A 130,387-nucleotide genomic window follows, 5' to 3' on the forward strand; every position below is an offset into this window, starting at 1 on the left:
GGCAGCAGCAGCAGCAGCAGCAGCTGGAGCTGTCTGCATGTTCCCCGGGTGGGAGCAGCGGCGTGAGCGAGGCTGGGGTGGAGCCAATGGCCCTACATGCAAATGACTCTGGCTGCTGCTGGGCATCTTGGACGGCTTGGGACTCAGTCGAGCTCGGCCTGCCCCGTGGGGGTTGGACCGGGCGCCAGCCAGCGCCTCCCACTCAACGAGCCTCCGGGCGGCCTGCGCCCTACGCCAAGACACCCCCTCCCCTTCGGGCACGAGACTCCGCGATGTTGGAGAGCTGCGTCGGAGGGCCGCTCGTCGGACCGGCGGGCCCCAACTCATACTTACCTGGCAGGGGAGATACCATGATCACTAAGGTGGTTCTCCCAGGGTGAGGCTCATCCATTGCACTCCGGGTGTGCTGACCCCTGCGATTTCCCCAAATGCGGGAAACTCGACTGCATAATTTGTGGTAGTGGGGGACTGCGTTCGCGCTTTCCCCTGATTTCCTCTGGTCAAAGACAGAAGCCGACCCACCGAAAGAAACGTGCTCTGGCAGAGCCGCACGTCACGTCACACCTGTTGCCAGAGCTAGAATACTTTGGAGCAGCTCAAAGCGGCGTCAGTTGTGGCCTTTGGCTCCCCCTTGTGGGGGAGGCCTGCCACAACTTCCGTGCATCGCTGTGTGTCTTTTTGCTTGGCTTGTCTGTTCCTTGCTGCCTTTGGCCCTTTTGGGGCTCCCTGGGCTGGTGGGGATTGATCAGCTCGCCTGCGTCTTATTCACTTGGCCACTGGGCCGGGAGGAGGAGGGGGGCAGCAGCAGCAGCAGCAGCAGCAGCTGGAGCTGTCTGCATGTTCCCCGGGTGGGAGCAGCGGCGTGAGCGAGGCTGGGGTGGAGCCAATGGCCCTACATGCAAATGACTCTGGCTGCTGCTGGGCATCTTGGACGGCTTGGGACTCAGTCGAGCTCGGCCTGCCCCGTGGGGGTTGGACCGGGCGCCAGCCAGCGCCTCCCACTCAACGAGCCTCCGGGCGGCCTGCGCCCTACGCCAAGACACCCCCTCCCCTTCGGGCACGAGACTCCGCGATGTTGGAGAGCTGCGTCGGAGGGCCGCTCGTCGGACCGGCGGGCCCCAACTCATACTTACCTGGCAGGGGAGATACCATGATCACTAAGGTGGTTCTCCCAGGGTGAGGCTCATCCATTGCACTCCGGGTGTGCTGACCCCTGCGATTTCCCCAAATGCGGGAAACTCGACTGCATAATTTGTGGTAGTGGGGGACTGCGTTCGCGCTTTCCCCTGATTTCCTCTGGTCAAAGACAGAAGCCGACCCACCGAAAGAAACGTGCTCTGGCAGAGCCGCACGTCACGTCACACCTGTTGCCAGAGCTAGAATACTTTGGAGCAGCTCAAAGCGGCGTCAGTTGTGGCCTTTGGCTCCCCCTTGTGGGGGAGGCCTGCCACAACTTCCGTGCATCGCTGTGTGTCTTTTTGCTTGGCTTGTCTGTTCCTTGCTGCCTTTGGCCCTTTTGGGGCTCCCTGGGCTGGTGGGGATTGATCAGCTCGCCTGCGTCTTATTCACTTGGCCACTGGGCCGGGAGGAGGAGGGGGGCAGCAGGCAGCAGCAGCAGCAGCTGGAGCTGTCTGCATGTTCCCCGGGTGGGAGCAGCGGCGTGAGCGAGGCTGGGGTGGAGCCAATGGCCCTACATGCAAATGACTCTGGCTGCTGCTGGGCATCTTGGACGGCTTGGGACTCAGTCGAGCTCGGCCTGCCCCGTGGGGGTTGGACCGGGCGCCAGCCAGCGCCTCCCACTCAACGAGCCTCCGGGCGGCCTGCGCCCTACGCCAAGACACCCCCTCCCCTTCGGGCACGAGACTCCGCGATGTTGGAGAGCTGCGTCGGAGGGCCGCTCGTCGGACCGGCGGGCCCCAACTCATACTTACCTGGCAGGGGAGATACCATGATCACTAAGGTGGTTCTCCCAGGGTGAGGCTCATCCATTGCACTCCGGGTGTGCTGACCCCTGCGATTTCCCCAAATGCGGGAAACTCGACTGCATAATTTGTGGTAGTGGGGGACTGCGTTCGCGCTTTCCCCTGATTTCCTCTGGTCAAAGACAGAAGCCGACCCACCGAAAGAAACGTGCTCTGGCAGAGCCGCACGTCACGTCACACCTGTTGCCAGAGCTAGAATACTTTGGAGCAGCTCAAAGCGGCGTCAGTTGTGGCCTTTGGCTCCCCCTTGTGGGGGAGGCCTGCCACAACTTCCGTGCATCGCTGTGTGTCTTTTTGCTTGGCTTGTCTGTTCCTTGCTGCCTTTGGCCCTTTTGGGGCTCCCTGGGCTGGTGGGGATTGATCAGCTCGCCTGCGTCTTATTCACTTGGCCACTGGGCCGGGAGGAGGAGGGGGGCAGCAGCAGCAGCAGCAGCAGCAGCTGGAGCTGTCTGCATGTTCCCCGGGTGGGAGCAGCGGCGTGAGCGAGGCTGGGGTGGAGCCAATGGCCCTACATGCAAATGACTCTGGCTGCTGCTGGGCATCTTGGACGGCTTGGGACTCAGTCGAGCTCGGCCTGCCCCGTGGGGGTTGGACCGGGCGCCAGCCAGCGCCTCCCACTCAACGAGCCTCCGGGCGGCCTGCGCCCTACGCCAAGACACCCCCTCCCCTTCGGGCACGAGACTCCGCGATGTTGGAGAGCTGCGTCGGAGGGCCGCTCGTCGGACCGGCGGGCCCCAACTCATACTTACCTGGCAGGGGAGATACCATGATCACTAAGGTGGTTCTCCCAGGGTGAGGCTCATCCATTGCACTCCGGGTGTGCTGACCCCTGCGATTTCCCCAAATGCGGGAAACTCGACTGCATAATTTGTGGTAGTGGGGGACTGCGTTCGCGCTTTCCCCTGATTTCCTCTGGTCAAAGACAGAAGCCGACCCACCGAAAGAAACGTGCTCTGGCAGAGCCGCACGTCACGTCACACCTGTTGCCAGAGCTAGAATACTTTGGAGCAGCTCAAAGCGGCGTCAGTTGTGGCCTTTGGCTCCCCCTTGTGGGGGAGGCCTGCCACAACTTCCGTGCATCGCTGTGTGTCTTTTTGCTTGGCTTGTCTGTTCCTTGCTGCCTTTGGCCCTTTTGGGGCTCCCTGGGCTGGTGGGGATTGATCAGCTCGCCTGCGTCTTATTCACTTGGCCACTGGGCCGGGAGGAGGAGGGGGGCGCAGCAGCAGCAGCAGCAGCAGCTGGAGCTGTCTGCATGTTCCCCGGGTGGGAGCAGCGGCGTGAGCGAGGCTGGGGTGGAGCCAATGGCCCTACATGCAAATGACTCTGGCTGCTGCTGGGCATCTTGGACGGCTTGGGACTCAGTCGAGCTCGGCCTGCCCCGTGGGGGTTGGACCGGGCGCCAGCCAGCGCCTCCCACTCAACGAGCCTCCGGGCGGCCTGCGCCCTACGCCAAGACACCCCCTCCCCTTCGGGCACGAGACTCCGCGATGTTGGAGAGCTGCGTCGGAGGGCCGCTCGTCGGACCGGCGGGCCCCAACTCATACTTACCTGGCAGGGGAGATACCATGATCACTAAGGTGGTTCTCCCAGGGTGAGGCTCATCCATTGCACTCCGGGTGTGCTGACCCCTGCGATTTCCCCAAATGCGGGAAACTCGACTGCATAATTTGTGGTAGTGGGGGACTGCGTTCGCGCTTTCCCCTGATTTCCTCTGGTCAAAGACAGAAGCCGACCCACCGAAAGAAACGTGCTCTGGCAGAGCCGCACGTCACGTCACACCTGTTGCCAGAGCTAGAATACTTTGGAGCAGCTCAAAGCGGCGTCAGTTGTGGCCTTTGGCTCCCCCTTGTGGGGGAGGCCTGCCACAACTTCCGTGCATCGCTGTGTGTCTTTTTGCTTGGCTTGTCTGTTCCTTGCTGCCTTTGGCCCTTTTGGGGCTCCCTGGGCTGGTGGGGATTGATCAGCTCGCCTGCGTCTTATTCACTTGGCCACTGGGCCGGGAGGAGGAGGGGGGCGGCAGCAGCAGCAGCAGCAGCAGCAGCTGGAGCTGTCTGCATGTTCCCCGGGTGGGAGCAGCGGCGTGAGCGAGGCTGGGGTGGAGCCAATGGCCCTACATGCAAATGACTCTGGCTGCTGCTGGGCATCTTGGACGGCTTGGGACTCAGTCGAGCTCGGCCTGCCCCGTGGGGGTTGGACCGGGCGCCAGCCAGCGCCTCCCACTCAACGAGCCTCCGGGCGGCCTGCGCCCTACGCCAAGACACCCCCTCCCCTTCGGGCACGAGACTCCGCGATGTTGGAGAGCTGCGTCGGAGGGCCGCTCGTCGGACCGGCGGGCCCCAACTCATACTTACCTGGCAGGGGAGATACCATGATCACTAAGGTGGTTCTCCCAGGGTGAGGCTCATCCATTGCACTCCGGGTGTGCTGACCCCTGCGATTTCCCCAAATGCGGGAAACTCGACTGCATAATTTGTGGTAGTGGGGGACTGCGTTCGCGCTTTCCCCTGATTTCCTCTGGTCAAAGACAGAAGCCGACCCACCGAAAGAAACGTGCTCTGGCAGAGCCGCACGTCACGTCACACCTGTTGCCAGAGCTAGAATACTTTGGAGCAGCTCAAAGCGGCGTCAGTTGTGGCCTTTGGCTCCCCCTTGTGGGGGAGGCCTGCCACAACTTCCGTGCATCGCTGTGTGTCTTTTTGCTTGGCTTGTCTGTTCCTTGCTGCCTTTGGCCCTTTTGGGGCTCCCTGGGCTGGTGGGGATTGATCAGCTCGCCTGCGTCTTATTCACTTGGCCACTGGGCCGGGAGGAGGAGGGGGGCAGCAGCAGCAGCAGCAGCAGCAGCGTGGAGCTGTCTGCATGTTCCCCGGGTGGGAGCAGCGGCGTGAGCGAGGCTGGGGTGGAGCCAATGGCCCTACATGCAAATGACTCTGGCTGCTGCTGGGCATCTTGGACGGCTTGGGACTCAGTCGAGCTCGGCCTGCCCCGTGGGGGTTGGACCGGGCGCCAGCCAGCGCCTCCCACTCAACGAGCCTCCGGGCGGCCTGCGCCCTACGCCAAGACACCCCCTCCCCTTCGGGCACGAGACTCCGCGATGTTGGAGAGCTGCGTCGGAGGGCCGCTCGTCGGACCGGCGGGCCCCAACTCATACTTACCTGGCAGGGGAGATACCATGATCACTAAGGTGGTTCTCCCAGGGTGAGGCTCATCCATTGCACTCCGGGTGTGCTGACCCCTGCGATTTCCCCAAATGCGGGAAACTCGACTGCATAATTTGTGGTAGTGGGGGACTGCGTTCGCGCTTTCCCCTGATTTCCTCTGGTCAAAGACAGAAGCCGACCCACCGAAAGAAACGTGCTCTGGCAGAGCCGCACGTCACGTCACACCTGTTGCCAGAGCTAGAATACTTTGGAGCAGCTCAAAGCGGCGTCAGTTGTGGCCTTTGGCTCCCCCTTGTGGGGGAGGCCTGCCACAACTTCCGTGCATCGCTGTGTGTCTTTTTGCTTGGCTTGTCTGTTCCTTGCTGCCTTTGGCCCTTTTGGGGCTCCCTGGGCTGGTGGGGATTGATCAGCTCGCCTGCGTCTTATTCACTTGGCCACTGGGCCGGGAGGAGGAGGGGGGCAGCAGCAGCAGCAGCAGCAGCTGGAGCTGTCTGCATGTTCCCCGGGTGGGAGCAGCGGCGTGAGCGAGGCTGGGGTGGAGCCAATGGCCCTACATGCAAATGACTCTGGCTGCTGCTGGGCATCTTGGACGGCTTGGGACTCAGTCGAGCTCGGCCTGCCCCGTGGGGGTTGGACCGGGCGCCAGCCAGCGCCTCCCACTCAACGAGCCTCCGGGCGGCCTGCGCCCTACGCCAAGACACCCCCTCCCCTTCGGGCACGAGACTCCGCGATGTTGGAGAGCTGCGTCGGAGGGCCGCTCGTCGGACCGGCGGGCCCCAACTCATACTTACCTGGCAGGGGAGATACCATGATCACTAAGGTGGTTCTCCCAGGGTGAGGCTCATCCATTGCACTCCGGGTGTGCTGACCCCTGCGATTTCCCCAAATGCGGGAAACTCGACTGCATAATTTGTGGTAGTGGGGGACTGCGTTCGCGCTTTCCCCTGATTTCCTCTGGTCAAAGACAGAAGCCGACCCACCGAAAGAAACGTGCTCTGGCAGAGCCGCACGTCACGTCACACCTGTTGCCAGAGCTAGAATACTTTGGAGCAGCTCAAAGCGGCGTCAGTTGTGGCCTTTGGCTCCCCCTTGTGGGGGAGGCCTGCCACAACTTCCGTGCATCGCTGTGTGTCTTTTTGCTTGGCTTGTCTGTTCCTTGCTGCCTTTGGCCCTTTTGGGGCTCCCTGGGCTGGTGGGGATTGATCAGCTCGCCTGCGTCTTATTCACTTGGCCACTGGGCCGGGAGGAGGAGGGGGGCAGCAGCAGCAGCAGCAGCAGCTGGAGCTGTCTGCATGTTCCCCGGGTGGGAGCAGCGGCGTGAGCGAGGCTGGGGTGGAGCCAATGGCCCTACATGCAAATGACTCTGGCTGCTGCTGGGCATCTTGGACGGCTTGGGACTCAGTCGAGCTCGGCCTGCCCCGTGGGGGTTGGACCGGGCGCCAGCCAGCGCCTCCCACTCAACGAGCCTCCGGGCGGCCTGCGCCCTACGCCAAGACACCCCCTCCCCTTCGGGCACGAGACTCCGCGATGTTGGAGAGCTGCGTCGGAGGGCCGCTCGTCGGACCGGCGGGCCCCAACTCATACTTACCTGGCAGGGGAGATACCATGATCACTAAGGTGGTTCTCCCAGGGTGAGGCTCATCCATTGCACTCCGGGTGTGCTGACCCCTGCGATTTCCCCAAATGCGGGAAACTCGACTGCATAATTTGTGGTAGTGGGGGACTGCGTTCGCGCTTTCCCCTGATTTCCTCTGGTCAAAGACAGAAGCCGACCCACCGAAAGAAACGTGCTCTGGCAGAGCCGCACGTCACGTCACACCTGTTGCCAGAGCTAGAATACTTTGGAGCAGCTCAAAGCGGCGTCAGTTGTGGCCTTTGGCTCCCCCTTGTGGGGGAGGCCTGCCACAACTTCCGTGCATCGCTGTGTGTCTTTTTGCTTGGCTTGTCTGTTCCTTGCTGCCTTTGGCCCTTTTGGGGCTCCCTGGGCTGGTGGGGATTGATCAGCTCGCCTGCGTCTTATTCACTTGGCCACTGGGCCGGGAGGAGGAGGGGGGCGGCAGCAGCAGCAGCAGCAGCAGCAGCTGGAGCTGTCTGCATGTTCCCCGGGTGGGAGCAGCGGCGTGAGCGAGGCTGGGGTGGAGCCAATGGCCCTACATGCAAATGACTCTGGCTGCTGCTGGGCATCTTGGACGGCTTGGGACTCAGTCGAGCTCGGCCTGCCCCGTGGGGGTTGGACCGGGCGCCAGCCAGCGCCTCCCACTCAACGAGCCTCCGGGCGGCCTGCGCCCTACGCCAAGACACCCCCTCCCCTTCGGGCACGAGACTCCGCGATGTTGGAGAGCTGCGTCGGAGGGCCGCTCGTCGGACCGGCGGGCCCCAACTCATACTTACCTGGCAGGGGAGATACCATGATCACTAAGGTGGTTCTCCCAGGGTGAGGCTCATCCATTGCACTCCGGGTGTGCTGACCCCTGCGATTTCCCCAAATGCGGGAAACTCGACTGCATAATTTGTGGTAGTGGGGGACTGCGTTCGCGCTTTCCCCTGATTTCCTCTGGTCAAAGACAGAAGCCGACCCACCGAAAGAAACGTGCTCTGGCAGAGCCGCACGTCACGTCACACCTGTTGCCAGAGCTAGAATACTTTGGAGCAGCTCAAAGCGGCGTCAGTTGTGGCCTTTGGCTCCCCCTTGTGGGGGAGGCCTGCCACAACTTCCGTGCATCGCTGTGTGTCTTTTTGCTTGGCTTGTCTGTTCCTTGCTGCCTTTGGCCCTTTTGGGGCTCCCTGGGCTGGTGGGGATTGATCAGCTCGCCTGCGTCTTATTCACTTGGCCACTGGGCCGGGAGGAGGAGGGGGGCAGCAGCAGCAGCAGCAGCAGCAGCAGCTGGAGCTGTCTGCATGTTCCCCGGGTGGGAGCAGCGGCGTGAGCGAGGCTGGGGTGGAGCCAATGGCCCTACATGCAAATGACTCTGGCTGCTGCTGGGCATCTTGGACGGCTTGGGACTCAGTCGAGCTCGGCCTGCCCCGTGGGGGTTGGACCGGGCGCCAGCCAGCGCCTCCCACTCAACGAGCCTCCGGGCGGCCTGCGCCCTACGCCAAGACACCCCCTCCCCTTCGGGCACGAGACTCCGCGATGTTGGAGAGCTGCGTCGGAGGGCCGCTCGTCGGACCGGCGGGCCCCAACTCATACTTACCTGGCAGGGGAGATACCATGATCACTAAGGTGGTTCTCCCAGGGTGAGGCTCATCCATTGCACTCCGGGTGTGCTGACCCCTGCGATTTCCCCAAATGCGGGAAACTCGACTGCATAATTTGTGGTAGTGGGGGACTGCGTTCGCGCTTTCCCCTGATTTCCTCTGGTCAAAGACAGAAGCCGACCCACCGAAAGAAACGTGCTCTGGCAGAGCCGCACGTCACGTCACACCTGTTGCCAGAGCTAGAATACTTTGGAGCAGCTCAAAGCGGCGTCAGTTGTGGCCTTTGGCTCCCCCTTGTGGGGGAGGCCTGCCACAACTTCCGTGCATCGCTGTGTGTCTTTTTGCTTGGCTTGTCTGTTCCTTGCTGCCTTTGGCCCTTTTGGGGCTCCCTGGGCTGGTGGGGATTGATCAGCTCGCCTGCGTCTTATTCACTTGGCCACTGGGCCGGGAGGAGGAGGGGGGCAGCAGCAGCAGCAGCAGCAGCAGCTGGAGCTGTCTGCATGTTCCCCGGGTGGGAGCAGCGGCGTGAGCGAGGCTGGGGTGGAGCCAATGGCCCTACATGCAAATGACTCTGGCTGCTGCTGGGCATCTTGGACGGCTTGGGACTCAGTCGAGCTCGGCCTGCCCCGTGGGGGTTGGACCGGGCGCCAGCCAGCGCCTCCCACTCAACGAGCCTCCGGGCGGCCTGCGCCCTACGCCAAGACACCCCCTCCCCTTCGGGCACGAGACTCCGCGATGTTGGAGAGCTGCGTCGGAGGGCCGCTCGTCGGACCGGCGGGCCCCAACTCATACTTACCTGGCAGGGGAGATACCATGATCACTAAGGTGGTTCTCCCAGGGTGAGGCTCATCCATTGCACTCCGGGTGTGCTGACCCCTGCGATTTCCCCAAATGCGGGAAACTCGACTGCATAATTTGTGGTAGTGGGGGACTGCGTTCGCGCTTTCCCCTGATTTCCTCTGGTCAAAGACAGAAGCCGACCCACCGAAAGAAACGTGCTCTGGCAGAGCCGCACGTCACGTCACACCTGTTGCCAGAGCTAGAATACTTTGGAGCAGCTCAAAGCGGCGTCAGTTGTGGCCTTTGGCTCCCCCTTGTGGGGGAGGCCTGCCACAACTTCCGTGCATCGCTGTGTGTCTTTTTGCTTGGCTTGTCTGTTCCTTGCTGCCTTTGGCCCTTTTGGGGCTCCCTGGGCTGGTGGGGATTGATCAGCTCGCCTGCGTCTTATTCACTTGGCCACTGGGCCGGGAGGAGGAGGGGGGCAGCAGCAGCAGCAGCAGCAGCTGGAGCTGTCTGCATGTTCCCCGGGTGGGAGCAGCGGCGTGAGCGAGGCTGGGGTGGAGCCAATGGCCCTACATGCAAATGACTCTGGCTGCTGCTGGGCATCTTGGACGGCTTGGGACTCAGTCGAGCTCGGCCTGCCCCGTGGGGGTTGGACCGGGCGCCAGCCAGCGCCTCCCACTCAACGAGCCTCCGGGCGGCCTGCGCCCTACGCCAAGACACCCCCTCCCCTTCGGGCACGAGACTCCGCGATGTTGGAGAGCTGCGTCGGAGGGCCGCTCGTCGGACCGGCGGGCCCCAACTCATACTTACCTGGCAGGGGAGATACCATGATCACTAAGGTGGTTCTCCCAGGGTGAGGCTCATCCATTGCACTCCGGGTGTGCTGACCCCTGCGATTTCCCCAAATGCGGGAAACTCGACTGCATAATTTGTGGTAGTGGGGGACTGCGTTCGCGCTTTCCCCTGATTTCCTCTGGTCAAAGACAGAAGCCGACCCACCGAAAGAAACGTGCTCTGGCAGAGCCGCACGTCACGTCACACCTGTTGCCAGAGCTAGAATACTTTGGAGCAGCTCAAAGCGGCGTCAGTTGTGGCCTTTGGCTCCCCCTTGTGGGGGAGGCCTGCCACAACTTCCGTGCATCGCTGTGTGTCTTTTTGCTTGGCTTGTCTGTTCCTTGCTGCCTTTGGCCCTTTTGGGGCTCCCTGGGCTGGTGGGGATTGATCAGCTCGCCTGCGTCTTATTCACTTGGCCACTGGGCCGGGAGGAGGAGGGGGGCAGCAGCAGCAGCAGCAGCAGCTGGAGCTGTCTGCATGTTCCCCGGGTGGGAGCAGCGGCGTGAGCGAGGCTGGGGTGGAGCCAATGGCCCTACATGCAAATGACTCTGGCTGCTGCTGGGCATCTTGGACGGCTTGGGACTCAGTCGAGCTCGGCCTGCCCCGTGGGGGTTGGACCGGGCGCCAGCCAGCGCCTCCCACTCAACGAGCCTCCGGGCGGCCTGCGCCCTACGCCAAGACACCCCCTCCCCTTCGGGCACGAGACTCCGCGATGTTGGAGAGCTGCGTCGGAGGGCCGCTCGTCGGACCGGCGGGCCCCAACTCATACTTACCTGGCAGGGGAGATACCATGATCACTAAGGTGGTTCTCCCAGGGTGAGGCTCATCCATTGCACTCCGGGTGTGCTGACCCCTGCGATTTCCCCAAATGCGGGAAACTCGACTGCATAATTTGTGGTAGTGGGGGACTGCGTTCGCGCTTTCCCCTGATTTCCTCTGGTCAAAGACAGAAGCCGACCCACCGAAAGAAACGTGCTCTGGCAGAGCCGCACGTCACGTCACACCTGTTGCCAGAGCTAGAATACTTTGGAGCAGCTCAAAGCGGCGTCAGTTGTGGCCTTTGGCTCCCCCTTGTGGGGGAGGCCTGCCACAACTTCCGTGCATCGCTGTGTGTCTTTTTGCTTGGCTTGTCTGTTCCTTGCTGCCTTTGGCCCTTTTGGGGCTCCCTGGGCTGGTGGGGATTGATCAGCTCGCCTGCGTCTTATTCACTTGGCCACTGGGCCGGGAGGAGGAGGGGGGCAGCAGCAGCAGCAGCAGCAGCTGGAGCTGTCTGCATGTTCCCCGGGTGGGAGCAGCGGCGTGAGCGAGGCTGGGGTGGAGCCAATGGCCCTACATGCAAATGACTCTGGCTGCTGCTGGGCATCTTGGACGGCTTGGGACTCAGTCGAGCTCGGCCTGCCCCGTGGGGGTTGGACCGGGCGCCAGCCAGCGCCTCCCACTCAACGAGCCTCCGGGCGGCCTGCGCCCTACGCCAAGACACCCCCTCCCCTTCGGGCACGAGACTCCGCGATGTTGGAGAGCTGCGTCGGAGGGCCGCTCGTCGGACCGGCGGGCCCCAACTCATACTTACCTGGCAGGGGAGATACCATGATCACTAAGGTGGTTCTCCCAGGGTGAGGCTCATCCATTGCACTCCGGGTGTGCTGACCCCTGCGATTTCCCCAAATGCGGGAAACTCGACTGCATAATTTGTGGTAGTGGGGGACTGCGTTCGCGCTTTCCCCTGATTTCCTCTGGTCAAAGACAGAAGCCGACCCACCGAAAGAAACGTGCTCTGGCAGAGCCGCACGTCACGTCACACCTGTTGCCAGAGCTAGAATACTTTGGAGCAGCTCAAAGCGGCGTCAGTTGTGGCCTTTGGCTCCCCCTTGTGGGGGAGGCCTGCCACAACTTCCGTGCATCGCTGTGTGTCTTTTTGCTTGGCTTGTCTGTTCCTTGCTGCCTTTGGCCCTTTTGGGGCTCCCTGGGCTGGTGGGGATTGATCAGCTCGCCTGCGTCTTATTCACTTGGCCACTGGGCCGGGAGGAGGAGGGGGGCAGCAGCAGCAGCAGCAGCAGCAGCTGGAGCTGTCTGCATGTTCCCCGGGTGGGAGCAGCGGCGTGAGCGAGGCTGGGGTGGAGCCAATGGCCCTACATGCAAATGACTCTGGCTGCTGCTGGGCATCTTGGACGGCTTGGGACTCAGTCGAGCTCGGCCTGCCCCGTGGGGGTTGGACCGGGCGCCAGCCAGCGCCTCCCACTCAACGAGCCTCCGGGCGGCCTGCGCCCTACGCCAAGACACCCCCTCCCCTTCGGGCACGAGACTCCGCGATGTTGGAGAGCTGCGTCGGAGGGCCGCTCGTCGGACCGGCGGGCCCCAACTCATACTTACCTGGCAGGGGAGATACCATGATCACTAAGGTGGTTCTCCCAGGGTGAGGCTCATCCATTGCACTCCGGGTGTGCTGACCCCTGCGATTTCCCCAAATGCGGGAAACTCGACTGCATAATTTGTGGTAGTGGGGGACTGCGTTCGCGCTTTCCCCTGATTTCCTCTGGTCAAAGACAGAAGCCGACCCACCGAAAGAAACGTGCTCTGGCAGAGCCGCACGTCACGTCACACCTGTTGCCAGAGCTAGAATACTTTGGAGCAGCTCAAAGCGGCGTCAGTTGTGGCCTTTGGCTCCCCCTTGTGGGGGAGGCCTGCCACAACTTCCGTGCATCGCTGTGTGTCTTTTTGCTTGGCTTGTCTGTTCCTTGCTGCCTTTGGCCCTTTTGGGGCTCCCTGGGCTGGTGGGGATTGATCAGCTCGCCTGCGTCTTATTCACTTGGCCACTGGGCCGGGAGGAGGAGGGGGGCAGCAGCAGCAGCAGCAGCAGCAGCAGCTGGAGCTGTCTGCATGTTCCCCGGGTGGGAGCAGCGGCGTGAGCGAGGCTGGGGTGGAGCCAATGGCCCTACATGCAAATGACTCTGGCTGCTGCTGGGCATCTTGGACGGCTTGGGACTCAGTCGAGCTCGGCCTGCCCCGTGGGGGTTGGACCGGGCGCCAGCCAGCGCCTCCCACTCAACGAGCCTCCGGGCGGCCTGCGCCCTACGCCAAGACACCCCCTCCCCTTCGGGCACGAGACTCCGCGATGTTGGAGAGCTGCGTCGGAGGGCCGCTCGTCGGACCGGCGGGCCCCAACTCATACTTACCTGGCAGGGGAGATACCATGATCACTAAGGTGGTTCTCCCAGGGTGAGGCTCATCCATTGCACTCCGGGTGTGCTGACCCCTGCGATTTCCCCAAATGCGGGAAACTCGACTGCATAATTTGTGGTAGTGGGGGACTGCGTTCGCGCTTTCCCCTGATTTCCTCTGGTCAAAGACAGAAGCCGACCCACCGAAAGAAACGTGCTCTGGCAGAGCCGCACGTCACGTCACACCTGTTGCCAGAGCTAGAATACTTTGGAGCAGCTCAAAGCGGCGTCAGTTGTGGCCTTTGGCTCCCCCTTGTGGGGGAGGCCTGCCACAACTTCCGTGCATCGCTGTGTGTCTTTTTGCTTGGCTTGTCTGTTCCTTGCTGCCTTTGGCCCTTTTGGGGCTCCCTGGGCTGGTGGGGATTGATCAGCTCGCCTGCGTCTTATTCACTTGGCCACTGGGCCGGGAGGAGGAGGGGGGCAGCAGCAGCAGCAGCAGCAGCAGCAGCTGGAGCTGTCTGCATGTTCCCCGGGTGGGAGCAGCGGCGTGAGCGAGGCTGGGGTGGAGCCAATGGCCCTACATGCAAATGACTCTGGCTGCTGCTGGGCATCTTGGACGGCTTGGGACTCAGTCGAGCTCGGCCTGCCCCGTGGGGGTTGGACCGGGCGCCAGCCAGCGCCTCCCACTCAACGAGCCTCCGGGCGGCCTGCGCCCTACGCCAAGACACCCCCTCCCCTTCGGGCACGAGACTCCGCGATGTTGGAGAGCTGCGTCGGAGGGCCGCTCGTCGGACCGGCGGGCCCCAACTCATACTTACCTGGCAGGGGAGATACCATGATCACTAAGGTGGTTCTCCCAGGGTGAGGCTCATCCATTGCACTCCGGGTGTGCTGACCCCTGCGATTTCCCCAAATGCGGGAAACTCGACTGCATAATTTGTGGTAGTGGGGGACTGCGTTCGCGCTTTCCCCTGATTTCCTCTGGTCAAAGACAGAAGCCGACCCACCGAAAGAAACGTGCTCTGGCAGAGCCGCACGTCACGTCACACCTGTTGCCAGAGCTAGAATACTTTGGAGCAGCTCAAAGCGGCGTCAGTTGTGGCCTTTGGCTCCCCCTTGTGGGGGAGGCCTGCCACAACTTCCGTGCATCGCTGTGTGTCTTTTTGCTTGGCTTGTCTGTTCCTTGCTGCCTTTGGCCCTTTTGGGGCTCCCTGGGCTGGTGGGGATTGATCAGCTCGCCTGCGTCTTATTCACTTGGCCACTGGGCCGGGAGGAGGAGGGAGAGCAGCAGCAGCAGCAGCAGCAGCAGCTGGAGCTGTCTGCATGTTCCCCGGGTGGGAGCAGCGGCGTGAGCGAGGCTGGGGTGGAGCCAATGGCCCTACATGCAAATGACTCTGGCTGCTGCTGGGCATCTTGGACGGCTTGGGACTCAGTCGAGCTCGGCCTGCCCCGTGGGGGTTGGACCGGGCGCCAGCCAGCGCCTCCCACTCAACGAGCCTCCGGGCGGCCTGCGCCCTACGCCAAGACACCCCCTCCCCTTCGGGCACGAGACTCCGCGATGTTGGAGAGCTGCGTCGGAGGGCCGCTCGTCGGACCGGCGGGCCCCAACTCATACTTACCTGGCAGGGGAGATACCATGATCACTAAGGTGGTTCTCCCAGGGTGAGGCTCATCCATTGCACTCCGGGTGTGCTGACCCCTGCGATTTCCCCAAATGCGGGAAACTCGACTGCATAATTTGTGGTAGTGGGGGACTGCGTTCGCGCTTTCCCCTGATTTCCTCTGGTCAAAGACAGAAGCCGACCCACCGAAAGAAACGTGCTCTGGCAGAGCCGCACGTCACGTCACACCTGTTGCCAGAGCTAGAATACTTTGGAGCAGCTCAAAGCGGCGTCAGTTGTGGCCTTTGGCTCCCCCTTGTGGGGGAGGCCTGCCACAACTTCCGTGCATCGCTGTGTGTCTTTTTGCTTGGCTTGTCTGTTCCTTGCTGCCTTTGGCCCTTTTGGGGCTCCCTGGGCTGGTGGGGATTGATCAGCTCGCCTGCGTCTTATTCACTTGGCCACTGGGCCGGGAGGAGGAGGGGGGCAGCAGCAGCAGCAGCAGCAGCAGCAGCTGGAGCTGTCTGCATGTTCCCCGGGTGGGAGCAGCGGCGTGAGCGAGGCTGGGGTGGAGCCAATGGCCCTACATGCAAATGACTCTGGCTGCTGCTGGGCATCTTGGACGGCTTGGGACTCAGTCGAGCTCGGCCTGCCCCGTGGGGGTTGGACCGGGCGCCAGCCAGCGCCTCCCACTCAACGAGCCTCCGGGCGGCCTGCGCCCTACGCCAAGACACCCCCTCCCCTTCGGGCACGAGACTCCGCGATGTTGGAGAGCTGCGTCGGAGGGCCGCTCGTCGGACCGGCGGGCCCCAACTCATACTTACCTGGCAGGGGAGATACCATGATCACTAAGGTGGTTCTCCCAGGGTGAGGCTCATCCATTGCACTCCGGGTGTGCTGACCCCTGCGATTTCCCCAAATGCGGGAAACTCGACTGCATAATTTGTAGTAGTGGGGGACTGCGTTCGCGCTTTCCCCTGATTTCCTCTGGTCAAAGACAGAAGCCGACCCACCGAAAGAAACGTGCTCTGGCAGAGCCGCACGTCACGTCACACCTGTTGCCAGAGCTAGAATACTTTGGAGCAGCTCAAAGCGGCGTCAGTTGTGGCCTTTGGCTCCCCCTTGTGGGGGAGGCCTGCCACAACTTCCGTGCATCGCTGTGTGTCTTTTTGCTTGGCTTGTCTGTTCCTTGCTGCCTTTGGCCCTTTTGGGGCTCCCTGGGCTGGTGGGGATTGATCAGCTCGCCTGCGTCTTATTCACTTGGCCACTGGGCCGGGAGGAGGAGGGGGGCAGCAGCAGCAGCAGCAGCAGCTGGAGCTGTCTGCATGTTCCCCGGGTGGGAGCAGCGGCGTGAGCGAGGCTGGGGTGGAGCCAATGGCCCTACATGCAAATGACTCTGGCTGCTGCTGGGCATCTTGGACGGCTTGGGACTCAGTCGAGCTCGGCCTGCCCCGTGGGGGTTGGACCGGGCGCCAGCCAGCGCCTCCCACTCAACGAGCCTCCGGGCGGCCTGCGCCCTACGCCAAGACACCCCCTCCCCTTCGGGCACGAGACTCCGCGATGTTGGAGAGCTGCGTCGGAGGGCCGCTCGTCGGACCGGCGGGCCCCAACTCATACTTACCTGGCAGGGGAGATACCATGATCACTAAGGTGGTTCTCCCAGGGTGAGGCTCATCCATTGCACTCCGGGTGTGCTGACCCCTGCGATTTCCCCAAATGCGGGAAACTCGACTGCATAATTTGTGGTAGTGGGGGACTGCGTTCGCGCTTTCCCCTGATTTCCTCTGGTCAAAGACAGAAGCCGACCCACCGAAAGAAACGTGCTCTGGCAGAGCCGCACGTCACGTCACACCTGTTGCCAGAGCTAGAATACTTTGGAGCAGCTCAAAGCGGCGTCAGTTGTGGCCTTTGGCTCCCCCTTGTGGGGGAGGCCTGCCACAACTTCCGTGCATCGCTGTGTGTCTTTTTGCTTGGCTTGTCTGTTCCTTGCTGCCTTTGGCCCTTTTGGGGCTCCCTGGGCTGGTGGGGATTGATCAGCTCGCCTGCGTCTTATTCACTTGGCCACTGGGCCGGGAGGAGGAGGGGGGCAGCAGCAGCAGCAGCAGCAGCTGGAGCTGTCTGCATGTTCCCCGGGTGGGAGCAGCGGCGTGAGCGAGGCTGGGGTGGAGCCAATGGCCCTACATGCAAATGACTCTGGCTGCTGCTGGGCATCTTGGACGGCTTGGGACTCAGTCGAGCTCGGCCTGCCCCGTGGGGGTTGGACCGGGCGCCAGCCAGCGCCTCCCACTCAACGAGCCTCCGGGCGGCCTGCGCCCTACGCCAAGACACCCCCTCCCCTTCGGGCACGAGACTCCGCGATGTTGGAGAGCTGCGTCGGAGGGCCGCTCGTCGGACCGGCGGGCCCCAACTCATACTTACCTGGCAGGGGAGATACCATGATCACTAAGGTGGTTCTCCCAGGGTGAGGCTCATCCATTGCACTCCGGGTGTGCTGACCCCTGCGATTTCCCCAAATGCGGGAAACTCGACTGCATAATTTGTGGTAGTGGGGGACTGCGTTCGCGCTTTCCCCTGATTTCCTCTGGTCAAAGACAGAAGCCGACCCACCGAAAGAAACGTGCTCTGGCAGAGCCGCACGTCACGTCACACCTGTTGCCAGAGCTAGAATACTTTGGAGCAGCTCAAAGCGGCGTCAGTTGTGGCCTTTGGCTCCCCCTTGTGGGGGAGGCCTGCCACAACTTCCGTGCATCGCTGTGTGTCTTTTTGCTTGGCTTGTCTGTTCCTTGCTGCCTTTGGCCCTTTTGGGGCTCCCTGGGCTGGTGGGGATTGATCAGCTCGCCTGCGTCTTATTCACTTGGCCACTGGGCCGGGAGGAGGAGGGGGGCAGCAGCAGCAGCAGCAGCAGCTGGAGCTGTCTGCATGTTCCCCGGGTGGGAGCAGCGGCGTGAGCGAGGCTGGGGTGGAGCCAATGGCCCTACATGCAAATGACTCTGGCTGCTGCTGGGCATCTTGGACGGCTTGGGACTCAGTCGAGCTCGGCCTGCCCCGTGGGGGTTGGACCGGGCGCCAGCCAGCGCCTCCCACTCAACGAGCCTCCGGGCGGCCTGCGCCCTACGCCAAGACACCCCCTCCCCTTCGGGCACGAGACTCCGCGATGTTGGAGAGCTGCGTCGGAGGGCCGCTCGTCGGACCGGCGGGCCCCAACTCATACTTACCTGGCAGGGGAGATACCATGATCACTAAGGTGGTTCTCCCAGGGTGAGGCTCATCCATTGCACTCCGGGTGTGCTGACCCCTGCGATTTCCCCAAATGCGGGAAACTCGACTGCATAATTTGTGGTAGTGGGGGACTGCGTTCGCGCTTTCCCCTGATTTCCTCTGGTCAAAGACAGAAGCCGACCCACCGAAAGAAACGTGCTCTGGCAGAGCCGCACGTCACGTCACACCTGTTGCCAGAGCTAGAATACTTTGGAGCAGCTCAAAGCGGCGTCAGTTGTGGCCTTTGGCTCCCCCTTGTGGGGGAGGCCTGCCACAACTTCCGTGCATCGCTGTGTGTCTTTTTGCTTGGCTTGTCTGTTCCTTGCTGCCTTTGGCCCTTTTGGGGCTCCCTGGGCTGGTGGGGATTGATCAGCTCGCCTGCGTCTTATTCACTTGGCCACTGGGCCGGGAGGAGGAGGGGGGCAGCAGCAGCAGCAGCAGCAGCTGGAGCTGTCTGCATGTTCCCCGGGTGGGAGCAGCGGCGTGAGCGAGGCTGGGGTGGAGCCAATGGCCCTACATGCAAATGACTCTGGCTGCTGCTGGGCATCTTGGACGGCTTGGGACTCAGTCGAGCTCGGCCTGCCCCGTGGGGGTTGGACCGGGCGCCAGCCAGCGCCTCCCACTCAACGAGCCTCCGGGCGGCCTGCGCCCTACGCCAAGACACCCCCTCCCCTTCGGGCACGAGACTCCGCGATGTTGGAGAGCTGCGTCGGAGGGCCGCTCGTCGGACCGGCGGGCCCCAACTCATACTTACCTGGCAGGGGAGATACCATGATCACTAAGGTGGTTCTCCCAGGGTGAGGCTCATCCATTGCACTCCGGGTGTGCTGACCCCTGCGATTTCCCCCAAATGCGGGAAACTCGACTGCATAATTTGTGGTAGTGGGGGACTGCGTTCGCGCTTTCCCCTGATTTCCTCTGGTCAAAGACAGAAGCCGACCCACCGAAAGAAACGTGCTCTGGCAGAGCCGCACGTCACACCTGTTGCCAGAGCTAGAATACTTTGGAGCAGCTCAAAGCGGCGTCAGTTGTGGCCTTTGGCTCCCCCTTGTGGGGGAGGCCTGCCACAACTTCCGTGCATCGCTGTGTGTCTTTTTGCTTGGCTTGTCTGTTCCTTGCTGCCTTTGGCCCTTTTGGGGCTCCCTGGGCTGGTGGGGATTGATCAGCTCGCCTGCGTCTTATTCACTTGGCCACTGGGCCGGGAGGAGGAGGGGGGCGGCAGCAGCAGCAGCAGCAGCTGGAGCTGGAGCTGTCTGCATGTTCCCCGGGTGGGAGCAGCGGCGTGAGCGAGGCTGGGGTGGAGCCAATGGCCCTACATGCAAATGACTCTGGCTGCTGCTGGGCATCTTGGACGGCTTGGGACTCAGTCGAGCTCGGCCTGCCCCGTGGGGGTTGGACCGGGCGCCAGCCAGCGCCTCCCACTCAACGAGCCTCCGGGCGGCCTGCGCCCTACGCCAAGACACCCCCTCCCCTTCGGGCACGAGACTCCGCGATGTTGGAGAGCTGCGTCGGAGGGCCGCTCGTCGGACCGGCGGGCCCCAACTCATACTTACCTGGCAGGGGAGATACCATGATCACTAAGGTGGTTCTCCCAGGGTGAGGCTCATCCATTGCACTCCGGGTGTGCTGACCCCTGCGATTTCCCCAAATGCGGGAAACTCGACTGCATAATTTGTGGTAGTGGGGGACTGCGTTCGCGCTTTCCCCTGATTTCCTCTGGTCAAAGACAGAAGCCGACCCACCGAAAGAAACGTGCTCTGGCAGAGCCGCACGTCACACCTGTTGCCAGAGCTAGAATACTTTGGAGCAGCTCAAAGCGGCGTCAGTTGTGGCCTTTGGCTCCCCCTTGTGGGGGAGGCCTGCCACAACTTCCGTGCATCGCTGTGTGTCTTTTTGCTTGGCTTGTCTGTTCCTTGCTGCCTTTGGCCCTTTTGGGGCTCCCTGGGCTGGTGGGGATTGATCAGCTCGCCTGCGTCTTATTCACTTGGCCACTGGGCCGGGAGGAGGAGGGGGGCGGCAGCAGCAGCAGCAGCAGCTGGAGCTGGAGCTGTCTGCATGTTCCCCGGGTGGGAGCAGCGGCGTGAGCGAGGCTGGGGTGGAGCCAATGGCCCTACATGCAAATGACTCTGGCTGCTGCTGGGCATCTTGGACGGCTTGGGACTCAGTCGAGCTCGGCCTGCCCCGTGGGGGTTGGACCGGGCGCCAGCCAGCGCCTCCCACTCAACGAGCCTCCGGGCGGCCTGCGCCCTACGCCAAGACACCCCCTCCCCTTCGGGCACGAGACTCCGCGATGTTGGAGAGCTGCGTCGGAGGGCCGCTCGTCGGACCGGCGGGCCCCAACTCATACTTACCTGGCAGGGGAGATACCATGATCACTAAGGTGGTTCTCCCAGGGTGAGGCTCATCCATTGCACTCCGGGTGTGCTGACCCCTGCGATTTCCCCAAATGCGGGAAACTCGACTGCATAATTTGTGGTAGTGGGGGACTGCGTTCGCGCTTTCCCCTGATTTCCTCTGGTCAAAGACAGAAGCCGACCCACCGAAAGAAACGTGCTCTGGCAGAGCCGCACGTCACACCTGTTGCCAGAGCTAGAATACTTTGGAGCAGCTCAAAGCGGCGTCAGTTGTGGCCTTTGGCTCCCCCTTGTGGGGGAGGCCTGCCACAACTTCCGTGCATCGCTGTGTGTCTTTTTGCTTGGCTTGTCTGTTCCTTGCTGCCTTTGGCCCTTTTGGGGCTCCCTGGGCTGGTGGGGATTGATCAGCTCGCCTGCGTCTTATTCACTTGGCCACTGGGCCGGGAGGAGGAGGGGGGCGGCAGCAGCAGCAGCAGCAGCTGGAGCTGGAGCTGTCTGCATGTTCCCCGGGTGGGAGCAGCGGCGTGAGCGAGGCTGGGGTGGAGCCAATGGCCCTACATGCAAATGACTCTGGCTGCTGCTGGGCATCTTGGACGGCTTGGGACTCAGTCGAGCTCGGCCTGCCCCGTGGGGGTTGGACCGGGCGCCAGCCAGCGCCTCCCACTCAACGAGCCTCCGGGCGGCCTGCGCCCTACGCCAAGACACCCCCTCCCCTTCGGGCACGAGACTCCGCGATGTTGGAGAGCTGCGTCGGAGGGCCGCTCGTCGGACCGGCGGGCCCCAACTCATACTTACCTGGCAGGGGAGATACCATGATCACTAAGGTGGTTCTCCCAGGGTGAGGCTCATCCATTGCACTCCGGGTGTGCTGACCCCTGCGATTTCCCCAAATGCGGGAAACTCGACTGCATAATTTGTGGTAGTGGGGGACTGCGTTCGCGCTTTCCCCTGATTTCCTCTGGTCAAAGACAGAAGCCGACCCACCGAAAGAAACGTGCTCTGGCAGAGCCGCACGTCACACCTGTTGCCAGAGCTAGAATACTTTGGAGCAGCTCAAAGCGGCGTCAGTTGTGGCCTTTGGCTCCCCCTTGTGGGGGAGGCCTGCCACAACTTCCGTGCATCGCTGTGTGTCTTTTTGCTTGGCTTGTCTGTTCCTTGCTGCCTTTGGCCCTTTTGGGGCTCCCTGGGCTGGTGGGGATTGATCAGCTCGCCTGCGTCTTATTCACTTGGCCACTGGGCCGGGAGGAGGAGGGGGGCGGCAGCAGCAGCAGCAGCAGCTGGAGCTGGAGCTGTCTGCATGTTCCCCGGGTGGGAGCAGCGGCGTGAGCGAGGCTGGGGTGGAGCCAATGGCCCTACATGCAAATGACTCTGGCTGCTGCTGGGCATCTTGGACGGCTTGGGACTCAGTCGAGCTCGGCCTGCCCCGTGGGGGTTGGACCGGGCGCCAGCCAGCGCCTCCCACTCAACGAGCCTCCGGGCGGCCTGCGCCCTACGCCAAGACACCCCCTCCCCTTCGGGCACGAGACTCCGCGATGTTGGAGAGCTGCGTCGGAGGGCCGCTCGTCGGACCGGCGGGCCCCAACTCATACTTACCTGGCAGGGGAGATACCATGATCACTAAGGTGGTTCTCCCAGGGTGAGGCTCATCCATTGCACTCCGGGTGTGCTGACCCCTGCGATTTCCCCAAATGCGGGAAACTCGACTGCATAATTTGTGGTAGTGGGGGACTGCGTTCGCGCTTTCCCCTGATTTCCTCTGGTCAAAGACAGAAGCCGACCCACCGAAAGAAACGTGCTCTGGCAGAGCCGCACGTCACACCTGTTGCCAGAGCTAGAATACTTTGGAGCAGCTCAAAGCGGCGTCAGTTGTGGCCTTTGGCTCCCCCTTGTGGGGGAGGCCTGCCACAACTTCCGTGCATCGCTGTGTGTCTTTTTGCTTGGCTTGTCTGTTCCTTGCTGCCTTTGGCCCTTTTGGGGCTCCCTGGGCTGGTGGGGATTGATCAGCTCGCCTGCGTCTTATTCACTTGGCCACTGGGCCGGGAGGAGGAGGGGGGCGGCAGCAGCAGCAGCAGCAGCTGGAGCTGGAGCTGTCTGCATGTTCCCCGGGTGGGAGCAGCGGCGTGAGCGAGGCTGGGGTGGAGCCAATGGCCCTACATGCAAATGACTCTGGCTGCTGCTGGGCATCTTGGACGGCTTGGGACTCAGTCGAGCTCGGCCTGCCCCGTGGGGGTTGGACCGGGCGCCAGCCAGCGCCTCCCACTCAACGAGCCTCCGGGCGGCCTGCGCCCTACGCCAAGACACCCCCTCCCCTTCGGGCACGAGACTCCGCGATGTTGGAGAGCTGCGTCGGAGGGCCGCTCGTCGGACCGGCGGGCCCCAACTCATACTTACCTGGCAGGGGAGATACCATGATCACTAAGGTGGTTCTCCCAGGGTGAGGCTCATCCATTGCACTCCGGGTGTGCTGACCCCTGCGATTTCCCCAAATGCGGGAAACTCGACTGCATAATTTGTGGTAGTGGGGGACTGCGTTCGCGCTTTCCCCTGATTTCCTCTGGTCAAAGACAGAAGCCGACCCACCGAAAGAAACGTGCTCTGGCAGAGCCGCACGTCACACCTGTTGCCAGAGCTAGAATACTTTGGAGCAGCTCAAAGCGGCGTCAGTTGTGGCCTTTGGCTCCCCCTTGTGGGGGAGGCCTGCCACAACTTCCGTGCATCGCTGTGTGTCTTTTTGCTTGGCTTGTCTGTTCCTTGCTGCCTTTGGCCCTTTTGGGGCTCCCTGGGCTGGTGGGGATTGATCAGCTCGCCTGCGTCTTATTCACTTGGCCACTGGGCCGGGAGGAGGAGGGGGGCGGCAGCAGCAGCAGCAGCAGCTGGAGCTGGAGCTGTCTGCATGTTCCCCGGGTGGGAGCAGCGGCGTGAGCGAGGCTGGGGTGGAGCCAATGGCCCTACATGCAAATGACTCTGGCTGCTGCTGGGCATCTTGGACGGCTTGGGACTCAGTCGAGCTCGGCCTGCCCCGTGGGGGTTGGACCGGGCGCCAGCCAGCGCCTCCCACTCAACGAGCCTCCGGGCGGCCTGCGCCCTACGCCAAGACACCCCCTCCCCTTCGGGCACGAGACTCCGCGATGTTGGAGAGCTGCGTCGGAGGGCCGCTCGTCGGACCGGCGGGCCCCAACTCATACTTACCTGGCAGGGGAGATACCATGATCACTAAGGTGGTTCTCCCAGGGTGAGGCTCATCCATTGCACTCCGGGTGTGCTGACCCCTGCGATTTCCCCAAATGCGGGAAACTCGACTGCATAATTTGTGGTAGTGGGGGACTGCGTTCGCGCTTTCCCCTGATTTCCTCTGGTCAAAGACAGAAGCCGACCCACCGAAAGAAACGTGCTCTGGCAGAGCCGCACGTCACACCTGTTGCCAGAGCTAGAATACTTTGGAGCAGCTCAAAGCGGCGTCAGTTGTGGCCTTTGGCTCCCCCTTGTGGGGGAGGCCTGCCACAACTTCCGTGCATCGCTGTGTGTCTTTTTGCTTGGCTTGTCTGTTCCTTGCTGCCTTTGGCCCTTTTGGGGCTCCCTGGGCTGGTGGGGATTGATCAGCTCGCCTGCGTCTTATTCACTTGGCCACTGGGCCGGGAGGAGGAGGGGGGCAGCAGCAGCAGCAGCAGCAGCTGGAGCTGGAGCTGTCTGCATGTTCCCCGGGTGGGAGCAGCGGCGTGAGCGAGGCTGGGGTGGAGCCAATGGCCCTACATGCAAATGACTCTGGCTGCTGCTGGGCATCTTGGACGGCTTGGGACTCAGTCGAGCTCGGCCTGCCCCGTGGGGGTTGGACCGGGCGCCAGCCAGCGCCTCCCACTCAACGAGCCTCCGGGCGGCCTGCGCCCTACGCCAAGACACCCCCTCCCCTTCGGGCACGAGACTCCGCGATGTTGGAGAGCTGCGTCGGAGGGCCGCTCGTCGGACCGGCGGGCCCCAACTCATACTTACCTGGCAGGGGAGATACCATGATCACTAAGGTGGTTCTCCCAGGGTGAGGCTCATCCATTGCACTCCGGGTGTGCTGACCCCTGCGATTTCCCCAAATGCGGGAAACTCGACTGCATAATTTGTGGTAGTGGGGGACTGCGTTCGCGCTTTCCCCTGATTTCCTCTGGTCAAAGACAGAAGCCGACCCACCGAAAGAAACGTGCTCTGGCAGAGCCGCACGTCACACCTGTTGCCAGAGCTAGAATACTTTGGAGCAGCTCAAAGCGGCGTCAGTTGTGGCCTTTGGCTCCCCCTTGTGGGGGAGGCCTGCCACAACTTCCGTGCATCGCTCTGTGTCTTTTTGCTTGGCTTGTCTGTTCCTTGCTGCCTTTGGCCCTTTTGGGGCTCCCTGGGCTGGTGGGGATTGATCAGCTCGCCTGCGTCTTATTCACTTGGCCACTGGGCCGGGAGGAGGAGGGGGGCGGCAGCAGCAGCAGCAGCAGCTGGAGCTGGAGCTGTCTGCATGTTCCCCGGGTGGGAGCAGCGGCGTGAGCGAGGCTGGGGTGGAGCCAATGGCCCTACATGCAAATGACTCTGGCTGCTGCTGGGCATCTTGGACGGCTTGGGACTCAGTCGAGCTCGGCCTGCCCCGTGGGGGTTGGACCGGGCGCCAGCCAGCGCCTCCCACTCAACGAGCCTCCGGGCGGCCTGCGCCCTACGCCAAGACACCCCCTCCCCTTCGGGCACGAGACTCCGCGATGTTGGAGAGCTGCGTCGGAGGGCCGCTCGTCGGACCGGCGGGCCCCAACTCATACTTACCTGGCAGGGGAGATACCATGATCACTAAGGTGGTTCTCCCAGGGTGAGGCTCATCCATTGCACTCCGGGTGTGCTGACCCCTGCGATTTCCCCAAATGCGGGAAACTCGACTGCATAATTTGTGGTAGTGGGGGACTGCGTTCGCGCTTTCCCCTGATTTCCTCTGGTCAAAGACAGAAGCCGACCCACCGAAAGAAACGTGCTCTGGCAGAGCCGCACGTCACACCTGTTGCCAGAGCTAGAATACTTTGGAGCAGCTCAAAGCGGCGTCAGTTGTGGCCTTTGGCTCCCCCTTGTGGGGGAGGCCTGCCACAACTTCCGTGCATCGCTGTGTGTCTTTTTGCTTGGCTTCTCTGTTCCTTGCTGCCTTTGGCCCTTTTGGGGCTCCCTGGGCTGGTGGGGATTGATCAGCTCGCCTGCGTCTTATTCACTTGGCCACTGGGCCGGGAGGAGGAGGGGGGCGGCAGCAGCAGCAGCAGCAGCTGGAGCTGGAGCTGTCTGCATGTTCCCCGGGTGGGAGCAGCGGCGTGAGCGAGGCTGGGGTGGAGCCAATGGCCCTACATGCAAATGACTCTGGCTGCTGCTGGGCATCTTGGACGGCTTGGGACTCAGTCGAGCTCGGCCTGCCCCGTGGGGGTTGGACCGGGCGCCAGCCAGCGCCTCCCACTCAACGAGCCTCCGGGCGGCCTGCGCCCTACGCCAAGACACCCCCTCCCCTTCGGGCACGAGACTCCGCGATGTTGGAGAGCTGCGTCGGAGGGCCGCTCGTCGGACCGGCGGGCCCCAACTCATACTTACCTGGCAGGGGAGATACCATGATCACTAAGGTGGTTCTCCCAGGGTGAGGCTCATCCATTGCACTCCGGGTGTGCTGACCCCTGCGATTTCCCCAAATGCGGGAAACTCGACTGCATAATTTGTGGTAGTGGGGGACTGCGTTCGCGCTTTCCCCTGATTTCCTCTGGTCAAAGACAGAAGCCGACCCACCGAAAGAAACGTGCTCTGGCAGAGCCGCACGTCACACCTGTTGCCAGAGCTAGAATACTTTGGAGCAGCTCAAAGCGGCGTCAGTTGTGGCCTTTGGCTCCCCCTTGTGGGGGAGGCCTGCCACAACTTCCGTGCATCGCTGTGTGTCTTTTTGCTTGGCTTGTCTGTTCCTTGCTGCCTTTGGCCCTTTTGGGGCTCCCTGGGCTGGTGGGGATTGATCAGCTCGCCTGCGTCTTATTCACTTGGCCACTGGGCCGGGAGGAGGAGGGGGGCGGCAGCAGCAGCAGCAGCAGCTGGAGCTGGAGCTGTCTGCATGTTCCCCGGGTGGGAGCAGCGGCGTGAGCGAGGCTGGGGTGGAGCCAATGGCCCTACATGCAAATGACTCTGGCTGCTGCTGGGCATCTTGGACGGCTTGGGACTCAGTCGAGCTCGGCCTGCCCCGTGGGGGTTGGACCGGGCGCCAGCCAGCGCCTCCCACTCAACGAGCCTCCGGGCGGCCTGCGCCCTACGCCAAGACACCCCCTCCCCTTCGGGCACGAGACTCCGCGATGTTGGAGAGCTGCGTCGGAGGGCCGCTCGTCGGACCGGCGGGCCCCAACTCATACTTACCTGGCAGGGGAGATACCATGATCACTAAGGTGGTTCTCCCAGGGTGAGGCTCATCCATTGCACTCCGGGTGTGCTGACCCCTGCGATTTCCCCAAATGCGGGAAACTCGACTGCATAATTTGTGGTAGTGGGGGACTGCGTTCGCGCTTTCCCCTGATTTCCTCTGGTCAAAGACAGAAGCCGACCCACCGAAAGAAACGTGCTCTGGCAGAGCCGCACGTCACACCTGTTGCCAGAGCTAGAATACTTTGGAGCAGCTCAAAGCGGCGTCAGTTGTGGCCTTTGGCTCCCCCTTGTGGGGGAGGCCTGCCACAACTTCCGTGCATCGCTGTGTGTCTTTTTGCTTGGCTTGTCTGTTCCTTGCTGCCTTTGGCCCTTTTGGGGCTCCCTGGGCTGGTGGGGATTGATCAGCTCGCCTGCGTCTTATTCACTTGGCCACTGGGCCGGGAGGAGGAGGGGGGCAGCAGCAGCAGCAGCAGCAGCAGCAGCAGCTGGAGCTGGAGCTGTCTGCATGTTCCCCGGGTGGGAGCAGCGGCGTGAGCGAGGCTGGGGTGGAGCCAATGGCCCTACATGCAAATGACTCTGGCTGCTGCTGGGCATCTTGGACGGCTTGGGACTCAGTCGAGCTCGGCCTGCCCCGTGGGGGTTGGACCGGGCGCCAGCCAGCGCCTCCCACTCAACGAGCCTCCGGGCGGCCTGCGCCCTACGCCAAGACACCCCCTCCCCTTCGGGCACGAGACTCCGCGATGTTGGAGAGCTGCGTCGGAGGGCCGCTCGTCGGACCGGCGGGCCCCAACTCATACTTACCTGGCAGGGGAGATACCATGATCACTAAGGTGGTTCTCCCAGGGTGAGGCTCATCCATTGCACTCCGGGTGTGCTGACCCCTGCGATTTCCCCAAATGCGGGAAACTCGACTGCATAATTTGTGGTAGTGGGGGACTGCGTTCGCGCTTTCCCCTGATTTCCTCTGGTCAAAGACAGAAGCCGACCCACCGAAAGAAACGTGCTCTGGCAGAGCCGCACGTCACACCTGTTGCCAGAGCTAGAATACTTTGGAGCAGCTCAAAGCGGCGTCAGTTGTGGCCTTTGGCTCCCCCTTGTGGGGGAGGCCTGCCACAACTTCCGTGCATCGCTGTGTGTCTTTTTGCTTGGCTTGTCTGTTCCTTGCTGCCTTTGGCCCTTTTGGGGCTCCCTGGGCTGGTGGGGATTGATCAGCTCGCCTGCGTCTTATTCACTTGGCCACTGGGCCGGGAGGAGGAGGGGGGCGGCAGCAGCAGCAGCAGCTGGAGCTGGAGCTGTCTGCATGTTCCCCGGGTGGGAGCAGCGGCGTGAGCGAGGCTGGGGTGGAGCCAATGGCCCTACATGCAAATGACTCTGGCTGCTGCTGGGCATCTTGGACGGCTTGGGACTCAGTCGAGCTCGGCCTGCCCCGTGGGGGTTGGACCGGGCGCCAGCCAGCGCCTCCCACTCAACGAGCCTCCGGGCGGCCTGCGCCCTACGCCAAGACACCCCCTCCCCTTCGGGCACGAGACTCCGCGATGTTGGAGAGCTGCGTCGGAGGGCCGCTCGTCGGACCGGCGGGCCCCAACTCATACTTACCTGGCAGGGGAGATACCATGATCACTAAGGTGGTTCTCCCAGGGTGAGGCTCATCCATTGCACTCCGGGTGTGCTGACCCCTGCGATTTCCCCAAATGCGGGAAACTCGACTGCATAATTTGTGGTAGTGGGGGACTGCGTTCGCGCTTTCCCCTGATTTCCTCTGGTCAAAGACAGAAGCCGACCCACCGAAAGAAACGTGCTCTGGCAGAGCCGCACGTCACACCTGTTGCCAGAGCTAGAATACTTTGGAGCAGCTCAAAGCGGCGTCAGTTGTGGCCTTTGGCTCCCCCTTGTGGGGGAGGCCTGCCACAACTTCCGTGCATCGCTGTGTGTCTTTTTGCTTGGCTTGTCTGTTCCTTGCTGCCTTTGGCCCTTTTGGGGCTCCCTGGGCTGGTGGGGATTGATCAGCTCGCCTGCGTCTTATTCACTTGGCCACTGGGCCGGGAGGAGGAGGGGGGCGGCAGCAGCAGCAGCAGCAGCTGGAGCTGGAGCTGTCTGCATGTTCCCCGGGTGGGAGCAGCGGCGTGAGCGAGGCTGGGGTGGAGCCAATGGCCCTACATGCAAATGACTCTGGCTGCTGCTGGGCATCTTGGACGGCTTGGGACTCAGTCGAGCTCGGCCTGCCCCGTGGGGGTTGGACCGGGCGCCAGCCAGCGCCTCCCACTCAACGAGCCTCCGGGCGGCCTGCGCCCTACGCCAAGACACCCCCTCCCCTTCGGGCACGAGACTCCGCGATGTTGGAGAGCTGCGTCGGAGGGCCGCTCGTCGGACCGGCGGGCCCCAACTCATACTTACCTGGCAGGGGAGATACCATGATCACTAAGGTGGTTCTCCCAGGGTGAGGCTCATCCATTGCACTCCGGGTGTGCTGACCCCTGCGATTTCCCCAAATGCGGGAAACTCGACTGCATAATTTGTGGTAGTGGGGGACTGCGTTCGCGCTTTCCCCTGATTTCCTCTGGTCAAAGACAGAAGCCGACCCACCGAAAGAAACGTGCTCTGGCAGAGCCGCACGTCACACCTGTTGCCAGAGCTAGAATACTTTGGAGCAGCTCAAAGCGGCGTCAGTTGTGGCCTTTGGCTCCCCCTTGTGGGGGAGGCCTGCCACAACTTCCGTGCATCGCTGTGTGTCTTTTTGCTTGGCTTGTCTGTTCCTTGCTGCCTTTGGCCCTTTTGGGGCTCCCTGGGCTGGTGGGGATTGATCAGCTCGCCTGCGTCTTATTCACTTGGCCACTGGGCCGGGAGGAGGAGGGGGGCGGCAGCAGCAGCAGCAGCAGCTGGAGCTGGAGCTGTCTGCATGTTCCCCGGGTGGGAGCAGCGGCGTGAGCGAGGCTGGGGTGGAGCCAATGGCCCTACATGCAAATGACTCTGGCTGCTGCTGGGCATCTTGGACGGCTTGGGACTCAGTCGAGCTCGGCCTGCCCCGTGGGGGTTGGACCGGGCGCCAGCCAGCGCCTCCCACTCAACGAGCCTCCGGGCGGCCTGCGCCCTACGCCAAGACACCCCCTCCCCTTCGGGCACGAGACTCCGCGATGTTGGAGAGCTGCGTCGGAGGGCCGCTCGTCGGACCGGCGGGCCCCAACTCATACTTACCTGGCAGGGGAGATACCATGATCACTAAGGTGGTTCTCCCAGGGTGAGGCTCATCCATTGCACTCCGGGTGTGCTGACCCCTGCGATTTCCCCAAATGCGGGAAACTCGACTGCATAATTTGTGGTAGTGGGGGACTGCGTTCGCGCTTTCCCCTGATTTCCTCTGGTCAAAGACAGAAGCCGACCCACCGAAAGAAACGTGCTCTGGCAGAGCCGCACGTCACACCTGTTGCCAGAGCTAGAATACTTTGGAGCAGCTCAAAGCGGCGTCAGTTGTGGCCTTTGGCTCCCCCTTGTGGGGGAGGCCTGCCACAACTTCCGTGCATCGCTGTGTGTCTTTTTGCTTGGCTTGTCTGTTCCTTGCTGCCTTTGGCCCTTTTGGGGCTCCCTGGGCTGGTGGGGATTGATCAGCTCGCCTGCGTCTTATTCACTTGGCCACTGGGCCGGGAGGAGGAGGGGGGCAGCAGCAGCAGCAGCAGCAGCTGGAGCTGGAGCTGTCTGCATGTTCCCCGGGTGGGAGCAGCGGCGTGAGCGAGGCTGGGGTGGAGCCAATGGCCCTACATGCAAATGACTCTGGCTGCTGCTGGGCATCTTGGACGGCTTGGGACTCAGTCGAGCTCGGCCTGCCCCGTGGGGGTTGGACCGGGCGCCAGCCAGCGCCTCCCACTCAACGAGCCTCCGGGCGGCCTGCGCCCTACGCCAAGACACCCCCTCCCCTTCGGGCACGAGACTCCGCGATGTTGGAGAGCTGCGTCGGAGGGCCGCTCGTCGGACCGGCGGGCCCCAACTCATACTTACCTGGCAGGGGAGATACCATGATCACTAAGGTGGTTCTCCCAGGGTGAGGCTCATCCATTGCACTCCGGGTGTGCTGACCCCTGCGATTTCCCCAAATGCGGGAAACTCGACTGCATAATTTGTGGTAGTGGGGGACTGCGTTCGCGCTTTCCCCTGATTTCCTCTGGTCAAAGACAGAAGCCGACCCACCGAAAGAAACGTGCTCTGGCAGAGCCGCACGTCACACCTGTTGCCAGAGCTAGAATACTTTGGAGCAGCTCAAAGCGGCGTCAGTTGTGGCCTTTGGCTCCCCCTTGTGGGGGAGGCCTGCCACAACTTCCGTGCATCGCTGTGTGTCTTTTTGCTTGGCTTGTCTGTTCCTTGCTGCCTTTGGCCCTTTTGGGGCTCCCTGGGCTGGTGGGGATTGATCAGCTCGCCTGCGTCTTATTCACTTGGCCACTGGGCCGGGAGGAGGAGGGGGGCGGCAGCAGCAGCAGCAGCAGCTGGAGCTGGAGCTGTCTGCATGTTCCCCGGGTGGGAGCAGCGGCGTGAGCGAGGCTGGGGTGGAGCCAATGGCCCTACATGCAAATGACTCTGGCTGCTGCTGGGCATCTTGGACGGCTTGGGACTCAGTCGAGCTCGGCCTGCCCCGTGGGGGTTGGACCGGGCGCCAGCCAGCGCCTCCCACTCAACGAGCCTCCGGGCGGCCTGCGCCCTACGCCAAGACACCCCCTCCCCTTCGGGCACGAGACTCCGCGATGTTGGAGAGCTGCGTCGGAGGGCCGCTCGTCGGACCGGCGGGCCCCAACTCATACTTACCTGGCAGGGGAGATACCATGATCACTAAGGTGGTTCTCCCAGGGTGAGGCTCATCCATTGCACTCCGGGTGTGCTGACCCCTGCGATTTCCCCAAATGCGGGAAACTCGACTGCATAATTTGTGGTAGTGGGGGACTGCGTTCGCGCTTTCCCCTGATTTCCTCTGGTCAAAGACAGAAGCCGACCCACCGAAAGAAACGTGCTCTGGCAGAGCCGCACGTCACACCTGTTGCCAGAGCTAGAATACTTTGGAGCAGCTCAAAGCGGCGTCAGTTGTGGCCTTTGGCTCCCCCTTGTGGGGGAGGCCTGCCACAACTTCCGTGCATCGCTGTGTGTCTTTTTGCTTGGCTTGTCTGTTCCTTGCTGCCTTTGGCCCTTTTGGGGCTCCCTGGGCTGGTGGGGATTGATCAGCTCGCCTGCGTCTTATTCACTTGGCCACTGGGCCGGGAGGAGGAGGGGGGCGGCAGCAGCAGCAGCAGCAGCTGGAGCTGGAGCTGTCTGCATGTTCCCCGGGTGGGAGCAGCGGCGTGAGGCTAGTTTCACACTTGCTTTTTTTTGCAGCGCGTTTTTCCCGCAAAAAAACGCATTGAAAAAACGCATACATAAGCATACAACTGCTGCGTTTTTTTCAAGCATTTTTATGAGCATGCATGAAAAAAACGCAGCGTTTTTATGCGTTTGTATGCGTTTTTAGTGCGTTTTTACCGCGTTTGCGTTTTTTTCCAACATTTTTAGGTGGCCCCTCACACTACCCAAACCATGACTTTACTAACCCTAACCCTGACCCTAACCCTAACCCTAACCCTGACCCTAACCCTAACCCTAACCCTGACCCTAACCCTTAACCAAATCATACTTAACCCTAACCCAAACCCTAAACCCTAACTAACCCTAACCCTAACCCTAACCCTGACCCTAACCCTAACCCTAACCCTGACCCTAACCCTAACCCTAACCCTAACCCTGACCCTAACCCTAACCCTAACCCTGACCCTAACCCTTAACAAAACCATACTTAACCCTAACCCTGACCCTAACCCTAACCCTAACCCTAACCCTGACCCTAACCCTAACCCTGACCCTAACCCTAACCCTAACCCTAACCCTGACCCTAACCCTAACCCTAACCCTTAACAAAACCATACTTAACCCTAACCCTGACCCTAACCCTAACCCTAACCCTGACCCTAACCCTTAACAAAACCATACTTAACCCTAATCCTGACCCTAACCCTGACCCTAATCCTTAACAAAACCATACTTAACCCTAATCCTGACCCTAACCCTGACCCTAACCCTAACCCTGACCCTAACCCTTAACAAAACCATACTTAACCCTAACCCTGACCCTAACCCTAACCCTGACCCCAACCCTAACCCTAACCCTGACCCTAACCCTAACCCTAACCCTGACCCTAACCCTTAACAAAACCATACTTAACCCTAATCCTGACCCTAACCCTGACCCTAATCCTTAACAAAACCATACTTAACCCTAATCCTGACCCTAACCCTGACCCTAACCCTTAACCAAACCATACTTAACCCTAACCCTGACACAAACCCCAACCCTAACCCTGACCCTGACCATAACCCTAACCCTAAACCCTCTTAACTAACCCTAACTCTAACCCAAACCCCTAAATTCCATGGTTAAAAAAAAAAAACGCATATGCAAAAAAACGCATACATGAGCATGCCAGTGCGCACATATGCGCATCCATAGGCTATAATGGCCATTTTTAGCGCAAAACGTGCGCATATGTGCGCATGCGCTTTTTTGCAGGGCCAAAAATGCAACATGCTGCGTCTGGAAAATACCAACGCACACCCCAAAAAAACGCAGCGCATGAAAATCGCATACATGCGCTTACCAGCGCGCAGGTATGCGCACCCATGTTAAATATAGGGGAAAAAACGCATGCGCAGGTATGCGTTTTTTTCCAGCGCTAAAAAACGCAAATGTGAAACCAGCCTGAGCGAGGCTGGGGTGGAGCCAATGGCCCTACATGCAAATGACTCTGGCTGCTGCTGGGCATCTTGGACGGCTTGGGACTCAGTCGAGCTCGGCCTGCCCCGTGGGGGTTGGACCGGGCGCCAGCCAGCGCCTCCCACTCAACGAGCCTCCGGGCGGCCTGCGCCCTACGCCAAGACACCCCCTCCCCTTCGGGCACGAGACTCCGCGATGTTGGAGAGCTGCGTCGGAGGGCCGCTCGTCGGACCGGCGGGCCCCAACTCATACTTACCTGGCAGGGGAGATACCATGATCACTAAGGTGGTTCTCCCAGGGTGAGGCTCATCCATTGCACTCCGGGTGTGCTGACCCCTGCGATTTCCCCAAATGCGGGAAACTCGACTGCATAATTTGTGGTAGTGGGGGACTGCGTTCGCGCTTTCCCCTGATTTCCTCTGGTCAAAGACAGAAGCCGACCCACCGAAAGAAACGTGCTCTGGCAGAGCCGCACGTCACACCTGTTGCCAGAGCTAGAATACTTTGGAGCAGCTCAAAGCGGCGTCAGTTGTGGCCTTTGGCTCCCCCTTGTGGGGGAGGCCTGCCACAACTTCCGTGCATCGCTGTGTGTCTTTTTGCTTGGCTTGTCTGTTCCTTGCTGCCTTTGGCCCTTTTGGGGCTCCCTGGGCTGGTGGGGATTGATCAGCTCGCCTGCGTCTTATTCACTTGGCCACTGGGCCGGGAGGAGGAGGGGGGCGGCAGCAGCAGCAGCAGCAGCTGGAGCTGGAGCTGTCTGCATGTTCCCCGGGTGGGAGCAGCGGCGTGAGCGAGGCTGGGGTGGAGCCAATGGCCCTACATGCAAATGACTCTGGCTGCTGCTGGGCATCTTGGATGGCTTGGGACTCAGTCGAGCTCGGCCTGCCCCGTGGGGGTTGGACCGGGCGCCAGCCAGCGCCTCCCACTCAACGAGCCTCCGGGCGGCCTGCGCCCTACGCCAAGACACCCCCTCCCCTTCGGGCACGAGACTCCGCGATGTTGGAGAGCTGCGTCGGAGGGCCGCTCGTCGGACCGGCGGGCCCCAACTCATACTTACCTGGCAGGGGAGATACCATGATCACTAAGGTGGTTCTCCCAGGGTGAGGCTCATCCATTGCACTCCGGGTGTGCTGACCCCTGCGATTTCCCCAAATGCGGGAAACTCGACTGCATAATTTGTGGTAGTGGGGGACTGCGTTCGCGCTTTCCCCTGATTTCCTCTGGTCAAAGACAGAAGCCGACCCACCGAAAGAAACGTGCTCTGGCAGAGCCGCACGTCACACCTGTTGCCAGAGCTAGAATACTTTGGAGCAGCTCAAAGCGGCGTCAGTTGTGGCCTTTGGCTCCCCCTTGTGGGGGAGGCCTGCCACAACTTCCGTGCATCGCTGTGTGTCTTTTTGCTTGGCTTGTCTGTTCCTTGCTGCCTTTGGCCCTTTTGGGGCTCCCTGGGCTGGTGGGGATTGATCAGCTCGCCTGCGTCTTATTCACTTGGCCACTGGGCCGGGAGGAGGAGGGGGGCGGCAGCAGCAGCAGCAGCAGCTGGAGCTGGAGCTGTCTGCATGTTCCCCGGGTGGGAGCAGCGGCGTGAGGCTAGTTTCACACTTGCTTTTTTTTGCAGCGCGTTTTTCCCGCAAAAAAACGCATTGAAAAAACGCATACATAAGCATACAACTGCTGCGTTTTTTTCAAGCATTTTTATGAGCATGCATGAAAAAAACGCAGCGTTTTTATGCGTTTGTATGCGTTTTTAGTGCGTTTTTACCGCGTTTGCGTTTTTTTCCAACATTTTTAGGTGGCCCCTCACACTACCCAAACCATGACTTTACTAACCCTAACCCTGACCCTAACCCTAACCCTAACCCTGACCCTAACCCTAACCCTAACCCTGACCCTAACCCTTAACCAAATCATACTTAACCCTAACCCAAACCCTAAACCCTAACTAACCCTAACCCTAACCCTAACCCTGACCCTAACCCTAACCCTAACCCTAACCCTAACCCTGACCCTAACCCTAACCCTAACCCTGACCCTAACCCTTAACAAAACCATACTTAACCCTAACCCTGACCCTAACCCTAACCCTAACCCTAACCCTGACCCTAACCCTAACCCTGACCCTAACCCTAACCCTAACCCTAACCCTGACCCTAACCCTAACCCTAACCCTTAACAAAACCATACTTAACCCTAACCCTGACCCTAACCCTAACCCTAACCCTGACCCTAACCCTTAACAAAACCATACTTAACCCTAATCCTGACCCTAACCCTGACCCTAATCCTTAACAAAACCATACTTAACCCTAATCCTGACCCTAACCCTGACCCTAACCCTAACCCTGACCCTAACCCTTAACAAAACCATACTTAACCCTAACCCTGACCCTAACCCTAACCCTGACCCCAACCCTAACCCTAACCCTGACCCTAACCCTAACCCTAACCCTGACCCTAACCCTTAACAAAACCATACTTAACCCTAATCCTGACCCTAACCCTGACCCTAATCCTTAACAAAACCATACTTAACCCTAATCCTGACCCTAACCCTGACCCTAACCCTTAACCAAACCATACTTAACCCTAACCCTGACACAAACCCCAACCCTAACCCTGACCCTGACCATAACCCTAACCCTAAACCCTCTTAACTAACCCTAACTCTAACCCAAACCCCTAAATTCCATGGTTAAAAAAAAAAAACGCATATGCAAAAAAACGCATACATGAGCATGCCAGTGCGCACATATGCGCATCCATAGGCTATAATGGCCATTTTTAGCGCAAAACGTGCGCATATGTGCGCATGCGCTTTTTTGCAGGGCCAAAAATGCAACATGCTGCGTCTGGAAAATACCAACGCACACCCCAAAAAAACGCAGCGCATGAAAATCGCATACATGCGCTTACCAGCGCGCAGGTATGCGCACCCATGTTAAATATAGGGGAAAAAACGCATGCGCAGGTATGCGTTTTTTTCCAGCGCTAAAAAACGCAAATGTGAAACCAGCCTGAGCGAGGCTGGGGTGGAGCCAATGGCCCTACATGCAAATGACTCTGGCTGCTGCTGGGCATCTTGGACGGCTTGGGACTCAGTCGAGCTCGGCCTGCCCCGTGGGGGTTGGACCGGGCGCCAGCCAGCGCCTCCCACTCAACGAGCCTCCGGGCGGCCTGCGCCCTACGCCAAGACACCCCCTCCCCTTCGGGCACGAGACTCCGCGATGTTGGAGAGCTGCGTCGGAGGGCCGCTCGTCGGACCGGCGGGCCCCAACTCATACTTACCTGGCAGGGGAGATACCATGATCACTAAGGTGGTTCTCCCAGGGTGAGGCTCATCCATTGCACTCCGGGTGTGCTGACCCCTGCGATTTCCCCAAATGCGGGAAACTCGACTGCATAATTTGTGGTAGTGGGGGACTGCGTTCGCGCTTTCCCCTGATTTCCTCTGGTCAAAGACAGAAGCCGACCCACCGAAAGAAACGTGCTCTGGCAGAGCCGCACGTCACACCTGTTGCCAGAGCTAGAATACTTTGGAGCAGCTCAAAGCGGCGTCAGTTGTGGCCTTTGGCTCCCCCTTGTGGGGGAGGCCTGCCACAACTTCCGTGCATCGCTGTGTGTCTTTTTGCTTGGCTTGTCTGTTCCTTGCTGCCTTTGGCCCTTTTGGGGCTCCCTGGGCTGGTGGGGATTGATCAGCTCGCCTGCGTCTTATTCACTTGGCCACTGGGCCGGGAGGAGGAGGGGGGCGGCAGCAGCAGCAGCAGCAGCTGGAGCTGGAGCTGTCTGCATGTTCCCCGGGTGGGAGCAGCGGCGTGAGCGAGGCTGGGGTGGAGCCAATGGCCCTACATGCAAATGACTCTGGCTGCTGCTGGGCATCTTGGACGGCTTGGGACTCAGTCGAGCTCGGCCTGCCCCGTGGGGGTTGGACCGGGCGCCAGCCAGCGCCTCCCACTCAACGAGCCTCCGGGCGGCCTGCGCCCTACGCCAAGACACCCCCTCCCCTTCGGGCACGAGACTCCGCGATGTTGGAGAGCTGCGTCGGAGGGCCGCTCGTCGGACCGGCGGGCCCCAACTCATACTTACCTGGCAGGGGAGATACCATGATCACTAAGGTGGTTCTCCCAGGGTGAGGCTCATCCATTGCACTCCGGGTGTGCTGACCCCTGCGATTTCCCCAAATGCGGGAAACTCGACTGCATAATTTGTGGTAGTGGGGGACTGCGTTCGCGCTTTCCCCTGATTTCCTCTGGTCAAAGACAGAAGCCGACCCACCGAAAGAAACGTGCTCTGGCAGAGCCGCACGTCACACCTGTTGCCAGAGCTAGAATACTTTGGAGCAGCTCAAAGCGGCGTCAGTTGTGGCCTTTGGCTCCCCCTTGTGGGGGAGGCCTGCCACAACTTCCGTGCATCGCTGTGTGTCTTTTTGCTTGGCTTCTCTGTTCCTTGCTGCCTTTGGCCCTTTTGGGGCTCCCTGGGCTGGTGGGGATTGATCAGCTCGCCTGCGTCTTATTCACTTGGCCACTGGGCCGGGAGGAGGAGGGGGGCGGCAGCAGCAGCAGCAGCAGCTGGAGCTGGAGCTGTCTGCATGTTCCCCGGGTGGGAGCAGCGGCGTGAGCGAGGCTGGGGTGGAGCCAATGGCCCTACATGCAAATGACTCTGGCTGCTGCTGGGCATCTTGGACGGCTTGGGACTCAGTCGAGCTCGGCCTGCCCCGTGGGGGTTGGACCGGGCGCCAGCCAGCGCCTCCCACTCAACGAGCCTCCGGGCGGCCTGCGCCCTACGCCAAGACACCCCCTCCCCTTCGGGCACGAGACTCCGCGATGTTGGAGAGCTGCGTCGGAGGGCCGCTCGTCGGACCGGCGGGCCCCAACTCATACTTACCTGGCAGGGGAGATACCATGATCACTAAGGTGGTTCTCCCAGGGTGAGGCTCATCCATTGCACTCCGGGTGTGCTGACCCCTGCGATTTCCCCAAATGCGGGAAACTCGACTGCATAATTTGTGGTAGTGGGGGACTGCGTTCGCGCTTTCCCCTGATTTCCTCTGGTCAAAGACAGAAGCCGACCCACCGAAAGAAACGTGCTCTGGCAGAGCCGCACGTCACACCTGTTGCCAGAGCTAGAATACTTTGGAGCAGCTCAAAGCGGCGTCAGTTGTGGCCTTTGGCTCCCCCTTGTGGGGGAGGCCTGCCACAACTTCCGTGCATCGCTGTGTGTCTTTTTGCTTGGCTTGTCTGTTCCTTGCTGCCTTTGGCCCTTTTGGGGCTCCCTGGGCTGGTGGGGATTGATCAGCTCGCCTGCGTCTTATTCACTTGGCCACTGGGCCGGGAGGAGGAGGGGGGCAGCAGCAGCAGCTGGAGCTGGAGCTGTCTGCATGTTCCCCGGGTGGGAGCAGCGGCGTGAGCGAGGCTGGGGTGGAGCCAATGGCCCTACATGCAAATGACTCTGGCTGCTGCTGGGCATCTTGGACGGCTTGGGACTCAGTCGAGCTCGGCCTGCCCCGTGGGGGTTGGACCGGGCGCCAGCCAGCGCCTCCCACTCAACGAGCCTCCGGGCGGCCTGCGCCCTACGCCAAGACACCCCCTCCCCTTCGGGCACGAGACTCCGCGATGTTGGAGAGCTGCGTCGGAGGGCCGCTCGTCGGACCGGCGGGCCCCAACTCATACTTACCTGGCAGGGGAGATACCATGATCACTAAGGTGGTTCTCCCAGGGTGAGGCTCATCCATTGCACTCCGGGTGTGCTGACCCCTGCGATTTCCCCAAATGCGGGAAACTCGACTGCATAATTTGTGGTAGTGGGGGACTGCGTTCGCGCTTTCCCCTGATTTCCTCTGGTCAAAGACAGAAGCCGACCCACCGAAAGAAACGTGCTCTGGCAGAGCCGCACGTCACACCTGTTGCCAGAGCTAGAATACTTTGGAGCAGCTCAAAGCGGCGTCAGTTGTGGCCTTTGGCTCCCCCTTGTGGGGGAGGCCTGCCACAACTTCCGTGCATCGCTGTGTGTCTTTTTGCTTGGCTTGTCTGTTCCTTGCTGCCTTTGGCCCTTTTGGGGCTCCCTGGGCTGGTGGGGATTGATCAGCTCGCCTGCGTCTTATTCACTTGGCCACTGGGCCGGGAGGAGGAGGGGGGCGGCAGCAGCAGCAGCAGCAGCTGGAGCTGGAGCTGTCTGCATGTTCCCCGGGTGGGAGCAGCGGCGTGAGCGAGGCTGGGGTGGAGCCAATGGCCCTACATGCAAATGACTCTGGCTGCTGCTGGGCATCTTGGACGGCTTGGGACTCAGTCGAGCTCGGCCTGCCCCGTGGGGGTTGGACCGGGCGCCAGCCAGCGCCTCCCACTCAACGAGCCTCCGGGCGGCCTGCGCCCTACGCCAAGACACCCCCTCCCCTTCGGGCACGAGACTCCGCGATGTTGGAGAGCTGCGTCGGAGGGCCGCTCGTCGGACCGGCGGGCCCCAACTCATACTTACCTGGCAGGGGAGATACCATGATCACTAAGGTGGTTCTCCCAGGGTGAGGCTCATCCATTGCACTCCGGGTGTGCTGACCCCTGCGATTTCCCCAAATGCGGGAAACTCGACTGCATAATTTGTGGTAGTGGGGGACTGCGTTCGCGCTTTCCCCTGATTTCCTCTGGTCAAAGACAGAAGCCGACCCACCGAAAGAAACGTGCTCTGGCAGAGCCGCACGTCACACCTGTTGCCAGAGCTAGAATACTTTGGAGCAGCTCAAAGCGGCGTCAGTTGTGGCCTTTGGCTCCCCCTTGTGGGGGAGGCCTGCCACAACTTCCGTGCATCGCTGTGTGTCTTTTTGCTTGGCTTGTCTGTTCCTTGCTGCCTTTGGCCCTTTTGGGGCTCCCTGGGCTGGTGGGGATTGATCAGCTCGCCTGCGTCTTATTCACTTGGCCACTGGGCCGGGAGGAGGAGGGGGGCAGCAGCAGCAGCAGCAGCAGCAGCAGCAGCTGGAGCTGGAGCTGTCTGCATGTTCCCCGGGTGGGAGCAGCGGCGTGAGCGAGGCTGGGGTGGAGCCAATGGCCCTACATGCAAATGACTCTGGCTGCTGCTGGGCATCTTGGACGGCTTGGGACTCAGTCGAGCTCGGCCTGCCCCGTGGGGGTTGGACCGGGCGCCAGCCAGCGCCTCCCACTCAACGAGCCTCCGGGCGGCCTGCGCCCTACGCCAAGACACCCCCTCCCCTTCGGGCACGAGACTCCGCGATGTTGGAGAGCTGCGTCGGAGGGCCGCTCGTCGGACCGGCGGGCCCCAACTCATACTTACCTGGCAGGGGAGATACCATGATCACTAAGGTGGTTCTCCCAGGGTGAGGCTTCATCCATTGCACTCCGGGTGTGCTGACCCCTGCGATTTCCCCAAATGCGGGAAACTCGACTGCATAATTTGTGGTAGTGGGGGACTGCGTTCGCGCTTTCCCCTGATTTCCTCTGGTCAAAGACAGAAGCCGACCCACCGAAAGAAACGTGCTCTGGCAGAGCCGCACGTCACACCTGTTGCCAGAGCTAGAATACTTTGGAGCAGCTCAAAGCGGCGTCAGTTGTGGCCTTTGGCTCCCCCTTGTGGGGGAGGCCTGCCACAACTTCCGTGCATCGCTGTGTGTCTTTTTGCTTGGCTTGTCTGTTCCTTGCTGCCTTTGGCCCTTTTGGGGCTCCCTGGGCTGGTGGGGATTGATCAGCTCGCCTGCGTCTTATTCACTTGGCCACTGGGCCGGGAGGAGGAGGGGGGCAGCAGCAGCAGCAGCAGCAGCAGCAGCAGCTGGAGCTGGAGCTGTCTGCATGTTCCCCGGGTGGGAGCAGCGGCGTGAGCGAGGCTGGGGTGGAGCCAATGGCCCTACATGCAAATGACTCTGGCTGCTGCTGGGCATCTTGGACGGCTTGGGACTCAGTCGAGCTCGGCCTGCCTCGTGGGGGTTGGACCGGGCGCCAGCCAGCGCCTCCCACTCAACGAGCCTCCGGGCGGCCTGCGCCCTACGCCAAGACACCCCCTCCCCTTCGGGCACGAGACTCCGCGATGTTGGAGAGCTGCGTCGGAGGGCCGCTCGTCGGACCGGCGGGCCCCAACTCATACTTACCTGGCAGGGGAGATACCATGATCACTAAGGTGGTTCTCCCAGGGTGAGGCTCATCCATTGCACTCCGGGTGTGCTGACCCCTGCGATTTCCCCAAATGCGGGAAACTCGACTGCATAATTTGTGGTAGTGGGGGACTGCGTTCGCGCTTTCCCCTGATTTCCTCTGGTCAAAGACAGAAGCCGACCCACCGAAAGAAACGTGCTCTGGCAGAGCCGCACGTCACACCTGTTGCCAGAGCTAGAATACTTTGGAGCAGCTCAAAGCGGCGTCAGTTGTGGCCTTTGGCTCCCCCTTGTGGGGGAGGCCTGCCACAACTTCCGTGCATCGCTGTGTGTCTTTTTGCTTGGCTTCTCTGTTCCTTGCTGCCTTTGGCCCTTTTGGGGCTCCCTGGGCTGGTGGGGATTGATCAGCTCGCCTGCGTCTTATTCACTTGGCCACTGGGCCGGGAGGAGGAGGGGGGCGGCAGCAGCAGCAGCAGCAGCTGGAGCTGGAGCTGTCTGCATGTTCCCCGGGTGGGAGCAGCGGCGTGAGCGAGGCTGGGGTGGAGCCAATGGCCCTACATGCAAATGACTCTGGCTGCTGCTGGGCATCTTGGACGGCTTGGGACTCAGTCGAGCTCGGCCTGCCCCGTGGGGGTTGGACCGGGCGCCAGCCAGCGCCTCCCACTCAACGAGCCTCCGGGCGGCCTGCGCCCTACGCCAAGACACCCCCTCCCCTTCGGGCACGAGACTCCGCGATGTTGGAGAGCTGCGTCGGAGGGCCGCTCGTCGGACCGGCGGGCCCCAACTCATACTTACCTGGCAGGGGAGATACCATGATCACTAAGGTGGTTCTCCCAGGGTGAGGCTCATCCATTGCACTCCGGGTGTGCTGACCCCTGCGATTTCCCCAAATGCGGGAAACTCGACTGCATAATTTGTGGTAGTGGGGGACTGCGTTCGCGCTTTCCCCTGATTTCCTCTGGTCAAAGACAGAAGCCGACCCACCGAAAGAAACGTGCTCTGGCAGAGCCGCACGTCACACCTGTTGCCAGAGCTAGAATACTTTGGAGCAGCTCAAAGCGGCGTCAGTTGTGGCCTTTGGCTCCCCCTTGTGGGGGAGGCCTGCCACAACTTCCGTGCATCGCTGTGTGTCTTTTTGCTTGGCTTGTCTGTTCCTTGCTGCCTTTGGCCCTTTTGGGGCTCCCTGGGCTGGTGGGGATTGATCAGCTCGCCTGCGTCTTATTCACTTGGCCACTGGGCCGGGAGGAGGAGGGGGGCGGCAGCAGCAGCAGCAGCAGCTGGAGCTGGAGCTGTCTGCATGTTCCCCGGGTGGGAGCAGCGGCGTGAGCGAGGCTGGGGTGGAGCCAATGGCCCTACATGCAAATGACTCTGGCTGCTGCTGGGCATCTTGGACGGCTTGGGACTCAGTCGAGCTCGGCCTGCCCCGTGGGGGTTGGACCGGGCGCCAGCCAGCGCCTCCCACTCAACGAGCCTCCGGGCGGCCTGCGCCCTACGCCAAGACACCCCCTCCCCTTCGGGCACGAGACTCCGCGATGTTGGAGAGCTGCGTCGGAGGGCCGCTCGTCGGACCGGCGGGCCCCAACTCATACTTACCTGGCAGGGGAGATACCATGATCACTAAGGTGGTTCTCCCAGGGTGAGGCTCATCCATTGCACTCCGGGTGTGCTGACCCCTGCGATTTCCCCAAATGCGGGAAACTCGACTGCATAATTTGTGGTAGTGGGGGACTGCGTTCGCGCTTTCCCCTGATTTCCTCTGGTCAAAGACAGAAGCCGACCCACCGAAAGAAACGTGCTCTGGCAGAGCCGCACGTCACACCTGTTGCCAGAGCTAGAATACTTTGGAGCAGCTCAAAGCGGCGTCAGTTGTGGCCTTTGGCTCCCCCTTGTGGGGGAGGCCTGCCACAACTTCCGTGCATCGCTGTGTGTCTTTTTGCTTGGCTTGTCTGTTCCTTGCTGCCTTTGGCCCTTTTGGGGCTCCCTGGGCTGGTGGGGATTGATCAGCTCGCCTGCGTCTTATTCACTTGGCCACTGGGCCGGGAGGAGGAGGGGGGCGGCAGCAGCAGCAGCAGCAGCTGGAGCTGGAGCTGTCTGCATGTTCCCCGGGTGGGAGCAGCGGCGTGAGCGAGGCTGGGGTGGAGCCAATGGCCCTACATGCAAATGACTCTGGCTGCTGCTGGGCATCTTGGACGGCTTGGGACTCAGTCGAGCTCGGCCTGCCCCGTGGGGGTTGGACCGGGCGCCAGCCAGCGCCTCCCACTCAACGAGCCTCCGGGCGGCCTGCGCCCTACGCCAAGACACCCCCTCCCCTTCGGGCACGAGACTCCGCGATGTTGGAGAGCTGCGTCGGAGGGCCGCTCGTCGGACCGGCGGGCCCCAACTCATACTTACCTGGCAGGGGAGATACCATGATCACTAAGGTGGTTCTCCCAGGGTGAGGCTCATCCATTGCACTCCGGGTGTGCTGACCCCTGCGATTTCCCCAAATGCGGGAAACTCGACTGCATAATTTGTGGTAGTGGGGGACTGCGTTCGCGCTTTCCCCTGATTTCCTCTGGTCAAAGACAGAAGCCGACCCACCGAAAGAAACGTGCTCTGGCAGAGCCGCACGTCACACCTGTTGCCAGAGCTAGAATACTTTGGAGCAGCTCAAAGCGGCGTCAGTTGTGGCCTTTGGCTCCCCCTTGTGGGGGAGGCCTGCCACAACTTCCGTGCATCGCTGTGTGTCTTTTTGCTTGGCTTGTCTGTTCCTTGCTGCCTTTGGCCCTTTTGGGGCTCCCTGGGCTGGTGGGGATTGATCAGCTCGCCTGCGTCTTATTCACTTGGCCACTGGGCCGGGAGGAGGAGGGGGGCGGCAGCAGCAGCAGCAGCAGCTGGAGCTGGAGCTGTCTGCATGTTCCCCGGGTGGGAGCAGCGGCGTGAGCGAGGCTGGGGTGGAGCCAATGGCCCTACATGCAAATGACTCTGGCTGCTGCTGGGCATCTTGGACGGCTTGGGACTCAGTCGAGCTCGGCCTGCCCCGTGGGGGTTGGACCGGGCGCCAGCCAGCGCCTCCCACTCAACGAGCCTCCGGGCGGCCTGCGCCCTACGCCAAGACACCCCCTCCCCTTCGGGCACGAGACTCCGCGATGTTGGAGAGCTGCGTCGGAGGGCCGCTCGTCGGACCGGCGGGCCCCAACTCATACTTACCTGGCAGGGGAGATACCATGATCACTAAGGTGGTTCTCCCAGGGTGAGGCTCATCCATTGCACTCCGGGTGTGCTGACCCCTGCGATTTCCCCAAATGCGGGAAACTCGACTGCATAATTTGTGGTAGTGGGGGACTGCGTTCGCGCTTTCCCCTGATTTCCTCTGGTCAAAGACAGAAGCCGACCCACCGAAAGAAACGTGCTCTGGCAGAGCCGCACGTCACACCTGTTGCCAGAGCTAGAATACTTTGGAGCAGCTCAAAGCGGCGTCAGTTGTGGCCTTTGGCTCCCCCTTGTGGGGGAGGCCTGCCACAACTTCCGTGCATCGCTGTGTGTCTTTTTGCTTGGCTTGTCTGTTCCTTGCTGCCTTTGGCCCTTTTGGGGCTCCCTGGGCTGGTGGGGATTGATCAGCTCGCCTGCGTCTTATTCACTTGGCCACTGGGCCGGGAGGAGGAGGGGGGCGGCAGCAGCAGCAGCAGCAGCTGGAGCTGGAGCTGTCTGCATGTTCCCCGGGTGGGAGCAGCGGCGTGAGCGAGGCTGGGGTGGAGCCAATGGCCCTACATGCAAATGACTCTGGCTGCTGCTGGGCATCTTGGACGGCTTGGGACTCAGTCGAGCTCGGCCTGCCCCGTGGGGGTTGGACCGGGCGCCAGCCAGCGCCTCCCACTCAACGAGCCTCCGGGCGGCCTGCGCCCTACGCCAAGACACCCCCTCCCCTTCGGGCACGAGACTCCGCGATGTTGGAGAGCTGCGTCGGAGGGCCGCTCGTCGGACCGGCGGGCCCCAACTCATACTTACCTGGCAGGGGAGATACCATGATCACTAAGGTGGTTCTCCCAGGGTGAGGCTCATCCATTGCACTCCGGGTGTGCTGACCCCTGCGATTTCCCCAAATGCGGGAAACTCGACTGCATAATTTGTGGTAGTGGGGGACTGCGTTCGCGCTTTCCCCTGATTTCCTCTGGTCAAAGACAGAAGCCGACCCACCGAAAGAAACGTGCTCTGGCAGAGCCGCACGTCACACCTGTTGCCAGAGCTAGAATACTTTGGAGCAGCTCAAAGCGGCGTCAGTTGTGGCCTTTGGCTCCCCCTTGTGGGGGAGGCCTGCCACAACTTCCGTGCATCGCTGTGTGTCTTTTTGCTTGGCTTGTCTGTTCCTTGCTGCCTTTGGCCCTTTTGGGGCTCCCTGGGCTGGTGGGGATTGATCAGCTCGCCTGCGTCTTATTCACTTGGCCACTGGGCCGGGAGGAGGAGGGGGGCGGCAGCAGCAGCAGCAGCAGCTGGAGCTGGAGCTGTCTGCATGTTCCCCGGGTGGGAGCAGCGGCGTGAGCGAGGCTGGGGTGGAGCCAATGGCCCTACATGCAAATGACTCTGGCTGCTGCTGGGCATCTTGGACGGCTTGGGACTCAGTCGAGCTCGGCCTGCCCCGTGGGGGTTGGACCGGGCGCCAGCCAGCGCCTCCCACTCAACGAGCCTCCGGGCGGCCTGCGCCCTACGCCAAGACACCCCCTCCCCTTCGGGCACGAGACTCCGCGATGTTGGAGAGCTGCGTCGGAGGGCCGCTCGTCGGACCGGCGGGCCCCAACTCATACTTACCTGGCAGGGGAGATACCATGATCACTAAGGTGGTTCTCCCAGGGTGAGGCTCATCCATTGCACTCTGGGTGTGCTGACCCCTGCGATTTCCCCAAATGCGGGAAACTCGACTGCATAATTTGTGGTAGTGGGGGACTGCGTTCGCGCTTTCCCCTGATTTCCTCTGGTCAAAGACAGAAGCCGACCCACCGAAAGAAACGTGCTCTGGCAGAGCCGCACGTCACACCTGTTGCCAGAGCTAGAATACTTTGGAGCAGCTCAAAGCGGCGTCAGTTGTGGCCTTTGGCTCCCCCTTGTGGGGGAGGCCTGCCACAACTTCCGTGCATCGCTGTGTGTCTTTTTGCTTGGCTTGTCTGTTCCTTGCTGCCTTTGGCCCTTTTGGGGCTCCCTGGGCTGGTGGGGATTGATCAGCTCGCCTGCGTCTTATTCACTTGGCCACTGGGCCGGGAGGAGGAGGGGGGCGGCAGCAGCAGCAGCAGCAGCTGGAGCTGGAGCTGTCTGCATGTTCCCCGGGTGGGAGCAGCGGCGTGAGCGAGGCTGGGGTGGAGCCAATGGCCCTACATGCAAATGACTCTGGCTGCTGCTGGGCATCTTGGACGGCTTGGGACTCAGTCGAGCTCGGCCTGCCCCGTGGGGGTTGGACCGGGCGCCAGCCAGCGCCTCCCACTCAACGAGCCTCCGGGCGGCCTGCGCCCTACGCCAAGACACCCCCTCCCCTTCGGGCACGAGACTCCGCGATGTTGGAGAGCTGCGTCGGAGGGCCGCTCGTCGGACCGGCGGGCCCCAACTCATACTTACCTGGCAGGGGAGATACCATGATCACTAAGGTGGTTCTCCCAGGGTGAGGCTCATCCATTGCACTCCGGGTGTGCTGACCCCTGCGATTTCCCCAAATGCGGGAAACTCGACTGCATAATTTGTGGTAGTGGGGGACTGCGTTCGCGCTTTCCCCTGATTTCCTCTGGTCAAAGACAGAAGCCGACCCACCGAAAGAAACGTGCTCTGGCAGAGCCGCACGTCACACCTGTTGCCAGAGCTAGAATACTTTGGAGCAGCTCAAAGCGGCGTCAGTTGTGGCCTTTGGCTCCCCCTTGTGGGGGAGGCCTGCCACAACTTCCGTGCATCGCTGTGTGTCTTTTTGCTTGGCTTGTCTGTTCCTTGCTGCCTTTGGCCCTTTTGGGGCTCCCTGGGCTGGTGGGGATTGATCAGCTCGCCTGCGTCTTATTCACTTGGCCACTGGGCCGGGAGGAGGAGGGGGGCGGCAGCAGCAGCAGCTGGAGCTGGAGCTGTCTGCATGTTCCCCGGGTGGGAGCAGCGGCGTGAGCGAGGCTGGGGTGGAGCCAATGGCCCTACATGCAAATGACTCTGGCTGCTGCTGGGCATCTTGGACGGCTTGGGACTCAGTCGAGCTCGGCCTGCCCCGTGGGGGTTGGACCGGGCGCCAGCCAGCGCCTCCCACTCAACGAGCCTCCGGGCGGCCTGCGCCCTACGCCAAGACACCCCCTCCCCTTCGGGCACGAGACTCCGCGATGTTGGAGAGCTGCGTCGGAGGGCCGCTCGTCGGACCGGCGGGCCCCAACTCATACTTACCTGGCAGGGGAGATACCATGATCACTAAGGTGGTTCTCCCAGGGTGAGGCTCATCCATTGCACTCCGGGTGTGCTGACCCCTGCGATTTCCCCAAATGCGGGAAACTCGACTGCATAATTTGTGGTAGTGGGGGACTGCGTTCGCGCTTTCCCCTGATTTCCTCTGGTCAAAGACAGAAGCCGACCCACCGAAAGAAACGTGCTCTGGCAGAGCCGCACGTCACACCTGTTGCCAGAGCTAGAATACTTTGGAGCAGCTCAAAGCGGCGTCAGTTGTGGCCTTTGGCTCCCCCTTGTGGGGGAGGCCTGCCACAACTTCCGTGCATCGCTGTGTGTCTTTTTGCTTGGCTTGTCTGTTCCTTGCTGCCTTTGGCCCTTTTGGGGCTCCCTGGGCTGGTGGGGATTGATCAGCTCGCCTGCGTCTTATTCACTTGGCCACTGGGCCGGGAGGAGGAGGGGGGCGGCAGCAGCAGCAGCAGCAGCTGGAGCTGGAGCTGTCTGCATGTTCCCCGGGTGGGAGCAGCGGCGTGAGCGAGGCTGGGGTGGAGCCAATGGCCCTACATGCAAATGACTCTGGCTGCTGCTGGGCATCTTGGACGGCTTGGGACTCAGTCGAGCTCGGCCTGCCCCGTGGGGGTTGGACCGGGCGCCAGCCAGCGCCTCCCACTCAACGAGCCTCCGGGCGGCCTGCGCCCTACGCCAAGACACCCCCTCCCCTTCGGGCACGAGACTCCGCGATGTTGGAGAGCTGCGTCGGAGGGCCGCTCGTCGGACCGGCGGGCCCCAACTCATACTTACCTGGCAGGGGAGATACCATGATCACTAAGGTGGTTCTCCCAGGGTGAGGCTCATCCATTGCACTCCGGGTGTGCTGACCCCTGCGATTTCCCCAAATGCGGGAAACTCGACTGCATAATTTGTGGTAGTGGGGGACTGCGTTCGCGCTTTCCCCTGATTTCCTCTGGTCAAAGACAGAAGCCGACCCACCGAAAGAAACGTGCTCTGGCAGAGCCGCACGTCACACCTGTTGCCAGAGCTAGAATACTTTGGAGCAGCTCAAAGCGGCGTCAGTTGTGGCCTTTGGCTCCCCCTTGTGGGGGAGGCCTGCCACAACTTCCGTGCATCGCTGTGTGTCTTTTTGCTTGGCTTGTCTGTTCCTTGCTGCCTTTGGCCCTTTTGGGGCTCCCTGGGCTGGTGGGGATTGATCAGCTCGCCTGCGTCTTATTCACTTGGCCACTGGGCCGGGAGGAGGAGGGGGGCGGCAGCAGCAGCAGCAGCAGCTGGAGCTGGAGCTGTCTGCATGTTCCCCGGGTGGGAGCAGCGGCGTGAGCGAGGCTGGGGTGGAGCCAATGGCCCTACATGCAAATGACTCTGGCTGCTGCTGGGCATCTTGGACGGCTTGGGACTCAGTCGAGCTCGGCCTGCCCCGTGGGGGTTGGACCGGGCGCCAGCCAGCGCCTCCCACTCAACGAGCCTCCGGGCGGCCTGCGCCCTACGCCAAGACACCCCCTCCCCTTCGGGCACGAGACTCCGCGATGTTGGAGAGCTGCGTCGGAGGGCCGCTCGTCGGACCGGCGGGCCCCAACTCATACTTACCTGGCAGGGGAGATACCATGATCACTAAGGTGGTTCTCCCAGGGTGAGGCTCATCCATTGCACTCCGGGTGTGCTGACCCCTGCGATTTCCCCAAATGCGGGAAACTCGACTGCATAATTTGTGGTAGTGGGGGACTGCGTTCGCGCTTTCCCCTGATTTCCTCTGGTCAAAGACAGAAGCCGACCCACCGAAAGAAACGTGCTCTGGCAGAGCCGCACGTCACACCTGTTGCCAGAGCTAGAATACTTTGGAGCAGCTCAAAGCGGCGTCAGTTGTGGCCTTTGGCTCCCCCTTGTGGGGGAGGCCTGCCACAACTTCCGTGCATCGCTGTGTGTCTTTTTGCTTGGCTTGTCTGTTCCTTGCTGCCTTTGGCCCTTTTGGGGCTCCCTGGGCTGGTGGGGATTGATCAGCTCGCCTGCGTCTTATTCACTTGGCCACTGGGCCGGGAGGAGGAGGGGGGCGGCAGCAGCAGCAGCAGCAGCTGGAGCTGGAGCTGTCTGCATGTTCCCCGGGTGGGAGCAGCGGCGTGAGCGAGGCTGGGGTGGAGCCAATGGCCCTACATGCAAATGACTCTGGCTGCTGCTGGGCATCTTGGACGGCTTGGGACTCAGTCGAGCTCGGCCTGCCCCGTGGGGGTTGGACCGGGCGCCAGCCAGCGCCTCCCACTCAACGAGCCTCCGGGCGGCCTGCGCCCTACGCCAAGACACCCCCTCCCCTTCGGGCACGAGACTCCGCGATGTTGGAGAGCTGCGTCGGAGGGCCGCTCGTCGGACCGGCGGGCCCCAACTCATACTTACCTGGCAGGGGAGATACCATGATCACTAAGGTGGTTCTCCCAGGGTGAGGCTCATCCATTGCACTCCGGGTGTGCTGACCCCTGCGATTTCCCCAAATGCGGGAAACTCGACTGCATAATTTGTGGTAGTGGGGGACTGCGTTCGCGCTTTCCCCTGATTTCCTCTGGTCAAAGACAGAAGCCGACCCACCGAAAGAAACGTGCTCTGGCAGAGCCGCACGTCACACCTGTTGCCAGAGCTAGAATACTTTGGAGCAGCTCAAAGCGGCGTCAGTTGTGGCCTTTGGCTCCCCCTTGTGGGGGAGGCCTGCCACAACTTCCGTGCATCGCTGTGTGTCTTTTTGCTTGGCTTGTCTGTTCCTTGCTGCCTTTGGCCCTTTTGGGGCTCCCTGGGCTGGTGGGGATTGATCAGCTCGCCTGCGTCTTATTCACTTGGCCACTGGGCCGGGAGGAGGAGGGGGGCGGCAGCAGCAGCAGCAGCAGCTGGAGCTGGAGCTGTCTGCATGTTCCCCGGGTGGGAGCAGCGGCGTGAGCGAGGCTGGGGTGGAGCCAATGGCCCTACATGCAAATGACTCTGGCTGCTGCTGGGCATCTTGGACGGCTTGGGACTCAGTCGAGCTCGGCCTGCCCCGTGGGGGTTGGACCGGGCGCCAGCCAGCGCCTCCCACTCAACGAGCCTCCGGGCGGCCTGCGCCCTACGCCAAGACACCCCCTCCCCTTCGGGCACGAGACTCCGCGATGTTGGAGAGCTGCGTCGGAGGGCCGCTCGTCGGACCGGCGGGCCCCAACTCATACTTACCTGGCAGGGGAGATACCATGATCACTAAGGTGGTTCTCCCAGGGTGAGGCTCATCCATTGCACTCCGGGTGTGCTGACCCCTGCGATTTCCCCAAATGCGGGAAACTCGACTGCATAATTTGTGGTAGTGGGGGACTGCGTTCGCGCTTTCCCCTGATTTCCTCTGGTCAAAGACAGAAGCCGACCCACCGAAAGAAACGTGCTCTGGCAGAGCCGCACGTCACACCTGTTGCCAGAGCTAGAATACTTTGGAGCAGCTCAAAGCGGCGTCAGTTGTGGCCTTTGGCTCCCCCTTGTGGGGGAGGCCTGCCACAACTTCCGTGCATCGCTGTGTGTCTTTTTGCTTGGCTTGTCTGTTCCTTGCTGCCTTTGGCCCTTTTGGGGCTCCCTGGGCTGGTGGGGATTGATCAGCTCGCCTGCGTCTTATTCACTTGGCCACTGGGCCGGGAGGAGGAGGGGGGCGGCAGCAGCAGCAGCAGCAGCTGGAGCTGGAGCTGTCTGCATGTTCCCCGGGTGGGAGCAGCGGCGTGAGCGAGGCTGGGGTGGAGCCAATGGCCCTACATGCAAATGACTCTGGCTGCTGCTGGGCATCTTGGACGGCTTGGGACTCAGTCGAGCTCGGCCTGCCCCGTGGGGGTTGGACCGGGCGCCAGCCAGCGCCTCCCACTCAACGAGCCTCCGGGCGGCCTGCGCCCTACGCCAAGACACCCCCTCCCCTTCGGGCACGAGACTCCGCGATGTTGGAGAGCTGCGTCGGAGGGCCGCTCGTCGGACCGGCGGGCCCCAACTCATACTTACCTGGCAGGGGAGATACCATGATCACTAAGGTGGTTCTCCCAGGGTGAGGCTCATCCATTGCACTCCGGGTGTGCTGACCCCTGCGATTTCCCCAAATGCGGGAAACTCGACTGCATAATTTGTGGTAGTGGGGGACTGCGTTCGCGCTTTCCCCTGATTTCCTCTGGTCAAAGACAGAAGCCGACCCACCGAAAGAAACGTGCTCTGGCAGAGCCGCACGTCACACCTGTTGCCAGAGCTAGAATACTTTGGAGCAGCTCAAAGCGGCGTCAGTTGTGGCCTTTGGCTCCCCCTTGTGGGGGAGGCCTGCCACAACTTCCGTGCATCGCTGTGTGTCTTTTTGCTTGGCTTGTCTGTTCCTTGCTGCCTTTGGCCCTTTTGGGGCTCCCTGGGCTGGTGGGGATTGATCAGCTCGCCTGCGTCTTATTCACTTGGCCACTGGGCCGGGAGGAGGAGGGGGGCAGCAGCAGCAGCAGCAGCAGCTGGAGCTGGAGCTGTCTGCATGTTCCCCGGGTGGGAGCAGCGGCGTGAGCGAGGCTGGGGTGGAGCCAATGGCCCTACATGCAAATGACTCTGGCTGCTGCTGGGCATCTTGGACGGCTTGGGACTCAGTCGAGCTCGGCCTGCCCCGTGGGGGTTGGACCGGGCGCCAGCCAGCGCCTCCCACTCAACGAGCCTCCGGGCGGCCTGCGCCCTACGCCAAGACACCCCCTCCCCTTCGGGCACGAGACTCCGCGATGTTGGAGAGCTGCGTCGGAGGGCCGCTCGTCGGACCGGCGGGCCCCAACTCATACTTACCTGGCAGGGGAGATACCATGATCACTAAGGTGGTTCTCCCAGGGTGAGGCTCATCCATTGCACTCCGGGTGTGCTGACCCCTGCGATTTCCCCAAATGCGGGAAACTCGACTGCATAATTTGTGGTAGTGGGGGACTGCGTTCGCGCTTTCCCCTGATTTCCTCTGGTCAAAGACAGAAGCCGACCCACCGAAAGAAACGTGCTCTGGCAGAGCCGCACGTCACACCTGTTGCCAGAGCTAGAATACTTTGGAGCAGCTCAAAGCGGCGTCAGTTGTGGCCTTTGGCTCCCCCTTGTGGGGGAGGCCTGCCACAACTTCCGTGCATCGCTCTGTGTCTTTTTGCTTGGCTTGTCTGTTCCTTGCTGCCTTTGGCCCTTTTGGGGCTCCCTGGGCTGGTGGGGATTGATCAGCTCGCCTGCGTCTTATTCACTTGGCCACTGGGCCGGGAGGAGGAGGGGGGCGGCAGCAGCAGCAGCAGCAGCTGGAGCTGGAGCTGTCTGCATGTTCCCCGGGTGGGAGCAGCGGCGTGAGCGAGGCTGGGGTGGAGCCAATGGCCCTACATGCAAATGACTCTGGCTGCTGCTGGGCATCTTGGACGGCTTGGGACTCAGTCGAGCTCGGCCTGCCCCGTGGGGGTTGGACCGGGCGCCAGCCAGCGCCTCCCACTCAACGAGCCTCCGGGCGGCCTGCGCCCTACGCCAAGACACCCCCTCCCCTTCGGGCACGAGACTCCGCGATGTTGGAGAGCTGCGTCGGAGGGCCGCTCGTCGGACCGGCGGGCCCCAACTCATACTTACCTGGCAGGGGAGATACCATGATCACTAAGGTGGTTCTCCCAGGGTGAGGCTCATCCATTGCACTCCGGGTGTGCTGACCCCTGCGATTTCCCCAAATGCGGGAAACTCGACTGCATAATTTGTGGTAGTGGGGGACTGCGTTCGCGCTTTCCCCTGATTTCCTCTGGTCAAAGACAGAAGCCGACCCACCGAAAGAAACGTGCTCTGGCAGAGCCGCACGTCACACCTGTTGCCAGAGCTAGAATACTTTGGAGCAGCTCAAAGCGGCGTCAGTTGTGGCCTTTGGCTCCCCCTTGTGGGGGAGGCCTGCCACAACTTCCGTGCATCGCTGTGTGTCTTTTTGCTTGGCTTGTCTGTTCCTTGCTGCCTTTGGCCCTTTTGGGGCTCCCTGGGCTGGTGGGGATTGATCAGCTCGCCTGCGTCTTATTCACTTGGCCACTGGGCCGGGAGGAGGAGGGGGGCGGCAGCAGCAGCAGCAGCAGCAGCTGGAGCTGGAGCTGTCTGCATGTTCCCCGGGTGGGAGCAGCGGCGTGAGCGAGGCTGGGGTGGAGCCAATGGCCCTACATGCAAATGACTCTGGCTGCTGCTGGGCATCTTGGACGGCTTGGGACTCAGTCGAGCTCGGCCTGCCCCGTGGGGGTTGGACCGGGCGCCAGCCAGCGCCTCCCACTCAACGAGCCTCCGGGCGGCCTGCGCCCTACGCCAAGACACCCCCTCCCCTTCGGGCACGAGACTCCGCGATGTTGGAGAGCTGCGTCGGAGGGCCGCTCGTCGGACCGGCGGGCCCCAACTCATACTTACCTGGCAGGGGAGATACCATGATCACTAAGGTGGTTCTCCCAGGGTGAGGCTCATCCATTGCACTCCGGGTGTGCTGACCCCTGCGATTTCCCCAAATGCGGGAAACTCGACTGCATAATTTGTGGTAGTGGGGGACTGCGTTCGCGCTTTCCCCTGATTTCCTCTGGTCAAAGACAGAAGCCGACCCACCGAAAGAAACGTGCTCTGGCAGAGCCGCACGTCACACCTGTTGCCAGAGCTAGAATACTTTGGAGCAGCTCAAAGCGGCGTCAGTTGTGGCCTTTGGCTCCCCCTTGTGGGGGAGGCCTGCCACAACTTCCGTGCATCGCTGTGTGTCTTTTTGCTTGGCTTGTCTGTTCCTTGCTGCCTTTGGCCCTTTTGGGGCTCCCTGGGCTGGTGGGGATTGATCAGCTCGCCTGCGTCTTATTCACTTGGCCACTGGGCCGGGAGGAGGAGGGGGGCAGCAGCAGCAGCAGCAGCAGCTGGAGCTGGAGCTGTCTGCATGTTCCCCGGGTGGGAGCAGCGGCGTGAGCGAGGCTGGGGTGGAGCCAATGGCCCTACATGCAAATGACTCTGGCTGCTGCTGGGCATCTTGGACGGCTTGGGACTCAGTCGAGCTCGGCCTGCCCCGTGGGGGTTGGACCGGGCGCCAGCCAGCGCCTCCCACTCAACGAGCCTCCGGGCGGCCTGCGCCCTACGCCAAGACACCCCCTCCCCTTCGGGCACGAGACTCCGCGATGTTGGAGAGCTGCGTCGGAGGGCCGCTCGTCGGACCGGCGGGCCCCAACTCATACTTACCTGGCAGGGGAGATACCATGATCACTAAGGTGGTTCTCCCAGGGTGAGGCTCATCCATTGCACTCTGGGTGTGCTGACCCCTGCGATTTCCCCAAATGCGGGAAACTCGACTGCATAATTTGTGGTAGTGGGGGACTGCGTTCGCGCTTTCCCCTGATTTCCTCTGGTCAAAGACAGAAGCCGACCCACCGAAAGAAACGTGCTCTGGCAGAGCCGCACGTCACACCTGTTGCCAGAGCTAGAATACTTTGGAGCAGCTCAAAGCGGCGTCAGTTGTGGCCTTTGGCTCCCCCTTGTGGGGGAGGCCTGCCACAACTTCCGTGCATCGCTCTGTGTCTTTTTGCTTGGCTTGTCTGTTCCTTGCTGCCTTTGGCCCTTTTGGGGCTCCCTGGGCTGGTGGGGATTGATCAGCTCGCCTGCGTCTTATTCACTTGGCCACTGGGCCGGGAGGAGGAGGGGGGCGGCAGCAGCAGCAGCAGCAGCTGGAGCTGGAGCTGTCTGCATGTTCCCCGGGTGGGAGCAGCGGCGTGAGCGAGGCTGGGGTGGAGCCAATGGCCCTACATGCAAATGACTCTGGCTGCTGCTGGGCATCTTGGACGGCTTGGGACTCAGTCGAGCTCGGCCTGCCCCGTGGGGGTTGGACCGGGCGCCAGCCAGCGCCTCCCACTCAACGAGCCTCCGGGCGGCCTGCGCCCTACGCCAAGACACCCCCTCCCCTTCGGGCACGAGACTCCGCGATGTTGGAGAGCTGCGTCGGAGGGCCGCTCGTCGGACCGGCGGGCCCCAACTCATACTTACCTGGCAGGGGAGATACCATGATCACTAAGGTGGTTCTCCCAGGGTGAGGCTCATCCATTGCACTCCGGGTGTGCTGACCCCTGCGATTTCCCCAAATGCGGGAAACTCGACTGCATAATTTGTGGTAGTGGGGGACTGCGTTCGCGCTTTCCCCTGATTTCCTCTGGTCAAAGACAGAAGCCGACCCACCGAAAGAAACGTGCTCTGGCAGAGCCGCACGTCACACCTGTTGCCAGAGCTAGAATACTTTGGAGCAGCTCAAAGCGGCGTCAGTTGTGGCCTTTGGCTCCCCCTTGTGGGGGAGGCCTGCCACAACTTCCGTGCATCGCTGTGTGTCTTTTTGCTTGGCTTGTCTGTTCCTTGCTGCCTTTGGCCCTTTTGGGGCTCCCTGGGCTGGTGGGGATTGATCAGCTCGCCTGCGTCTTATTCACTTGGCCACTGGGCCGGGAGGAGGAGGGGGGCGGCAGCAGCAGCAGCAGCAGCTGGAGCTGGAGCTGTCTGCATGTTCCCCGGGTGGGAGCAGCGGCGTGAGCGAGGCTGGGGTGGAGCCAATGGCCCTACATGCAAATGACTCTGGCTGCTGCTGGGCATCTTGGACGGCTTGGGACTCAGTCGAGCTCGGCCTGCCCCGTGGGGGTTGGACCGGGCGCCAGCCAGCGCCTCCCACTCAACGAGCCTCCGGGCGGCCTGCGCCCTACGCCAAGACACCCCCTCCCCTTCGGGCACGAGACTCCGCGATGTTGGAGAGCTGCGTCGGAGGGCCGCTCGTCGGACCGGCGGGCCCCAACTCATACTTACCTGGCAGGGGAGATACCATGATCACTAAGGTGGTTCTCCCAGGGTGAGGCTCATCCATTGCACTCCGGGTGTGCTGACCCCTGCGATTTCCCCAAATGCGGGAAACTCGACTGCATAATTTGTGGTAGTGGGGGACTGCGTTCGCGCTTTCCCCTGATTTCCTCTGGTCAAAGACAGAAGCCGACCCACCGAAAGAAACGTGCTCTGGCAGAGCCGCACGTCACACCTGTTGCCAGAGCTAGAATACTTTGGAGCAGCTCAAAGCGGCGTCAGTTGTGGCCTTTGGCTCCCCCTTGTGGGGGAGGCCTGCCACAACTTCCGTGCATCGCTGTGTGTCTTTTTGCTTGGCTTGTCTGTTCCTTGCTGCCTTTGGCCCTTTTGGGGCTCCCTGGGCTGGTGGGGATTGATCAGCTCGCCTGCGTCTTATTCACTTGGCCACTGGGCCGGGAGGAGGAGGGGGGCGGCAGCAGCAGCAGCAGCAGCTGGAGCTGGAGCTGTCTGCATGTTCCCCGGGTGGGAGCAGCGGCGTGAGCGAGGCTGGGGTGGAGCCAATGGCCCTACATGCAAATGACTCTGGCTGCTGCTGGGCATCTTGGACGGCTTGGGACTCAGTCGAGCTCGGCCTGCCCCGTGGGGGTTGGACCGGGCGCCAGCCAGCGCCTCCCACTCAACGAGCCTCCGGGCGGCCTGCGCCCTACGCCAAGACACCCCCTCCCCTTCGGGCACGAGACTCCGCGATGTTGGAGAGCTGCGTCGGAGGGCCGCTCGTCGGACCGGCGGGCCCCAACTCATACTTACCTGGCAGGGGAGATACCATGATCACTAAGGTGGTTCTCCCAGGGTGAGGCTCATCCATTGCACTCCGGGTGTGCTGACCCCTGCGATTTCCCCAAATGCGGGAAACTCGACTGCATAATTTGTGGTAGTGGGGGACTGCGTTCGCGCTTTCCCCTGATTTCCTCTGGTCAAAGACAGAAGCCGACCCACCGAAAGAAACGTGCTCTGGCAGAGCCGCACGTCACACCTGTTGCCAGAGCTAGAATACTTTGGAGCAGCTCAAAGCGGCGTCAGTTGTGGCCTTTGGCTCCCCCTTGTGGGGGAGGCCTGCCACAACTTCCGTGCATCGCTGTGTGTCTTTTTGCTTGGCTTGTCTGTTCCTTGCTGCCTTTGGCCCTTTTGGGGCTCCCTGGGCTGGTGGGGATTGATCAGCTCGCCTGCGTCTTATTCACTTGGCCACTGGGCCGGGAGGAGGAGGGGGGCGGCAGCAGCAGCAGCAGCAGCTGGAGCTGGAGCTGTCTGCATGTTCCCCGGGTGGGAGCAGCGGCGTGAGCGAGGCTGGGGTGGAGCCAATGGCCCTACATGCAAATGACTCTGGCTGCTGCTGGGCATCTTGGACGGCTTGGGACTCAGTCGAGCTCGGCCTGCCCCGTGGGGGTTGGACCGGGCGCCAGCCAGCGCCTCCCACTCAACGAGCCTCCGGGCGGCCTGCGCCCTACGCCAAGACACCCCCTCCCCTTCGGGCACGAGACTCCGCGATGTTGGAGAGCTGCGTCGGAGGGCCGCTCGTCGGACCGGCGGGCCCCAACTCATACTTACCTGGCAGGGGAGATACCATGATCACTAAGGTGGTTCTCCCAGGGTGAGGCTCATCCATTGCACTCCGGGTGTGCTGACCCCTGCGATTTCCCCAAATGCGGGAAACTCGACTGCATAATTTGTGGTAGTGGGGGACTGCGTTCGCGCTTTCCCCTGATTTCCTCTGGTCAAAGACAGAAGCCGACCCACCGAAAGAAACGTGCTCTGGCAGAGCCGCACGTCACACCTGTTGCCAGAGCTAGAATACTTTGGAGCAGCTCAAAGCGGCGTCAGTTGTGGCCTTTGGCTCCCCCTTGTGGGGGAGGCCTGCCACAACTTCCGTGCATCGCTGTGTGTCTTTTTGCTTGGCTTGTCTGTTCCTTGCTGCCTTTGGCCCTTTTGGGGCTCCCTGGGCTGGTGGGGATTGATCAGCTCGCCTGCGTCTTATTCACTTGGCCACTGGGCCGGGAGGAGGAGGGGGGCAGCAGCAGCAGCAGCAGCAGCAGCAGCAGCTGGAGCTGGAGCTGTCTGCATGTTCCCCGGGTGGGAGCAGCGGCGTGAGCGAGGCTGGGGTGGAGCCAATGGCCCTACATGCAAATGACTCTGGCTGCTGCTGGGCATCTTGGACGGCTTGGGACTCAGTCGAGCTCGGCCTGCCCCGTGGGGGTTGGACCGGGCGCCAGCCAGCGCCTCCCACTCAACGAGCCTCCGGGCGGCCTGCGCCCTACGCCAAGACACCCCCTCCCCTTCGGGCACGAGACTCCGCGATGTTGGAGAGCTGCGTCGGAGGGCCGCTCGTCGGACCGGCGGGCCCCAACTCATACTTACCTGGCAGGGGAGATACCATGATCACTAAGGTGGTTCTCCCAGGGTGAGGCTCATCCATTGCACTCCGGGTGTGCTGACCCCTGCGATTTCCCCAAATGCGGGAAACTCGACTGCATAATTTGTGGTAGTGGGGGACTGCGTTCGCGCTTTCCCCTGATTTCCTCTGGTCAAAGACAGAAGCCGACCCACCGAAAGAAACGTGCTCTGGCAGAGCCGCACGTCACACCTGTTGCCAGAGCTAGAATACTTTGGAGCAGCTCAAAGCGGCGTCAGTTGTGGCCTTTGGCTCCCCCTTGTGGGGGAGGCCTGCCACAACTTCCGTGCATCGCTGTGTGTCTTTTTGCTTGGCTTGTCTGTTCCTTGCTGCCTTTGGCCCTTTTGGGGCTCCCTGGGCTGGTGGGGATTGATCAGCTCGCCTGCGTCTTATTCACTTGGCCACTGGGCCGGGAGGAGGAGGGGGGCGGCAGCAGCAGCAGCAGCAGCTGGAGCTGGAGCTGTCTGCATGTTCCCCGGGTGGGAGCAGCGGCGTGAGCGAGGCTGGGGTGGAGCCAATGGCCCTACATGCAAATGACTCTGGCTGCTGCTGGGCATCTTGGACGGCTTGGGACTCAGTCGAGCTCGGCCTGCCCCGTGGGGGTTGGACCGGGCGCCAGCCAGCGCCTCCCACTCAACGAGCCTCCGGGCGGCCTGCGCCCTACGCCAAGACACCCCCTCCCCTTCGGGCACGAGACTCCGCGATGTTGGAGAGCTGCGTCGGAGGGCCGCTCGTCGGACCGGCGGGCCCCAACTCATACTTACCTGGCAGGGGAGATACCATGATCACTAAGGTGGTTCTCCCAGGGTGAGGCTCATCCATTGCACTCCGGGTGTGCTGACCCCTGCGATTTCCCCAAATGCGGGAAACTCGACTGCATAATTTGTGGTAGTGGGGGACTGCGTTCGCGCTTTCCCCTGATTTCCTCTGGTCAAAGACAGAAGCCGACCCACCGAAAGAAACGTGCTCTGGCAGAGCCGCACGTCACACCTGTTGCCAGAGCTAGAATACTTTGGAGCAGCTCAAAGCGGCGTCAGTTGTGGCCTTTGGCTCCCCCTTGTGGGGGAGGCCTGCCACAACTTCCGTGCATCGCTGTGTGTCTTTTTGCTTGGCTTGTCTGTTCCTTGCTGCCTTTGGCCCTTTTGGGGCTCCCTGGGCTGGTGGGGATTGATCAGCTCGCCTGCGTCTTATTCACTTGGCCACTGGGCCGGGAGGAGGAGGGGGGCGGCAGCAGCAGCAGCAGCAGCTGGAGCTGGAGCTGTCTGCATGTTCCCCGGGTGGGAGCAGCGGCGTGAGCGAGGCTGGGGTGGAGCCAATGGCCCTACATGCAAATGACTCTGGCTGCTGCTGGGCATCTTGGACGGCTTGGGACTCAGTCGAGCTCGGCCTGCCCCGTGGGGGTTGGACCGGGCGCCAGCCAGCGCCTCCCACTCAACGAGCCTCCGGGCGGCCTGCGCCCTACGCCAAGACACCCCCTCCCCTTCGGGCACGAGACTCCGCGATGTTGGAGAGCTGCGTCGGAGGGCCGCTCGTCGGACCGGCGGGCCCCAACTCATACTTACCTGGCAGGGGAGATACCATGATCACTAAGGTGGTTCTCCCAGGGTGAGGCTCATCCATTGCACTCCGGGTGTGCTGACCCCTGCGATTTCCCCAAATGCGGGAAACTCGACTGCATAATTTGTGGTAGTGGGGGACTGCGTTCGCGCTTTCCCCTGATTTCCTCTGGTCAAAGACAGAAGCCGACCCACCGAAAGAAACGTGCTCTGGCAGAGCCGCACGTCACACCTGTTGCCAGAGCTAGAATACTTTGGAGCAGCTCAAAGCGGCGTCAGTTGTGGCCTTTGGCTCCCCCTTGTGGGGGAGGCCTGCCACAACTTCCGTGCATCGCTGTGTGTCTTTTTGCTTGGCTTGTCTGTTCCTTGCTGCCTTTGGCCCTTTTGGGGCTCCCTGGGCTGGTGGGGATTGATCAGCTCGCCTGCGTCTTATTCACTTGGCCACTGGGCCGGGAGGAGGAGGGGGGCGGCAGCAGCAGCAGCAGCAGCTGGAGCTGGAGCTGTCTGCATGTTCCCCGGGTGGGAGCAGCGGCGTGAGCGAGGCTGGGGTGGAGCCAATGGCCCTACATGCAAATGACTCTGGCTGCTGCTGGGCATCTTGGACGGCTTGGGACTCAGTCGAGCTCGGCCTGCCCCGTGGGGGTTGGACCGGGCGCCAGCCAGCGCCTCCCACTCAACGAGCCTCCGGGCGGCCTGCGCCCTACGCCAAGACACCCCCTCCCCTTCGGGCACGAGACTCCGCGATGTTGGAGAGCTGCGTCGGAGGGCCGCTCGTCGGACCGGCGGGCCCCAACTCATACTTACCTGGCAGGGGAGATACCATGATCACTAAGGTGGTTCTCCCAGGGTGAGGCTCATCCATTGCACTCCGGGTGTGCTGACCCCTGCGATTTCCCCAAATGCGGGAAACTCGACTGCATAATTTGTGGTAGTGGGGGACTGCGTTCGCGCTTTCCCCTGATTTCCTCTGGTCAAAGACAGAAGCCGACCCACCGAAAGAAACGTGCTCTGGCAGAGCCGCACGTCACACCTGTTGCCAGAGCTAGAATACTTTGGAGCAGCTCAAAGCGGCGTCAGTTGTGGCCTTTGGCTCCCCCTTGTGGGGGAGGCCTGCCACAACTTCCGTGCATCGCTGTGTGTCTTTTTGCTTGGCTTGTCTGTTCCTTGCTGCCTTTGGCCCTTTTGGGGCTCCCTGGGCTGGTGGGGATTGATCAGCTCGCCTGCGTCTTATTCACTTGGCCACTGGGCCGGGAGGAGGAGGGGGGCAGCAGCAGCAGCAGCAGCTGGAGCTGGAGCTGTCTGCATGTTCCCCGGGTGGGAGCAGCGGCGTGAGCGAGGCTGGGGTGGAGCCAATGGCCCTACATGCAAATGACTCTGGCTGCTGCTGGGCATCTTGGACGGCTTGGGACTCAGTCGAGCTCGGCCTGCCCCGTGGGGGTTGGACCGGGCGCCAGCCAGCGCCTCCCACTCAACGAGCCTCCGGGCGGCCTGCGCCCTACGCCAAGACACCCCCTCCCCTTCGGGCACGAGACTCCGCGATGTTGGAGAGCTGCGTCGGAGGGCCGCTCGTCGGACCGGCGGGCCCCAACTCATACTTACCTGGCAGGGGAGATACCATGATCACTAAGGTGGTTCTCCCAGGGTGAGGCTCATCCATTGCACTCCGGGTGTGCTGACCCCTGCGATTTCCCCAAATGCGGGAAACTCGACTGCATAATTTGTGGTAGTGGGGGACTGCGTTCGCGCTTTCCCCTGATTTCCTCTGGTCAAAGACAGAAGCCGACCCACCGAAAGAAACGTGCTCTGGCAGAGCCGCACGTCACACCTGTTGCCAGAGCTAGAATACTTTGGAGCAGCTCAAAGCGGCGTCAGTTGTGGCCTTTGGCTCCCCCTTGTGGGGGAGGCCTGCCACAACTTCCGTGCATCGCTGTGTGTCTTTTTGCTTGGCTTGTCTGTTCCTTGCTGCCTTTGGCCCTTTTGGGGCTCCCTGGGCTGGTGGGGATTGATCAGCTCGCCTGCGTCTTATTCACTTGGCCACTGGGCCGGGAGGAGGAGGGGGGCGGCAGCAGCAGCAGCAGCAGCAGCTGGAGCTGGAGCTGTCTGCATGTTCCCCGGGTGGGAGCAGCGGCGTGAGCGAGGCTGGGGTGGAGCCAATGGCCCTACATGCAAATGACTCTGGCTGCTGCTGGGCATCTTGGACGGCTTGGGACTCAGTCGAGCTCGGCCTGCCCCGTGGGGGTTGGACCGGGCGCCAGCCAGCGCCTCCCACTCAACGAGCCTCCGGGCGGCCTGCGCCCTACGCCAAGACACCCCCTCCCCTTCGGGCACGAGACTCCGCGATGTTGGAGAGCTGCGTCGGAGGGCCGCTCGTCGGACCGGCGGGCCCCAACTCATACTTACCTGGCAGGGGAGATACCATGATCACTAAGGTGGTTCTCCCAGGGTGAGGCTCATCCATTGCACTCCGGGTGTGCTGACCCCTGCGATTTCCCCAAATGCGGGAAACTCGACTGCATAATTTGTGGTAGTGGGGGACTGCGTTCGCGCTTTCCCCTGATTTCCTCTGGTCAAAGACAGAAGCCGACCCACCGAAAGAAACGTGCTCTGGCAGAGTCGCACGTCACACCTGTTGCCAGAGCTAGAATACTTTGGAGCAGCTCAAAGCGGCGTCAGTTGTGGCCTTTGGCTCCCCCTTGTGGGGGAGGCCTGCCACAACTTCCGTGCATCGCTGTGTGTCTTTTTGCTTGGCTTGTCTGTTCCTTGCTGCCTTTGGCCCTTTTGGGGCTCCCTGGGCTGGTGGGGATTGATCAGCTCGCCTGCGTCTTATTCACTTGGCCACTGGGCCGGGAGGAGGAGGGGGGCGGCAGCAGCAGCAGCAGCAGCTGGAGCTGGAGCTGTCTGCATGTTCCCCGGGTGGGAGCAGCGGCGTGAGCGAGGCTGGGGTGGAGCCAATGGCCCTACATGCAAATGACTCTGGCTGCTGCTGGGCATCTTGGACGGCTTGGGACTCAGTCGAGCTCGGCCTGCCCCGTGGGGGTTGGACCGGGCGCCAGCCAGCGCCTCCCACTCAACGAGCCTCCGGGCGGCCTGCGCCCTACGCCAAGACACCCCCTCCCCTTCGGGCACGAGACTCCGCGATGTTGGAGAGCTGCGTCGGAGGGCCGCTCGTCGGACCGGCGGGCCCCAACTCATACTTACCTGGCAGGGGAGATACCATGATCACTAAGGTGGTTCTCCCAGGGTGAGGCTCATCCATTGCACTCCGGGTGTGCTGACCCCTGCGATTTCCCCAAATGCGGGAAACTCGACTGCATAATTTGTGGTAGTGGGGGACTGCGTTCGCGCTTTCCCCTGATTTCCTCTGGTCAAAGACAGAAGCCGACCCACCGAAAGAAACGTGCTCTGGCAGAGCCGCACGTCACACCTGTTGCCAGAGCTAGAATACTTTGGAGCAGCTCAAAGCGGCGTCAGTTGTGGCCTTTGGCTCCCCCTTGTGGGGGAGGCCTGCCACAACTTCCGTGCATCGCTGTGTGTCTTTTTGCTTGGCTTGTCTGTTCCTTGCTGCCTTTGGCCCTTTTGGGGCTCCCTGGGCTGGTGGGGATTGATCAGCTCGCCTGCGTCTTATTCACTTGGCCACTGGGCCGGGAGGAGGAGGGGGGCGGCAGCAGCAGCAGCAGCAGCTGGAGCTGGAGCTGTCTGCATGTTCCCCGGGTGGGAGCAGCGGCGTGAGCGAGGCTGGGGTGGAGCCAATGGCCCTACATGCAAATGACTCTGGCTGCTGCTGGGCATCTTGGACGGCTTGGGACTCAGTCGAGCTCGGCCTGCCCCGTGGGGGTTGGACCGGGCGCCAGCCAGCGCCTCCCACTCAACGAGCCTCCGGGCGGCCTGCGCCCTACGCCAAGACACCCCCTCCCCTTCGGGCACGAGACTCCGCGATGTTGGAGAGCTGCGTCGGAGGGCCGCTCGTCGGACCGGCGGGCCCCAACTCATACTTACCTGGCAGGGGAGATACCATGATCACTAAGGTGGTTCTCCCAGGGTGGGGGAGGGTCTCAGATCGATCGAGGGGCGAAGAAGTGCGTGCCCCAAATATTTAGACGCTCCTACCACTTATGGCTGCTGAGATATCGAAGTGTAAAAAGCTCTCATAGGTTGTAATAGAAAACTGCTGAATGGGGATTCACTGCCTGTTCCCGTCTGGAATCCCCATTTGGAACTAGTCAGGTGCTAAAGGAAAATTGTCGAATGCGGATGTATTGCCTTTTTGCTGCCAGATATCCCCACTTGGCAATTTCAATGCGATACTTCATACGGGGGCTCCTCGTTGAAAAATATGGAGCCCAGAACCTCGGGGAGGGTCTCAGATCGATCGAGGGGTGAAGAAGTGCGTGCCCCAAATATTTAGACGCTCCTACCACTTATATGGCTGCTGAGATATCGAAGGGTAAAAAGCTCTCATAGGTTGTAATGGAAAACTGCTGAATGGGGATTCACTGCCTGTTCCCGTCTGGAATCCCCATTTGGAACTAATCAGGTGCTAAAGGAAAATTGCCGAATGCGGATGTATTGCCTTTTTGCTGCCAGATATCCCCACTTGGCAATTTCAATGCGATACTTCATACGGGGGCTCCTCGTTGAAAAATATGGAGCCCAGAACCTCGGGGAGGGTCTCAGATCGATCGAGGGGCAAAGAAGTGCGTGCCCCAAATATTTAGACGCTCCTACCACTTATGGCTGCTGAGATATCGAAGTGTAAAAAGCTCTCATAGGTTGTAATAGAAAACTGCTGAATGGGGATTCACTGCCTGTTCCCGTCTGGAATCCCCATTTGGAACTAATCAGGTGCTAAAGGAAAATTGCCGAATGCGGATGTATTGCCTTTTTGCTGCCAGATATCCCCACTTGGCAATTTCAATGCGATACTTCATACGGGGGCTCCTCGTTGAAAAATATGGAGCCCAGAACCTCGGGGAGGGTCTCAGATCGATCGAGGGGCGAAGAAGTGCGTGCCCCAAATATTTAGACGCTCCTACCACTTATGGCTGCTGAGATATCGAAGTGTAAAAAGCTCTCATAGGTTGTAATAGAAAACTGCTGAATGGGGATTCACTGCCTGTTCCCGTCTGGAATCCCCATTTGGAACTAATCAGGTGCTAAAGGAAAATTGCCGAATGCGGATGTATTGCCTTTTTGCTGCCAGATATCCCCACTTGGCAATTTCAATGCGATACTTCATACGGGGGCTCCTCGTTGAAAAATATGGGGCCCAGAACCCCGGGGAGCGTCTCAAATCGATCGAGGGGTGAAGACATACAGGCTGTGTTCACGCTATAAAGGGTAAAAAATTCCAGGGGAGTATTTCTCGGCACCAGGACCTGTTATCAAGCCCAGAGCAGGTCCTAAGCTTTCCAACGCCACCTCGTGCGCCCCGCTAGCATGCCCAGATGCCGATCAGGGGACCCCGAAAGTTAAAAAAGAACCAGCCCTCTTGTAATGTAAAACTGCTGAATGGGGATTCACTGCCTGCTCCCGTCTGGAATCCCCATTTGGAACTAATCAGGTGCTAAAGGAAAATTGCCGAATGCGGATGTATTGCCTTTTTGTTGCCAGATATCCCCACTTGGCAATTTCAATGCGATACTTCATATGGGGGCTCCTCGTTGAAAAATATGGAGCCCAGAACCTCGGGGAGGGTCTCAGATCGATCGAGGGGAGAAGAAGTGCATGCCCCAAATATTTAGACGCTCCTACCACTTATGGCTGCTGAGATATCGAAGTGTAAAAAGCTCTCATAGGTTGTAATAGAAAACTGCTGAATGGGGATTCACTGCCTGTTCCCGTCTGGAATCCCCATTTGGAACTAATCAGGTGCTAAAGGAAAATTGCCGAATGCGGATGTATTGCCTTTTTGCTGCCAGATATCCCCACTTGGCAATTTCAATGCGATACTTCATACGGGGGCTCCTCGTTGAAAAATATGGAGCCCAGAACCTCGGGGAGGGTCTCAGATCGATCGAGGGGCGAAGAAGTGCGTGCCCCAAATATTTAGACGCTCCTACCACTTATATGGCTGCTGAGATATCGAAGGGTAAAAAGCTCTCATAGGTTGTAATGGAAAACTGCTGAATGGGGATTCACTGCCTGTTCCCGTCTGGAATCCCCATTTGGAACTAATCAGGTGCTAAAGGAAAATTGCCGAATGCGGATGTATTGCCTTTTTGCTGCCAGATATCCCCACTTAGCAATTTCAATGCGATACTTCATACGGGGGCTCCTCGTTGAAAAATATGGAGCCCAGAACCTCGGGGAGGGTCTCAGATCGATCGAGGGGCGAAGAAGTGCGTGCCCCAAATATTTAGACGCTCCTACCACTTATGGCTGCTGAGATATCGAAGTGTAAAAAGCTCTCATAGGTTGTAATAGAAAACTGCTGAATGGGGATTCACTGCCTGTTCCCGTCTGGAATCCCCATTTGGAACTAGTAAGGTGCTAAAGGAAAATTGCCGAATGCGGATGTATTGCCTTTTTGCTGCCAGATATCCCCACTTGGCAATTTCAATGCGATACTTCATACGGGGGCTCCTCGTTGAAAAATATGGAGCCCAGAACCTCGGGGAGGGTCTCAGATCGATCGAGGGGCGAAGAAGTGCGTGCCCCAAATATTTAGACGCTCCTACCACTTATATGGCTGCTGAGATATCGAAGGGTAAAAAGCTCTCATAGGTTGTAATGGAAAACTGCTGAATGGGGATTCACTGCCTGTTCCCGTCTGGAATCCCCATTTGGAACTAATCAGGTGCTAAAGGAAAATTGCCGAATGCGGATGTATTGCCTTTTTGCTGCCAGATATCCCCACTTGGCAATTTCAATGCGATACTTCATACGGGGGCTCCTCGTTGAAAAATATGGAGCCCAGAACCTCGGGGAGGGTCTCAGATCGATCGAGGGGCGAAGAAGTGCGTGCCCCAAATATTTAGACGCTCCTACCACTTATGGCTGCTGAGATATCGAAGTGTAAAAAGCTCTCATAGGTTGTAATAGAAAACTGCTGAATGGGGATTCACTGCCTGTTCCCGTCTGGAATCCCCATTTGGAACTAATCAGGTGCTAAAGGAAAATTGCCGAATGCGGATGTATTGCCTTTTTGCTGCCAGATATCCCCACTTGGCAATTTCAATGCGATACTTCATACGGGGGCTCCTCGTTGAAAAATATGGAGCCCAGAACCTCGGGGAGGGTCTCAGATCGATCGAGGGGCGAAGAAGTGCGTGCCCCAAATATTTAGACGCTCCTACCACTTATGGCTGCTGAGATATCGAAGTGTAAAAAGCTCTCATAGGTTGTAATAGAAAACTGCTGAATGGGGATTCACTGCCTGTTCCCGTCTGGAATCCCCATTTGGAACTAATCAGGTGCTAAAGGAAAATTGCCGAATGCGGATGTATTGCCTTTTTGCTGCCAGATATCCCCACTTGGCAATTTCAATGCGATACTTCATACGGGGGCTCCTCGTTGAAAAATATGGGGCCCAGAACCCCGGGGAGCGTCTCAAATCGATCGAGGGGTGAAGACATACAGGCTGTGTTCACGCTATAAAGGGTAAAAAATTCCAGGGGAGTATTTCTCGGCACCAGTACCTGTTATCAAGCCCAGAGCAGGTCCTAAGCTTTCCAACGCCACCTCGTGCGCCCCGCTAGCATGCCCAGATGCCGATCAGGGGACCCCGAAAGTTAAAAAAGAACCAGCCCTCTTGTAATGTAAAACTGCTGAATGGGGATTCACTGCCTGCTCCCGTCTGGAATCCCCATTTGGAACTAATCAGGTGCTAAAGGAAAATTGCCGAATGCGGATGTATTGCCTTTTTGTTGCCAGATATCCCCACTTGGCAATTTCAATGCGATACTTCATATGGGGGCTCCTCGTTGAAAAATATGGAGCCCAGAACCTCGGGGAGGGTCTCAGATCGATCGAGGGGAGAAGAAGTGCATGCCCCAAATATTTAGACGCTCCTACCACTTATGGCTGCTGAGATATCGAAGTGTAAAAAGCTCTCATAGGTTGTAATAGAAAACTGCTGAATGGGGATTCACTGCCTGTTCCCGTCTGGAATCCCCATTTGGAACTAATCAGGTGCTAAAGGAAAATTGCCGAATGCGGATGTATTGCCTTTTTGCTGCCAGATATCCCCACTTGGCAATTTCAATGCGATACTTCATACGGGGGCTCCTCGTTGAAAAATATGGGGCCCAGAACCCCGGGGAGCGTCTCAAATCGATCGAGGGGTGAAGACATACAGGCTGTGTACACGCTATAAAGGGTAAAAAATTCCAGGGGAGTATTTCTCGGCACCAGGACCTGTTATCAAGCCCAGAGCAGGTCCTAAGCTTTCCAACGCCACCTCGTGCGCCCCGCTAGCATGCCCAGATGCCGATCAGGGGACCCCGAAAGTTAAAAAAGAACCAGCCCTCTTGTAATGTAAAACTGCTGAATGGGGATTCACTGCCTGCTCCCGTCTGGAATCCCCATTTGGAACTAATCAGGTGCTAAAGGAAAATTGCCGAATGCAGATGTATTGCCTTTTTGTTGCCAGATATCCCCACTTGGCAATTTCAATGCGATACTTCATACGCGGGCTCCTCGTTGAAAAATATGGAGCCCAGAACCTCGGGGAGGGTCTCAGATCGATCGAGGGGAGAAGAAGTGCATGCCCCAAATATTTAGACGCTCCTACCACTTATGGCTGCTGAGATATCGAAGTGTAAAAAGCTCTCATAGGTTGTAATAGAAAACTGCTGAATGGGGATTCACTGCCTGTTCCCGTCTGGAATCCCCATTTGGAACTAATCAGGTGCTAAAGGAAAATTGCCGAATGCGGATGTATTGCCTTTTTGCTGCCAGATATCCCCACTTGGCAATTTCAATGCGATACTTCATACGGGGGCTCCTCGTTGAAAAATATGGGGCCCAGAACCTCGGGGAGGGTCTCAGATCGATCGAGGGGCGAAGAAGTGCGTGCCCCAAATATTTAGACGCTCCTACCACTTATGGCTGCTGAGATATCGAAGTGTAAAAAGCTCTCATAGGTTGTAATAGAAAACTGCTGAATGGGGATTCACTGCCTGCTGCCGTCTGGAATCCCCATTTGGAACTAATCAGGTGCTAAAGGAAAATTGCCGAATGCGGATGTATTGCCTTTTTGCTGCCAGATATCCCCACTTGGCAATTTGAATGCGATACTTCATACTGGGGCTCCTCGTTGAAAAATATGGGGCCCAAAACCTCGGGGAGGGTGTTGAATCGATCGAGGGGTGGAGAAGTGTGGGACCCGAAAATTTAGGCTCCTCTACCCCTTATGGCCGCTGAGATATTGGGGGGGGGTAAAATGCAGTCATAGGCTAACATTGAGCTAACATTGGTGGCACAAGTTTACCCCTATAACTTGGCGAGAAAGCGTCACTTTCACACAGCCTATGTGCTCAGAACCTTGGGGAAGGTCTTGAATCGATCAAGAGTGTAAGAGGTTTGTGACTCAAAAATGTTAATGTCCCTTTATGGCTGCTTAGATATAAGGGTGCAAATAACCCTATTTACTGAAGTATTATCTGTATATGTACATGTATTATGTTTGCTGGTGTAACACACTGAATTTTCCCCATGGTGGGACGATTAAGGCTAGGTTCACACTAGGCGTATTTACGTCGGATTGTCCGCTCGGAATGTCCGCTGAAATTCCTCACGTAAATACGCATCACTTTTTTTTGCTGCGTATTTACGTGCGGAATTTTAGTGCGGATTTTTGCAATGTATTGCCACCGCCGGAGATTCGCAACTGATCCGGCGGCGACAACAACATGCTGCGGGCGCCAAATCCGCACATGCAGACAAATCCGCACGGAAAAATCCGCAAACCAGTGTGAACAAGAAAATGAAGGTTTTTCATTGCTCACAATGGTTTGTCCCGGGTTAAATATCCGCAGCAGATCCGACGGGCGGACAATCCGCAGTAAATCCGCCTAGTGTGAACCTAGCCTTAAGGATTATTTTATCTTAAGCTTTCACTGAGGCTATATTCACATGAACGTGATTTTCACAGCCGTATTCATCACGGCAGTGAAGCTCCGTTTATGTAAATGAGCCTCCCCATTGAAAAAGCATTGTTGCAGGAAAAATCACGGAGGGTGCATTAACACCGTAATGTCACCGGCTTTTTAGCGTCCGCAAAGAAATATAAGACTTGTCCTATATTTCCGTGAACGCACGGAGCGCCCGTGATTTCCCTACAAAGTTTTGGAACTTGCAACAAAGTTGCACAACTTTGCTTAAAGTTGTGTCGACTTTATAGCAAGTTTCAAACACTGTCGGCAATGTTAAACTTTGCTGAAAGTGCTGTTAACTTTTAAATAAAGTTTAGTACACAGAAAAAAAAAGTTTTGTAAACTTTCAAAACTTTTTTTTTCTCTCCCGGCTATTCACAGAGCCGTGAGTAGCGGGGAGATATAAATAGACACACGGCCATGATTTTTTCAGCTCATAAAGGGTCACGGACCCGTGAAAAAACGGCCGCCAAAAATCACGGTCATGTGAATCCGGCCTAATCATGACATTTTTTAAACAGTCAATTCAGGACTCCAATGACGTGCCCAGTCTGTAATACGGTGAAACTAACACTGTCTACCCACCTGAAGAGGCAGTGTTTGAAGGATGATCCTTACTCTGTGGAAGAAGCTTTGTCATTTGCGAGGAATTGCCTTATGAAGATTGCTTCCAGTGGAACCAGCATTCGCTATGGAGATATAATGTCTCTTAGATCTTTAGAGAATGTTGTCTCCTTCCTGGAAGATAAAGGATTTCACATCTACGACAAGCCAACTGCAGATCAGTATGTCCCAACTTTGTCAATCTCCGTGTCATTATATCTGCAAAGCTTATACTTACACTTGACTCCCTCTCTATCATATTGTATTTTATAATTTACAGGAGTGTCCAAGTTGATTATCCTTCAACTGCTACCGGCATAATGGATAAAGACAAAGAATCTATGGATAATTCCTTAGTACCTGATGAGTATGGTACTGGAGAGAGGTCAGTCTATATACTTAAAGCGCACCTATCACCTTAAAAAAAAAATTAGGGACAAAATTATTTGCCCCTAAAAAAAATTAATTATTATTTTTTTCATTTCCCATCTTCCACTGCCCTTCAGCCATTGACTATCCAGGGCTCCAGACTAAAATATTTCCCTAGTGGCCATTGGCTCCTAACCTGAAGAAGTTAGGAGCCAAGTGAAATTTTTAGTCGCCAAATTTAAATACACATTGAAATCTTAACAATGTCCGATAGCACCCCCTATTGTGCCTCAGATAGCGCCCCCTATTGTGCCCCAGAGAGCGCCCCCTATTGTGCCCCAGACAGCGCCCCCTATTGTGTCCCAGATAGCACCCCCTATTGTGCCCCAGATAGCACCCCCTATTCTGCCCCAGATAGCGCCTCTCTCTCTTGTTCTCCCTCTCTCTCATTCTCTCTCTCGTTCTCATTCTCTCTCTCTCGTTCTCTCGCTCATTCTCTCTCTCTCGTTCTCTCGCTCATTCTCTCTCTCTCGTTCTCTCGCTCATTCTCTCTCTCTCGTTCTCTCGCTCATTCTCTCGCTCATTCTCTCTCTCTGTGTCATTCTCCTGTCTTTCTTTCTCTCTCTCCTTTTTCTCGCTCTCTAAGTGAGTGATAGGTGGGGGTCGCACACATGGAATCCCTGACTTGGTATTAATCTCTGGTATTACTGCGTTTAAAAAGTTAGAAGTCACTCGTAAGCCTATGTTGTCTTTTTGGGATTTACAGGACTGTCCGAGATGAGGGATCTTTAATCGTCACCATCCCAATGGATGAAGACCAAGCACCTACACAGGATCCCGTAGCCTCTGAGAAACCTGGAGAGTGTGAGAATGGAGAGAGGTCCGTATATACATTAGCAAAAGAAAAAAGTTGCTGCTGTGCTCAATTCATGTGCAGCAATGAAGTGAATGGTGAGTCCATGTTGCCTTTTTGGGATTTACAGGACTGTCCAAGATGAAGGATCTTTAATTGCCACCAGCCCAATGGATGAAGACCAAGCACCTACACAGGATCCCATAGCCCCTGAGGAACCTGGAGAGAGTGAGAATGGCGAGAGGTCCGTATATACATGTATATACATTAGCAAAATAAAATAAAAAAGTTGCGGCTGTGCTCATTTCATGTGCAGCAATAAAGTGAATGGTGAGCCCATGTTGCCTTTTTGGGATTTACAGGACTGTCCGAGATGAAGGATCTTTAATTGCCACCAGCCCAATGGATGAAGACCAAGCACCTACACAGGATCCCATAGCCCCTGAGGAACCTGGAGAGGGTGAGAATGGAGAAAGGTCCGTACATACATGTATATACATTAGCAAAATAAAAGAAAAACGTTGCGGCTGTGCTCAATTCATGTGCAGCAATAAAGTGAATGGTGAACCCATGTTGCCTTTTGGGATTTACAGGACTGTCCGAGATGAGGAGTTGCCTGCTGCTGCCAGTTTGGATGAAGAACAATCCTGTGTAGAAGATCCCTTAGTTGGCTCATCACAACCTAGTGACAACTCTAATGATGATATACAGAGGTGAGTGTATATATATATACACACCTGTTCTCTCAATAGTTGTAAAGTGTTCTGTATCTCATCTCTTGTTCATTCCTCTAATATTATATAGAGTTCTACATTACAAATGGACTGTGGAGAGCAGGAAACGCATGAAGGAAGAGGGCATGTATCTTCACCATTCGCTGAAGGATCCTGTTTTAAAGAGATTTGCTTTTTATTTACAAAAAGACTTGAACGTTAACAAGTACCGCCAAGAGGTTCAAAACGTTTCAAGATTTCTGCACTTCATGGATCCAAATAAGGTGACCCTGGACTTTGTGATGCAGATCGAAAAGTCCAGATCCTTCTTTATCAAACTGCGGGACCTTAATCTGGCGCACCAGACGGCCTTTAACTATTTGAAGAACTTGCGAAGGTACCTGAATTTTCACATGAGAGCTACAAACCTGGCGAATGAGGATCCAGCGATGTATTCAGCTGTCAAACATTTTAAATCCGTGACGAAGGACCTTCGAGTCACATTGTCCAAAGGAATTTCTAGTGAAGTTGTCAGCAAAAGGTGAGTCCTGAGATAATGTTTATCTGGGTTTTTTTATATATAATGGACAGGCTAGGCATTATATTATGTTTAACCTTTCACTTTAGATATGACAACTTTAAAGCTGAAAAAAAGACCCCAGCTCAATGTCGAAAGATTCTTGACATGGCCAGGCCATCATTTTTACGTGCTATCCAAGCAGTCAAATCTGGAATCAATTATGACGAATATCAACTAGAAGTCTTGTATTATTTGGAAGCTGTCTTAATATTAAAGCACCTTCAACGACCAGGTGTAGTGAAAAATATGACAGTGAGTAACCTCCCCCTCTGTAAGGAAAAAAAAATACAATTACACATATGCTTTCTCAAATTTGTACGTGTATTGTTTCACAGGTTTCGGAGTGGATAGAAAGATCTCGTCTCACCTTTGATGATGAAACGTTTATAGTTGTTGGGGTGAAACAGCACAAAACTGCAACACAACAAGTGGCTACATTTGTCTTGGATGAGACTGAAGAAAACGTAGGATTTTTGTGTTTGTCTAACCCCAACCCTTTAAAATTCGGAATGGGGACGGAGGGGGGTTACTTTTCACCATAACAGCACAAACCTGCGTAAGGGTTACCTTTCATGAGATTTATCAGTTTGTTTTTTGTTTTGTTTTTTTCAGTGGTTCAGCGTGTACTTCAACAATGTAAGGCCTAAATTAGTACAGATGCATGAGCCATCCAACAATTTTTTCATCTCTACAACAGGAAAGACCATCTATAATGTGTCAAATGATTTAAGGCGCTACCACGAGAGGTAATAAATAGTGATGAGCTGAACGGTTCGTCACTATTCATTATTCGTAACGAATAGTGACTATTCGTTCAAAACGAATACAGATACGAATAGCAATAAATTATTCGTATCTGTATTCATTTTTTTCTTAAAAAGAAAAAAAGTATAACAGCGCTCCCCCCGCGGCATATATGCCGCGGGGGGAGCGCTGTTAAGGGGAGCGCTATTAATAGCTATGCGCTAGCGCTTCCCTAGTAACCAAAGGGGTTACCAGGGAAGCGTACGGTAGCAGGAGCTACCACTGGCTTCCCTAGTAACCACCCTGGTTACTAGGGAAGCGCTAGCGCATAGCTATTAATAGCGCTCCCCTTAACAGCGCTCCCCCGCGGCATATACAGGCTATAATATAGCCTGTATATGCCGCGGGATGGAGCGCTCTTACGGGCTCTGGCTTCCCTGGTAACCAGGGTGGTTACCAGGGAAGCCAGCGGCAGCAGCAGCGGGGTTGTTACATGTGTCCCCCGGTGTCTGCACCGCTCGCTTCTGCCCTGTGTGAATTCTCCGAATTCGGAGAACTCACACAGGGCAGAAGCGAGCGGCGCAGACACCGGGGGACACATGTAACAACCCCGCTGCTGCTACCGCGCGCTTCCCTAGTAACCACTCTGGTTACTAGGGAAGCGCATCCTCTGCACTAGCGCTTCCCTGGTAACCAGGATGGTTACCATGGAAGCGATGCTAAAGCAGAGGATGGAACGCTGTGTGTTCCATCCTCTGCACAAGCGCTTCCCTAGTAACCACCCTGGTTACTAGGGAAGCGCTGAGCGCTGGCACCTCCATAATCGCATATATACGCAATTTACACATTGTAATCGCATATATACGCGATTTACACACGGTAATCGTGTATATACGTGATTTATTGAGGTTCGTTACAGTTCGTTTTTTGGACGAATAGTTCGTTTAAAAAAAATCGTTTTAAACGAACTATTCGTTCTGACGAACTTCCAGCTGCTCGCTCATCACTAGTAATAAATACATGGCACTACATGCATAAAACACCTTTTTATTGTTGATTCATTGTGATTGTTTTATTTTTTGTTCCATTCTAGATATAAACTTCCAAATATTACAAGCCAGAAGATGAGGGTGGTTTGTGAAACATGGACATTAACACAGTATGATGATATTCAGCAAAAATTATTTGCCAGGTATCTGGCACACTCTAATGATACAGCAGAAAGATCCTACCGCCAAAAAACAATGGCAGACATGTGCAAAGCAATCAAGCTTGTAAGGAGAGCAGTTGAATCCACTGATGCACCCCAATCCAACACCTCAAGGTACTTTGTGCGAAGAGAAATGTCCGATTTGTAATCCTTTTGTAATAATCCTATTGTAATGCTTTGCTTTTTATGTATCCCCTAAAGAGCTAAACTAAGCAGCACTGAGACAAATGAAGATGAGAGTGAAGAGGGAATCCCCATAGATTTTGGAGTTAGACGGTGAGTGTACCATAAAATTGTTCCCTAATAAATGTATTCATGCACGATAAGGTTCTATAATAATCTACTATTTCAGGGAGGCAGAATCACCACCACATCGAATTCAAACAAGGTCAATGAGGCACATGGAATTGGGGGAAAGGAGTGACTCTAGGTAAGCATTCAAGGCATTAAACCACTTTAATTGTTCACTGTGCTTTGGGGCAACAGTCCAGGAGAGGATATTGGATACAACAAAAAAAATAGGAAGCCCACCACCATACAACAAACATCCAGTCTCATGACTAACATAGTATCTTTCACACTAAGCATAATGTTATTTGGGGGATTGAATGTTTGAGTTGTATGTACCGTGTTTCCCCGAAAATAAGACAGTGTCTTATATTATTTATCCCTACAAAAAAAAGGCTAGGGCTTATTTTTGGGTAGGTCTTATTTTCAGAGAAACACGGACAGGTCTCCCCTGTCATCCCCAACAGTCTGTGTCTCCCTATCGTCCCCCCCAGCAGCCTCAGTGTCCCCCACAACAGCTGATCCTCACAACAGCCTCCATGTCCCCCACAGCCTCCATGTCCCCCACAGCCTTGTGTCCTACAGCAGCCTCCATGTCCCCTACAGCCTTGTGTCCCACAGCAGCCCAATGTCCTCCACAGTCTTGTGTCCCACAGCAGCCTCCATTTCCCCCACAGCCTTGTGTCTCACAGCAGCCTCCATGTCCCCCACAGCCTTGTGTCCCACAGTAGCTCATATGCACCCCCCCGCTCTTAACTGTGGGGCAGAGGTGGGGAGAGCCGGCGGCCAGGCGCTTGTGGGTGAGCCGTCTGGGCTGGAAGGATACTGGGCAGGCTGAGCGGCGGGAAGATGTGTGCGGGTGAGCCGCCTGGGCAGGAAGGATACCTGGCAGGCTGAGCGGCGGAGCTTGGCGGTGGGGCGATGTGTGCGGGTGAGCCGCCTGGGCTGGAAGGATACTGGGCAGGCTGAGCGGCGGAGCTTGGAGGCAGGGCGATGTGTGCGGGTGAGTCGCCTGGAATTCAGTGAGGCTAGGCGGGCCAAACAGCGGACCTTGCAGGTGGCCGGGCGCTCAGCAGTGACGTCTTAACTGCTGCAGCGTGGGAGCGGCGGAGCTTGTCAGCGGCCGGAGCAGAGACAGGTAATGTTTTGTTTTTGTTGTTTTTTAATGGACCCAGAGGGAGGGGGAATTGGGGTTAGCCGCGTTTCCCCGAAAATAAGTCCTAGGGCTTATTTTCCGAGTAGGGCTTATATTTAAGCCCTACTCCAAAAATGCCCGAAAATCAAGCTAGGGCTTATTTTCGGGGTAGGTCTTATTTTCGGGGAAAGACGGTAGTTGAACTTCCTACATTGTTATGTATCCATTAGCCTATTTCCAAATATATTCTGAAGTATACGTGAGTGTTGTCTGGACATTGGGATTATCTGAGTACTGCCATTGGGTGTGATCAATCCAGAAAGGGGCTGTGTACTTGTTACTCAAAAAAAGCAGGCATGCTGCTCGTACTGGCTCGACTTGAGTAATAAGTATAATAGTAGTCAACAGGGGAACTCAAGCAATTGGCCAGAAACCCTGCCTGCTGGCGAGCACCCCCATTGACTCCACATCTCAAGGACACTAGAAGTCTGGTCAGATTTTTAACCAGACCTCTGGCAATCTGATTGGTTGACTAGGCTGTCTAACAGCTGCTAAACATGCAATGTGGTCAAGACACAGTGAGCGATGGCATCATGGTTCTTGTAGCAACCATCATGTGAGCCAGGCCATGTTGATTGTTCATGGAATCAGGATGCAAGCGGTGACTGTTCCCTTGGCTGCCCCACATGTTTGGCAGCGGTTAGACAGCCAACAATTATGCTATTTGATTGGGAATTAAAAAGTAACTATTGTCGTAATTTGTCTTTTATGTCTTCCCTAAAGAACTGCACAAATGACAACTTGGACAAGACACGAGGAGAGTGACGAAGAGGAGAGTGACGAAGAGGAGAGTGACGAAGAGGAGAGTGACAAAGAGGAGAGTGACAAAGAGGAGAGTGACAAAGAGGAGAGTGACAAAGAGGAGAGTGACAAAGAGGAGAGTGACAAAGAGGAGAGTGACAAAGAGGAGAGTGAAGAAGATGAGAGTGATGAAGAGAGAATCCCCTTAGATTTAACAAGAAAATTGAAGATCCCCATATTAAAGCTCATTCGCGTTGACTCTGCATACATCCAGAAGCTATGAAATTCTATTTTTTTTTTCTATAATGCTGCTATTTTGTTCAAGGGGTTGTCCCACCAAATAAAACTGCTTCACAATTAATATGTCCTTCCTTTTTGCTTCTGACCAAAACATGTGCTTGCTGCAGACAATCAAAGGTCATAGTAGTGGCCTTCAACAGCCAGTAATTGCCTGGAGCAGTCACATGCTATGGTCAAAAGCGACCAGGATGGACAGACTAATTGTGCCAGTGTGTGCTCACTAAAAATTTTAATAATGTTGTTGTTGGTTACAATTTTTACTATTTAAGGGGTTGCCCATTAATAAAAACTACACTACAATTACAGTCAGACTGTGGTGTCTATAACATAACCAGAAAATAAAAATCAAACCTACCGTAATAGAGTGCAAGCTCTCGTGTTCATCTCTTTTTATAGAGTGTAAACCATTGTGTTCCCTCATTTCATCATATAGAAGAGCTTGCAGTCTGTCCCATCTCCTTAGGGTACCATCACAAAAAGTATTATGCACTGTTGCTGTCCGTGGTTCTGATCAGCACCATGGAAAGCAACACTGCATATACAGCGGCTTGCTATGAAGGCAGCATTAGTGCTCAGTACAGAAGTGTTCACAGTAGACCTTCATTGAAACATATCTCACTGTAAAGTCACCAGCACATAGAATTAGACTTCTATAAATAAAATAGCACACAATGTGTTAGGGGGAGTGTAGCAGCCATTCCACACACCTGCAGTAAAATGCATGCAAAACACATATAACATCTAATGCATGTAGAGAGAAAGGGCAAGATTGCAAAAATGAGGGAGGGGTACAGTGATAATGTTCCGACTTATATCATCAGACAGGACAGCAAAAGCTCTGGTAATCTGTATCTCCTACACATATATGTATCTCATAGTGCCCCTACTCCTTATGGCTGCTGTGACATTGGGAGGTGAACAGCTGCTATAGCTTGCAGTGGAGAAACTGGCGAATTGCAGCGCAGTTACCTCCGGTGATCACAAGGGATAACTTTCCTGATTGAAGATGCTCAATTTCAGCCTTCTTTTATGGGCCACCGTGCAGAATGGAAAACTCCTGAATGCGGATTCACTGTCTTTTTTACTGCCAGATATCCGCACTCTGGAGCTTCAATGCGATACTTCATAGGGGGGCTCCTCGTTGAAAAATATGGGGCCCAGAACCTCAAGGAGGGTCTCAAATTGATTGAGGGGTGAAGAAGTGTGTGACCCAAAAATTTAGGCACCCCTACCCCTTATGGCTGCTGAGATATCGGGGAGGTAAATGCTGCCATAGGCTAACATTGAGATAACATGTGCAGCACATGTTTGCCCCCATAACTTGGCAAGGAAGCATCATAGAGCTTCGGGGATGGTCTCATGTGAATCGCGGTGAAAAAGCCATGTCGATAAAGTACCCACTTAGCAACTAAATGTTTGCTTCCTATCAAAGACAGGACGCAAGCGTTTGCTCAATGAGTCACAGCATACCTCCTCCCCTGCTCTGCACAAGTCCATAGTCAGGCTTTCAATGTAAAACTCTTAAGTGCGGATCTCGCTTTGCTGTTTGTGCTCATATCCCCATTCGGGAACTTCTCAGGTTTTAAAGGAAAACTCTTGAATGCGGATTTACTGCTTTACTACTGCCAAATATCCCCACTCAGGAATTTCAATGCGATACTTCATAGGGGGGGGCTCCTTGTTGAAAAATATGCCCAGAAGCCGATCAGGGGACCCCGAAAGCTCAAAAAGAACCAGCCCTCTCTGCACAAGTCCATAGTCAGGATTTCCATGTAAAACTCTCAAGTGCGGATCTCGCTTGGGCTCGTTGAAAAATATGGGGTCCAGAACCTTGGGGAGGGTCTCAAATCGATCGAGGGGTGAAGAAGTGCGTGCCCCAAAAATTTAGACGCTCCTACCCCTTATGGCTGCTGAAATATCGAAGGGTAAAAAGCTCTCATAGGTTGTAATGGAAAACTGCTGAATGGGGATTCACTGCCTGTTCCTGTCACAAATCCTCATTTGGAACTAATCAGGTGCTAAAAGAAAATTGCCGAATGCAGATTTATTGCCTTTTTGCTGCCAGATATCCCCACTTGGCAGTTTCAATGCGATACTTCATACTGGGGCTCCTCGTTGAAAAATACGGGGCACAGAACCTCGGGGAGGGTCTCAAATAGATCGTGGGGTGAAGAAGTGTGTGACCCGAAAATTTAGGCACCCCTACCCCTTATGGCTGCTGAGAAATCGGGGAGGAGTGGAGATAAAATGCTGCCATAGGCTAACATTGAGCTAACATGTGCAGCACATGTTTGCCCCTATAACTTGGCAAGGAAGCGTCATAGAGCTTCGAGGATGGTTTCATGTGAATCGCGGTGAAAAAGCCATGTCGATAAAGTACCCACTTAGCAACTAAACGTTTGCTTCCTATCAAAGACAGGACGCAAGCGTTTGCTCAATGAGTCACAGCATACCTCCTCCCCTGCTCTGCACAAGTCCATAGTCAGGCTTTCATTGTAAAACTCCCAAGTGCGGATCTCGCTTTGCTGTTTGTGCTCATATCCCCATTCGGGAACTTCTCAGGTTTTAAAGGAAAATTCTCGAATGCGGATATACTGCTTTACTACTGTCACATATCCCCACTCAGGAGTTTCAATGCAATACTTCATATGGGGGGCTCCTCATTGAAAAATATGGGGCCCAGAATCTCGGGGAGGGTCTCAAATCGATCGAGGGGCGAAGAAGTGCATTCCCCAAAAATTTAGACACTCCTACCCCTTTTGGCTGCTGAGATATCGAAGGGTAAAAAGCTCTCATAGGTTGTAATGGAAAACTGCTGAATGGAGATTCACTGCCTGTTCCTGTCAAAATCCCCATTTGGAACTTCTCAGGTGCTCAGATATGACCGTTTTTCTATGGAAAATCCTATTATTGTCTGACTGAATTTTTTTTGGGGGACACGATTGCGGACCCAGTTCTCTAGAACCACAAATACCAAGTGGGTCAAGTTGGGTCTTAAAATTTGCAGCAGAACCTGGGCTGTAACGTGCAAAAAACAGCTATTCGCTGCGTGCTTCGGGCGCAGAGATATGACAGTTTCTCTCCCTATGGAGAATCCTATTCATTTTGGACTTTGATTTTTTTTGTTGGCCCTGTAGAGCGCCCGTTATGAGATGTGGACAGTGAGCGGTACATAGTGGGCGTTCGACAGGCCTATTATCATAGGATGGGGGGGGCACGTTTGCGGATCCAAAAGAAGTTTTAAAACTACTTTTGGATCAGCATAAATATTACGGAAAGAGCAATTACGGCAGCCAGCGATGAATGGCAGAAATACAGATCAGCACTATGGAAAGGAAGCTTTCCGCCAGCTGTTCAGGAGGTCATCCAGAGGTACGAAAGATAGCGGATGACCCCCGTAACAGCACATAGCACTAATGGAGACGAGGCATTATTATGAGTAGGGGAGGCACAATTTGGATTCGATTATAATATAACTGATCTGGAAGTATTGAAATCCTGCATGCAATCCTGTTATAATCTTATCTGTCTGCACCTCCCCCATCTGCTTTGTGGTGTTTCTTACAGTTTTGTTACATTTTGTTTTTGATTCATCAGACTCTTGCAGTCAGGCTTTGCAAGATTAAAAAAAAAAGTTTTGGTTCATCAGATTCAAAAGGCTGTATCTCAGGATATATAAGGGGTACATATATTGTTTTAGTGTTGGATTAAACATAAGAATCTTAGCTTTAAAAGGACACTAAGCTTATATGTACCCCTAACAGAACCAGAACTATCTTGGGTTTAAATCTTGTCTGTGTAGACTTTCAAGAGGTGGGGTTTGAAATGATAAACTCATTTCAGCCAATCAATGAGCAGCAGACAAGAGTTGGACATTTGGACAGTGTTGCAACTAGTCTAGACACCGAGCAGAAGGAAGACAGGACCAGAAGCAGCAACAGTACCTCAAACATTGTGAGTACACATGGTTTTATGCCCCTTGCCCACCAACGGATCTAAATTGCGGTGTCTCCTGCGTGCAGACATCGCAATGAGAGCTGTCAAAAGCTCAGTGCGCATTGAAAATGGACATGCTGCGGACGGAATTCCGCACCGCAGCATGTCGCAATGCATTTCGCAATGGCACACTGTGCCATTGGGAGAGCATTGCCAGCTCTCATTGCGGGATCCGCATGCGTCAGCGGTGTGCAGACACCTCAATTAAGATCCGTTGGTGTGCCGGCAGCCTAAGGATACATTTCCACATGGCTTATTAGCAGCGGAATTTTCACCGTGGAAATCAGTTGCTTTTCCGGTGCAGAAAATCAGTTGCGTATCCGGTGCACAAATTGACATGCTTCTTAAGCAAAATCCGCACTTGCGGTCGAATCTGCAGCTGATTTTCGCACGCAATGGGGCTCTATGGAAAATGTGCCATTGCGTCACTGCAGCGGATTTGTCCGGCAGAGAAAACGGATGGAAATTCCGAGTCAAATACGCAATGTTTGAACCTGGCCTTAGGGTACCTACACACAGTGTAAAAACTTGCAGATTCCTGCTATGCCCTCAGCATGAGGGCATAGCAGGAATCTGCAGGTTTTTACACTGTCTGCACTGTACAGAGTACAAACTGCTGCGTGTGTGAACAGTCCCATAGGGGGAGAAACAACCAGCATGGTTGTTTCCCCCACTATGGGACCATTCACACACAGCAGTTTGAGACACACATTTTCAAACTGCAACCCATTTTATCCTATGTGGCTTTGCAATCTGAATCTTAAATTGCTCATGTACTGTTTTGTGTTGCAGTGTGGCATGGATTGCATGACAGTGCCATAGACTAAGGCTGCTGGCACACCAATGGATGTTAATTGCGGTGTCCGCACGCCGCTGATGCGTGCGGATCACGCAATGAGAGCTGGCAATGCTTTCCCAATGGCAGTTTGCCATTGCGACATGCTGCGGTGCGGAACTCCGTCAGCAGCATGTCCATTCTCAGTACGGAATTCGCGGGGGTCATAGCCGGGGCCGGTGCCTGCACAGGATTCCGCACTGAGCTTTTGACAGCTCTCATTGCGATGTCTGCATGTGGGAGACGCGTGCAGACACTGCAATATAGATCCATTGGTGGGCAGGGGGCCTTAGGCTCTGTTCACACTGGCGTTTTTTGCACAAAAACGCTTGCTTCTTTTATGCAAAAAACACCTGCACACAAGCTTTCTTTTTATGCAGATGGACCACATGCATTATTGTAGGCAACTAATATAAGAAAAGCCTGTGTTAAAAAAATGCTTGCTTTTCTCTTTATAATGGAAGTCTAAAAAAACGCTTCAATCGCCATTGAGCAAAAAAAGCACGCTTTTTTTAAGACGCTCACGTTTTTTCTGGAAACGCTCAAAAATTAGTGCATGCTGCTTTTTCTAAAAAACGTGAGTGTTTTTTAAAAAAAACACACTTTTTTTGCTCAGTGGCGATTGAAGCGTTTTCAATAGACTTCCATTATTTAAAAAAGGTGGGTTTTATGCGTTTTTTGCAATAAAAAAATCGCTCACGTTTTTTAATGTGAAAAATGCCATAGTGAACAGAGCCTAACATTGTCTGCAATGTCATGCAACAGCCCTGTCATGTGACAAGTGTCACCATGTAGCCTTAGCATAACAGATCATCGTTTTTATGTCTTCCTGAAGAAATGGAAAATATGATGGCATCAAATGCTGAGATAGACCAGACTGTACCTGTAGTTGATGAGAGCGAATTTGACACAGAACCAGTGACAACAGATGATGATGATGATGTCAAACCGGTAACATCGGGCTCACATAGCCATCCACATTTCCATTTTGACTGCCATATATCTAACCCAACTTTTTTCTGCAGCTAAAGAAGAAGAGCAATTGGTTGGAAAAATATTGTGAGCAGAAATTTAAGAAAGTAGAGGGGGAGGCGGCAAGTTGCTCTGAAGGTAAGAATACTGTGCATATGCAGGGGATCTTAACAGTCAGACCCCGGCCGATCATCTAAATATCGTCTATGATGTGTTTAACCCATTTAAGACCAAACACTATAAATTTACAGCGCTTGGTCCCGGGCTTTATGCCGGATTGGCGTAAAATTTCGGTCCTCCGGAATAAAGCTCCCACGATCTAGTGGAGTGGGTCAGGTGCCAGCTGTCAGTCACAGCCAGGCACCTGAGAGAGGTGACAGACGTGGTATATAACCGCTTCCGTCATCTCCTTTCCCTGTACACAGTGCTCAAACAAGCGGGCGTGTGACAGGCCATGTACACTAACAAATCATGTATTTCATTTGCTTCAGATAAACAGTAGCTATCTTCTTTCAAAAAGTATGTTTCTGCTATAGACAAGGCATCTGCTGATGCTAAAGGGGAGGAGTCTGCTGCTAAAGGGGAGGAGTCTGCTAAAGCGGAGGAGTCTGCTGCTAAAGGGGAAGAGGCATCTGGAGCAACACCAGTTAGGCCTGGAAGAGAAGTTCCTGCACATGAGGATGTTTTTTTTTTACCGGTAATGTGAGAGCCAAATAACCATCCATATGTCCATTTGTTTGTCATATTCCTTACCCAATGTCTGTCTTAAGGTTAAAGGATATATCAATTACTTATTTCTAAGAAGCATAAGTGATGGCATGGACTTCCGGGAAGCCCAAGAAGGTGAAATATGTGAAAGTAAGAATTTTATGCCTATTAAAGCAGCCTAAGGCTGGACTCACTGTGGGCGATCTTCACAATCGAGTCAAAAGCTTCTCAGAAGCTTTTGACTCGTGCCTTTGAAGATCGCAATTGATTTCAATGGGCTCTTCATAAACGCGATCCAAAAGTGATTTTCGGGCCGGCAACTCGAACGAGAAACTTGTCTGAAAATAGCCCAGTGTGTGCGCAGCCTAATTCAAGTATTTATCTGTACAGTGCCACACAGGTTTCTCAAGGGCAACATCTAGATAAGGCATGTCAAACTCAGGTTCTCCAGCTGTTGCAAAACTACAACTCCCAGAATAACCTGGTAGCCACATGCATTCCCAGACATCCTACGGCAAACAGGGCATTCTGGGAGTTGTAGTCTTGCAACAGCTGAAGGACCAGAGTTTGAAATGCCACATTTAGATAATGATTGTCTATGGTATCACACTTGCGACTGAGACACTTGCAAAAAAAATCACATCTTTGATATATCACAGGTGATGGGCCACTTGCGACTGTCGCGTGACTTTTCTGCAGTTTATTAATGTGTGACTTAGTCACATGTCTTTCTGCTGGGTGCAGCTTTTATGAACAGTGGAGTGGAACACCATACTTCATGTGTATATATAGCTTTAAAGCTTGCACCCCGATGTTTTACAGAAGTGATATGCACAACAGATCTTTTAAAAGGGTACGCCAGTGATATTTTTTCTATGTATGCTTCCTTCCAGAAACAGCAACACCTCTGACCTATGGTTTTGTGTGGTAATGCAGCTCAGCTCCATTAAACTCAGAGGGGCTGAGCTGCAATAATACACAGCCACAGGTCAGAGGTGGCGCTGTTTCTGGAAGGAAGCAAATGTTTTTCTATCACTGGAGTAAACATTTAAAGGGGTATTCTGTACATTTAACATTATTCCATATTCCCAGGGCAGAGGATAGATGATCAGTGGGGCTCCGACCTCTGGCCAGCTACCCCCTAGCAATGTGCTAAATAATATACCGCTATCCTATATCATTTTGACATTCAGTATACATAAGGAAAATTTTTCTAAAAGAGCTTTTTCACTTCTCTCTCAAGTGTGCTCAAAAAAGGCGAAGAATAACACCAGCTCCTAGAAATCCATTACAATGTGCAAGGAGAAGTTCAGGACCAGAAGAAAGAAAATAAGCACGGGTGCTTCACCTTTTTGTATCTTACCCATCTCCAAACTTACCTTTTTGAAGTTTATTGTTTACCTCCTCCACATCCTGCCCCCAATAAAACACTGCATATCTGACGACTGTATGTAAAAACTTTAATAAAGAAGCTTTTGATTCAACCTCTGTTGGTTATTACAGACAATATCATGGTACTCTGTGGAGGTAGTGAGAGATGCCATGAAGTTGAGGCAGCACTAGAGAACTTTTGAGTGTAAAAATGCTGTACACACGGACCATAATATTTCCAAAACACTATAAAATTTCCCTTTTCTTAATGACAAAATTTGTGAACACAGGTGCAGAAAATGTTAAACGATTAAAATTTGCAGAAAAAGGTGATTAAGGCCTTAGGCCCAACAACGGATCTAAATTGCGGTGCCTGCACGCGTCTCCCGCATGCAGACGCCGCAATGAGAGCTGTCAAAGCTCAGTGCAAAATCCGTGTGGAGGCCTCTGCCCCAGCTGTGGGCGGGACCCCTGCGGCATCCGCACTAAAAATTGATATGCTGCGGATCGAATTCAGCACCATGTCGCAATGCATTTCGCAATGGCACACTGTGCCATTGGGAGAGCATTGCCAGCTCTCATTGCGGAATCCGCATGCGGCATCGACGTGCGGACACCGCAATTTAGATCCGTTGGTGTGCCGGCATCCTAAGAGCTAAATGCTCACCTGTTACACAGAGCAGGGCACAAGCGTTTGCTCAATAAGTCACAGCATACCTCCTCCCCTGCTCTGCACATGTCCATAGTTAGGCTTTCAATGTAAAACTCCCAAGTGCGGATCTCGCTTTGGTGTTTGTGCTCATATCCCCATTCGGAAACTTCTCAGGTTTTAAAGGAAAATTCCCGAATGCGCATTTACTGCTTTACTACTGCCAGATATCCCCACTCTGGAGTTTCAATGCGATACTTCATAGGGGGGGGCTCCTCGTTGAGAAATATGGGGCCCAGAACCTCGGGGAGGGTCTCAAATCGATCGAGGGGTGAAGAAGTGTGTGACCCAAAAATTTAGGCACCCCTACCCCTTATGGCTGCTGAGATATCGGGGAGGAGGGAAGGTAAAATGCTGCCATAGGCTAACATTGAGCTAACATGTGCAGCATACGTTTGCCCCCATACCTTGGCAAGGAAGCATCATAGAGCTTCGGGGATGGTCTCATGTGAATCGCGGTGAAAAAGCCATGTCGATAAAGTACCCACTTAGCAACTAAACATTTGCTTCCTATCAAAGACAGGACGCAAGCGTTTGCTCAATAAGTCACAGCATACCTCCTCCTCTGCTCTGCACAAGTCCATAGTCAGGCTTTCAATGTAAAACTCTTAAGTGCGGATCTCGCTTTGCTGTTTGTGCTCATATCCCCAATGCGATACTTCATAGGGGGGGCTCATTGTTGAAAAATATGCCCAGAAGCCGATCAGGGGACCCCGAAAGCTCAAAAAGAACCAGCCCTCATAAAGAATAATCTGCCTGGATCAGCTTTCTGGGGCCTCAGACCCCATAACTCCCGAGGGGAATGTGCCAGGAACCCCAAATTTTGCACACGCATTCTTCAGACTGCTACCTAAAAGGAGATACCTCAATGGGGCCCCTGAACACAGAGGAATTGGCAATCAGGGGGTCATAGCGTGCTCCCCCCAGCTAAAATCATCATCTGTCTACATGCTATAAAGGGTAAAAAAATTCCAGGGGAGTACTTCACGGCCCCAGGACCTGTTATCAAGCCCAGAGCAGGTCCTAAGCTTTCCAACGCCACCTCGTGCGCCCCGCTAGCATGCCCAGAAGCCGATCAGGGGACCCCGAAAGCTCAAAAAGAACCAGCCCTCATAAAGAATGATCTGCCTGGATCAGCTTTCTGGGGCCTCAGACCCCACAACTCCCGAGGGGAAGGTGCCAGCAACCCCAAATTTTGCACACACGTTCTTCAGACTGCTACCTAAAAGGGGGTACCTCAATGGGGCCCCTGAACACAGAAGAATTGGCAATCAGGGGGTCATAGCGTGCTCCCCCCGGCTAAAATCATCATCTGTCTACATGCTATAAAGGGTAAAAAAATTCCAGGGGAGTACTTCACGGCCCCAGGACCTGTTATCAAGCCCAGAGCAGGTCCTAAGCTTTCCAACGCCACCTCGTGCGCCCCGCTAACATGCCCAGAAGCCGATCAGGGGACCCCGAAAGTTAAAAAAGAACCAGCCCTCATGTAATGTAAAACTGCTGAATGGGGATTCACTGCCTGCTCCCGTCTGGAATCCCCATTTGGAACTAATCAGGTGCTAAAGGAAAATTGCCGAATGTGGATGTATTGCCTTTTTGCTGCCAGATATCCACACTTGGCAATTTCAATGCGATACTTCATACGGGGGCTCCTCGTTGAAAAATATGGAGCCCAGAACCTCGGGGAGGGTCTCAGATCGATCGAGGGGCGAAGAAGTGCGTGCCCCAAATATTTAGACGCTCCTACCACTTATGGCTGCTGAGATATCGAAGTGTAAAAAGCTCTCATAGGTTGTAATAGAAAACTGCTGAATGGGGATTCACTGCCTGCTCCCGTCTGGAATCCCCATTTGGAACTAATCAGGTGCTAAAGGAAAATTGCCGAATGCGGATGTATTGCCTTTTTGCTGCCAGATATCCCCACTTGGCAATTTCAATGCGATACTTCATACGGGGGCTCCTCGTTGAAAAATATGGGGCCCAGAACCCCGGGGAGCGTCTCAAATCGATCGAGGTGTGAAGACATACAGGCTGTCTACACGCTATAAAGGGTAAAAAATTCCAGGGGAGTACTTCACAGCCCCAGGACCTGTTATCAAGCCCAGAGCAGGTCCTAAGCTTTCCAACGCCACCTCGTGCGCCCCGCTAGCATGCCCAGAAGCCGATCAGGGGACCCCGAAAGTTAAAAAAGAACCAGCCCTCATGTAATGTAAAACTGCTGAATGGGGATTCACTGCCTGTTCCCGTCTGGAATCCCCATTTGGAACTAATCAGGTGCTAAAGGAAAATTGCCGAATGCGAATGTATTGCCTTTTTGCTGCCAGATATCCCCACTTGGCAATTTCAATGCGATACTTCATACGGGGGCTCCTCGTTGAAAAATATGGGGCCCAGAACCTCGGGGAGCGTCTCAAATCGATCGAGGGGTGAAGACATACAGGCTGTCTACACGCTATAAAGGGTAAAAAAATCCAGGGGAGTATTTCTCGGCACCAGGACCTGTTATCAAGCCCAGAGCAGGTCCTAAGCTTTCCAACGCCACCTCGTGCGCCCCGCTAGCATGCCCAGAAGCCGATCAGGGGACCCCGAAAGCTCAAAAAGAACCAGCCCTCATAAAGAATGATCTGCCTGGATCAGCTTTCTGGGGCCTCAGACCCCACAACTCCCGAGGGGAAGGTGCCAGGAACCCCAAATTTTGCACAGGCGTTCTTCAGACTGCTACCTAAAAGGAGATACCTCAATGGGGCCCCTGAACACAGACGAATTGGCAATCAGGGGGTCATAGCGTGCTCCCCCCGGCTAAAATCATCATCTGTCTACATGCTATAAAGGGTAAAAAAATTCCAGGGGAGTACTTCACGGCCCCAGGACCTGTTATCCAGCCCAGAGCAGGTCCTAAGCTTTCCAACGCCACCTCGTGGGCCCCGCTAGCATGCCCAGAAGCCGATCAGGGGACCCCGAAAGCTCAAAAAGAACCAGCCCTCATAAAGAATGATCTGCCTGGATCAGCTTTCTGGGGCCTCAGACCCCACAACTCCCAAGGGGAAGGTGCCAGCAACCCCAAATTTTGCACACACGTTCTTCAGACTGCTTCCTAAAAGGGGGTACCTCAATGGGGCCCCTGAACACAGAGGAATTGGCAATCAGGGGGTCATAGCGTGCTCCCCCCGGCTAAAATCGTCATCTGTCTACATGCTATAAAGGGTAAAAAAATTCCAGGGGAGTACTTCACGGCCCCAGGACCTGTTATCAAGCCCAGAGCAGGTCCTAAGCTTTCCAACGCCACCTCGTGCGCCCCGCTAGCATGCCCAGAAGCCGATCAGGGGACCCCGAAAGCTCAAAAAGAACCAGCCCTCATAAAGAATGATCTGCCTGGATCAGCTTTCTGGGGCCTCAGACCCCACAACTCCCGAGGGGAAGGTGCCAGGAACCCCAAATTTTGCGCAGGCGTTCTTCAGACTGCTACCTAAAAGGAGATACCTCAATGGGGCCCCTGAACACAGAGGAATTGGCAATCAGGGGGTCATAGCGTGCTCCCCCCGGCTAAAATCATCATCTGTCTACATGCTATAAAGGGTAAAAAAATTCCAGGGGAGTACTTCACGGCCCCAGGACCTGTTATCAAGCCCAGAGCAGGTCCTAAGCTTTCCAACACCACCTCGTGCGCCCCGCTAGCATGCCCAGAAGCCGATCAGGGGACCCCGAAAGCTCAAAAAGAACCAGCCCTCATAAAGAATGATCTGCCTGCATCAGCTTTCTGGGGCCTCAGACCCCACAACTCCCGAGGGGAAGGTGCCAGGAACCCCAAATTTTGCGCAGGCGTTCTTCAGACTGCTACCTAAAAGGAGATACCTCAATGGGGCCCCTGAACACAGAGGAATTGGCAATCAGGGGGTCATAGCGTGCTCCCCCCGGCTAAAATCATCATCTGTCTACATGCTATAAAGGGTAAAAAAATTCCAGGGAAGTACTTCACGGCCCCAGGACCTGTTATCAAGCCCAGAGCAGGTCCTAAGCTTTCCAACGCCACCTCGTGCGCCCCGCTAGCATGCCCAGAACCCGATCAGGGGACCCCGAAAACTCAAAAAGATCCAGCTCTCATAAAAAATAATCTGCATGGATCAGCTTTCTGGGGCCTCAGACCCCATAACTCCCGAGGGGAAGGTGCCAGGAACCCCAAATTTTGCGCAGGCGTTCTTCAGACTGCTACCTAAAAGGAGATACCTCAATGGGGCCCCTGAACACAGAGGAATTGGCAATCAGGGGGTCATAGCGTGCTCCCCCCGGCTAAAATCATCATCTGTCTACATGCTATAAAGGGTAAAAAAATTCCAGGGGAGTACTTCACGGCCCCAGGACCTGTTATCAAGCCCAGAGCAGGTCCTAAGCTTTCCAACGCCACCTCGTGCGCCCCACTAGCATGCCCAGAAGCCGATCAGGGGACCCCGAAAGCTCAAAAAGAACCAGCCCTCATAAAGAATGATCTGCCTGGATCAGCTTTCTGGGGCCTCAGACCCCACAACTCCCGAGGGGAAGGTGCCAGGAACCCCAAATTTTGCACAGGCGTTCTTCAGACTGCTACCTAAAAGGAGATACCTCAATGGGGCCCCTGAACACAGAGGAATTGGCAATCAGGGGGTCATAGCGTGCTCCCCCCGGCTAAAATCATCATCTGTCTACATGCTATAAAGGGTAAAAAAATTCCAGTGGAGTACTTCACGGCCCCAGGACCTGTTATCAAGCCCAGAGCAGGTCCTAAGCTTTCCAACACCACCTCGTGCGCCCCGCTAGCATGCCCAGAAGCCGATCAGGGGACCCCGAAAGCTCAAAAAGAACCAGCCCTCATAAAGAATGATCTGCCTGGATCAGCTTTCTGGGGCCTCAGACCCCACAACTCCCGAGGGGAAGGTGCCAGCAACCCCAAATTTTGCACACACGTTCTACAGACTGCTACCTAAAAGGGGGTACCTCAATGGGGCCCCTGAACACAGAGGAATTGGCAATCAGGGGGTCATAGCGTGCTCCCCCCGGTTAAAATCATCATCTGTCTACATGCTATAAAGGGTAAAAAAATTCCAGGGGAGTACTTCACGGCCCCAGGACCTGTTATCAAGCCCAGAGCAGGTCCTAAGCTTTCCAACGCCACCTCGTGCGCCCCGCTAGCATGCCCAGAAGCCGATCAGGGGACCCCGAAAGCTCAAAAATAACCAGCCCTCATAAAGAATGATCTGCCTGGATCAGCTTTCTGGGGCCTCAGACCCCACAACTCCCGAGGGGAAGGTGCCAGGAACCCCAAATTTTGCACAGGCGTTCTTCAGACTGCTACCTAAAAGGAGATACCTCAATGGGGACCCTGAACACAGAGGAATTGGCAATCAGGGGGTCATAGCATGCTCCCCCCGGCTAAAATCATCATCTGTCTACATGCTATAAAGGGTAAAAAAATTCCAGGGGAGTACTTCACGGCCCCAGGACCTGTTATCAAGCCCAGAGCAGGTCCTAAGCTTTCCAACACCACCTCGTGCGCCCCGCTAGCATGCCCAGAAGCCGATCAGGGGACCCCGAAAGCTCAAAAAGAACCAGCCCTCATAAAGAATGATCTGCCTGGATCAGCTTTCTGGGGCCTCAGACCCCACAACTCCCGAGGGGAAGGTGCCAGCAACCCCAAATTTTGCACACACGTTCTTCAGACTGCTACCTAAAAGGGGCTACCTCAATGGGGCCCCTGAAAACAGAGGAATTGGCAATCAGGGGGTCATAGCGTGCTCCCCCCGGCTAAAATCATCATCTGTCTACATGCTATAAAGGGTAAAAAAATTCCAGGGGAGTACTTCACGGCCCCAGGACCTGTTATCCAGCCCAGAGCAGGTCCTAAGCTTTCCAACGCCACCTCGTGGGCCCCGCTAGCATGCCCAGAAGCCGATCAGGGGACCCCGAAAGCTCAAAAAGAACCAGCCCTCATAAAGAATGATCTGCCTGGATCAGCTTTCTGGGGCCTCAGACCCCACAACTCCCAAGGGGAAGGTGCCAGCAACCCCAAATTTTGCACACACGTTCTTCAGACTGCTTCCTAAAAGGGGGTACCTCAATGGGGCCCCTGAACACAGAGGAATTGGCAATCAGGGGGTCATAGCGTGCTCCCCCCGGCTAAAATCATCATCTGTCTACATGCTATAAAGGGTAAAAAAATTCCAGGGGAGTACTTCACGGCCCCAGGAACTCTTATCAAGCCCAGAGCAGGTCCTAAGCTTTCCAACGCCACCTCGTGCGCCCCGCTAGCATGCCCAGAAGCCGATCAGGGGACCCCGAAAGTTAAAAAAGAACCAGCCCTCATGTAATGTAAAACTGCTGAATGGGGATTCACTGCCTGTTCCCGTCTGGAATCCCCATTTGGAACTAATCAGGTGCTAAAGGAAAGTTGCCGACTGCGGATGTATTGCCTTTTTGCTGCCAGATATCCCCACTTGGCAATTTCAATGCGATACTTCATACGGGGGCTCCTCGTTGAAAAATATGGGGCCCAGAACCTCGGGGAGGGTCTCAGATCGATCGAGGGGCGAAGAAGTGCGTGCCCTAAATATTTAGACGCTCCTACCACTTATGGCTGCTGAGATATTGAAGTGTAAAAAGCTCTCATAGGTTGTAATAGAAAACTGCTGAATGGGGATTCACTGCCTGCTCCCGTCTGGAATCCCCATTTGGAACTAATCAGGTGCTAAAGGAAAATTGCCGAATGCGGATGTATTGCCTTTTTGCTGCCAGATATCCCCACTTGGCAATTTCAATGCGATACTTCATACGGGGGATCCTCGTTGAAAAATATGGGGCCCAGAACCCCGGGGAGCGTCTCAAATCGATCGAGGGGTGAAGACATACAGGCTGTCTACAGGCTATAAAGGGTAAAAAATTCCAGGGGAGTATTTCTCGGCACCAGGACCTGTTATCAAGCTCAGAGCAGGTCCTAAGCTTTCCAACGCCACCTCGTGCGCCCCACTAGCATGCCCAGAAGCCGATCAGGGGACCCCGAAAGCTCAAAAAGAACCAGCCCTCATAAAGAATGATCTGCCTGGATCAGCTTTCTGGGGCCTCAGACCCCACAACTCCCGAGGGGAAGGTGCCAGCAACCCCAAATTTTGCACACACGTTCTTCAGACTGCTACCTAAAAGGGGGTACCTCATTGGGGCCCCTGAACACAGAGGAATTGGCAATCAGGGGGTCATAGCGTGCTCCCCCCGGCTAAAATCATCATCTGTCTACATGCTATAAAAGGGTAAAAAAATTCCAGGGGAGTACTTCACGGCCCCAGGACCTGTTATCCAGCCCAGAGCAGGTCCTAAGCTTTCCAACGCCACCTCTTGCGCCCCGCTAGCATGCCCAGAAGCCGATCAGGGGACCCCGAAAGTTAAAAAAGAACCAGCCCTCATGTAATGTAAAACTGCTGAATGGGGATTCACTGCCTGTTCCCGTCTGGAATCCCCATTTGGAACTAATCAGGTGCTAAAGGAAAATTGCCGAATGCGGATGTATTGCCTTTTTGCTGCCAGATATCCCCACTTGGCAATTTCAATGCGATACTTCATACGGGGGCTCCTCGTTGAAAAATATGGGGCCCAGAACCTCGGGGAGGGTCTCAGATCGATCGAGGGGCGAAGAAGTGCGTGCCTCAAATATTTAGACGCTCCTACCACTTATGGCTGCTGAGATATCGAAGTGTAAAAAGCTCTCATAGGTTGTAATAGAAAACTGCTGAATGGGGATTCACTGCCTGTTCCCGTCTGGAATCCCCATTTGAAACTAATTAGGTGCTAAAGGAAAATTGCCGAATGCGGATGTATTGCCTTTTTGCTGCCAGATATCCCCACTTGGCAGTTTCAATGCGATACTTCATACTGGGGCTCCTCGTTGAAAAATATGGGGCACAGAACCTCGGGGAGGGTCTCAAATAGATCGTGGGGTGAAGAAGTGTGTGACCCGAAAATTTAGGCACCCCTACCCCTTATGGCTGCTGAGAAATCGGGGAGGAGTGGAGATAAAATGCTGCCATAGGCTAACATTGAGCTAACATGTGCAGCACATGTTTGCCCCTATAACTTGGCAAGGAAGCGTCATAGAGCTTCGGGGATGGTCTCATGTGAATCGCGGTGAAAAAGCCATGTCGATAAAGTACCCACTTAGCAACTAAACGTTTGCTTCCTATCAAAGACAGGACGCAAGCGTTTGCTCAATGAGTCACAGCATACCTCCTCCCCTGCTCTGCACAAGTCCATAGTCAGGCTTTCAATGTAAAACTCTTAAGTGCGGATCTCGCTTTGCTGTTTGTGATCATATCCCCATTCGGGAACTTCTCAGGTTTTAAAGGAAAACTCTTGAATGCGGATTTACTGCTTTACTACTGCCAGATATCCCCACTCAGCAATTTCAATGCGATACTTCATAGGGGGGGCTCCTTGTTGAAAAATATGCCCAGAAGCCGATCAGGGGACCCCGAAAGCTCAAAAAGAACCAGCCCTCTCTGCACAAGTCCATAGTCAGGATTTCAATGTAAAACTCTCAAGTGCGGATCTCGCTTGGGCTCCTCGTTGAAAAATATGGGGTCCAGAACCTTGGGGAGGGTCTCAAATCGATCGAGGGGTGAAGAAGTGCGTGCCCCAAAAATTTAGACGCTCCTACCCCTTATGGCTGCTGAAATATCGAAGGGTAAAAAGCTCTCATAGGTTGTAATGGAAAACTGCTGAATGGGGATTCACTGCCTGTTCCTGTCACAAATTCTCATTTGGAACTAATCAGGTGCCAAAAGAAAATTGCCGAATGCCAATGTATTGCCTTTTTGCTGCCAGATATCCCCACTTGGCAGTTTCAATGCGATACTTCATACGGGGGCTCCTCGTTGAAAAATATGGGGCACAAAACCTCGGGGAGGGTCTCAAGTCGATCGAGGGGTGAAGAAGTGCGTGCCCCAAAAATTTAGACGCTCCTACCCCTTATGGCTGCTGAGATATCGAAGTGTAAAAAGCTCTCATAGGTTGTAATAGAAAACTGCTGAATGGGGATTCACTGCCTGTTCCTGACAGGCATCCCCATTTGGAACTTCTCATAGGTTTTAATGGAAAACTCCTAGAGGACATACACAGCATCCTTATCTGATGTGAGGATGAACTCTAGTCACCCTACCCTAATCAATCAGAAGTAAGTTTCATTTCCTGAATCTATAGACTCCCACAAGGTGTAGGCTTCAGAGAAGCTTGAGGTTAACTTCTCCAGCTAGTGGTATTTTTTCCACTTAGGCTGATCTTATATATCCAGGATGAGCACCAAGAAGCGATTAGCAAAGCTTTTCTGTAAAAACTGCATGAAACCCAAGAACAAGCTGCGTTCCCATTTGCGCAATTCATGTATGAAAGATGCATCAGACGAGGAGATTAATGAAGTTTTCCAGGAAGCAGAAATGAGAAATATTAAAGTCCACGAATTATTGATGGTAATTCCATACCAGTCTCTGGATTATAAGAAAAGCAATTTTGAAGATCCACAAGAATTTTTTGCGGATTTTTTGGACCAGCGTGGATGCACCGTCTTAAATAAGCCTGATGAAGGGTAAGTGCTCTACCTTTAAGGTCGGGTTCCTACATGGCGGATTTACCGCGGAATTGGCCGTCCGGATTTTTTCTGCAGCACTAGTTAACCAATGGTTAACAGATAGCCTGCAATGTTAAACAGAAAAAATCCTGTTCACACACTTGCGGACGGAATCCGGACGGATTCCGTCCGCAAGTGCGGTTTTGCGCTTAATTGCATGTCAATTGTTTTGTGCGGTTTCCCAATACATATAATGTATCGGAGAAAAACCGCACAAAATTCTGCAGTAAGGCTAGGTTCACACTAGGCGGATTTACTGTGGATTGTCCGCTGAAATTCCACACGTAAATACGCAGCACTGTTTTTTGCTGCGTATTTACGTGCGGAATTTCAGTGCGGATTTTTGCAGATGTATTGCCACCGCCGGAGATCCGCAACGGATCCGGCGGCGACAACAACATGCTGCGGACGCCAAATCCGTACATGCGGACAAATCCGCACGGAAAAATCCGCAAACCAGTGTGAACAAGAAAATGAAGGTTTTTCATTGCTTACAATGGGTTAACCTGGGTTAAATATCCGCAACAGATCCGACGGGCGGACAATCCGCAGTAAATCCACCTAGTGTGAACCTAGCCTCAGGCTAGGTTCACACTAGGCATATTTACGTCGGAATGTCCGCTCGGAATGTCCGCTGAAATTCCGCACGTAAATACGCAGCACTCTTTTTGCTGCGTATTTACGTGCGGAATTTCATTGCGGATTTTTTCAATGTATTGCCGCCGCCGGAGATCCGGAACGGATCCGGCGACGACAACAACATGCTGCAGAGCCAATTTCCGCACGTGCGGACAAATCCGCAACCCAGTGTGAACAAGAAAATGAAGGTTTTTCATTGCTCACACTGGGTTGTCCCGGGTTAAATATCCGCAGCAGATCCGTCCTGCGGACAATCCGCAGGAAATCCGCCTAGTGTGAACCTAGCCTCAAGCTCCGTATTTTTATTGGAATAGGTTTATATTAGTGACAGAAAGTTACTTTCCAAGTTTCATCAAGATATTTTTAGGGATTTGCGGTTTATGCGCCATATTTGGAATTAGCTATGGTGATACTTACAAATAGAAGGACAGTTTTAAGCTCCGTTTTTTTATTGGAATGGGTTTATATTAGTGACAAAAAGTTACTTTCCAAGTTTCATCAAGATATTTTTGGGGATTTCTGTTTTATGCGCCATATTCGGAATTACCTATGGCGATACTTGCAAACAGAACGACAGTTTTAAGCTCCGTTTTTTTATTGGAATAGGTTTATATTAGTGACAGAAAGTTACTTTCCAAGTTTCATCAAGATATTTTTAGGGATTCATGGATTATGCGCCATATTTGTTTTATTTTTCACATAAGACTATGGCAATGGTACACGTTTTCTTTTTTATATACCTTAATCCCTCTGATATCAGTTTACTGATCAAGTACACTATATTTTATTCCATTAAAAAATGTGGCAAAATTAAGCTGTGATGCATCAGGGTGGGATGTCCCTGCCCATGGATACAGGATTCTTGACACAGTGTAGTAGTGCTGTTTCCACCATTTTACTTGCACATCCTTTTAGCCACAGGTTACGTGCACCTACCAACACATATCTGTATATATCTGTGCATGGTATGCTGTCCAAACCCCTTTTTTTCCCCTACTAGTAGTATATATGAAGGTGTGGCTCCTCCAGGACTTTGCATTCCTTCCCATTCACCATTGCCTGGTAAGATCTCAGTGAGGAACATATAGCTGGATCTTTTTGCCTGTTCACACTGTAACCGGTGTTTGACAGAGGCATGCTCTTTCAGAGTTAGGTCCCCACCTGATAGAGGTCGCCTTGTCGCTGGTAGGTGGGCTCAGACAGTTCGATCAAAGTGTGTGCCAAGAACCTCAGTATATATATATATATATGTAGCTATTATGCACATTTAAATTTTGGTATTTTCTTGACACAGTGTAGTAGTGCTGTTTCCACCATTTTACTTGCACATCCATTTAGCCACAGGTTACGTGCACCTACCAACACATATCTGTATATATCTGTGCATGGTATGCTGTCCAAACCCCTTTTTTTCCCCTACTAGTAGTATATATGGAGGTGTGGCTCCTCCAGGACTTTGCATTCCTTCCCATTCACGATTGCCTGGTAAGATCTCAGTGAGGAACATATAGCTGGATCTTTTTGCCTGTTCACACTGTAACCGGTGTTTGACAGAGGCATGCTCTTTCAGAGTTAGGTCCCCACCTGATAGAGGTCACCTTGTTGCTGGTAGGTGGGCTCAGACAGTTCGATCAAAGTGTGTGCCAAGAACCTCAGTATATATATATATATATATATATATATATATATGTAGCTATTATGCACATTTAAATTTTGGTATTTTATTGACACAGTGTAGTAGTGCTGTTTCCACCATTTTACTTGCCCATGGATAGTACTGTCTGATAGATTTTTATGGAATCTCAATCCTATCTGGAGCAGATACTAGATATACATGTACGTGTTAAACATTAAATTATGAGCAAAAAAACTTCTACTATGTGCACTAATGTGTCTATATCCGTTTCAGGTCACATCAGAGGCAAACACGGTGGGAGGCCCAGGGGAACATGAAGGAATATTTGGAGTCCCCAGCGCTGATAACTTTCCATGAATATTTGCAAAAGACCCATTCAGAGATCTCTATTGCACCAATTGTATGTTTGATTTGCTGTTTAATTTATTTGACGAAGACTCCCTTGGGTACAGACACATGGGTCAGATCTGCACGCCGATGGTCCGCAGCGAAATCATTGTGTCTCGGTCCGCTGCGTATAATCCGCAATGTACTGTGCGGATCTGACATCTGAGCTGTGATTACGCTGCGGACAATCTGCTTGCGGATCTGACCCATGTGTCCATACCCTAAAGATTCAAATCCTAATGTATGTTCATGTACTTAATTACAGGTAAATAATGTGGCCAGATTTCTACAGCATGTAAGTCCGGGTCAAATTACCTTTGATTTTTTAAAAGACATTGCTAAGACAGAAGAATATTTTCAAGGACTCCAAGACCTAAAAATGGCCAACAGAACAATAAAACTGCATATTGGGAATGTCCGCCATTTCGTTAGGTTTCTGACAGCAAGTTACCTCCAGGACCCGGATGACGACACCATGTTAGCTGCACAATCTTTTTTACAAGGCATAAAAAAGATTGATGGGTTAATCATTCGGAAGATAAAAGAAAAGAAAATTGGGTAAGTACAAGAGATTTTTCTTGAATATTTTGCAGTAATTACAAATTTATACAAGCTATACAAGACACGTGGGGCTGGGAAATTAATCAAATTAATTTGATTATTTGGCCATTACCAACTTATATAGATTTCAAATCATTGAAATCTCCTTAATTTGATTAAAAATGGTGACCACTCCTGTTGTGTGCGTGGCCGCCATTTTCTTGCGGTCCTCACACTCACCTTTGCCGGCGGCACTGAGCCTGGGGTCAGAGGGAGCTGCGTCGCCGGCGTGATGACATCAGCACTAGTGCACCGGCAACGCAGAAGCCCCCTGGGCTCCGGCTGAAGACTGCACCGTGAGAAAAAGGTGGCGCTGATGGAGGTATCGAGGGTGGAGGGAGATCGGGAGACACTGCTGGAGGGGAGATTGTGGGAGACCTTGGTGGAAGAATTTGCTGGGGAGGGGCAGGTGAGGAGACATGGGGGAGACACTGCTTGGAGGTACATGGGGGGAGAAGAGGGAGACATGACTGTGAGAGCAGTCATACTACAGTGGTATACGGACTCCATTGTGTGACCGCTCTTACAGTATTCAGCTGTATGTGACCCCTCTTACTGTATACTGCAGGAGTGATCACACTATGGAGCTATATACTGCAAAAACCATATACAGCTCTATAGTATGGCCAATACAGTATACAGCTCTATTTAATGGGACCCCTCTTACTGTTTACTGTGAGTGGTCCCAATATGTATAGCTGTAAACTGTGAGAGGGTCACACCATGGAGCTGTATATGGTGTTATCGCACCAGGGCAATCTGTACTCTCCGTGTGGTTCCAAATTAAAGTATTTATTATTGATCACAAGCTCAGGAGATAAACCATAGACAAACACATATGGTATCAAGCTCATAGTAACATAGTATGTGAGGCCGAATAAAGACTTAGGTCTATCTAGTTCAGCCTATCTACCTACAGTGTTGATCCAGAGGAAGGCAAAAACCCTCATGAGGCGAGGTGAATCTCCTCATTTCTGGGAAAAATTCCCTTCCGACTCCAATCCAGCAATCAGAATAGTTCCCTGAATTGACACCTTTCCGGCGGCCTAATTTGCTGTAATGTCCCTATCTGCCAATTAGACATCTATCCTTTTTTAAACCCCTCAGCCGAATCCGCCATAACAACTCCCTCTGGTAATGAGTTCCAGAGTTCACACCGTGAAGAATCCTTTCCTATTCTGGTGAGAAAACCTTCTCACTGACAGTATACAGCTGTATATAGTGTGTCTGCTCTTACAGGATATAGTGTGACCCCCACACAGCATACTGCAAGAGTGGTCACACTGTAAAGCTATATACTGTCAAATCTGGCATAATTCTGTGGGCGGGACTGGAAAATTAGGGTGGAGCTTATAAATCTAATCGATTTTAAATTGATAATCAGTTTTCAGTTTGAAAATGTTTTTTTTTCTCCTCCCCTCCCCCTGCCAAAACTTCCCAGCTCTAAAGTCAATTATAACTTACATTAACATATCTTTATTTATCAAACACAGGTTGGAAATGGCATTCCAGCCACTCATCAGTTCACAGTGTTGCAAAGTTCTAACAGTGGCTGAATCACATATGAAGACTATATTTGACAAGGCAAACTCTGATACAGAAATCAGTAAAAACGAAAGGACTCTTGCGGGATATTACCTCACGGCCATCCTAATGCTAAGACATAAACGTAAACCGTCTATACCACAAAATCTGACTGTAAGCTCCTTAGAATTAATATACTATTAATATGTATGCTTGTGTGTTATATATAATGTATTTTCTATTATCTGATAGATAAAAGACTGGCTGCAGAAAGCTGAGGTAAAGGACAGCAATGAACAGACCTTCACAGCTGTTTACACAGCAAATGATATAGTTATACTGGATACGGAGGAGGAGCAGGCAAGTGTTAAAAATCCCACATAAGACAATGAGATATATCATAGATACACAATGGGCGGATCACGGTCCACGTCTGGACCATGCACGCCAATTCTCTAGACCGCACTGAACTGCCAAATGCCAAAATACATGCATTGCAGTAGAGCAGTGTCTCTTTCACTGTTTGTATATAAGTAATGCTGTGTGCCGCTCTTGCCCCTCCCCTGGATGGTCCATCTGTATTATGTGTGAGCTTAGCCTTTAAGGCCCTCTCTCACTACATGACTAGGACCGGAACAAGCATCCAAACCTGGGCGGGTTTTCAGTGTCTGGCAGACAGATACTATGGGGCACCTTGCTGCGCCTGTCATATTGGAAAGAATTGTCCAGACCTTCCTTTCAAACGACAGCCCCCCCTGTCACCACAGCTGTGTCTGACAGTGCGCACGCCTGCATGTATTTATGAGTATATGGTGTCAAAATGGTGGGGCATCACAAACTATGATGCTCCAGAGATGCAAATGAAGTCAAGCAGAATTTGCATTTCTGAAGTGTCACAGATCGTGACGTTTGACAGCTGCACTTATGATGCTGGAGTGATGCTCCAGCATTGTAATTGCAGAGGCTATTGTTACACTATCTTGTATGATGGTACTCTTACTACTGATGTTTATTTTGGATCTTGACCTGATGGCAGACAGAGGTAAGCACTAACATTACTTGAGTACCTATGAAATATAGTCTTCATGTTTTTCTACTAACAAATTAACCCAATGTTTCACTTTAACAGCTCTTTCATATATATTTTGAAAATATAAGACCAACACAAAAAACAGACTCACCAGAGGATCTCAAATTTTTCGTTTCAATGACTGGCCAAGCAATTGTGAATGCGAACAAAAACTTGGAGCGGTTCCATATGAAGTAGGTGGAGATGGAGAAATACAATGCTGACCATAGAAACCAATATCAGAGCATAGTTTGTTATGATTCTGGTACTAACACACACCTATTCATACACACACTGGAAAGGGAGAATCTGTCCCTATGGTAAGACTGCTCTATAACCCTACGATGGAGCAGGTGTGAGCCCCGTCCCTTGTGGGCAGACCCTGCCGACGATCCTAGTGCTGACTATACACAAAGACCTAGGACAATAGAAGAGGGTAAGGGCTAACCAAAAGACCTAGGGACTGGGAGTACAAATACCAGTCACCTCCTAACAGAACAGTGTATAAGCTGCCAGACTAACTATGGAAGAGGGATTGTGCTGAAGGGAATAAACAAATAACTGAAGCACAAGACTGATGAATGGGAAGACAAAGTGAGAGGCAAACCCACTGTAGAGTAGTGCCATTACCAAACCAATCTCAGCACCATGTTTTTGAGTTAAAATGTATCAGAGCGCAGTTTTGATTTCTAAAATGTTCAGGAAAAATGAAAGTAGTTGTGTGAGAAGTTGTTGTCGGCAATTTTATTTTTTTTATTTTAGAGGTTAAGACAAATGTGTCCTTTAGTTTTACTTATACTAATAATTGTTTTTCTTCTTAGGTTCAATGTGCCTGTTATTACATGGGCGATGGTAATCCCTGCTTATGAGGAAAGGTCAATTAAGCAGCTTTCAAGGGATGATAAAACCCTTACAGATAATTACGTGTATTATACAGATCTAGAAAACCCGGTTTACACCACAGATTTGATTAAGGGTAGGAATTTATTGGTGGCATTGGAAGACAAGGATGGAAAAACTTCTGGGTAAGACTCCTAGCCTAATACACAAATGACCCCCTTCCCCATCTACCTTCCAAAGCATGAGATATGAGTAGTGATGAGCTGAACGGTTCATCACTATTCGTTATTCGTAACGAACAGTGACTGTTCATTCAAAACGGTACCGCTGGCTACCCTGGTTACTAGGGAAGCGCTAACGCAGAGCTATTAACAGCGCTCCCCCCGCGGCATATACAGGCTGTAAGACAGCCTGTGTATGCTGCAGGGGGAGTGTTGTTACGGGCTCTGGCTTCCCTGGTAACCAGGGTGGTTACCAGGGAAGCCAGCGGTAGCAGCAGCGGGGTTGATACATACGTGTCCCCCGGTGTCAGCGCCGCTCGCTTCTCCCCTGTGTGAATTCTCTGAATTCGGAGAATTCACACAGGGGAGAAGCGAGCGGCGCAGACATCGGGGACACATGTATCATCCCCGCTGCTGCTACCGCGCGCTTCCCTAGTAACCACTCTGGTTACTAGGGAAGCGCATCCTCTGCACTAGCGCTTCCCTGGTAACCAGGATGGTTACCATGGAAGCGATGCTGCAGCAGAGGATGGAACGCACAGCGTTCCATCCTCTGCACAAGCGCTTCCCTAGTAACCACCCTGGTTACTAGGGAAGCGCTGAGCGCTGGCACACCATAATCGCATATATACGCGATTTACACATTGTAATCGCATATATACGCGATTGACACACGGTAATCGCGTATATACGCGATTTATTGAGGTTCGTTACAGTTCGTTTTTTAGACGAATAGTTCGTTTAAAAAAATTCGTTTTAAACGAACTATTCGTTCTGACAAACTTCCAGCTGCTCGCTCATCACTAGATATGAGCAATGCAGGTTGTTTAAGTTCAATGGTCTTGTTCATTCCAGTGATTCTTTTGCAGTTTCTGGATTTCAATTTGAGTATACCCCATGTGCAAGTGTGAAGGGAAACAAGAGTGAAAATAACTTAGATATGCCTTACAAATCCATTAGTATAAATTGCCTCTCTTGTTAACTTGACAGAAGAAAACCTACTAAGAGGGCAAGGAACAGCGATGATGACGAATTAGTCAGCAATGAAGAGACAAGAGAAGAGGAGCCAATTGATGAGAAGGAAATTGAGGCTTCATATGATGAATTGTACAATTTGCTGGTCGAAAAATTCCCTGTAAGGATCGATAATAAACCACCATCATTGGCCAAGTGCAGGGAGGTTGCCAAGTCTTCTGCGAGTAAACTGCGAAAAAAATGGACTCGTATTCAATATAAATTGAGAGTAAAAGATGCTGCAGGTAAGTTTTTTTAGAATTTTATTTAATTTCCAATCTATGTGCAGTTGATGGCACTAGGTTTCAGGCCTATGCTTACAGAAAATGTTAAATGTGCTAATTTTTGTTTTCTCATTTTACCTCTAGAAAATTTCAGGACTCTCCCCAAAAGCAAAGACTTGGAAGACTACATAAAAGGGCAGGGATGGGAAGTATGTGTTCCACACATAAATGATGTGCAGCGGGCATGGAAACCGCAGAAATCAAGAAAGAAAAGACGCTACTCAAAAGACACAAGACAATATTTGAGAACTCAAATGTGGGAAGGACTTATGATAACAGAGGACAAAAGCAAAGATGGGCATACTGTTTACACAACCCAAGCTTTTAAAAAAGGAGATATTATCTGTGACTATCATGGAGTACTGATGGATGCTAAAGAAGCTGAAAACTTGCACAAATCGATGGAAGGAAAGTCATGGTATATGTACTTTTTTAAAAGTAAAGGTAAAAAGTTGTGTATTAATGCAACAGATGGGCCATGCGAGTGCCACCCACAATTAAAATCGACATTTGGAAGAATGATAAATCATTCGTGCAAAAGAGACAATTTAAAGCCACAAGTACAATTATATGGAGATGAAGAGAAGCCAGTCATTCTATTCACAGCTAAGAAAGATCTCAAGCCAGGAACTGAACTCTTTTTTGACTACGGAGTTCGGAGAAACCAGTTTAATGAAGGGTGGCAGTGTGATTGGCTTGATACTTAGTTCTTTTCACTGTTCTTTTTGACAATGTAAAATAATTGTAAAACTTAGTCTGGTGTGTGGACAGAGGGACAGTTGGAGCTGAAACACTAGCGAAAAAAGCATCAATTTCAGATGCTTTTTTTGGGCAGGAGTTAATACCTTACTGCGGCCCTGCATAGGCCTCCCGCAGCTCACACCTGAGTTGAGAAGCGGGGACCTGCCTGACCGTGGCACTCAGGGACTGAATGCTGGCATTCAGCATTCTAACCCCAAGTTCAGCGTTCAGGTCAGCCCCCGCTCCGCAAGAGAGCTGCGGGAGGTCTGTGCAGGAACATGGCCAGGATTTTACAGACCCGAAAAAAGCATGTCAAATTGATGGAGTTTTTGTTGCTAGTGTGTTTCGGCCAATAAAGTAATTGTTTTTTTTTGGTCTTATAATGCTGCTATTTTTCCTGTTCAAGGGGTTGTCCCACCATCTATAATTGCATCACAATTTATCTGTCATTTTTCGTTTGCTTCTGACTAGGGATGAGCGATACTTCTAAGTATCGTATCTGAAAGGGATCGCAGATACTTTTTAAAAGTATCGGAATTGGCGATTCCGATACCGGAAGCCCATTGAAATCAATGGGCAAAAAGTATCGGCGATCCTTTTCCGATATAAGGACGCTGGCGGGTGCAGAAGCTCGGCTTCTGCACCCGGCGGCGTCCTTAGCGACCACCCGACGGCTTCCATAGCGACGCCCGTCGCTATGGAAGCCGTCGGGTGGCGGGTGCAGAAGCCGAGGCGCGGACGCGACTCGGCTTCTGCACCCGGCGGCGTCCTAGCATCCACCCGACGGCTTCCATAGCGACGCCCGTCGCTATGGAAGCCGTCGGGTGGCGGGTGCAGAAGCAGAGTCGCGTCCCTAGCGACTCGGCTTCTGCACCCGGCGGCGTCCTAGCATCCACCCGACGGCTTCCATAGCGACGCCCGTCGCTATGGAAGGCGTCGGGTGGCGGGTGCAGAAGCCGAGTCGCATCCCTAGCGACTCAGCTTCTGCACCCGCCAGCTTCCTTAGCGACGCTGCCACTTCGCAGCGTCGCTAAGGACGCTTTTTAAGTACGATACCCGATACCGATGCTCCAAGAGTATCGGTATTGGGTATCGTACTTACGATACCGCAAAGTATCGGTAAAAACTGATACTTTGATATCGGTATCGCTCATCCCTACTTCTGACCAAAACATGTGCTTGCTGCAGTCCATCAAAGGTCATAGTAGTGGTCTTCAACAGCCAGTAATTGCCTGGAGCAGTCACATGCTATGGTAAAAAGCGACCAGGATGGACAGACTAATTGTGCCAGTGTGTGCTCACTAAAAATGTTAATAATGTTGTTGTTGGTTACAATTTTTACTATTTAAGGGGTTGCCCATCAATAAAAACTACACTACAATTACAGTCAGACTGTGGTGTCTATAACATAACCAGAAAATAAAAATCAAACCTATCGTAATAGAGTGCAAGCTCTCGTGTCCATCTCTTTTCTTAGAGTGTAAACCATTGTGTTCCCTCATTTCATCATATAGAAGAGCTTGCAGTCTGTCCTATCTCCTTAGGGTACCATCACAAAAAGTATTATGCACTGCTAAAAAGTATTATGCACTGTTGCTGTCCGTGGTTCTGATCAGCACCATGGAAAGCAACACTGCATATACAGCGGCTTGCTATGAAGGCAGCATTAGTGCTCAGTACAGAAGTGTTCACAGTAGACCTTCATTGAAACATATCTCACTGTAAAGTCACCAGCACATAGAATTAGACTTCTATGAATAAAATAGCACACAATGTGTTAGGGGGAGTGTAGCAGCTATTCCACACACCTGCAGTAAAACGCATGTTAGGGGGATCGGCCTCAGTAGATGTAGGGGGAGGCCGATCAGGCCTAAGAATGGACTTCACCCACAGGACTGGTAGGTAGCCACGAGAGAGTCGGACAAAGAAGCAGAACTCCTAAAAAGGAGCAAGGCTGGTATAACTGCCTGAGGTGTGTCGCCACTAGAGTGCGAGGCGACACACCAGCCTAGTAGAGGCTAGAAGGCTGGGCAGTAACCCTATCCCTACCACAACAGCACAGCACTGCAGGAGAAGTGGAGAAGGAGGAAAAGGAACGGAGCAAGGCAACCCCGGCACTGGAGCACGGCTCGACAGTGCGCATAGGGAAGGGGAGCCAACACTCCGGGTGCAGGAACCTCTCCGACTGCAACCCCTACACAGCGGGGAGTCCTGGGAACGAATCCACACGAGACTCCTGCTATGGAACCAGCAAGGGATAGAAAGAAAGAAATAGAAACCATGCAGTGCTGAGAGGAGCGGCGGGGAACAGGGCACTTACCACAGTCAGAGTAGAAGTGGGCTCCAGTCGTGGAGCAATAGGACAAATAGATGCCCAGGAGGGGCACACAAGATGGCCCAGGAGGGGCTGAGCAAGCATGCAAAGGAGCGGCGCCTGACAGGCAGAACGCCACAAGGACAGCACACAATATGCGCAAACGCTGCCTAACACGTGGGGCCACTAGGTAGCGAGGCTCCCATGAATATAGCCTAGAAGAGGACCGGAACTAGCTGCTTGCGCAGTTCATTGAAAAATATGGGGCCCAGAACCTCGGGGAGGGTCTCAGATCGATCGAGGGGCGAAGAAGTGCGTGCCCCAAATATTTAGACGCTCCTACCACTTATGGCTGCTGAGATATCGATGTGTAAAAAGCTCTCATAGGTTGTAATAGAAAACTGCTGAATGGGGATTCACTGCATGTTCCCGTCTGAAATCCCCATTTGGAACTAATCAGGTGCTAAAGGAAAATTGCCGAATGCGGATGTATTGCCTTTTTGCTGCCAGATATCCCCACTTGGCAATTTCAATGCGATACTTCATACGGGGGCTCCTCGTTGAAAAATATGGGGCCCAGAACCCCGGGGAGCGTCTCAAATCGATCGAGGGGTGAAGACATACAGGCTGTCTACACGCTATAAAGGGTAAAAAATTCCAGGGGAGTATTTCTCGGCACCAGGACCTGTTATCAAGCCCAGAGCAGGTCCTAAGCTTTCCAACGCCACCTCGTGCGCCCCGCTAGCATGCCCAGAAGCCGATCAGGGGACCCCGAAAGCTCAAAAAGAACCAGCCCTCATAAAGAATGATCTGCCTGGATCAGCTTTCTGGGGCCTCAGACCCCACAACTCCCGAGGGGAAGGTGCCAGCAACCCCAAATTTTGCACACACGTTCTTCAGACTGCTACCTAAAAGGGGGTACCTCAATGGGGCCCCTGAACACAGAGGAATTGGCAATCAGGGGGTCATAGCGTGCTCCCCCCGGCTAAAATCATCATCTGTCTACATGCTATAAAGGGTAAAAAAATTCCAGGGGAGTACTTCACGGCCCCAGGACCTGTTATCAAGCCCAGAGCAGGTCCTAAGCTTTCCAACGCCACCTCGTGCGCCCCGCTAGCATGCCCAGAAGCCGATCAGGAGACCCCAAAATCTCAAAAAGAACCAGCCCTCATAAAGAATGATCTGCCTGGATCAGCTTTCTGGGGTCTCAGACCCCACAACTCCCGAGGGGAAGGTGCCAGCAACCCCAAATTTTGCACACACGTTCTTCAGACTGCTACCTAAAAGGGGGTACCTCAATGGGGCCCCTGAACACAGAGGAATTGGCAATCAGGGGGTCATAGCGTGCTCCCCCCGGCTAAAATCATCATCTGTCTACATGCTATAAAGGGTAAAAAAATTCCAGGGGAGTACTTCACGGCCCCAGGACCTGTTATCAAGCCCAGAGCAGGTCCTAAGCTTTCCAACGCCACCTCGTGCGCCCCGCTAGCATGCCCAGAAGCCGATCAGGGGACCCCGAAAGTTAAAAAAGAACCAGCCCTCATGTAATGTAAAACTGCTGAATGGGGATTCACTGCCTGTTCCCATCTGGAATCCCCATTTGGAACTAATCAGGTGCTAAAGGAAAATTGCCGAATGCGGATGTATTGCCTTTTTGCTGCCAGATATCCCCACTTGGCAATTTCAATGCGATACTTCATACGGGGGCTCCTCGTTAAAAAAATATGGGGCCCAGAACCTCGGGGAGGGTCTCAGATCGATCGAGGGGCGAAGAAGTGCGTGCCCTAAATATTTAGACGCTCCTACCACTTATGGCTGCTGAGATATCGAAGTGTAAAAAGCTCTCATAGGTTGTAATAGAAAACTGCTGAATGGGGATTCACTGCCTGTTCCCGTCTGGAATCCCCATTTGGAACTAATCAGGTGCTAAAGGAAAATTGCCGAATGCGGATGTATTGCCTTTTTGCTGCCAGATATCCCCACTTGGCAATTTCAATGCGATACTTCATACGGGGGCTCCTCGTTGAAAAATATGGGGCCCAGAACCCCGGGGAGCGTCTCAAATCGATCGAGGGGTGAAGACATACAGGCTGTCTACACACTATAAAGGGTAAAAAATTCCAGGGGAGTATTTCTCGGCACCAGGACCTGTTATCAAGCCCAGAGCAGGTCCTAAGCTTTCCAACGCCACCTCGTGCGCCCTGCTAGCATGCCCAGAAGCTGACCAGGGGACCCCGAAAGCTCAAAAAGAACCAGCCCTCTCTGCACAAGTCCATAGTCAGGATTTCAATGTAAAACTCTCAAGTGCGGATCTCGCTTGGGCTCCTCGTTGAAAAATATGGGGTCCAGAACCTTGGGGAGGGTCTCAAATCGATCGAGGGGTGAAGAAGTGCGTGCCCCAAAAATTTAGATGCTCCTACCCCTTATGGCTGCTGAAATATCGAAGGGTAAAAAGCTCTCATAGGTTGTAATGGAAAACTGCTGAATGGGGATTCACTGCCTGTTCCTGTCACAAATCCTCATTTGGAACTAATCAGGTGCTAAAAGAAAATTGCCGAATGCAGATTTATTGCCTTTTTGCTGCCAGGTATCCCCACTTGGCAGTTTCAATGCGATACTTCATACTGGGGCTCCTCGTTGAAAAATATGGGGCACAGAACCTCGGGGAGGGTCTCAAATAGATCGTGGGGTGAAGAAGTGTGTGACCCGAAAATTTAGGCACCCCTACCCCTTATGGCTGCTGAGAAATCGGGGAGGAGTGGAGATAAAATGCTGCCATAGGCTAACATTGAGCTAACATGTGCAGCACATGTTTGCCCCTATAACTTGGCAAGGAAGCGTCATAGAGCTTCGTGGATGGTTTCATGTGAATCGCGGTGAAAAAGCCATGTCGATAAAGTACCCACTTAGCAACTAAACGTTTGCTTCCTATCAAAGACAGGACGCAAGCGTTTGCTCAATGAGTCACAGCATACCTCCTCCCCTGCTCTGCACAAGTCCATAGTCAGGCTTTCATTGTAAAACTCCCAAGTGCGGATCTCGCTTTGCTGTTTGTGCTCGTATCCCCATTCGGGAACTTCTCAGGTTTTAAAGGAAAATTCTCGAATGCGGATATACTGCTTTACTACTGTCAGATATCCCCACTCAGGCGTTTCAATGCAATACTTCATAGGGGGGGCTCCTCATTGAAAAATATGGGGCCCAGAATCTCAGGGAGGGTCTCAAATCGATCGAGGGGCGAAGAAGTGCATTCCCCAAAAATTTAGACACTCCTACCCCTTATGGCTGCTGAGATATCGAAGGGTAAAAAGCTCTCATAGGTTGTAATGGAAAACTGCTGAATGGAGATTCACTGCCTGTTCCTGTCAAAATCCCCATTTGGAACTTCTCAGGTGCTCAGATATGACCGTTTTTCTATGGAAAATCCTATTATTGTCTGACTGAATTTTTTTGGGGGGACACGATTGCGGATCCGGTTCTCTAGAACCACAAATACCAAGTGGGTCAAGTTGGGTCTTAAAATTTGCAGCAGAACCTGGGCTGTAACGTGCAAAAAACAGCTATTGGCTGCATGCTTCGGGCGCAGAGATATGACAGTTTCTCTCCTTATGGAGAATCCTATTCATTTTGGACTTTGATTTTTTTTGTTGGCCCTGTAGAGCGCCCGTTATGAGATGTGGACAGTGAGTGGTACATAGTGGGCGTTCGACAGGCCTATTATCATAGGATGGGGGGGGGCACGTTTGCGGATCTTGCGGATCCAAAAGAAGTTTTAAAACTACTTTTGGATCAGCATAAATATTACGGAAAGAGCAATTACGGAAGCCAGCGATGAATGGCAGAAATACAGATCAGCACTATGGAAAGGAAGCTTTCTGCCAGCTGTTCAGGAGGTCATCCAGAGGTACGAAAGATAGCGGATGACCCCCGTAACAGCACATAGCACTAATGGAGACGAGGCATTATTATGAGTAGGGGAGGCACAATTTGGATTCGATTATAATATAACTGATCTGGAAGTATTGAAATCCTGCATGCAATCCTGTTATAATCTTATCTGTCTGCACCTCCCCCATCTGCTTTGTGGTGTTTCTTACAGTTTTGTTACATTTTGTTTTTGATTCATCAGACTCTTGCAGTCAGGCTTTGCAAGATTAAAAAAAAAAGTTTTGGTTCATCAGATTCAAAAGGCTGTATCTCAGGATATATAAGGGGTACATATATTGTTTTAGTGTTGGATTAAACATAAGAATCTTAGCTTTAAAAGGACACTAAGCTTATATGTAACCCTAACAGAACCAGAACTATCTTGGGTTTAAATCTTGTCTGTGTAGACTTTCAAGAGGTGGGGTTTGAAATGATAAACTCATTTCAGCCAATCAATGAGCAGCAGACAAGAGTTGGACATTTGGACAGTGTTGCAACTAGTCTAGACACCGAGCAGAAGGAAGACAGGACCAGAAGCAGCAACAGTACCTCAGACATTGTGAGTACACATGGTTTTATGCCCCTTGCCCACCAACGGATCTAAATTGCGGTGTCTCCCGCGTGCAGACATCGCAATGAGAGCTGTCAAAAGCTCAGTGCGCATTGAAAATGGACATGCTGCGGACGGAATTCCGCACCGCAGCATGTCGCAATGCATTTCGCAATGGCACACTGTGCCATTGGGAGAGCATTGCCAGCTCTCATTGCGGGATCCGCATGCGTCAGCGGTGTGCAGACACCGCAATTAAGATCCGTTGGTGTGAAGGCAGCCTAAGGGTACATTTCCACATGGCTTATTAGCAGCGGAATTTTCACCGTGGAAATCAGTTGCTTTTCCGGTGCAGAAAATCAGTTGCGTATCCGGTGCACAAATTGACATGCTTCTTAAGCAAAATCCGCACTTGCGGTCGAATCTGCAGCTGATTTTCGCACGCAATGGGGCTCTATGGAAAATGTGCCATTGCGTCACTGCAGCGGATTTGTCCGGCAGAGAAAACGGATGGAAATTCCGAGTCAAATACGCAATGTTTGAACCTGGCCTTAGGGTACCTACACACAGTGTAAAAACTTGCAGATTCCTGCTATGCCCTCAGCATGAGGGCATAGCAGGAATCTGCAGGTTTTTACACTGTCTGCACTGTACAGAGTACAAACTGCTGCGTGTGTGAACAGTCCCATAGGGGGAGAAACAACCAGCATGGTTGTTTCCCCCACTATGGGACCATTCACACACAGCAGTTTGAGACACACATTTTCAAACTGCAACCGATTTTATCCTATGTGGCTTTGCAATCTGAATCTTAAATTGCTCATGTACTGTTTTGTGTTGCAGTGTGGCATGGATTGCATGACAGTGCCATAGACTAAGGCTGCTGGCACACCAATGGATGTTAATTGCGGTGTCCGCACGCCGCTGATGCGTGCGGATCACACAATGAGAGCCGGCAATGCTTTCCCAATGGCAGTTTGCCATTGCGAAAAGCATTGCGACATGCTGCGGTGCGGAACTCCGTCAGCAGCATGTCCATTCTCAGTACGGAATTCGCAGGGGTCACAGCCGGGGCCGGTGCCTGCACAGGATTCCGCACTGAGCTTTTGACAGCTCTCATTGCAATGTCTGCATGTGGGAGACGCGTGCAGACACCGCAATATAGATCCATTGGTGGGCAGGGGGCCTTAGGCTCTGTTCACACTGGCGTTTTTTGCACAAAAACGCTTGCTTCTTTTATGCAAAAAACACCTGCACACAAGCTTTCTTTTTATGCAGATGGACCACATGCATTATTGTAGGCAGCTAATATAAGAAAAGCCTGTGTTAAAAAAAATGCTTGCTTTTCTCTTTATAATGGAAGTCTAAAAAAACGCTTCAATCGCCACTGAGCAAAAAAAGCACGCTTTTTTTAAGACGCTCACGTTTTTTCTGGAAACGCTCAAAAATTAGTGCATGCTGCTTTTTCTAAAAAAACGTGAGTGTTTTTTTAAAAAAACACACTTTTTTTGCTCAGTGGCGATTGAAGCGTTTTCAATAGACTTCCATTATTTAAAAAAGGTGGGTTTTATGCGTTTTCTGCAATAAAAAAATCGCTCACGTTTTTTAATGCGAAAAATGCCATAGTGAACAGAGCCTAACATTGTCTGCAATGTCATGCAACAGCCCTGTCATGTGACAAGTGTCACCATGTAGCCTTAGCATAACAGATCATCGTTTTTATGTCTTCCTGAAGAAATGGAAAATATGATGGCATCAAATGCTGAGATAGACCAGACTGTACCTGTAGTTGATGAGAGCGAATTTGACACAGAACCAGTGACAACAGATGATGATGATGATGTCAAACCGGTAACATCGGGCTCACATAGCCATCCACATTTCCATTTTGACTGCCATATATCTAACCCAACTTTTTTCTGCAGCTAAAGAAGAAGAGCAATTGGTTGGAAAAATATTGTGAGCAGAAATTTAAGAAAGTAGAGGGGGAGGCGGCAAGTTGCTCTGAAGGTAAGAATACTGTGCATATGCAGGGGATCTTAACAGTCAGACCCCGGCCGATCATCTAAATATCGTCTATGATGTGTTTAACCCATTTAAGACCAAACACTATAAATTTACAGCGCTTGGTCCCGGGCTTTATGCCGGATTGGCGTAAAATTTCGGTCCTCCGGAATAAAGCTCCCACGATCTAGTGGAGTGGGTCAGGTGCCAGCTGTCAGTCACAGCCAGGCACCTGAGAGAGGTGACAGACGTGGTATATAACCGCTTCCGTCATCTCCTTTCCCTGTACACAGTGCTCAAACAAGCGGGCGTGTGACAGGCCATGTACACTAACAAATCATGTATTTCATTTGCTTCAGATAAACAGTAGCTATCTTCTTTCAAAAAGTATGTTTCTGCTATAGACAAGGCATCTGCTGATGCTAAAGGGGAGGAGTCTGCTGCTAAAGGGGAGGAGTCTGCTAAAGCGGAGGAGTCTGCTGCTAAAGGGGAAGAGGCATCTGGAGCAACACCAGTTAGGCCTGGAAGAGAAGTTCCTGCACATGAGGATGTTTTTTTTTTACCGGTAATGTGAGAGCCAAATAACCATCCATATGTCCATCTGTTTGTCATATTCCTTACCCAATGTCTGTCTTAAGGTTAAAGGATATATCAATTACTTATTTCTAAGAAGCATAAGTGATGGCATGAACTTCCGGGAAGCCCAAGAAGGTGAAATATGTGAAAGTAAGAATTTTATGCCTATTAAAGCAGCCTAAGGCTGGACTCACTGTGGGCGATCTTCACAATCGAAGATTCAACTGCCTTTGAAGATCGCAATTGATTTCAATGGGCTCTTCATAAACGCGATCCAAAAGTGATTTTCGGGCCGGCAACTCGAACGAGAAACTTGTCTGAAAATAGCCCAGTGTGTGCGCAGCCTAATTCAAGTATTTATCTGTACAGTGCCACACAGGTTTCTCAAGGGCAACATCTAGATAAGGCATGTCAAACTCAGGTTCTCCAGCTGTTGCAAAACTACAACTCCCAGAATAACCTGGTAGCCACATGCATTCCCAGACATCCTACGGCAAACAGGGCATTCTGGGAGTTGTAGTCTTGCAACAGCTGAAGGACCAGAGTTTGAAATGCCACATTTAGATAATGATTGTCTATGGTATCACACTTGCGACTGAGACACTTGCAAAAAAAATCACATCTTTGATATATCACAGGTGATGGGCCACTTGCGACTGTCGCGTGACTTTTCTGCAGTTTATTAATGTGTGACTTAGTCACATGTCTTTCTGCTGGGTGCAGCTTTTATGAACAGTGGAGTGGAACACCATACTTCATGTGTATATATAGCTTTAAAGCTTGCACCCCGATGTTTTACAGAAGTGATATGCACAACAGATCTTTTAAAAGGGTACGCCAGTGATATTTTTTCTATGTATGCTTCCTTCCAGAAACAGCAACACCTCTGACCTATGGTTTTGTGTGGTAATGCAGCTCAGCTCCATTAAACTCAGAGGGGCTGAGCTGCAATAATACACAGCCACAGGTCAGAGGTGGCGCTGTTTCTGGAAGGAAGCAAATGTTTTTCTATCACTGGAGTAAACATTTAAAGGGGTATTCTGTACATTTAACATTATTCCATATTCCCAGGGCAGAGGATAGATGATCAGTGGGGCTCCGACCTCTGGCCAGCTACCCCCTAGCAATGTGCTAAATAATATACCGCTATCCTATATCATTTTGACATTCAGTATACATAAGGAAAATTTTTCTAAAAGAGCTTTTTCACTTCTCTCTCAAGTGTGCTCAAAAAAGGCGAAGAATAACACCAGCTCCTAGAAATCCATTACAATGTGCAAGGAGAAGTTCAGGACCAGAAGAAAGAAAATAAGCACGGGTGCTTCACCTTTTTGTATCTTACCCATCTCCAAACTTACCTTTTTGAAGTTTATTGTTTACCTCCTCCACATCCTGCCCCCAATAAAACACTGCATATCTGACGACTTTATGTAAAAACTTTAATAAAGAAGCTTTTGATTCAACCTCTGTTGGTTATTACAGACAATATCATGGTACTCTGTGGAGGTAGTGAGAGATGCCATGAAGTTGAGGCAGCACTAGAGAACTTTTGAGTGTAAAAATGCTGTACACACGGACCATAATATTTCCAAAACACTATAAAATTTCCCTTTTCTTAATGACAAAATTTGTGAACACAGGTGCAGAAAATGTTAAACGATTAAAATTTGCAGAAAAAGGTGATTAAGGCCTTAGGCCCAACAACGGATCTAAATTGCGGTGCCTGCACGCGTCTCCCGCATGCAGACGCCGCAATGAGAGCTGTCAAAGCTCAGTGCAAAATCCGTGTGGAGGCCTCTGCCCCAGCTGTGGGCGGGACCCCTGCGGCATCCGCACTAAAAATTGATATGCTGCGGATCGAATTCAGCACCATGTCGCAATGCATTTCGCAATGGCACACTGTGCCATTGGGAGAGCATTGCCAGCTCTCATTGCGGAATCCGCATGCGGCATCGACGTGCGGACACCGCAATTTAGATCCGTTGGTGTGCCGGCATCCTAAGAGCTAAATGCTCACCTGTTACACAGAGCAGGGCACAAGCGTTTGCTCAATAAGTCACAGCATACCTCCTCCCCTGCTCTGCACATGTCCATAGTTAGGCTTTCAATGTAAAACTCCCAAGTGCGGATCTCGCTTTGGTGTTTGTGCTCATATCCCCATTCGGAAACTTCTCAGGTTTTAAAGGAAAATTCCCGAATGCGCATTTACTGCTTTACTACTGCCAGATATCCCCACTCTGGAGTTTCAATGCGATACTTCATAGGGGGGGCTCCTCGTTGAGAAATATGGGGCCCAGAACCTCGGGGAGGGTCTCAAATCGATCGAGGGGTGAAGTGTGTGACCCAAAAATTTAGGCACCCCTACCCCTTATGGCTGCTGAGATATCGGGGAGGAGGGGAGGTAAAATGCTGCCATAGGCTAACATTGAGCTAACATGTGCAGCATACGTTTGCCCCCATACCTTGGCAAGGAAGCATCATAGAGCTTCGGGGATGGTCTCATGTGAATCGCGGTGAAAAAGCCATGTCGATAAAGTACCCACTTAGCAACTAAACATTTGCTTCCTATCAAAGACAGGACGCAAGCGTTTGCTCAATAAGTCACAGCATACCTCCTCCCCTGCTCTGCACAAGTCCATAGTCAGGCTTTCAATGTAAAACTCTTAAGTGCGGATCTCGCTTTGCTGTTTGTGCTCTTATCCCCAATGCGATACTTCATAGGGGGGGCTCATTGTTGAAAAATATGCCCAGAAGCCGATCAGGGGACCCCGAAAGCTCAAAAAGAACCAGCCCTCATAAAGAATAATCTGCCTAGATCAGATTTCTGGGGCCTCAGACCCCATAACTCCCGAGGGGAAGGTGCCAGGAACCCCAAATTTTGCACACGCGTTCTTCAGACTGCTACCTAAAAGGAGATACCTCAATGGGGCCCCTGAACACAGAGGAATTGGCAATCAGGGGGTCATAGCGTGCTCCCCCCGGCTAAAATCATCATCTGTCTACATGCTATAAAGGGTAAAAAAATTCCAGGGGAGTACTTCACGGCCCCAGGACCTGTTATCAAGCCCAGAGCAGGTCCTAAGCTTTCCAACGCCACCTCGTGCGCCCCGCTAGCATGCCCAGAAGCCGATCAGTGGACCCCGAAAACTCAAAAAGATCCAGCCCTCATAAAAAATAATCTGCCTTGATCAGCTTTCTGGGGCCTCAGACCCCATAACTCCCGAGGGGAAGGTGCCAGGAACCCCAAATTTTGTGCAGGCGTTCTTCAGACTGCTACCTAAAAGGAGATACCTCAAGGGGGCCCCTGAACACAGAGGAATTGGCAATCAGGGGGTCATAGCGTGCTCCCCCCGGCTAAAATCATCATCTGTCTACATGCTATAAGGGGTAAAAAAATTCCAGGGGAGTACTTCACGGCCCCAGGACCTGTTATCAAGCCCAGAGCAGGTCCTAAGCTTTCCAACGCCACCTCGTGCGCCCCGCTAGCATGCCCAGAAGCCGATCAGGGGACCCCGAAAGCTCAAAAAGAACCAGCTCTCATAAAGAATGATCTGCCTGGATCAGCTTTCTGGGGCCTCAGACCCCATAACTCCCGAGGGGAAGGTGCCAGGAACCCCAAATTTTGCGCAGGCGTTCTTCAGACTGCTACCTAAAAGGAGATACCTCAATGGGGCCCCTGAACACAGAGGAATTGGCAATCAGGGGGTCATAGCGTGCTCCCCCCGGCAAAAATCATCATCTGTCTACATGCTATAAAGGGTAAAAAAATTCCAGGGGAGTACTTCACGGCCCCAGGACCTGTTATCAAGCCCAGAGCAGGTCCTAAGCTTTCCAACGCCACCTCGTGCTCCCCGCTAGCATGCCCAGAAGCCGATCAGGGGACCCCGAAAGCTCAAAAAGATCCAGCCCTCATAAAGAATGATCTGACTGGATCAGCTTTCTGGGGCCTCAGACCCCATAACTCCCGAGGGGAAGGTGCCAGGAACCCCAAATTTTGCGCAGGCGTTCTTCAGACTGCTACCTAAAAGGAGATACCTCAAGGGGGCCCCTGAACACAGAGGAATTGGCAATCAGGGGGTCATAGCGTGCTCCCCCCGGCAAAAATCATCATCTGTCTACATGCTATAAAGGGTAAAAAAATTCCAGGGGAGTACTTCACGGCCCCAGGACCTGTTATCAAGCCCAGAGCAGGTCCTAAGCTTTCCAACACCACCTCGTGCGCCCCGCTAGCATGCCCAGAAGCCGATCAGGGGACCCCGAAAGCTCAAAAAGAACCAGCCCTCATAAAGAATGATCTGCCTGGATCAGCTTTCTGGGGCCTCAGACCCCACAACTCCCGTGGGGAAGGTGACAGCAACCCCAAATGTTGCACACACGTTCTTCAGACTGCTACCTAAAAGGGGGTACCTCAATGGGGCCCCTGAAAACAGAGGAATTGGCAATCAGGGGGTCATAGCGTGCTCCCCCCTTCTAAAATCATCATCTGTCTACATGCTATAAAGGGTAAAAAAATTCCAGGGGAGTACTTCACGGCCCCAGGACCTGTTATCAAGCCCAGAGCAGGTCCTAAGCTTTCCAACGCCACCTCGTGCGCCCCGCTAACATGCCCAGAAGCCGATCAGGGGACCCCGAAAGCTCAAAAAGATCCAGCCCTCATGTAATGTAAAACTGCTGAATGGGGATTCACTGCCTGTTCCCGTCTGGAATCCCCATTTGGAACTAATCAGGTGCTAAAGGAAAATTGCCGAATGCGGATGTATTGCCTTTTTGCTGCCAGATATCCCCACTTGGCAATTTCAATGCGATACTTCATACGGGGGCTCCTCGTTGAAAAATATGGGGCCCAGAACCCCGGGGAGCGTCTCAAATCGATCGAGGGGTGAAGACATACAGGCTGTCTACACGCTATAAAGGGTAAAAAAATCCAGGGGAGTATTTCTCGGCACCAGGACCTGTTATCAAGCCCAGAGCAGGTCCTAAGCTTTCCAACGCCACCTCGTGCTCCCCGCTAGCATGCCCAGAAGCCGATCAGGGGACCCCGAAAGCTCAAAAAGAACCAGCCCTCATAAAGAATGATCTGACTGGATCAGCTTTCTGGGGCCTCAGACCCCACAACTCCCGAGGGGAAGGTGCCAGCAACCCCAAATTTTGCACACACGTTCTTCAGACTGCTACCTAAAAGGGGGTACCTCAATGGGGCCCCTGAACACAGAGGAATTGGCAATCAGGGGGTCATAGTGTGCTCCCCCCGGCTAAAATCATCATCTGTCTACATGCTATAAAGGGTAAAAAAATTCCAGGGGAGTACTTCACGGCCCCAGGACCTGTTATCAAGCCCAGAGCAGGTCCTAAGCTTTCCAACGCCACCTCGTGCGCCCCGCTAGCATGCCCAGAAGCCGATCAGGGGACCCCGAAAGCTCAAAAAGATCCAGCCCTCATAAAAAATAATCTGCCTGGATCAGCTTTCTGGGGCCTCAGACCCCATAACTCCCGAGGGGAAGGTGCCAGGAACCCCAAATTTTGCGCAGGCGTTCTTCAGACTGCTCCCTAAAAGGAGATACCTCAATGGGTCCCCTGAAAACAGAGGAATTGGCAATCAGGGGGTCATAGCGTGCTCCCCCCGGCTAAAATCATCATCTGTCTACATGCTATAAAGGGTAAAAAAATTCCAGGGGAGTACTTCACGGCCCCAGGACCTGTTATCAAGCCCAGAGCAGGTCCTAAGCTTTCCAACGCCACCTCGTGCGCCCCGCTAGCATGCCCAGAAGCCGATCAGGGGACCCCGAAAGCTCAAAAAGAACCAGCCCTCATAAAGAATGATCTGCCTGGATCAGCTTTCTGGGGCCTCAGACCCCACAACTCCCGTGGGGAAGGTGCCAGCAACCCCAAATTTTGCACACACGTTCTTCAGACTGCTACCTAAAAGGGGGTACCTCAATGGGGCCCCTGAAAACAGAGGAATTGGCAATCAGGGGGTCATAGCGTGCTCCCCCCGGCTAAAATCATCATCTGTCTACATGCTATAAAGGGTAAAAAAATTCCAGGGGAGTACATCACGGCCCCAGGACCTGTTATCAAGCCCAGAGCAGGTCCTAAGCTTTCCAACGCCACCTCGTGCGCCCCGCTAGCATGCCCAGAAGCCGATCAGGGGACCCCGAAAGCTCAAAAAGAACCAGCCCTCATAAAGAATGATCTGCCTGGATCAGCTTTCTGGGGCCTCAGACCCCACAACTCCCGAGGGGAAGGTGCCAGCAACCCCAAATTTTGCACACACGTTCTTCAGACTGCTACCTAAAAGGGGCTACCTCAATGGGGCCCCTGAAAACAGAGGAATTGGCAATCAGGGGGTCATAGCGTGCTCCCCCCGGCTAAAATCATCATCTGTCTACATGCTATAAAGGGTAAAAAAATTCCAGGGGAGTACTTCACGGCCCCAGGACCTGTTATCAAGCCCAGAGCAGGTCCTAAGCTTTCCAACGCCACCTCGTGCGCCCCGCTAGCATGCCCAGAAGCCGATCAGGGGACCCCGAAAGCTCAAAAAGAACCAGCCCTCATAAAGAATGATCTGCCTGGATCAGCTTTCTGGGGCCTCAGACCCCACAACTCCCGAGGGGAAGGTGCCAGGAACCCCAAATTTTGCGCAGGCGTTCTTCAGACTGCTACCTAAAAGGAGATACCTCAATGGGGACCCTGAACACAGAGGAATTGGCAATCAGGGGGTCATAGCGTGCTCCCCCCGGCTAAAATCATCATCTGTCTACATGCTATAAAGGGTAAAAAAATTCCAGGGGAGTACTTCACGGCCCCAGGACCTGTTATCAAGCCCAGAGCAGGTCCTAAGCTTTCCAACGCCACCTCGTGCGCCCCGCTAGCATGCCCAGAAGCCGATCGGGGACCCCGAAAATTCAAAAAGATCCAGCCCTCATAAAAAATAATCTGCCTGGATCAGCTTTCTGGGGCCTCAGACCCCATAACTCCCGAAGGGAAGGTGCCAGGAACCCCAAATTTTGCGCAGGCGTTCTTCAGACTGCTACCTTAAAGGAGATACCTCAATGGGGCCCCTGAACACAGAGGAATTGGCAATCAGGGGGTCATAGCGTGCTCCCCCCGGCTAAAATCATCATCTGTCTACATGCTATAAAGGGTAAAAAAATTCCAGGGGAGTACTTCACGGCCCCAGGACCTATTATCAAGCCCAGAGCAGGTCCTAAGCTTTCCAACGCCACCTCGTGCGCCCCGCTAGCATGCCCAGAAGCCGATCAGGGGACCCCGAAATCTCAAAAAGATCCAGCCCTCATAAAAAATAATCTGCCTGGATCAGCTTTCTGGGGCCTCAGACCCCATAACTCCCGAGGGGAAGGTGCCAGGAACCCCAAATTTTGCGCAGGAGTTCTTCAGACTGCTACCTAAAAGGAGATACCTCAATGGGGCCCCTGAACACAGAGGAATTGGCAATCAGGGGGTCATAGCGTGCTCCCCCGGCTAAAATCATCATCTGTCTACATGCTATAAAGGGTAAAAAAATTCCAGGGGAGTACTTCACGTCCCCAGGACCTGTTATCAAGCCCAGAGCAGGTCCTAAGCTTTCCAACGCCACCTCGTGCGCCCCGCTAGCATGCCCAGAAACCGATCAGGGGACCCCGAAAGCTCAAAAAGATCCAGCCCTCATAAAGAATGATCTGCCTGGATCAGCTTTCTGGGGCCTCAGACCCCACAACTCCCGAGGGGAAGGTGCCAGCAACCCCAAATTTTGCACACACGTTCTTCAGACTGCTACCTAAAAGGGGCTACCTCAATGGGGCCCCTGAAAACAGAAGAATTGGCAATCAGGGGGTCATAGCGTGCTCCCCCCGGCTAAAATCATCATCTGTCTACATGCTATAAAGGGTAAAAAAATTCCAGGGGAGTACTTCACGGCCCCAGGACCTGTTATCAAGCCCAGAGCAGGTCCTAAGCTTTCCAACGCCACCTTGTGCGCCCCGCTAGCATGCCCAGAAGCCGATCAGGGGACCCCGAAAACTCAAAAAGATCCAGCCCTCATAAAAAATAATCTGCCTGGATCAGCTTTCTGGGGCCTCAGACCCCATAACTCCCGAGGGGAAGATGCCAGGAACCCCAAATTTTGCGCAGGCGTTCTTCAGACTGCTACCTAAAAGGAGATACCTCAATGGGGCCCCTGAACACAGAGGAATTGGCAATCAGGGGGTCATAGCGTGCTCCCCCGGCTAAAATCATCATCTGTCTACATGCTATAAAGGGTAAAAAAATTCCAGGGGAGTACTTCACGGCCCCAGGACCTGTTATCAAGCCCAGAGCAGGTCCTAAGCTTTCCAACGCCACCTCGTGCGCCCCGCTAGCATGCCCAGAAGCCGATCAGGGGACCCCGAAAACTCAAAAAGATCCAGCCCTCATAAAAAATAATCTGCCTGGATCAGCTTTCTGGGGCCTCAGACCCCACAACTCCCGAGGGGAAGGTGCCAGCAACCCCAAATTTTGCACACACATTCTTCAGACTGCTATATAAAAGGGGGTACCTCAATGGGGCCCCTGAACACAGAGGAATTGGCAATCAGGGGGTCATAGCGTGCTCCCCCCGGCTAAAATCATCATCTGTCTACATGCTATAAAGGGTAAAAAAATTCCAGGGGAGTGCTTCCCGGCCCCAGGACCTGTTATAATGTCCAGAGCAGGTCCTAAGCTTTCCAACGCCACCTCGTGCGCCCCGCTAGCATGCCCAGAAGCCGATCAGGGGACCCCGAAAGTTAAAAAAGAACCAGCCCTCATGTAATGTAAAACTGCTGAATGGGGATTCACTGCCTGTTCCCGTCTGGAATCCCCATTTGGAACTAATCAGGTGCTAAAGGAAAATTGCCGAATGCGGATGTATTGCCTTTTTGCTGCCAGATATCCCCACTTGGCAATTTCAATGCGATACTTCATACGGGGGCTCCTCGTTGAAAAATATGGGGCCCAGAACCCCGGGGAACGTCTTAAATCGATCGAGGGGTAAAGACATACAGGCTGTCTACACGCTATAAAGGGTAAAAAAATCCAGGGGAGTATTTCTCGACACCAGGACCTGTTATCAAGCCCAGAGCAGGTCCTAAGCTTTCCAACGCCACCTCGTGCTCCCCGCTAGCATGCCCAGAAGCCGATCAGGGGACCCCGAAAGCTCAAAAAGAACCAGCCCTCATAAAGAATGATCTGACTGGATCAGGTTTCTGGGGTCTCAGACCCCACAACTCCCGAGGGGAAGGTGCCAGGAACCCCAAATTTTGCACACACGTTCTTCAGACTGCTACCTAAAAGGGGGTACCTCAATGGGGCCCCTGAACACAGAGGAATTGGCAATCAGGGGGTCATAGTGTGCTCCCCCCGGCTAAAATCATCATCTGTCTACATGCTATAAAGGGTAAAAAAATTCCAGGGGAGTACTTCACGGCCCCAGGACCTGTTATCAAGCCCAGAGCAGGTCCTAAGCTTTCCAACGCCACCTCGTGCGCCCCGCTAGCATGCCCAGAAGCCGATCAGGGGACCCCGAAAGCTCAAAAAGATCCAGCCCTCATAAAAAATAATCTGCCTGGATCAGCTTTCTGGGGCCTCAGACCCCATAACTCCCGAGGGGAAGGTGCCAGGAACCCCAAATTTTGCGCAGGCGTTCTTCAGACTGCTACCTAAAAGGAGATACCTCAATGGGGCCCCTGAACACAGAGGAATTGGCAATCAGGGGGTCATAGCGTGCTCCCCCCGGCTAAAATCATCATCTGTCTACATGCTATAAAGGGTAAAAAAATTCCAGGGGAGTACTTCACGGCCCCAGGACCTGTTATCAAGCCCAGAGCAGGTCCTAAGCTTTCCAACGCCACCTCGTGCGCCCCGCTAGCATGCCCAGAAGACGATCAGGGGACCCCGAAAGCTCAAAAAGAACCAGCCCTCATAAAGAATGATCTGCCTGGATCAGCTTTCTGGGGCCTCAGACCCCACAACTCCCGAGGGGAAGGTGCCAGCAACCCCAAATTTTGCACACACGTTCTTCAGACTGCTACCTAAAAGGGGCTACCTCAATGGGGCCCCTGAAAACAGAGGAATTGGCAATCAGGGGGTCATAGCGTGCTCCCCCCGGCTAAAATCATAATCTGTCTACATGCTATAAAGGGTAAAAAAATTCCAGGGGAGTACTTCACGGCCCCAGGACCTGTTATCAAGCCCAGAGCAGGTCCTAAGCTTTCCAACGCCACCTCGTGCGCCCCGCTAGCATGCCCAGAAGCCGATCAGGGGACCCCGAAAACTCAAAAAGATCCAGCCCTCATAAAAAATAATCTGCCTGGATCAGCTTTCTGGGGCCTCAGACCCCATAACTCCCGAGGGTAAGATGCCAGGAACCCCAAATTTTGCGCAGGCGTTCTTCAGACTGCTACCTAAAAGGAGATACCTCAATGGGGCCCCTGAACACAGAGGAATTGGCAATCAGGGGGTCATAGCGTGCTCCCCCGGCTAAAATCATCATCTGTCTACATGCTATAAAGGGTAAAAAAATTCCAGGGGAGTACTTCACGGCCCCAGGACCTGTTATCAAGCCCAGAGCAGGTCCTAAGCTTTCCAACGCCACCTCGTGCGCCCCGCTAGCATGCCCAGAAGCCGATCAGGGGACCCCGAAAACTCAAAAAGATCCAGCCCTCATAAAAAATAATCTGCCTGGATCAGCTTTCTGGGGCCTCAGACCCCACAACTCCCGAGGGGAAGGTGCCAGCAACCCCAAATTTTGCACACACATTCTTCAGACTGCTATATAAAAGGGGGTACCTCAATGGGGCCCCTGAACACAGAGGAATTGGCAATCAGGGGGTCATAGCGTGCTCCCCCCGGCTAAAATCATCATCTGTCTACATGCTATAAAGGGTAAAAAAATTCCAGGGGAGTGCTTCCCGGCCCCAGGACCTGTTATAATGTCCAGAGCAGGTCCTAAGCTTTCCAACGCCACCTCGTGCGCCCCGCTAGCATGCCCAGAAGCCGATCAGGGGACCCCGAAAGTTAAAAAAGAACCAGCCCTCATGTAATGTAAAACTGCTGAATGGGGATTCACTGCCTGTTCCCGTCTGGAATCCCCATTTGGAACTAATCAGGTGCTAAAGGAAAATTGCCGAATGCGGATGTATTGCCTTTTTGCTGCCAGATATCCCCACTTGGCAATTTCAATGCGATACTTCATACGGGGGCTCCTCGTTGAAAAATATGGGGCCCAGAACCCCGGGGAACGTCTTAAATCGATCGAGGGGTAAAGACATACAGGCTGTCTACACGCTATAAAGGGTAAAAAAATCCAGGGGAGTATTTCTCGACACCAGGACCTGTTATTAAGCCCAGAGCAGGTCCTAAGCTTTCCAACGCCACCTCGTGCTCCCCGCTAGCATGCCCAGAAGCCGATCAGGGGACCCCGAAAGCTCAAAAAGAACCAGCCCTCATAAAGAATGATCTGACTGGATCAGGTTTCTGGGGTCTCAGACCCCACAACTCCCGAGGGGAAGGTGCCAGCAACCCCAAATTTTGCACACACGTTCTTCAGACTGCTACCTAAAAGGGGGTACCTCAATGGGGCCCCTGAACACAGAGGAATTGGCAATCAGGGGGTCATAGTGTGCTCCCCCCGGCTAAAATCATCATCTGTCTACATGCTATAAAGGGTAAAAAAATTCCAGGGGAGTACTTCACGGCCCCAGGACCTGTTATCAAGCCCAGAGCAGGTCCTAAGCTTTCCAACGCCACCTCGTGCGCCCCGCTAGCATGCCCAGAAGCCGATCAGGGGACCCCGAAAGCTCAAAAAGATCCAGCCCTCATAAAAAATAATCTGCCTGGATCAGCTTTCTGGGGCCTCAGACCCCATAACTCCCGAGGGGAAGGTGCCAGGAACCCCAAATTTTGCGCAGGCGTTCTTCAGACTGCTACCTAAAAGGAGATACCTCAATGGGGCCCCTGAACACAGAGGAATTGGCAATCAGGGGGTCATAGCGTGCTCCCCCCGGCTAAAATCATCATCTGTCTACATGCTATAAAGGGTAAAAAAATTCCAGGGGAGTACTTCACGGCCCCAGGACCTGTTATCAAGCCCAGAGCAGGTCCTAAGCTTTCCAACGCCACCTCGTGCGCCCCGCTAGCATGCCCAGAAGACGATCAGGGGACCCCGAAAGCTCAAAAAGAACCAGCCCTCATAAAGAATGATCTGCCTGGATCAGCTTTCTGGGGCCTCAGACCCCACAACTCCCGAGGGGAAGGTGCCAGCAACCCCAAATTTTGCATACACGTTCTTCAGACTGCTACCTAAAAGGGGCTACCTCAATGGGGCCCCTGAAAACAGAGGAATTGGCAATCAGGGGGTCATAGCGTGCTCCCCCCGGCTAAAATCATAATCTGTCTACATGCTATAAAGGGTAAAAAAATTCCAGGGGAGTACTTCACGGCCCCAGGACCTGTTATCAAGCCCAGAGCAGGTCCTAAGCTTTCCAACACCACCTCGTGCGCCCCGCTAGCATGCCCAGAAGCCGATCAGGGGACCCCGAAAGCTCAAAAAGAACCAGCCCTCATAAAGAATGATCTGCCTGGATCAGCTTTCTGGGGCCTCAGACCCCACAACTCCCGAGGGGAAGGTGCCAGGAACCCCAAATTTTGCGCAGGCGTTCTTCAGACTGCTACCTAAAAGAAGATACCTCAATGGGGACCCTGAACACAGAGGAATTGGCAATCAGGGGGTCATAGCGTGCTCCCCCCGGCTAAAATCATCATCTGTCTACATGCTATAAAGGGTAAAAAAATTCCAGGGGAGTACTTCACGGCCCCAGGACCTGTTATCAAGCCCAGAGCAGGTCCTAAGCTTTCCAACGCCACCTCGTGCGCCCCGCTAGCATGCCCAGAAGCCGATCAGGGGACCCCGAAAGCTCAAAAAGAACCAGCCCTCATAAAGAATGATCTGCCTGGATCAGCTTTCTGGGGCCTCAGACCCCACAACTCCCGAGGGGAAGGTGCCAGCAACCCCAAATTTTGCACACACGTTCTTCAGACTGCTACCTAAAAGGGGCTACCTCAATGGGGCCCCTGAAAACAGAGGAATTGGCAATCAGGGGGTCATAGCGTGCTCCCCCCGGCTAAAATCATCATCTGTCTACATGCTATAAAGGGTAAAAAAATTCCAGGGGAGTACTTCACGGCCCCAGGACCTGTTATCAAGCCCAGAGCAGGTCCTAAGCTTTCCAACGCCACCTCGTGCGCCCCGCTAGCATGCCCAGAAGCCGATCAGGGGACCCCGAAAACTCAAAAAGATCCAGCCCTCATAAAAAATAATCTGCCTGGATCAGCTTTCTGGGGCCTCAGACCCCATAACTCCCGAGGGGAAGATGCCAGGAACCCCAAATTTTGCGCAGGCGTTCTTCAGACTGCTACCTAAAAGGAGATACCTCAATGGGGCCCCTGAACACAGAGGAATTGGCAATCAGGGGGTCATAGCGTGCTCCCCCGGCTAAAATCATCATCTGTCTACATGCTATAAAGGGTAAAAAAATTCCAGGGGAGTACTTCACGGCCCCAGGACCTGTTATCAAGCCCAGAGCAGGTCCTAAGCTTTCCAACGCCACCTCGTGCGCCCCGCTAGCATGCCCAGAAGCCGATCAGGGGACCCCGAAAACTCAAAAAGATCCAGCCCTCATAAAAAATAATCTGCCTGGATCAGCTTTCTGGGGCCTCAGACCCCACAACTCCCGAGGGGAAGGTGCCAGCAACCCCAAATTTTGCACACACATTCTTCAGACTGCTATATAAAAGGGGGTACCTCAATGGGGCCCCTGAACACAGAGGAATTGGCAATCAGGGGGTCATAGCGTGCTCCCCCCGGCTAAAATCATCATCTGTCTACATGCTATAAAGGGTAAAAAAATTCCAGGGGAGTGCTTCCCGGCCCCAGGACCTGTTATAATGTCCAGAGCAGGTCCTAAGCTTTCCAACGCCACCTCGTGCACCACGCTAGCATGCCCAGAAGCCGATCAGGGGAACCCGGAAGTTAAAAAAGAACCAGCCCTCATGTAATGTAAAACTGCTGAATGGGGATTCACTGCCTGTTCCCGTCTGGAATCCCCATTTGGAACTAATCAGGTGCTAAAGGAAAATTGCCGAATGCGGATGTATTGCCTTTTTGCTGCCAGATATCCCCACTTGGCAATTTCAATGCGATACTTCATACGGGGGCTCCTCGTTGAAAAATATGGGGCCCAGAACCCCGGGGAACGTCTTAAATCGATCGAGGGGTAAAGACATACAGGCTGTCTACACGCTATAAAGGGTAAAAAAATCCAGGGGAGTATTTCTCGACACCAGGACCTGTTATCAAGCCCAGAGCAGGTCCTAAGCTTTCCAACGCCACCTCGTGCTCCCCGCTAGCATGCCCAGAAGCCGATCAGGGGACCCCGAAAGCTCAAAAAGAACCAGCCCTCATAAAGAATGATCTGACTGGATCAGGTTTCTGGGGTCTCAGACCCCACAACTCCCGAGGGGAAGGTGCCAGCAACCCCAAATTTTGCACACACGTTCTTCAGACTGCTACCTAAAAGGGGGTACCTCAATGGGGCCCCTGAACACAGAGGAATTGGCAATCAGGGGGTCATAGTGTGCTCCCCCCGGCTAAAATCATCATCTGTCTACATGCTATAAAGGGTAAAAAAATTCCAGGGGAGTACTTCACGGCCCCAGGACCTGTTATCAAGCCCAGAGCAGGTCCTAAGCTTTCCAACGCCACCTCGTGCGCCCCGCTAGCATGCCCAGAAGCCGATCAGGGGACCCCGAAAGCTCAAAAAGATCCAGCCCTCATAAAAAATAATCTGCCTGGATCAGCTTTCTGGGGCCTCAGACCCCATAACTCCCGAGGGGAAGGTGCCAGGAACCCCAAATTTTGCGCAGGCGTTCTTCAGACTGCTACCTAAAAGGAGATACCTCAATGGGGCCCCTGAACACAGAGGAATTGGCAATCAGGGGGTCATAGCGTGCTCCCCCCGGCTAAAATCATCATCTGTCTACATGCTATAAAGGGTAAAAAAATTCCAGGGGAGTACTTCACGGCCCCAGGACCTGTTATCAAGCCCAGAGCAGGTCCTAAGCTTTCCAACGCCACCTCGTGCGCCCCGCTAGCATGCCCAGAAGACGATCAGGGGACCCCGAAAGCTCAAAAAGAACCAGCCCTCATAAAGAATGATCTGCCTGGATCAGCTTTCTGGGGCCTCAGACCCCACAACTCCCGAGGGGAAGGTGCCAGCAACCCCAAATTTTGCACACACGTTCTTCAGACTGCTACCTAAAAGGGGCTACCTCAATGGGGCCCCTGAAAACAGAGGAATTGGCAATCAGGGGGTCATAGCGTGCTCCCCCCGGATAAAATCATAATCTGTC

General features: G+C 54.7%; 2 protein-coding genes, 1 long non-coding RNA gene and 77 other non-coding genes across 80 annotated transcripts; all 80 read left to right on the plus strand.

Annotated features, from left to right (window-relative positions):
• Positions 1 to 325: 325 nt before the first annotated feature.
• LOC141056521 (U1 spliceosomal RNA) lies at positions 326 to 489 on the plus strand. The gene has a single exon (XR_012221737.1). It is a non-coding gene; the product is annotated as a U1 spliceosomal RNA (small nuclear RNA).
• A 636-nt stretch (positions 490 to 1,125) lies between these two features.
• Positions 1,126 to 1,289, plus strand: LOC141056644 (U1 spliceosomal RNA). The gene has a single exon (XR_012221848.1). It is a non-coding gene; the product is annotated as a U1 spliceosomal RNA (small nuclear RNA).
• Positions 1,290 to 1,923: 634 nt separating this feature from the next.
• Positions 1,924 to 2,087, plus strand: LOC141056710 (U1 spliceosomal RNA). The gene has a single exon (XR_012221894.1). It is a non-coding gene; the product is annotated as a U1 spliceosomal RNA (small nuclear RNA).
• Positions 2,088 to 2,723: 636 nt separating this feature from the next.
• Positions 2,724 to 2,887, plus strand: LOC141056723 (U1 spliceosomal RNA). The gene has a single exon (XR_012221905.1). It is a non-coding gene; the product is annotated as a U1 spliceosomal RNA (small nuclear RNA).
• Positions 2,888 to 3,522: 635 nt separating this feature from the next.
• LOC141056406 (U1 spliceosomal RNA) lies at positions 3,523 to 3,686 on the plus strand. The gene has a single exon (XR_012221632.1). It is a non-coding gene; the product is annotated as a U1 spliceosomal RNA (small nuclear RNA).
• Positions 3,687 to 4,325: 639 nt separating this feature from the next.
• Positions 4,326 to 4,489, plus strand: LOC141056418 (U1 spliceosomal RNA). The gene has a single exon (XR_012221643.1). It is a non-coding gene; the product is annotated as a U1 spliceosomal RNA (small nuclear RNA).
• Positions 4,490 to 5,126: 637 nt separating this feature from the next.
• Positions 5,127 to 5,290, plus strand: LOC141056430 (U1 spliceosomal RNA). Its single transcript, XR_012221654.1, has one exon. It is a non-coding gene; the product is annotated as a U1 spliceosomal RNA (small nuclear RNA).
• A 633-nt stretch (positions 5,291 to 5,923) lies between these two features.
• On the plus strand, positions 5,924 to 6,087 carry LOC141056442 (U1 spliceosomal RNA). The gene has a single exon (XR_012221665.1). It is a non-coding gene; the product is annotated as a U1 spliceosomal RNA (small nuclear RNA).
• Positions 6,088 to 6,720: 633 nt separating this feature from the next.
• LOC141056454 (U1 spliceosomal RNA) lies at positions 6,721 to 6,884 on the plus strand. Its single transcript, XR_012221676.1, has one exon. It is a non-coding gene; the product is annotated as a U1 spliceosomal RNA (small nuclear RNA).
• A 639-nt stretch (positions 6,885 to 7,523) lies between these two features.
• Positions 7,524 to 7,687, plus strand: LOC141056466 (U1 spliceosomal RNA). The gene has a single exon (XR_012221687.1). It is a non-coding gene; the product is annotated as a U1 spliceosomal RNA (small nuclear RNA).
• A 639-nt stretch (positions 7,688 to 8,326) lies between these two features.
• On the plus strand, positions 8,327 to 8,490 carry LOC141056478 (U1 spliceosomal RNA). Its single transcript, XR_012221698.1, has one exon. It is a non-coding gene; the product is annotated as a U1 spliceosomal RNA (small nuclear RNA).
• A 636-nt stretch (positions 8,491 to 9,126) lies between these two features.
• Positions 9,127 to 9,290, plus strand: LOC141056491 (U1 spliceosomal RNA). Its single transcript, XR_012221709.1, has one exon. It is a non-coding gene; the product is annotated as a U1 spliceosomal RNA (small nuclear RNA).
• A 633-nt stretch (positions 9,291 to 9,923) lies between these two features.
• On the plus strand, positions 9,924 to 10,087 carry LOC141056503 (U1 spliceosomal RNA). Its single transcript, XR_012221720.1, has one exon. It is a non-coding gene; the product is annotated as a U1 spliceosomal RNA (small nuclear RNA).
• Positions 10,088 to 10,720: 633 nt separating this feature from the next.
• LOC141056515 (U1 spliceosomal RNA) lies at positions 10,721 to 10,884 on the plus strand. Its single transcript, XR_012221731.1, has one exon. It is a non-coding gene; the product is annotated as a U1 spliceosomal RNA (small nuclear RNA).
• A 633-nt stretch (positions 10,885 to 11,517) lies between these two features.
• LOC141056528 (U1 spliceosomal RNA) lies at positions 11,518 to 11,681 on the plus strand. The gene has a single exon (XR_012221743.1). It is a non-coding gene; the product is annotated as a U1 spliceosomal RNA (small nuclear RNA).
• A 636-nt stretch (positions 11,682 to 12,317) lies between these two features.
• On the plus strand, positions 12,318 to 12,481 carry LOC141056540 (U1 spliceosomal RNA). Its single transcript, XR_012221754.1, has one exon. It is a non-coding gene; the product is annotated as a U1 spliceosomal RNA (small nuclear RNA).
• A 639-nt stretch (positions 12,482 to 13,120) lies between these two features.
• On the plus strand, positions 13,121 to 13,284 carry LOC141056552 (U1 spliceosomal RNA). The gene has a single exon (XR_012221765.1). It is a non-coding gene; the product is annotated as a U1 spliceosomal RNA (small nuclear RNA).
• Positions 13,285 to 13,923: 639 nt separating this feature from the next.
• Positions 13,924 to 14,087, plus strand: LOC141056564 (U1 spliceosomal RNA). Its single transcript, XR_012221776.1, has one exon. It is a non-coding gene; the product is annotated as a U1 spliceosomal RNA (small nuclear RNA).
• A 637-nt stretch (positions 14,088 to 14,724) lies between these two features.
• Positions 14,725 to 14,888, plus strand: LOC141056576 (U1 spliceosomal RNA). Its single transcript, XR_012221787.1, has one exon. It is a non-coding gene; the product is annotated as a U1 spliceosomal RNA (small nuclear RNA).
• A 639-nt stretch (positions 14,889 to 15,527) lies between these two features.
• LOC141056659 (U1 spliceosomal RNA) lies at positions 15,528 to 15,691 on the plus strand. Its single transcript, XR_012221861.1, has one exon. It is a non-coding gene; the product is annotated as a U1 spliceosomal RNA (small nuclear RNA).
• Positions 15,692 to 16,324: 633 nt separating this feature from the next.
• LOC141056588 (U1 spliceosomal RNA) lies at positions 16,325 to 16,488 on the plus strand. The gene has a single exon (XR_012221798.1). It is a non-coding gene; the product is annotated as a U1 spliceosomal RNA (small nuclear RNA).
• Positions 16,489 to 17,121: 633 nt separating this feature from the next.
• LOC141056601 (U1 spliceosomal RNA) lies at positions 17,122 to 17,285 on the plus strand. Its single transcript, XR_012221809.1, has one exon. It is a non-coding gene; the product is annotated as a U1 spliceosomal RNA (small nuclear RNA).
• A 633-nt stretch (positions 17,286 to 17,918) lies between these two features.
• LOC141056613 (U1 spliceosomal RNA) lies at positions 17,919 to 18,082 on the plus strand. Its single transcript, XR_012221820.1, has one exon. It is a non-coding gene; the product is annotated as a U1 spliceosomal RNA (small nuclear RNA).
• A 633-nt stretch (positions 18,083 to 18,715) lies between these two features.
• On the plus strand, positions 18,716 to 18,880 carry LOC141056660 (U1 spliceosomal RNA). The gene has a single exon (XR_012221862.1). It is a non-coding gene; the product is annotated as a U1 spliceosomal RNA (small nuclear RNA).
• Positions 18,881 to 19,514: 634 nt separating this feature from the next.
• On the plus strand, positions 19,515 to 19,678 carry LOC141056626 (U1 spliceosomal RNA). The gene has a single exon (XR_012221831.1). It is a non-coding gene; the product is annotated as a U1 spliceosomal RNA (small nuclear RNA).
• A 634-nt stretch (positions 19,679 to 20,312) lies between these two features.
• LOC141056638 (U1 spliceosomal RNA) lies at positions 20,313 to 20,476 on the plus strand. The gene has a single exon (XR_012221842.1). It is a non-coding gene; the product is annotated as a U1 spliceosomal RNA (small nuclear RNA).
• Positions 20,477 to 21,110: 634 nt separating this feature from the next.
• Positions 21,111 to 21,274, plus strand: LOC141056651 (U1 spliceosomal RNA). Its single transcript, XR_012221854.1, has one exon. It is a non-coding gene; the product is annotated as a U1 spliceosomal RNA (small nuclear RNA).
• Positions 21,275 to 21,908: 634 nt separating this feature from the next.
• On the plus strand, positions 21,909 to 22,072 carry LOC141056663 (U1 spliceosomal RNA). The gene has a single exon (XR_012221865.1). It is a non-coding gene; the product is annotated as a U1 spliceosomal RNA (small nuclear RNA).
• Positions 22,073 to 22,706: 634 nt separating this feature from the next.
• LOC141056675 (U1 spliceosomal RNA) lies at positions 22,707 to 22,870 on the plus strand. The gene has a single exon (XR_012221876.1). It is a non-coding gene; the product is annotated as a U1 spliceosomal RNA (small nuclear RNA).
• Positions 22,871 to 23,504: 634 nt separating this feature from the next.
• On the plus strand, positions 23,505 to 23,668 carry LOC141056687 (U1 spliceosomal RNA). The gene has a single exon (XR_012221887.1). It is a non-coding gene; the product is annotated as a U1 spliceosomal RNA (small nuclear RNA).
• A 634-nt stretch (positions 23,669 to 24,302) lies between these two features.
• On the plus strand, positions 24,303 to 24,466 carry LOC141056699 (U1 spliceosomal RNA). The gene has a single exon (XR_012221888.1). It is a non-coding gene; the product is annotated as a U1 spliceosomal RNA (small nuclear RNA).
• Positions 24,467 to 25,100: 634 nt separating this feature from the next.
• Positions 25,101 to 25,264, plus strand: LOC141056705 (U1 spliceosomal RNA). The gene has a single exon (XR_012221889.1). It is a non-coding gene; the product is annotated as a U1 spliceosomal RNA (small nuclear RNA).
• Positions 25,265 to 25,898: 634 nt separating this feature from the next.
• Positions 25,899 to 26,062, plus strand: LOC141056706 (U1 spliceosomal RNA). The gene has a single exon (XR_012221890.1). It is a non-coding gene; the product is annotated as a U1 spliceosomal RNA (small nuclear RNA).
• A 634-nt stretch (positions 26,063 to 26,696) lies between these two features.
• On the plus strand, positions 26,697 to 26,860 carry LOC141056707 (U1 spliceosomal RNA). The gene has a single exon (XR_012221891.1). It is a non-coding gene; the product is annotated as a U1 spliceosomal RNA (small nuclear RNA).
• Positions 26,861 to 27,503: 643 nt separating this feature from the next.
• LOC141056708 (U1 spliceosomal RNA) lies at positions 27,504 to 27,667 on the plus strand. The gene has a single exon (XR_012221892.1). It is a non-coding gene; the product is annotated as a U1 spliceosomal RNA (small nuclear RNA).
• Positions 27,668 to 28,298: 631 nt separating this feature from the next.
• LOC141056709 (U1 spliceosomal RNA) lies at positions 28,299 to 28,462 on the plus strand. Its single transcript, XR_012221893.1, has one exon. It is a non-coding gene; the product is annotated as a U1 spliceosomal RNA (small nuclear RNA).
• A 634-nt stretch (positions 28,463 to 29,096) lies between these two features.
• LOC141056712 (U1 spliceosomal RNA) lies at positions 29,097 to 29,260 on the plus strand. The gene has a single exon (XR_012221895.1). It is a non-coding gene; the product is annotated as a U1 spliceosomal RNA (small nuclear RNA).
• Positions 29,261 to 29,894: 634 nt separating this feature from the next.
• Positions 29,895 to 30,058, plus strand: LOC141056713 (U1 spliceosomal RNA). The gene has a single exon (XR_012221896.1). It is a non-coding gene; the product is annotated as a U1 spliceosomal RNA (small nuclear RNA).
• A 634-nt stretch (positions 30,059 to 30,692) lies between these two features.
• On the plus strand, positions 30,693 to 30,856 carry LOC141056714 (U1 spliceosomal RNA). Its single transcript, XR_012221897.1, has one exon. It is a non-coding gene; the product is annotated as a U1 spliceosomal RNA (small nuclear RNA).
• Positions 30,857 to 31,490: 634 nt separating this feature from the next.
• On the plus strand, positions 31,491 to 31,654 carry LOC141056715 (U1 spliceosomal RNA). The gene has a single exon (XR_012221898.1). It is a non-coding gene; the product is annotated as a U1 spliceosomal RNA (small nuclear RNA).
• A 2,082-nt stretch (positions 31,655 to 33,736) lies between these two features.
• Positions 33,737 to 33,900, plus strand: LOC141056716 (U1 spliceosomal RNA). Its single transcript, XR_012221899.1, has one exon. It is a non-coding gene; the product is annotated as a U1 spliceosomal RNA (small nuclear RNA).
• Positions 33,901 to 34,534: 634 nt separating this feature from the next.
• Positions 34,535 to 34,698, plus strand: LOC141056717 (U1 spliceosomal RNA). Its single transcript, XR_012221900.1, has one exon. It is a non-coding gene; the product is annotated as a U1 spliceosomal RNA (small nuclear RNA).
• Positions 34,699 to 36,762: 2,064 nt separating this feature from the next.
• On the plus strand, positions 36,763 to 36,926 carry LOC141056718 (U1 spliceosomal RNA). Its single transcript, XR_012221901.1, has one exon. It is a non-coding gene; the product is annotated as a U1 spliceosomal RNA (small nuclear RNA).
• Positions 36,927 to 37,560: 634 nt separating this feature from the next.
• LOC141056719 (U1 spliceosomal RNA) lies at positions 37,561 to 37,724 on the plus strand. Its single transcript, XR_012221902.1, has one exon. It is a non-coding gene; the product is annotated as a U1 spliceosomal RNA (small nuclear RNA).
• A 634-nt stretch (positions 37,725 to 38,358) lies between these two features.
• On the plus strand, positions 38,359 to 38,522 carry LOC141056720 (U1 spliceosomal RNA). The gene has a single exon (XR_012221903.1). It is a non-coding gene; the product is annotated as a U1 spliceosomal RNA (small nuclear RNA).
• Positions 38,523 to 39,147: 625 nt separating this feature from the next.
• LOC141056721 (U1 spliceosomal RNA) lies at positions 39,148 to 39,311 on the plus strand. The gene has a single exon (XR_012221904.1). It is a non-coding gene; the product is annotated as a U1 spliceosomal RNA (small nuclear RNA).
• A 634-nt stretch (positions 39,312 to 39,945) lies between these two features.
• LOC141056724 (U1 spliceosomal RNA) lies at positions 39,946 to 40,109 on the plus strand. The gene has a single exon (XR_012221906.1). It is a non-coding gene; the product is annotated as a U1 spliceosomal RNA (small nuclear RNA).
• A 643-nt stretch (positions 40,110 to 40,752) lies between these two features.
• Positions 40,753 to 40,917, plus strand: LOC141056676 (U1 spliceosomal RNA). The gene has a single exon (XR_012221877.1). It is a non-coding gene; the product is annotated as a U1 spliceosomal RNA (small nuclear RNA).
• A 643-nt stretch (positions 40,918 to 41,560) lies between these two features.
• LOC141056725 (U1 spliceosomal RNA) lies at positions 41,561 to 41,724 on the plus strand. The gene has a single exon (XR_012221907.1). It is a non-coding gene; the product is annotated as a U1 spliceosomal RNA (small nuclear RNA).
• Positions 41,725 to 42,358: 634 nt separating this feature from the next.
• Positions 42,359 to 42,522, plus strand: LOC141056726 (U1 spliceosomal RNA). The gene has a single exon (XR_012221908.1). It is a non-coding gene; the product is annotated as a U1 spliceosomal RNA (small nuclear RNA).
• Positions 42,523 to 43,156: 634 nt separating this feature from the next.
• Positions 43,157 to 43,320, plus strand: LOC141056727 (U1 spliceosomal RNA). The gene has a single exon (XR_012221909.1). It is a non-coding gene; the product is annotated as a U1 spliceosomal RNA (small nuclear RNA).
• Positions 43,321 to 43,954: 634 nt separating this feature from the next.
• On the plus strand, positions 43,955 to 44,118 carry LOC141056728 (U1 spliceosomal RNA). Its single transcript, XR_012221910.1, has one exon. It is a non-coding gene; the product is annotated as a U1 spliceosomal RNA (small nuclear RNA).
• Positions 44,119 to 44,752: 634 nt separating this feature from the next.
• LOC141056399 (U1 spliceosomal RNA) lies at positions 44,753 to 44,916 on the plus strand. The gene has a single exon (XR_012221627.1). It is a non-coding gene; the product is annotated as a U1 spliceosomal RNA (small nuclear RNA).
• Positions 44,917 to 45,550: 634 nt separating this feature from the next.
• On the plus strand, positions 45,551 to 45,714 carry LOC141056400 (U1 spliceosomal RNA). Its single transcript, XR_012221628.1, has one exon. It is a non-coding gene; the product is annotated as a U1 spliceosomal RNA (small nuclear RNA).
• A 634-nt stretch (positions 45,715 to 46,348) lies between these two features.
• Positions 46,349 to 46,512, plus strand: LOC141056654 (U1 spliceosomal RNA). The gene has a single exon (XR_012221857.1). It is a non-coding gene; the product is annotated as a U1 spliceosomal RNA (small nuclear RNA).
• A 634-nt stretch (positions 46,513 to 47,146) lies between these two features.
• LOC141056403 (U1 spliceosomal RNA) lies at positions 47,147 to 47,310 on the plus strand. The gene has a single exon (XR_012221629.1). It is a non-coding gene; the product is annotated as a U1 spliceosomal RNA (small nuclear RNA).
• A 628-nt stretch (positions 47,311 to 47,938) lies between these two features.
• Positions 47,939 to 48,102, plus strand: LOC141056404 (U1 spliceosomal RNA). The gene has a single exon (XR_012221630.1). It is a non-coding gene; the product is annotated as a U1 spliceosomal RNA (small nuclear RNA).
• Positions 48,103 to 48,736: 634 nt separating this feature from the next.
• On the plus strand, positions 48,737 to 48,900 carry LOC141056405 (U1 spliceosomal RNA). The gene has a single exon (XR_012221631.1). It is a non-coding gene; the product is annotated as a U1 spliceosomal RNA (small nuclear RNA).
• Positions 48,901 to 49,534: 634 nt separating this feature from the next.
• LOC141056407 (U1 spliceosomal RNA) lies at positions 49,535 to 49,698 on the plus strand. The gene has a single exon (XR_012221633.1). It is a non-coding gene; the product is annotated as a U1 spliceosomal RNA (small nuclear RNA).
• A 634-nt stretch (positions 49,699 to 50,332) lies between these two features.
• Positions 50,333 to 50,496, plus strand: LOC141056408 (U1 spliceosomal RNA). Its single transcript, XR_012221634.1, has one exon. It is a non-coding gene; the product is annotated as a U1 spliceosomal RNA (small nuclear RNA).
• A 634-nt stretch (positions 50,497 to 51,130) lies between these two features.
• LOC141056409 (U1 spliceosomal RNA) lies at positions 51,131 to 51,294 on the plus strand. Its single transcript, XR_012221635.1, has one exon. It is a non-coding gene; the product is annotated as a U1 spliceosomal RNA (small nuclear RNA).
• Positions 51,295 to 51,928: 634 nt separating this feature from the next.
• LOC141056410 (U1 spliceosomal RNA) lies at positions 51,929 to 52,092 on the plus strand. Its single transcript, XR_012221636.1, has one exon. It is a non-coding gene; the product is annotated as a U1 spliceosomal RNA (small nuclear RNA).
• A 634-nt stretch (positions 52,093 to 52,726) lies between these two features.
• Positions 52,727 to 52,890, plus strand: LOC141056411 (U1 spliceosomal RNA). Its single transcript, XR_012221637.1, has one exon. It is a non-coding gene; the product is annotated as a U1 spliceosomal RNA (small nuclear RNA).
• A 634-nt stretch (positions 52,891 to 53,524) lies between these two features.
• Positions 53,525 to 53,688, plus strand: LOC141056412 (U1 spliceosomal RNA). The gene has a single exon (XR_012221638.1). It is a non-coding gene; the product is annotated as a U1 spliceosomal RNA (small nuclear RNA).
• Positions 53,689 to 54,325: 637 nt separating this feature from the next.
• Positions 54,326 to 54,489, plus strand: LOC141056414 (U1 spliceosomal RNA). Its single transcript, XR_012221639.1, has one exon. It is a non-coding gene; the product is annotated as a U1 spliceosomal RNA (small nuclear RNA).
• Positions 54,490 to 55,123: 634 nt separating this feature from the next.
• LOC141056655 (U1 spliceosomal RNA) lies at positions 55,124 to 55,287 on the plus strand. Its single transcript, XR_012221858.1, has one exon. It is a non-coding gene; the product is annotated as a U1 spliceosomal RNA (small nuclear RNA).
• A 634-nt stretch (positions 55,288 to 55,921) lies between these two features.
• On the plus strand, positions 55,922 to 56,085 carry LOC141056415 (U1 spliceosomal RNA). Its single transcript, XR_012221640.1, has one exon. It is a non-coding gene; the product is annotated as a U1 spliceosomal RNA (small nuclear RNA).
• A 634-nt stretch (positions 56,086 to 56,719) lies between these two features.
• Positions 56,720 to 56,883, plus strand: LOC141056416 (U1 spliceosomal RNA). The gene has a single exon (XR_012221641.1). It is a non-coding gene; the product is annotated as a U1 spliceosomal RNA (small nuclear RNA).
• A 634-nt stretch (positions 56,884 to 57,517) lies between these two features.
• Positions 57,518 to 57,681, plus strand: LOC141056417 (U1 spliceosomal RNA). Its single transcript, XR_012221642.1, has one exon. It is a non-coding gene; the product is annotated as a U1 spliceosomal RNA (small nuclear RNA).
• Positions 57,682 to 58,315: 634 nt separating this feature from the next.
• LOC141056419 (U1 spliceosomal RNA) lies at positions 58,316 to 58,479 on the plus strand. The gene has a single exon (XR_012221644.1). It is a non-coding gene; the product is annotated as a U1 spliceosomal RNA (small nuclear RNA).
• Positions 58,480 to 59,122: 643 nt separating this feature from the next.
• LOC141056420 (U1 spliceosomal RNA) lies at positions 59,123 to 59,286 on the plus strand. Its single transcript, XR_012221645.1, has one exon. It is a non-coding gene; the product is annotated as a U1 spliceosomal RNA (small nuclear RNA).
• Positions 59,287 to 59,920: 634 nt separating this feature from the next.
• On the plus strand, positions 59,921 to 60,084 carry LOC141056421 (U1 spliceosomal RNA). The gene has a single exon (XR_012221646.1). It is a non-coding gene; the product is annotated as a U1 spliceosomal RNA (small nuclear RNA).
• A 634-nt stretch (positions 60,085 to 60,718) lies between these two features.
• Positions 60,719 to 60,882, plus strand: LOC141056422 (U1 spliceosomal RNA). The gene has a single exon (XR_012221647.1). It is a non-coding gene; the product is annotated as a U1 spliceosomal RNA (small nuclear RNA).
• A 634-nt stretch (positions 60,883 to 61,516) lies between these two features.
• On the plus strand, positions 61,517 to 61,680 carry LOC141056423 (U1 spliceosomal RNA). Its single transcript, XR_012221648.1, has one exon. It is a non-coding gene; the product is annotated as a U1 spliceosomal RNA (small nuclear RNA).
• Positions 61,681 to 62,311: 631 nt separating this feature from the next.
• On the plus strand, positions 62,312 to 62,475 carry LOC141056425 (U1 spliceosomal RNA). The gene has a single exon (XR_012221649.1). It is a non-coding gene; the product is annotated as a U1 spliceosomal RNA (small nuclear RNA).
• Positions 62,476 to 63,112: 637 nt separating this feature from the next.
• LOC141056426 (U1 spliceosomal RNA) lies at positions 63,113 to 63,276 on the plus strand. Its single transcript, XR_012221650.1, has one exon. It is a non-coding gene; the product is annotated as a U1 spliceosomal RNA (small nuclear RNA).
• A 634-nt stretch (positions 63,277 to 63,910) lies between these two features.
• LOC141056427 (U1 spliceosomal RNA) lies at positions 63,911 to 64,074 on the plus strand. The gene has a single exon (XR_012221651.1). It is a non-coding gene; the product is annotated as a U1 spliceosomal RNA (small nuclear RNA).
• An 8,708-nt stretch (positions 64,075 to 72,782) lies between these two features.
• LOC141056396 (uncharacterized) lies at positions 72,783 to 73,897 on the plus strand. The gene is made up of 4 exons (XM_073553178.1): positions 72,783 to 72,883; positions 73,002 to 73,115; positions 73,233 to 73,352; positions 73,444 to 73,897. The coding sequence occupies exons 1-4, from the start codon at positions 72,810 to 72,812 to the stop codon at positions 73,895 to 73,897; spliced, it is 762 nt and encodes a 253-aa protein (XP_073409279.1). The 5' UTR covers positions 72,783 to 72,809.
• Positions 73,898 to 73,991: 94 nt separating this feature from the next.
• Positions 73,992 to 78,739, plus strand: LOC141056351 (uncharacterized). Its single transcript, XM_073553104.1, has 7 exons — positions 73,992 to 74,184; positions 74,268 to 74,396; positions 74,545 to 74,678; positions 75,770 to 76,000; positions 76,088 to 76,162; positions 76,239 to 76,316; positions 78,093 to 78,739. The coding sequence occupies exons 1-7, from the start codon at positions 74,038 to 74,040 to the stop codon at positions 78,391 to 78,393; spliced, it is 1,095 nt and encodes a 364-aa protein (XP_073409205.1). The 5' UTR covers positions 73,992 to 74,037; the 3' UTR covers positions 78,394 to 78,739.
• A 6,068-nt stretch (positions 78,740 to 84,807) lies between these two features.
• Positions 84,808 to 86,405, plus strand: LOC141056352 (uncharacterized). Its single transcript, XR_012221621.1, has 2 exons — positions 84,808 to 85,071; positions 86,165 to 86,405. It is a non-coding gene; the product is annotated as an uncharacterized lncRNA (long non-coding RNA).
• The last annotated feature ends 43,982 nt before the right edge of the window (positions 86,406 to 130,387 follow it).

Source organism: Dendrobates tinctorius, unplaced genomic scaffold, assembly GCF_039654945.1.
Source record: "Dendrobates tinctorius isolate UK_male_01 unplaced genomic scaffold, ASM3965494v1 ptg000197l, whole genome shotgun sequence".
Classification (NCBI taxonomy): Eukaryota; Metazoa; Chordata; class Amphibia; order Anura; family Dendrobatidae; genus Dendrobates; species Dendrobates tinctorius.

Bases quoted from the DNA above. Each gene is read 5' to 3' on its own strand.
- LOC141056351 (XM_073553104.1), top strand. From the start codon at position 74,038: ATGGCCAGGCCATCATTTTTACGTGCTATCCAAGCAGTCAAATCTGGA. The intron at 74,185-74,267 runs GTGAGTAACCTC...ATTGTTTCACAG, and splicing joins GTGTAGTGAAAAATATGACA to GTTTCGGAGTGGATAGAAAG. The intron at 76,317-78,092 runs GTAAGCATTCAA...TCTTCCCTAAAG, and splicing joins GGGGAAAGGAGTGACTCTAG to AACTGCACAAATGACAACTT.
- LOC141056396 (XM_073553178.1), top strand. From the start codon at position 72,810: ATGGATGAAGACCAAGCACCTACACAGGATCCCATAGCCCCTGAGGAA. The intron at 72,884-73,001 runs GTCCGTATATAC...TGGGATTTACAG, and splicing joins GAGAGTGAGAATGGCGAGAG to GACTGTCCGAGATGAAGGAT. The intron at 73,353-73,443 runs GTGAGTGTATAT...AATATTATATAG, and splicing joins TCTAATGATGATATACAGAG to AGTTCTACATTACAAATGGA.